This window comes from Rattus rattus, chromosome 5, assembly GCF_011064425.1.
Source record: "Rattus rattus isolate New Zealand chromosome 5, Rrattus_CSIRO_v1, whole genome shotgun sequence".
NCBI lineage: Eukaryota > Metazoa > Chordata > Mammalia > Rodentia > Muridae > Rattus > Rattus rattus.
In genome coordinates, this window is record NC_046158.1 from 65106248 (window position 1) to 65248409 (window position 142162).

The window sequence follows — 142162 nt, forward strand, 5'->3', positions numbered from 1 at the left end:
TGAGGGTACCAGGGCTTGATTTCCCTCACCAGGTCTAGGGTAACCTTAAGAGTAGAGAGAAAGCAAGTTAACCTCTTGGTTGATACTGAGGCTCAACTAGCAGACTTACAAAAATCAGGTGGGCTGCTGACCTCCCAGCAGAGTTAGATCCAAGGGACCACAGGTCCTACCCATAGACTACTACCAGGGAGGAGGACCTAGAAAAAGTCATTCACCGTAATCCCTGAACATCTTTACTCCCTGTAGGTCCAGACCTGTTACTAAGGGCCCAAATAGTCTTCTAAGAAAGTGAGATTGTGGGGTTGGGGATTTAGCTCAGTGGTAGAGCGCTTGCCTAGGAAGCGCAAGGCCCTGGGTTGGGTCTCCAGCTCTGAAAAAAAAAAGAAAAAAAAAAAAAAAAAAAAAAAAAGAAAGTGAGATTGCTATAGACCTTCCTCATGAGGGGAACAGCAACCCAAGTCCAGGCATAACTTTACATCTGGAGGAAGGGGCACCTCCTTAATCCTGAGGCCAGAATAAAGAACAACAAAGAAAGCTCACTGTTAACACAATTACAATCTAAATTCCCACAAGTCTGGGCTGAAAACAGCCCACGTGGCCTAGCACATCTAGCCCCAGTGGTTGTACAAATAATACTAGGGGATGAACCCACTTGGGTCAGGCAGTATCAAATGTCTCTGGAAGCTCTGGGAGGCATAAAAATTCATATCAACTGCCTTAGAAATGCAGGAATCTTAGTCCCCTGCCAATCTCCTTAGAATACCCTCCCCTTTTCTGCCAGTGTGAAAGCCTGGAACCTTATGTCTAGGACATAAGGGAGGTAAATAAACAAACTGAAGACATTCATTCACTCAATTGTGCCTAACCCTTACACCCTGTTTTAGCCCTGAGAAACAGGTCTATATGTATTAGACCTAAAAGATACTTTCTTCAGCACCCCATTGGCCAAATAAAAAGCTAGCTAGCCCTTGTTTGCTTGAATGGACTAACCTGGACACTGGATTAATGGCCAATTGACATGGACACACCTACCATAAAGGTTTAAGAACTCCCCAAACCATAAGGGTTTAAGAATTCCCCAACCCTTTTTGATGATGCCTTGCACATGGACCTGGGTGAGTAATCTTTTGACTCTCCCCAGGTCACACTTCTATGACATGTAGAAGACTTACTGATTGCAGCAGACTTTGGAGTAGTATCAAGTGTCCTCTAAGAAAGACCAGTTATCCCCTTTTCTCTGCGGAATCACCATGGCGGCTGGGACCCTGTACACATACCCTGAAAACCGGAGGGCTGTCAAGGCCCCCATTGCTGCTTAGTACAGCGGGGTTCAGGTCCACGTGCTCTCTGCACCACCCCACTTCCACTTTGACCAAACCAACTGCACCCCTGAATTTTTCCGAAAATTTCCTGCCAGCAAGGTTCCAGCATTTGAGAGTGATGACAGGTTCTGTGTGTTTGAGAGCAATGCCATTGCCTATTATGTAAGCAACGAGGAGCTGTGGGGAAGTACTCAAGAGGTGGCAGCTCAGGTGGTGCAGGGGGTGAGCTTTGCTGACAGTGACATCCATCATCCCTCCAGCTAACACCAGGGTGTTCCCCACCTTAGGCATTATGTACCACAACAAGCAGAACACTGAAAATGCAAAAGAGGAGATGTAGCAAATCTTGGGGCTGCTGGACACTCACCTGAAGACACGGACTTTTCTGGTTGGTGAGTGAGTGACACTGGCTGATATCTCAGTTGTCCGCACCCTGTTGTGGCTCTAGAAACAGGTCTGAGAGCCTTCTTTTTGCCAGGCCTTCCCCAATACCAACTGATGGTTCCTTACCTGCATTAACCAGCCCCAGTTCAGGGCCATCTTGGGGGAAGTGAAGCTGTGTGAGAAGATGGGCACAGTTTGGTGCTAAGAAGTTTGCAAAGAGCCAGCCTATAAAGGATACCCCAAGGAAAGAAAAGGGTTTACAAGAAGAGAAACAGGAGCTCCTGGCTGAGCAGATGGAGGAAAAAAAGGCAACTGCCCCAGCTCCTGAGGAAGAGATGGATAGGTATGAGCAGGTATTGGAGCCAAGGACCCTTTCACTAACCTGTCCAAGAGTACCTTCGTGTTGGATGACTTTAAGTGTAAGTACCCCAATGAGGACACACTTTCTGTGACACTGCCATATTTTTGGGAGCACTTTGATAAGGATGGCTGGTCCCTGTGGTATGCTGAGTACCGATTCCTGTAGAACTCACCCAGACCTTCATGAGTTGCAACCTCATCACTGGAATGTTCTAGCGATCAGACAAACTGAGGAGGAATGCCTTTCCTAGTGTTATCCTCTTTGGAACCAACAACAGCAGCTCTTCTGGTATTTGGGTCTTCCGAGGCCAAGAGCTTGCCTTTCTGCTGAGTCCAGGTTGGCAGTTGGACTATGAGTCATATACATGGCGGAAACTGGATCCTGGTAGTGAGGAGACTCAGACCCTGGTTCAAGAGTTCTTTTCCTGGGAGGGGGCCTTCCAGCATGTGGGCAAAGCCATCAATCAAGGCAAGATCTTCAAGTGAACACGTCTTCCCAGTCGCCTAGCTGCCTGCATCTATCCTTCAAGGGAGATGGGGGTCATTAAAGGAAACTGAACATTGAAAAAAAGAAAGACTAATTATGCACCAGAACAGTCATGCATTTGAGCTCTGACCTCAATAAAGGTGTGAGATCTTTGCCTCTCAAAAACAAGCTATCCTAGGGATTGCTACATTCCTCACCAAGAAGCAGATCTGCGAATTCTTGGAAACTGCAGGTTTCTGCCAGTTGTGGATCCCTGGGTTTGCAGAGGTGGCAAAGCCTCTCTATGAGGCTACCTACGGGCCTTAAGGTAGCTCCCATGGACTGTGACAGAGGAAAAAACTTTTTAAGATATTAAACAGGCCCTCATTGGCACGGACAGATATTTCTCAACATTTCCATTTGTTCATGGATGAAAAGAAAGGGATTGCAAAGGAGGTGTTGACTCAGAGACTTGGGCCCTGGCATAGTCCAGTGGCATACTTGTCAAAGAAGTTGAACTGTGGCTGCTGGATGGCCAGCATGCCTGAGAAACACAGCCACCAAAGCTCTAACAAAAGACTCTGATAAACTGACTTTGGGACAAAATTTGATTATCAGTGCCTTTCATGCAGTGATGAGCCTATTAAAAATCCCACCTGATAGATGGCTGACTAATGCCTGGTTAACCCATTACCTGACTCTTCTACTAACGCAGCCCAAAATAACCTTTGCTCAGTTTGCTGCTATCAACCCAGCTTCTTTGCTGTCTGAAAATATGGGAGAGCCCCTTCTGACTCCCATGATCTCCCATTTCCAAAGTACATGACCAGATTAAACAGACAACAGACTGATCTTCCTGGACTTCATGAAAAATGGGGGAAAGGCTGGCTGGAGCACCATAGTTACCCTGGAGGGGACCCTTCGGGCCAAGGCCCTTTCCCCTGAAACTTCTGCCTAGAGGGCTGAGCTGATTGCTCTATGACCCTTGAACTGGGAAGGGGGAAGAGAGTAAACATCTACACGGATAGCCACTATGTCTTTGCCAGCCTCCATGTACACAGGACGATTTACCAGGAAAGGAGGCTCCTTATCACAGAGGGAAAGACTATCAAAAACAAACAGGAAGTTCTCAACCTATTAAAAGCCATCTGGGATCCCAAACAAGTCTCCGTGATACATTGCCCTGGACACCAAAAAAGAGACTCTACAGAGGTCATAGGAAATAAAAGATTGGACCAGCCCAAAAGGAGGCAGCCAAAAAGTCACCTGATACTGGTTCTGCTGCCAGCTCCCACCCTGCCAGGGGTCCCACCTACTCAACTGAGGATGATGACTTCATCCGGAAACTGTGCCACGCTTCCACCAAGAAAGGATGGTGATTCATGGCTGACAACTGCATCATCCTGCCACAAACCCTGGGGAGGACTTTGATCAAACGACCACATGAGGGTACACATCTCAGTAGAACTAAGCGAGCCACCTTCCTGTCTAAATTATCTCAGGCCCTCCTTGAATCCCATTCTCCAAGATGTTTGTTCCAGATAGTCAGCCTTGCAGGCCACCAATCCAGCTCTCACACCATGACGAGGACCTGGAAGAAGGGAGAGAGGTACAGCACCAGGGATTTGGGGGTTTTGTTGTTGTTGTTGTTGTTGTTGTTTGCTGTTGGTTTTGTTTTTTGGTAATAGGCTTCACTGAGGTAAGATGTTTTGGATACAAGTATTTGCTAGTACCAGTAGACATTTTCTCTGATTGTCGGAGGTGTTTCCAACTAAGAGGGAAACTGTCTTACTGGTAGCAAAGAAATTCTTAGAGGAGGCCATCTCTAGGTTTGGGATACTACAGCTCTAGGCTCAGACAATGGGACAGTCTTTATGAGATTCAGGATCTGTCAAAGATACTGGGGAGGGGGTCAATTGGAAACTTCATTGTGCCTATCACCCTCAGAGTTCAGGAGAGGTAGAAAGGATGAATCGGACCTTAAAGGAGACCTTAACCAAATTAACCCTGGCAAGGACTGATGGTAGACCTTCCCTTTGCCTTTCTTATGGTCAGGAATGCTCTACACACTCAAGGCCTGGCCCCTTTATGTCTGGTAGACCATTCCCTCTCTGTCCTAAGTTCAAATCAGAGATGTTGACTGAACTGTTAAATTTTGTTTTGTGTAAGTCAATGCAGGCCCTACAGCACACCTAAGATGGACTGCTCCCGGGCTGGAGAGATGGCTCAGTGGTTAAGAGCACTGACTGCTCTTCCGGTGGTCTTGAGTTCAATTCCCAGCAACCACATGGTGGCTCACAACCATCTGTAATGGGATCTGATGCCTTCTTCTGCTGTGTCTGAAGACAACTACAATGTACTTATATATAATAAATAAATAAATCTTTAAGAAAAAAAGATGGACTGCTCCCTCTGCTATGAACCTGTATGAACTACCTCCTTTAAAGTCACACAACCACAAACTGGGGACCTTGTCTGGGTCAAATGCTACCAAAAAGAGATGCTGCGTCCACGCTGGGAAGGATCCCACACTGTCATCTTGACCATTCCTTCAGACATGAAAGTTGACAGAATCAAGTCTTGAAAACAGCACTCCCACCAGAAGCCAGTCTCTTGATGGACAATCCAGGAAATGAACTGTTTAGCCACATCCACATGACCCCCTAAAACCAGGACTTGTCTCTATTTAACCATAATGTCCTCTTTGTTGTTTTCCCTATCTCTGGTAACCACATACCCGGCCCTGATGCTCTGGCCCTTAACTAGAACTACAGAAGGTGCACTGATAGCCGACACCAATCCTACGCGTTCTCCACGTTTCAGACAGCTCTTTGTTCCATCTTTAGTCTGGGTGTGGATATAACACCTTGGAAGCTAACCCTACTAAGCTTGGATTCTACCTTTGTCCAGTTGGTGAATCAGGTTATGGAGGACGAGATGACTTGCATTGTGAATCCTGGGGTTCTGAGACAATTGTCAGCTCAAGGACAGCTACATCTTTTTTTTTTTTTTTTTTTTTTTCCAGAGACAGAGGCAGTTAGCTAAAACTCAGCTGGGAGAGGGGAACTCAATCAGGATCTAAATGGTTAGTCTGGGTCTGGAGAGATGGCTCAGAGCACTGACCGCCCTTCCAGAGGTCCTGAGTTCAATTCCCAGCAACCACATGGTAGCTCACAACCATCTGTAATGGGATCTGATGCCCTCTTCTGGCCTGTGGGCATTCATGCAGGCAGAAAGCTGTATGATGTATACATAATAAGTAAATATTGCGCAAGGCCCTGGGTTCGGTCCCCAGCTCCGAAAAGAAAAAGAAAAAAAAAATAAATATTGAAAAAATCAGTCTGCTTCCTGGGTGGAGAGGATGAACCTAGGGTTTCAGGTTATATATACAGGGATCAGGACACACGCTTCAGAGTTTCCAAAAGTTCTCAGTCCAGAAGGAAAAAGTGCCGATCCCCATCATGCCTAATAAAATTCTCAACCCAGGCTGGGACAAAGGACAGGAAAACACCCCGGTGGGAACAATAGCTCCATCTCCTACATCAGGAGGGAGGTCTGGTATGGGGGGAGTGATCCCTGACCCACCAGGTCAGGATATGCCTGTCTCATTCTTGTCTTTGAGATACACTTTTGGACTCCTGAACTCATCTTCCACTGACTTGACTCAGAGCTGTTGGTTATGTCTGGACCCTAGACCCCCTTGCTATACCGGAGTTGACCACCTGGCAAACTTTGGGACAGGGGCTAGAGATATCAAAAATCCATCCCTCGGGGTTGGGGATTTAGCTCAGTGGTAGAGCACTTGCCTAGCAAGCACAAGGCCCTGGGTTCGGTCCCCAGCTCCGAAAAAAAGAAAAAAGAAAGAAAAAAAAATCCATCCCTTGTGATTATTCAAAAGAACCACCCCAGGTGTTGCCCCTGCCATGAGGCACACATTACTCTTGGGAATACCTAGGATAGGGACCTGTTTTCACTCTAGTATCTACAACATTGTAACAAAACCCATGAGTTGTTGGGGCAGGGCACCCAGTGGTCCCACCCTGAGAGTCCTAGCTTGTTTGCTCCGCTGGCCTCACCCCTTGTCTCAGCCTGGAAACTTTTTCTGAATCATCTAGCATCTTTCTTCTGGATAACCTCCTTCCCCAGATTTACTATTACTCAGATGAGGGTGGGTGAGAGCACCTCAGCCTTTACTCCCACCACTGGAGATCCCAGGCAATCCCCATCCTGATTCCCATGCTCCAGGATCTTGGGAGAGCTGGCAGTTCTGGAATCGGGGCAGCTTCCCTTGTCACAGTTGACCAAAATACAAGACACCGAGGAATCAGACTGATAGGGACTTAGCCATTTTGGAAAAATCCCTCAGCCATCTGACCTCCTCCCTAGACTCACCGGTTGAAGTGGTCTTCCAAAACAGGAGGTGCTTTGACCTACTCTGTATGTAACAAGGGGCCCTGGTGTAGCCCTAGGGGAGCAATGTTGTTTCTATTCCAATCATACTGGAATAGTTAAGTGGGAGCTAAGCTCGGTGAGACAGGTTAAAGGAGAGGGAATAGGCTAGATTGGCTAAACAAGGATGAGTGGAGTCCCTCTTCAACCAGTCACCCCGGGTCTTTAGTAACTGGGCTGATATGCCTTTTGGTAGTTGATAATGGAATGCACCTTGTTAAGGCCTAGGTAAGAGGTTAAGGCCTGGGTAACTGTTACCTGCTTAGCCTGCCATTATAAGGAAATGTTCACATAAGTTTCTGCTGTCACTAGGAAACTTTCTCATGCCCAGGTTGATTACATAATCTGTTATGTTCTGTGCCCTTGGAAACCGATCACGATAGAAGTCAGAACTGCTTTGTATAGTTACAATGAGCTTGGACCTGAGAACAATCACCCAGCAGCACTTCCTGCACCTATGTATAAACTCTTATGGTATTTTCCCTTATAAGCTGCCCAAAGGATGAACCCTAACATAAGAGAAATACCTGCAGTAATATAAGAAACTATTTGGAATAAGACTTCCATTTTGAGTAGGGGTTGAGTGAAGTTTAAGTTCCCAAGACCTCCTTAGGAGCTGGGTAACGGCAAGTTAAGGCATGAATGTTAGACAAGTCCTATCCTGGTAAACAAGTTAGGACATGAATATTAGACAAGGCAAGTCCCCTGCCACAGTTGAATACTCCAATCAATGGGAATAGGATAAGAGTAACAAAGACATGTTCCTAAGGAAACCCCTATCCCTAAATCCTGATTGGAGGAATAACTTGGCACAGATGTTTGTTTATGTCAAGCTTAAAAGGCCTTGTAGGGGGGCTGGAGAGATGGCTCAGTGGTTAAGAGCACTTCCAGAGGTCCTAAGTTCAATTCCCAGCAACCACATGGTGGCTCACAACCATCTATAATGGGATCTGATGCCCTCCTCTGGTGTGTTTGAGGACAGCAACAGTGTACTCATATACATAAAATAAATAAAATCTTAAAAAAAAAAAAGCCAGGTAGAACCTTAACTTGGAGTCACAGTTCAGCTCCTGAGCCCAAATCGTGTCCCTAGTCTATCAGTCCTAGGCTGTGGCACTCAATAAACTATCCTTAATTGACTGAGATTGGTGTCTAAGTGATTTGTGTAGTGATTCCCAGACCCAAACATACCCTTTGCCTATTAAATTTCATTTCCTACTTTGTGTGGGATAAATGTTAAGTCCATGGTCCTGAGGACCCAATGTAACTCCTTAGATACTGATCAAGAGTTGACATCAAAGGTTTGATGTGTTACAAGAAAGAGAGAGGAATGTTGGGGGCCTCCTTAGCTACAGAGATTCCATCTTGCATATAGTCTCCATTTTGTACTAAGCTAAAGTCCTAGGAACAGTTTCCAGCTCAAATGTTCTGGATGAGTCCAAGCCACAGTATCCTGCTCTAGACTTCACTGGTTGGCTTCCAGCCAGAGCTAAGACCACAGCTGCCCTGAGCTCTGATAGGCTGGCCTCAATTCAGGCCAAGCTATCAAATAAACCACCTGAGACACTTCATATGCAGGAACTACCTAAAATACCAGGTGTGTAACACCCAATGTATGCATGAACCTGATTGGATGCCCCCCTACCCCACCTAGTCTGTGGTTTTTGTCTTAAAAAGTTGCTGTTTTGCACCTGGCTGACACAGCTTGGATCCTGAACCCAGCAGTCTCCCTGATATATCAGCCTTTGAATAAAGAAACCGTTTGCTGGTTCAAACTTGGTTTTCAAAGTGGAGTATTCCCAAATTCTCAGACCCTAACAGTGCAAACATCATTTTCATCATTATCCCTCCTATGAAAAAAATTCTCTGTAGTAACCCTAAAGACTCTTAGAAACCTTCCATTACCGGCAGGACTAATCTCTCCTAACAAAATTTTTTTTTTTGTCAAGAGTCTTATTCAAGAACCAGTTAAAACTATCAATGTTCCATCTTTCATAACCACTTTAGCTTTTCCTAACCTACTCATTTATATGCAACTAATTTGCTTTACAACTCTAACTCCATTCCCATCAATCAACAACGTGAAGAGGGAAAAGCAATTTGAAAATTGGAAGGAACAAGCCAGGTGTGGTAGTACACGCCTTTAATTCCAGCATTCAGGAGGGGCAGAGGCAGTCGGATCTCTGAGTTTGAGACCAGTTTCAGTTACAGGGTGAGTTCTAAGACAGCCGGGGCTGCACAGAGAAACTCTGTCTCAAAAACCCCAAACTACAATTAGGTAATTTGATAATGTACAACCTATTGGCTAATTGTTTTGATTTACATGATTTGGAAAACTCTTGGCTCCTGCTTGGGGCAGGGGTGGGGGCTGCCTTTGTGAGTGTGGTAAGGGAAGGTATAATCGGCATTTGCGAGTATATATATTTTTTGCTCTGGGAAGCTAAGTGATAAAGAGAAATAATTGCCAACCCAAGAGTAATCTGTAAATTGATGGAGTCTGGACCTCCCAGAACTAAGTTTTGTTTCTCAATCTGCATTTCATTGTCTCACATTGCACTGTCTAGACTTTGTGAATAAACAACACACTTGTTCACACATGTGTGAATCCATCTAGACCCGGGGTAGAAATACGGAATCCTAACGGTGGAATCCTAATGTTTTTATTGTTAATTTTTTTCCCTAAGAATAGTAGGTTTGGACCGGGTAATCTCTTAATAGAATAAGCTCTCTTAAGAGCTTCCTGGTGCCGCAGGGTTTTTTGCCAGATTGCTGTCTATGTCCAAGGCACTTCCCTAACTCTGAAAGCTCGCAACACACATTCCACAAGAAGGGAGGCCTGGATGCAGTTGTCTGTATGCTGCTGTGCAAAAAGAAGGGTGTGCCTGGTGTCTAGTGTTAGCCAAACACCATCCATCCATCCATTCATTCATTCACTCATTCATTCATTCGATATTTATCATGTGTACTTTCATTGCCAAGCTGCGTTGCTTGCTCATCAGAGGTCCATCATGTGCGGTGCGCAGAGGCAAGAACTTCAGATTCCCAGGCTGGGATCTTCCCTCCAGAACAGCTCTGAGACAAAGAGATACACCTCTGCAGTTCCCAAGGCTGAGGGCTCCGCCCGCGGCCCCCAGGGCTTCAGAGCGGCTGCTCATCCACTTCCCGGCCGGAGGGGGCGCTGCAGCGCCAGCCCTCGGCCCGCCCCTACGCGGCGCTCAGCTCGGATCCGCGCTGGCGGGCGGCGCCGCGGTGGTACGTTCCCCTTAGCCGCCCGCCCCCTCCTCCGCGGCCCTCCCCGCCGGTGGTAGGTGCCGGAAGTGCCGCCATTTTGGGGTGTTCTGCTCTGGCGGCGGCGGCAGTGGCAGAGGCGGCGGCGGCGGGACGCGGAGGCTCCCCCGGGATTCAGCCTCAGCAGCGAGGCAGCGGCGGCTGCGGAGGCGCAGGCAGCAGCTGAGGCAGCGGCAGGCTCAGGTGCAGCCGCTGGTGAGTGCCGCGGCCCCAGGATAACGGGCCGCGGGATGGAGGGAGGGAAGAGGAAGGCTGGAGGGAGGCGCCGCGGGGCGGGTCCGGTTCGGGCGGCTACGGGTCACAGGGCCCTCCGGGCGCGGTCGCTCCCGGTTCCCCGCACCCCGGGAACAAGGCCGCGGACTGCTCGGAACTCGGGGCCCATTCGCGTCCGCCTGGCGCGTGCCCCTGCTCCCAGGGAGACCCGCCCTCCTCGTGGCCTTGCCCCGGCTCCCTTGCCCTTTGCCTTCACTCTCCAGGCCCCGAGGGCTTGGTTCCTGCACCGCACCGGAGTCCTCCTCTTTGGGTCCGCTGTGCGAGATCCCAGCTGTCTGCCCTAGATGCTGCTTCCCTGACCCTGTCGCCCCACGTGTTCTTCGTGCCCACCCCTGGGGGTGTCCCAGATTCCCGCCCCTAGAAGGCAGCGCTTCTCTCGAACCTCCAGAGCTCTTCCAGTTCTCGCCCTGGGTCCGCTTTGGCTCGCCCTACCCCCCACATCAGGTGCTCACCCAGTCAAGGCCTAGTAGCAGGGCTCGAATCTCGCACCCAGGAGCGCGGACAGCTCTTGAATGTGCTTGCTTCGCTAGGTACCAGGCTTTGGAATTTAAAATCGCTAGTGACTCGGTTGTGGTGGTTCCGGCAGGATGTTGTTTTAATTCTCTCAGACCATTGCATATGCTTTTAAAGAGCTTTTCATTGGTTTAGAGACTGATTCTCGGGTGAAAGTGAGATTTTGGTTAGAGCTTGTTTTAGCAAAACAGAATCTCCTTCTGGTCCTCAGTTAATGCGGTATAAAAGCTGTTGAATAGTTTTAAAGAGCATAGAGTCGGTTCATAATATCTGCATTGTTAGGAGGTTACAAACTCCTTTGCACACTTGAAAGGAACTTAACCTTTAAAAGCTCTGTTTAAAAGCTCTGTTCTCTGTCTTGGATTTGGTTTTAGTTGCACATTTTTACCTTTTCCACAGTTTCTTTTTAAAGAACGTTATCCTTAGAATGACGTTGTCTTCAGATGGAATCGCTTAGAGTTCTTTCTGTTTTTGGCATTAACAAGTGTACTTGGAAAACCATAGAGGTTAGAATGGACAAACTGTAGCTACACTGATTTTTCTCTCTATACTAGTTTTTATATTAGTAGTTTTTATTGACTGAGAATTTGGCTTCTGATCGTGACCTAGAGAGGATTGAAGTCATACTTAGGTAAAGCAAAGCTGGAACTTTCAGCTGTTCCTTTAGCCGACAAGCTTATGGGCCCTCTTGGTTCCTTCTCCACCACCTGTTTCTCTTAAGAATGGCTCTTGGCTCCAGAGCATAGGTCTCCACTTCTCTCATTCTTACCCTTTGAGTTTTCTTTTCTCAAGGATCCATTAGCAGGAGGGGCTATTACAGAGAGTTGAGCTGTTTTTTTTTTTTTTTTTTTTCCCCAGTGCCTAGGCTTTCTCACAAAGGAAAGTGACTTATTTGCCCAAGGTTATTATAGCAAGTGCTTTTAAAACACCTCCCACCAAAGGTTTGCTTGCTTTGCCTTTTTAAAAAAAATTCACAACACTATCATGAGCAATGATGCACATTTAAGATGTGATAGAATGGAAAGGGCTCTGGGCTTGAAGTTAGAAAGTCTACATTTATTTTAAAATCTTCTTGCAGTCGGTTACTAGTTGGTCAAGTCATTCTCTTATTTTAATCTTCACAGTCTTCTAGGAGTTGGTATCCATTTCACATGGTGTTAGTTCCCTGTGAATGTACCTGTGGGCTGATGGGCAGATAGTGAAAATTGGAGCCAGGATGACTTATTTTCTAAAGATTCTGTATACTTTTCTTGTTACAGAACTGCAGATTCATTATAAAACATAATTCAGATGGGAAGGAATCTTATTTTTCAGACATTGTTGTTAAAATTGGGGGGGGGCGTTCAAATTTACACACACACCCCACCCCCCGGGTCTTCCTATGTAGTCCTGACTGGCCTATCTCCCAAGTGCTGGGATTATGGTGTACACCACCACATCTTTCCAGATGTGTCTATCATTTCCATCTTTCTTTTGTTGGTGTGTTGTTTCTTGTGGTGTTGGACTTGAAGCTCTTGGCCTCCCACAGTTATAGGTTTGCTGTCTCCCACTGTGTTTTTCCCTAGTCCACATCCTTTTCTTTTTTTATGTGGGTAAGATCTTCATTTTCTGCAGTTCAGGCTGACCTTGAAGTTCACTGCAATTCTGCCTCCATTTTCCAAGTGCTAGGTTACTGGTATATGTCACCGTGCCTGTCTTGTACATGGTGGAGAAGCATTGATCATTTACCAAAGTAGGCTCATCCTATTCAGTTTGGTCATGTTGCCCTCTTCCCCCATCTTGAATTCCTGACCTCTTGCCTCTGTCTCCCAAGTTGTAGAAAAACAAGTGTGTCACTACACCCGGCTGTGATGTAGCTTTAATAGGCTTGGTTTGTTTTACTAACCACATTTTATTCTTAAGTCTATGGTGTTTTGTCAGCTTGTTTGTGTGTATGACATGTGTGTACTGTGGGGGGTTGGGAGGGAGGTCAGAAGAGGGTACTGGAACCCTCAGGAGTTAGAGTTAGAGAAATTGTTGTGAACCACCACAGTGATTCAAACTTGGATCCTCTGCGCTATCTCTTCATGTCCCAGCCACACTTTAAATAATTTTAAATAATGATTTGTATTTAATAGTTTGTGCTCATATAAGATAGGCCAGTAGATACTCCATTCAGCTTGGGAGCAGAAGAATCCCTCATTTAAGCATGTGGGTCAGAAGAAAGAGAAAATTAGCAGAGACCTAACATTTATTGTGTAAGTCCAGTGTGTGTGTGTGGAGCGGGCTGGCGGGGGGGTTAGATGAAGACTGGGGTCTGTTATTAGATGCAGAGTGTGGGGACTAAATTTGGTGCCCTTCCTTTTACTGCCCAAGCTTCTTAAACTTTGTCTTCCTGGGAGACTGGACCTCATAAGGAAGTAGGTTGTTAGATGGTAGCAGTAGTGGATGCCTTGGGGAGAAAACAGCTGCCGTTTAGAGGAAGTAAGAGCATAGGCTCCTCTGTCTCCCTAAGACAGGGTTTCTCTGTGTGTAGCCCTGGCTGTCCTTAAACTCACAGAGATCCACCTGCCTCTGCCTTCAGAACGCTGGGATCAGAGGTGTGTGCCACCACCATCCAGATAGCTCTGTGCTCTGTCAACCAGCAACTATTAGGATTTGATTAAGTTCTTTCATCTGTCTTGTAAAAAAAAGGGCTTTTTTAAAAATTACAATTCATACACCTTATAATTTATCCATTTAAGGTATACAAGTCAGTGATTTTAAATTTAAAATTACTTTTTTTGTTGTTGTTTTGACAGCCTGGCTTTGTAGCCCTGGATAGCCTCAAACTTATGGTATAGACTAGGCTGGCCTGCCTTCCAAGTACTGGTATTAACAGAAATGTGTCACATACCTGGGCTGTTTTTGTTTTTATTTCTTTGCTTACAGGTCCAGTATCCCATATTCTAGATGCTTGAGGCCATAGGTCTAGAGGTGCTCTGAGGTTTAAGGTGTTTGTTTTTATTTTTCTGAGACAGTGTCTCACTAGCTCAAACCAGCTATGTAGAGCCAGCTGCCTCATTCAGAGATCTACCTGCCTCTGCCAAGTGTTAGGATTAAAGGTGTGTTTGAAATGACCAACTGGGGTTTGGTTAAAAAAGATTTTGGGGGTGGGAATATTTACATGTACATAATGAGATGCCTTGAAGTCCTAACATAAGCTTTGTTTAACTATCCTATATTCTTTTTACATGTAGACTGATGTGCCCAGCATATATGTATGTATGTGTGTTCTCTCTCTCTCTCTCTCTCTCCTCTCTCCTCTCTCTCTCAACACACACTCTCGCTCAGAAGTAGGCTAGCCAGCTTATGTGGTAACGGTGTGTCTTAGGAGGGTTTTATTGTTGTGAACAGACACCATGACCAATGCAAGTTGGGGCTGGCTTACAGGTTCAGAGGTTCAGTCCATCCAGGCAGGCAGAACTGAGAGTTCTACATCTTCATCTGAAGGAAACCAGGAACTGAGCATCCTTAGGCAGCTAGGAGAAGGGTCTTCAAGCCCCCCCACCCCGCACAGTGACACACTTCGTCCAACAGGGCCACACCTAATAGTGCCACTCCCTGGGCCAAGCATATGCAAACCATCACACTGTGCTTGAAAAACCCTCATGCTAGTTTTGTAGCAGCTATACTAGTTTATTTTTAATTCATTATGAATTTTGACACTGGGCCTCACTATGTAGCCTTGGCTGGCCTAGAACTCAAGTAGATAAGGCTAGTGCCTGTTTCTGCTTCCTGAGTACTGGGGTTAAAGGCATGTTCCACCTGGCTATTTTAATTGTGCATTCTTGTGTTTGTGAAGAGAGAATGAATAGGAATCTGTATGCCACTTGTGTGCAAGTGCCCATAGAAGCCAGAAGAGAGCATTGGATCCCTCTGGAGGTAGAATTACAGGCTGTTGTGAGCTATCTGATATGGGTGCAGGGAACTGAACTATATCCTGACGGAGCATGATCAATCTTAATCAATCACTAAATCATCATGTATCCCAGGCTAGTCTTGGATCTGCTATAAATATGAGGGTGACTTTGGAAGTTTCCCCAGCCTTCTAAAGGCTGTGATTTCAGACGTATATCACTGCTATCATTTTTTTGTGGTACTGGGAATTTAACCCATACTCAGAGCTTTGGGTAAATAAAGCAAGTACTCTGCCAACTGAGCCTCATCTCAGGCTCACTTAGCCATTTCATTTCCCATCAGCAGTGATCAGCATTCCAGGTTTTTCGTACTTTACAACACTTGTTTCTGTGATTTTGTTTTAAATGTATTTATTTGTGCACGGGTCTCTGTGTTGGTGTGTGCTTGCTGTGGTACAATGTGGAAAAGAAGCCAGAAGACAATTTTTGAGATTCAGTTTTCTCTTACCATATGACTCTTGGGGAGGGAGTTGGTTCTTTCTTTCTACCAAGAGGGTCCTTTGGAACTCAGGCCATCAATCTTAGCAGCTGGCATCTTTACCTGCTGAGCCATCTTCCTGGATCTTGTATCCACAGTATTTTGATTTTTATATATTATTTTTATTTATGTGTATGAGTGTGTATCTGTGTGTCACATGTGTGTACCCACCCATGTTGACCAAAAAGGGTACTGGATGCCTAAAAGCTGGAGTTACAGGTGGTTGTTGTGAGCTGTCCCATGAATAGCTGGGAACCAAAGTTGGGCTTGGGTCCCTTGGAAGAGCACAGCAAGCATCCTTAACTGCTAAGCCACATCTTCAGCCCACTATCAACTTTTTGTTTTGTTTTTTTTCGGAGCTGGGGACTGAACCCAGGGCCTTGCGCTCGCTAGGCAAGCGCTCTACCACTGAGCTAAATCCCCAACCCCCAACTTTTTGTTTTTAATTAAAAATTTATTTAGTTTTATGTATATGTATTTGCCTGTATGTAATGTATGTGTGTGTGTGTGTGTGTATGTGTGTGTGTACGCATGCATGCATGTATGCACATCATATTTGTGCTTGATGTTCTTTAAGTCAGAAGAGGTAGTCAGAGCCTCTCGAACTGGCGTTACAGGTGGTTGGGTACTAGGGAACTAAACCCAGGTGCTCTGGAAGAACAGAAAAGTGCTTTTAATTGTTGATCCACCTCTCCTGTTCCTATTTTTGTTTGTGTGTGATGTTGCTACATAGCCTAGACTGGTCTCTGTTATAGTCTGCCCCCTTACCTCCCCTTCTAGTTTTGCTTTGATTTCAAGACAGTCTTTTGTATCCCAGGCTGGACTTAACTTGTGGTAGGGGCAGGGATGGCCTGAACTTCTGGTTCACTTGTCTCCACTTCTCAAGAGCTGGGGTGGCAAATGTGTACTATATCATTCATACACACACACACACACACACACACACATATATACATGTACATATATGGTTCTGGATATTGAGTCCAGATTAACACCCCCCCCCACACACCTATTTTACATTTTGTTTTGTGTCTTGATACAGGATTTTGTCCCAGGCTGTCCTCAAATACTATTTGTAGCTGAGGAGGACATTAAATTCTTTATTTTATTTTTTGTTTGAGACAAGATCTTTCTAGATATTCCTGGTTGTTCTGGAACTCTCATGTAGACCAGGCTGACCTTGAACTCACAGAGATCCACCTGCTTCTGCTTCCCAAGTGCTGGCATTTAAGATATGTGCCACTATGCCTGGCTATCCTCCTTTTCTTACCTCTTTAAAAAAAAAATGAGGGGTTGGGGATTTAGCTCAGTGGTAGAGTGCTTGCCTAGCAAGCGCAAGGCCCTGGGTTCGGTCCCCAGCTACGGAAAAAAAAAGAAAAGAAAAAAAAAATGAGATTCCAGGTATGCCATTATGTCTAGTTCTAGTTCAACTGCCCTTTTCGCCTCAACCCCACCCCCAAACCCCATACCCCTTTTTTTAGACCAAATCTTCTTACTTTGTAGTTGGGGCTGGTCTGGAATTCATTGTCATCTAGATTGGTCTTTTTTTTTTTTTTTTTTTTTTTTTTTTTTTTGTTGTTGTCCCCCCCTGAGCTTGTTTTTTTTTTTTTTTTTTTTTCCGGAGCTGGGGACCGAATCCAGGGCCTTGCGCTTCCTAGGCAAGCGCTCTACCACTGAGCTAAATCCCCAACCCCTAGATTGGTCTTATTTAAACTTATTTGAATCTATCTTTTTGTTCTGTTCTGTTCTGTTCTGTTCTGTTCTGTTCTGTTCTGTTCTGTTCTTTTCTCTTCTCCTCTCTTCTTTCTTTTCTTGAAGCTGAGGACTGAACCCAGGGCCTCAGCTCCTAGAGTGCTTGCTAGGCAAGCGCTCTTCCACTGAGCTAAATCCCCAACCCCTATTTGATCTATCTTATTCTCTCTCCCAAGTTGGAATCTTAGGCATGAGCCCACCATGCCTGACTTCCTTAGTTGAATTTCTAACAGGGTCCAGAGTTGGTTGCTGTTGATTTACCCACTCTTTTGCTTGATATGTCTTGGCACACAGACATGGCCAACAGGACCAGACAAGTAAAGTAGAAACAAGAAAAGTTGGATAAGACCTGAGACTTTCTATAATTGAGAGTTGATGGTTTTTTGGTTTTTGGTTTTTTTTTAAATGGATGTATTTTGTTAATTGAGATTCCTTCCTCTCAGATGGCTTTAGCTATGTGGAACTGAAATGAGACTACCCAGAACAATTTATTTTGATTCTATTCTTTTCCCTTATCCACCCAGTACTATTCTTATCTCATGGGTGAGTAATGCAGTTCAATCAGGTAAAATAAGCTACACACACACACACACACACACACACACACACACACACACACACACACACGTAAAGGGCCTATGGCTGTGCTGCTCATAGTCAATAGCTACTACGTGTTCCTTTCATTCCCTCTTTTGAGGTTATTTTGATTTGTGTATTCCTGTGCCTGTGATGTGGGGTAAGATTCTTTAGTTAAGCCCAATTCATGACTTTTAAAATGTCTTAATAAATAAGGTGCTCTTCCCCCATAGAATTGTTTGTGTATATGTATGTGGACATACTTGTGATGTCATAATGTGAAGGCCAGAGGACAATTTGCAGAAGTCAGTTCTCTTCTACAGATTCCAGGGATTTAACTGTAGTTAGACTTGGTGGCAAGCATGGGTGCCCCGTAGAATTGTTTAATGTACTGATCCTTGTGAAGTACTTGATAAATAATGGTTTCTAGACCCATCCTTATTTCATATTTACATCTGTTGATAGGAAGTCTCTATGTTCACAGAAAACATAAAAATACAGTTGAATATATTGAATTTGTAGCAAGCTACTAAGGGCTTGTTACTAGTTTACTAAGTGTAACTAGTGTTAAGAGTTGGGCCTGCTGGTGGTGGCTCACACCTTTAATCTTAGTACTTAGGAGGCAGAGGCAGGTGAATCTCTGAGTTCGAGGCCAGCCTAGTCTGACCTCTGCCCTTGCAACCTCCCCACCCAAAAGAAAAATAAAAATACACAAAAAAAAAAAAAGCATATAGAAAATAACTTGTCGGAAGTTGTCTGTGTCCCACAGTGTACCCTCTGTCCACACATCTTTGCAAATGTTCATTACAATGAGTCATTGGTCTAGTTCAAAGTCTCTGACTTCTGTGGCACCATCAACATTGGATGCTCACCAGTGGTTCTGTTATTGTCTTTTGCCAAGGGGATCCTGTAGCTTTGGACTAGCAAGACTAGCCCTTTCACATGCTCCAACAGTTTACAGATGAGGTAGATTTTGGGGTGGGCCAATTCAAAGCCCTGGATGTGGTCCTGGGTGGTAGGTAGCTGAGCTGGTCAGCCGGGTAGGGAGTGAGAAGTGGGAGAGTAGGGGGAGAGGGGGCATGACAAGCTCTCCCATTCTCATCCTCTTGGGCTGGCTCACTCACTCCACTCATGCCTCCAGAGCCAGCTCCAGTGTGCTGCCCAGTCGAAACATAGGGCCCCCTCTCCCCTCTCCCCTCTCCCAAGTACTGCAGTGGACAAGAGGTGAGGGCAGTCCAAGGACTCTTACAGTGTCAGGGCTGGCACATCTCTGCTTTCTTTATCAGGGCCAGCTCTAATGTGTTGCCCCAGTGAGGAGCAGGACTAGCTGGCTCTCCCAACTATAGCAAGTGGCAAGAAGGATGAGGGCATCACCTCTGAACCTACAATCTCATGCTCCTGCCACTCACTAGCTGCAGTACTTGGGGGAGTGGGCCCTATACAGCACATAGAGGTGGCCACGGTGGAGGGGATGCAGGTGAGCCTGCCGTACCATTTATGTGCTGTGAGGTGGTGTGGGCATAGGGGTAATGGACCCCTGCCTTGACCTACTACCTTAGGCAGTTGGGTGAGCTGGCCCAGAGAGCCTGAGCTGTCTGTTGAGGTGTTCAGTTTTTAGTGTTAGGCTCTTAATTTTGTAAGGTCGTTGTTTGGATTTATGTAACATTGCTGTTCTTCAGCAAAAGAATCTCCAGGTTAGGAACTGTTGAAAGTTTCTATTTGTTCTTTTAATTTTTGGTTTCCTGTGAGGTGGAAGCAAATTCTAGCAGAGAATAGAGGAATGTGATACTTGGTGTTAATGTAAAGCAATTTATAATCCATTCTGAGTAGACCTTTTTTTGTTTTGGACCTGACCTTATTTGGATATATATTAAATTTTTCTATTATCTATGTCTGTGGGGTGGGGTGGGGAGATGGGTTTCTCTGACTGTCCTGGAATTCTGTAGACCAGACTGGCTTTGAAATCAGATCCCACCTGCCTCTGCCTATCAAGTGCTGGATTAAAGATATGTGTAACTACCTACCACTAGGCCAGAACAGATCATTTGGGCTTATTCTCAGTTTCTTGTGGTTGCATCTTTTGTGTAGGGGATATATTCTTTTCCACTAATCTCCTGTCCCCATACACTGTAGTCACCTAGCTCAGCGTTTCTTTCCTGGGTGAATTCTGTCTGTCTTGGTGATGCTGACTTCTGTATTTGGTTGTAGTGGGCTAAATACATAGAGAAACCTTGTGCTGTTTATTAGCCATTTGCCTTACTCTGACTGCAGTCAGAACAAGAGACTTGGAGGACTAAGGAGCAGAGGGATAACATGATAATGGTGACTACTTGAAATTTACAACCATTTGATACTGTTGAATCAATACTGGTTATGGAAATAAGAGTTATTTAAAGTTGTGTAAGAGGCTTTCTTCAAGGATATTTCACTAGGAGCTATTTATATGGTAAAAGATTATTTGTTAAGTCTCTATTTCTCTTTTTGTGGTACTGAGGGAAACCAAAGTCTTGGCCATGTGGTAAACAAGTCTATATACTATCGAGTTCATATCCAGGTCCTCCCTTGTTTTCGAACAGGGCCTTACTGAGTTTCCCAGGTTGTCCTTGAACTCTTAGTCCTCCTTCCTCAGTCCTCTGAAGTAGCTAGGATTTCAAACTTGGGTCATCAAGCCTTGCTAGGTCCCTATTTCTTAGGTAGTAAAAGAAGCAAGCATTAGATTTTGTTTGTTTTTCAAAACAGGATTTCTCTGTGTAGCCTTGGCCTGGAACTTGCTCTGTATACCAGCGTGGCCTTGAACTCGGAGATCTGATTACCTTCTGAGTGCTTGGGATTAAAGAGGACCTCCGCTGGGTTGCAAGCATTACATTTTGTATTTGGCAGTATTCTTCAGCTTCTCCCTGCTCCTAATAATTCAATTCATATTTGCCTGTATTCTAAAAATACATTTTTTATGTCAGGTATGGTGGCACATAACTTTAATCCCAGTATTTGGTATACTAAGGCAGGTGGTTCTGTGAGTTCAAGGCCAGCCTAGTCTACATAGCAAGTTGCAGACCAGCCAAAGTTACATTGTGAGACCCTTTCTCAAAAACAAAACAATAACAGTAACACTTTATTGCATGTAGAGGCAGGGTGTTGCACAAACCATAATGTACGTGTGCAAATCTAAGGACGTCTTGGTGTAGTGGGTTCTCTCCTTTCGCTCTGTGGCATGTTGAGGGGCTGAACTCAGGTTTACGGACTTGGCAGCAGGTGACTTTACCTGCTTAGCCACCTCACTGGCTCTTGTTTGTCTTTTTTCTTGTTCATTCCTGTAATAGCTTATGTGATATGAGTTCATATTTTATTAATAATAACCTTCATTTAAGTAAAATTTTGAGTTTTTGAGGAACAGAAATCACCCTATGTTTATTGTATTTTTTTTTTATATCTTTTTAGGGCCCTGGTCACGCAGTGGGTTAGTGTGTAGTATTTATCTGTTGTCATCGTTTAGTACAGGCTTTCAGGCATCTAGGCAGGCTGTGGTGAAGTCAGGATTCTCTCCCCTTCCCCTTTCCAACACTGGGATTATAGATGTGAGTTACCACTTGTGGTCTCCCTTCAAGTTTTTGCTTGTTTTTGTTTTTGTTTTGTTTTGTTTTGTTTTGTTTTGTTTTAAAGATTTATTTTATTTATATGAATACACTGTAGCTGTCTTCAGACACACCAGAAGAGGGATGGTTGTGAGCCACCATGTGGTTGCTGGGAATTGAACTCAGGACCTCTAGAAGAGCAGGTCGGTACTCTTAACCACTGAGCCATCTCTCCAGCCCCCTTGTTTTTTTGGTGGTTTTTATTTTTTTATTTTTTTATTTTTTTTGACACAGGATTTTTCTGTGTAGCCCTGGATGTCCTGGAATCCCTCTGTAGTTCAGGCTGGCCTTGAATTCAGAGATCTGTTTGTCTCTACCTCTGCCTCCTGAGTATTGGGGTTAAAGGTGAGCACTACCATCGCCCACCCTTAATGGCTGCTTTTTATGATTTGTTTGTTTTAGATATACATGACTGACAATAGTATTGTTCCTGACCGGAAACTTAAATGAGTCACTTTGCAAAGTTTTGTGAGGCATGAGGAACTCATTTTTTTGTTAAGTAACTCATTTTAAATGGTTTATTCCCCCCCCTTTTTTTTTTCCCCTTTTGGGCCAGGGATTCTCTGCAGTTTCTGCTATCCTGGACCCCCTCCTGAGTGTTAAGGTAGGCAGCGAGCTTTTTTTTTTTTTTTTTTTTTTCTCTTGAAAAATGCTAATGGGCTTGAGTGGAACACAATAATGTAGGTTGAATGTCACTTGAGACTTAAATAAGGGGTGATGATGTGTGGCTGTGTCTCATAGATTGGTGGAGCCTGTCTGGTGTGGATGCAGTAATTTCATGAATTCTCTGTATCACAGTGTTTTTCTCTTTGAGAAATGTTAATGGGGGAAAGAAGGAAGCTATGAAAAAAGACAGTTTAACATTTTTTTTTTTTTTTTTTTTTTTTTTTTTTTTTCCGGAGCTGGGGACCGAACCCAGGGCCTTGTGCTTGCTAGGCAAGCGCTCTATCACTGAGCTAAATCCCCAATCCCCAGTTTAGCATTTCTAATTTGATTGTTTTTAGTTTTTATTTCTTTAATCATTTTGGTTTTATTAGTAAATAAACTATACCAGAGAAATGTGAAAATCCCCCCCCCCTTTTTTTTAAAGACAGGGTCTCACTACATTACTCTGACTGTCCTGAGCTCACTATGTAGAACAGGCTGGCCTTGAACTCTTACAGACTCAGAGTCTTGGCTGTCCTGGATTCTCTTTTTAGACCATCCTGACCTAGAACACCAGAGATCTACCTGCCCCTGCCTACTGAGCTGGGATTAAAAGTGTATGCCACCAAGACTGGCCCCAAATCCTTTTAATTTTAATGAGCAGGAATTAGAGGTATACAAGGAATTTGTACAGTAAGGTATAGTTTGCAGTGTAGAAAAAGCTATAAAATGTTTTCTGTCGGGTCAAAGTATATGTATAGTGCTGAGAACTACTTTGTTTAAACTCTATCCATAGAGCAGATTTATAAATGACCTGTCTGTTTTGTTTTCCTTATATCTGGGGCAGTGTGTGTGTGCAGTATTGAACTGAAGGATACACATAGAGGAAGCTTACAGTCCCTACTCTTTACTCCTCAGATTAGGCTTTGCACAGAGTAGACATTTGCTCAGTGCTCCATTATCTGGTACAACGAAACTTCATGTTTGAAACAGTTCAGTGTTAAAGACTAGGGAGAGGAAGAAAACTGACTTTAAGTTACTGTCTTCTGAAGACAGAGTAAAGCCTAAAACAACTTTTTGGAAATAATGTAAGAACTTTGTTTTGAAAAGTACTAACTACTGCATTGGCTACAATTTGTGACGTGAAAGCTATGTGAGGCTAACTCAAAGTCAGAAACAATCAGGGTTTTGACTGTTTGCATAGTGTGAAGCTGGGGTCTTAAGTTCTTTTCCTTTTCTCAGCCAAGATAAGATTTTTTTTTTAAGGGAAGTGTATAAACCATAAGGAAAAAGGACTTCTCACATTTTATAGACTAATATCCTTTTTGTTTCTAGATTGTGTGCTATTAAACTGATGTAGCAAAATTGCCCTCTAAGCTTGTCTTCCTATTCCCTTTTCAAGTTTATGAGGAATCATGAGAAGACACTTTATTACATATTCATTGTTTTATTGAATACTGTTTCTTTTTAGTAGCTCCTGGACATATTTTCAGGGCAATTAAAAAAGAAACCAGCTTGCAGACTTCTTTACTAAACTAATTTGGGTTCTAGATGGAGTTGGGAAACTAGAAACAGCCTGTGAAACCAGCTACGGCAGAATTTAGGTGAGTAAATGACCCCAACTGGATTCTGAACTGCTTTTTTTTTTCTTTTTTTTCGGAGCTGGGGACCGAACCCAGGGCCTTGTGCTTCCTAGGCAAGCGCTCTACCACTGAGCTAAATCCTCAACCCTGAACTGCTTTTCTTGATGCCTAATTCCTACCTTTTAGCTGACATTATAATCACCTTTGAGCCATTTTTCCCCTTTTAGCTTGTAAATTTGAGATTGCTGTTTTACTTTATAAGATAAAGGTTTTCTGTTTTGTTTTCAGAATATCTTGCTAATAACATTTATTGTCAGACTCTAAACTTGTTACTATTTGAGATCAATGATAGGCTTATGGACAAGAGGACATTTCTTAAGTTTTTCAAGATATTTTTCTCGCTTTCATGTCTTTGTAGCTTTGATATTAAAGATTGTTGCAATGAAATCAGGTGCTATTAAATTATTATTGTAGTTTGAGATAGGAACCCCACCCACCCTCCCCTCCACTCCCCAGCTGAGGACTGAACCCAGGGCCTTGCGCTTTCTAGGCAAGCACTCTACCACTGAGCTAAATTCCCAACCCCGAGATAGGATTCCATTGTGTAGCCTTGACTGGCCTAAAGCTCTTAAAGATTCTCCTGTCTCTGCTTCCCAAGTGCTATGATTAAAACTGTGTCATCTCATCTTGCTACTATTTTTTCTAAACTTCTAAACTTTCTAAACTGGAGTAAGAGACATCTGTAGAAAAACTTTATAGTGTTCCAAGAAGCTTACAAATTAAAATGTTTTCTGTAGAATTCTGACCACTTTATTTTTCTGAATAAACTACATCCATAGAGCAGATTTTCTTTTTTGTCTTTTGTTTTGTTTGCTTTTGTTTTTTCCAGACAGTTTCTCTATGTAACAGAACCTTGGCTGTCCCAGACTCAATTTGTAGATCAGGCCTTGAACTCACAGAGATCTTACTGCTTCTGCCTCCTGAGTGGTGGAAATAAAGGTGTGTCACCATGCATGGCTGTCTTGTTTTTTTTCTTCGTGTGTGTGTGTGTGTGTGTGTGTGTGTGTGTGTGTGTGTGTGTGTGTGTTTTGCCTACATATATGACTTTGCACCTCATGCATGCCTAGCGTTTTCAGAGGCAACAAGAGATCCTCTAGAAACTAGAGTTATAGACTGTTGATATGTGGGTGCTGGAATTAAACTTGGGTCCTGGAAGAGCAGCCAGTGCTTTTAGGCTGCTCAGCCATATTTTCAATCCTGGAGCTATGGGTTCAGACCTCAGTAACTTCAAATTCTCATGGGTCCTATGCTGCCTTTTGATCTCTGCAGACACCAGAGTTCTGCAGACAACATGAATGTTGTGGACATACATGCATGTAGGCAAGATACTCATATATTAACTATAAATAATAAATGAGTGAATGGGATGGACTGGGATGTAACTCTGATAAAATGTGTGCCTATCCATAGGTTCAATTCCCAGTATGACAAACACTAGAACAAGAACCCAAAAAGGGGGCTTCTGGGAGCTAAATGACATTGTACATTGGTCGAGAGCAGTACTTAATCTCATGTAACACAAACCTCAGATACCAGGGTGATGTGCACCACCAGTATCTGACAGGCTGATATGTTTCTAAAAATCATGTAAGGAAGCTAAAGTTTCTTGAAGTTGAGAGAACTTTAAACTTTGTTGTTGTTGTTTGAGTCAGTTTCTCTGTGTAGCTCTGGCTGTCCTGAATTCATTTTCTAGACCAGGATGACCTCAAAGAGATCCACCTTCCTCTGCCTCCCTGAGTGCTGGGATTAAAGGTGTGTGCCACCACCCCTCAGCTGAGCTTTAAACTGGTACTTACAATGCCAGCACTTACATAACATAGACACTGTGTGAAAGGAAATGGAAGCATAAATTGTTGAAATGTCGATTTAGTTTCATTTCTTGTTTTGTGGAGGGGACCTGGGGGCATTAGGTTAGGGTCTTGCAATATATCCTACCTAGGTCAGCGTCAAGCTGGAAGTAATTCTAAGTCAGCCTTTTAGTGCTAGAATTACATTACAGCTGTGTGATACCATACCCTGTTTTTATAAACAGAGGAGAAGGATTAGTCTTGAAAATCAGAGTCTTTTAAGAAAGAGCTAATGATAATTTTAAGTATTTATTCAGAATTGTATGCTGTGTGGTAGTACTTCTTAAAAGCAGTGTACTAAAGAAAAGTAGATCAGCATCCTGAATTTTGAGATCGAGAACATCAAAAAATGCTTTCACAATAGAAAAAAGCCTGCTGGATCCACCCCCAGGAATCCTAGTGAGTCTCTATGGCAACAACCTCCTTGCTTACAACTTGTCACTGTGTAGCTGTCACTGGGGTACAAAGAAAAGCCAGTATCAAGAACTGGGTGGTATTAACTACTGATAAGATGCTGTTGCACATTTGCAATGTACCAGAAATAGAAAAGAAAGTTTAAGGTTTTAATTTCTTTGTTCTGTTAACTAGAAGCTTTTAAAAAAGCTGTCTAATTATGGCAAGGTGCATCAGTGGAAAGTGGGTGGGTGACGAGGAGGTTAGAAATCTTAAGAGAATTTTCTTTCAGTTTGCAACTGAGGAGAATGAAATGCTGTACATAGAGGCAGAGGCAGGATTTTAGTCCAGGCCTTTAGCATTCCCTTCTGTGCGATCTGTCTGTTCATTATCTCTACTTTCATAATGACATTTCAGAGGTTAGGGACGAGATCATGCAGATCCTGGCTAGAAAGCCACTGTCTCTCCCTTCAGTTTTAGATTGTCTAATTGGCAAGAGCTCCATTGCTCGAGGTATTCTCCCTTTTTAAAATGTTACATTTCTGTTGCTTATTTTAGACATGCACCTGTAGACACACATGCATTATGGTTGTCTGTGTGGAGGTCAGAGGATAACTAACTGGGGGAGGTTAAATTCTTTTCTTCAACCATGTGGGTTCTGTGTTAGGTTGCCAGGCTTAGTTGCAAGGGCTTCACCCAGTGAGCCATCTTGCTGGAGCTCTAAGAGAAGTCAGTTTCTGTGGATTTGCCATTTAAAACTAGATGCTTGTTTTGTTTTTTGTCTTTTTTTTTTTCCCCTCTGTAGATAAGAGTAATTTTCTCTCTTTTTAAATTAGGGTAGTTTATCTCTACTTAAGTCATGCTTGTCAGTCATGAGAAGACAGGTAATTCTGTAAGGGAATTATATCATGCCTAGACTCTAGAACTTAGGAAAGATAATGCCATATTTGGAATAAGCCAGTCTTTAATAAGTAAGAAGGAATATGTGATAAGTGCTATATTAAGCTTAATGCACTTTTTTAATAGTTAATAAGATGAGATGACTGTGAGCTAAAGAACTCCACTCTCTAAAAAAGGCTTCAGTGTTTTGTTTTGTTTTGTTTTTTTCCTTGAGCCAGTTTCATGTTGTCTAGTCTGTCTTCAAACTTAGCCATGTAATAGATGTGGCCTTAATTCCTTTCCCTGACCTACCCTCCAAAGTCATAGGCTTACATTATCTATCCTGACTCCCTCCTACTTCCACTTCATCTTTCTCACAATATAGTTCTCTCTAATCTGGAATTCCCTGTATAGAGAAGCCTTGAACTCCCAAGATCTACCTGCCTCTGCCTCCTGAGCTCTGGGACTCTGGCATATGCCACCACACCTGGATTTGGAATATATTTAAAGCAGAATCAGAAACCAAACAAGCAAGTTGTTCTGTGTTTTTGTGGTCTGCTTAGGTGTTTTCATTTTTTGTTTAAAGGGTGGGCACATCTAGCCTGCCATATATCTGAAATTGTAGTACATGGCAGGCTAAGGCAGGAGAATAAGGAATTGGAGGCCAATTCCAGCTACATAGGAAGTTTGAGGCCAGCCTGACATATGTGAAAACCCTCTAAGGAATATAAAAATTAAACTAAAGTGGGTACATTTATTTTTAAAATACAAGGTTTGATGATGAGTTAAATCAGGTAATTATTAGAGTCATCTACTAAGGAAGGGTCTTTAGGTCCAGTTTTGATTGTCACATCATTCATTGTGCAAGTCATCTAATACCTGGGATCAGTGAGTGTTTCAGCTTTAATTCATACTTCTTGTTTAAAGCTGTTTAGAAAGGTATAGTAGGTTAATATTCAATGTTATTTATATCTTTTTACCTTAAACAAGCACAGACGTGTTTATTTTTTGTTATAGAAAACCAAAGTGAAAATGAAGTTGGCAGTCTTGCTGTCTTCAATAGAGTAGAGTGCGCTGTAATTAAAATGTAGAGAGGCTAGGAATGTATCCAGTGGTTATAGTGTTTATCTAGCATACAGAGGTCCTTGGTTAGACTGCTAGTACTATAGAAAAAAGAAGGAAGGAAGGAAGGAAGGAAGAAAGGAAGAAAAGGTGATAATTTATTATTCAAGAATCTTGTATGTGTAGCTCAAACTAGCCTCTAATTTAGGATGCTCCTATCTGTGTCTTGAGTACTGACTGGGTTATAGGTGTGTGGCAACAAACCCAGCTCTGAAGTTTCATGGATCTTTTTGATCCAGACTTTGATCTTCTACCTTTGGCTCACTGGTCCAGTTACTATGCAACTCAGATAATTCTCAGACTTTTAAAAGCCTCCTGCTTCTGCCAATGCCTTCTCAGTTTTGGCTTTGTTGTTATTGTTTTTGTTTGTTTTTTGAGGTAGGTGTCTCGTACCCCAAGATAACTTTATACTTGCTATGTAACTGGGTCAGACCTTGAACTCCTGAATCCCATGCTTTCCTCGTCCAAGTGCTCCCATTCTTGGTGTTTTAAAATTTTAAGATTGCAGAAGTTGATGAACACAGCACTAGTCTTGTATTCAAGGTAATTAGATACTTTAGTTGTTAGATGCAGTTGTGAATCTTAAAATCTAGCCCGGGTTGGGGATTTAGCTCAGTGGTATAGCGCTTGCCTAGGAACCAATGAAGGCCCTGGGTTGGTCCCCAGATCTCCCGAAAAAAAAAAGAACCAAAAAAAAAAAAAAAAATCTAGCCTCTTCCTAAAATGTTCCTTTCCCTAACTCTAAAATATAGTTAGTCTTATTTGACCAATGAATTTTCTTTTGGACACAAGATCTCCCCAGTAAGCTGGACTGGAACTATCTACCTCTTTTTATTACATTTATTTATGTAAGTGTGTGAGTGCCAATGGAGACCAGGACAACTTGAGAGACAGTTTTGTGTGTCCACTATGTCGTAACTTGGCACCTTATTCAGGTCACCGGGCTTTGTGGCAGGGTTTTTTCCTCCCTCTTACCTGCCAAGCTTTCTCACCAGCCCTGTCTTTTTGTTTTGTTTTGCTATTTGAAACAGAGACTTGCTGTGTATTCCAGGCTGGTTGGGAACACTTAGTAGATTAGACTGGCCTCTTAATTTGTTATCTTCCTGTCTCTGTCATCTGAATGGATGCTAAGATTATAGATGATTACTGGTATGTGCTCCCATACCTTCCTCTCCTTGAGTTCTTTTTGGGTAGGTAGGTGGATTAGGTATTGTGACTTTATTGGTTTCTTAGTGAAATAGGGTGTGTTTGTTATCTCTTAACGCTTATCTTTGTAGTCCAAGTAGTTCTTCAGTGGTAGAGGGACGACTGGGGTTTGAACCCTTGGCTTCATGTATGTAAGGCAAGCGCTCTACCACTGGGCTTCAGCCCCAGCTGTTCTTTGTACTTTCTTCCTTTTTTGTCTTCTTTCTCTTCCTTTTCTAAGATTTATTTATTTATTTATTTATTTATTTATTTATTTATTTAATGTGTATGAATGTTTGTTTTGCTTATATGTAAGTCTGTGTGCCGTGTGTGGAGCACCTATGGATGCCAGAAAAGGGCATTGGCCTCCCAGGAAGTGGAGTTTATTGGAATCCCAGAGATTATTAGTACTGGGAATTGAATCCTGGTCCTGTCAAAGAGCAGCCAGTGCTCTTAACTGCAGGCCATCTCTCCTGTCCTTACCAGTTCTTAAAGCTGGTCCTGCCAATCCTACACATCTATTCTTACTCTTTAGTTCTGGGGCTGGCTATCTGTCTGTCCTCTTACCCTTTCTTTTTCTCGTACTGGGGTTTGAATGTATACTTCTGTTTTCTGTTACCAGGATCAGCTGATACTGTGAATTCTAAATAGCCATGTGCTATGAGCTTCTAGAAAACACCATTTTCCCTACCATATAGTCAGCCATATTTGCTATATTGTTTGGTCTTTGTCTGTGCCTTCTTTTGATTGGGCCCACACTGGTATCCTAAAGGGTATTTTAATACCTCCTCCCTAGTAGCCTTTACTTGAAGCCTCCATTTACAGGTTGATTCACAGTGGGAGAGAGCCATACTTGAAATTTATTTTTCTGATAATGTGAATTTTTTTATCTTTCATTTCTGTGCTTTTTATATTTTTTTGTGCCTCTTACTTGAGCTTTCATCTTATGCATAGCTGACTATTATGTCATCTTTAGGACTACAAAATAAAAGTTAGAAGATTTTAAAGTTCTCAGAATAATGTCGCCCACATTGCACATATGTCATATTTTGAATTTACTAGCTAAGCCTCCAGATATGTGCTTTATATACAGTATGTTCAGCATACTGACTTAGGTTGCTATGAGAACCTAAAAATGTTAAGGCTTAAATCACTAAGTACTTTTTTCTGTTTTAGATAAAGTAAGTGTGTGTGTGTGGGGGGTCCCATCCATGATCCCATTTTGTCCCTGTATCATTATGTGCCATGTCCATCTGTGCCTTCATCCACTAACCCCAAGGTTCTCAGTATATGGTTCTAGTTGGCCTGGAACTAACTCACTTAGGTAAAACCAACTGGCCTCCTAGAGATCCACCTGCCTCTGTTTTCTCAATGCTGATATTAAAGGCATGTACTACCATGACCAGCTTTTGTTTTGATTTGTTTTGATTTTAACAGCTTCTCTATTAAGTAGCTCTGGCTGTCCTGGAATTTACTGTCTAGACCAGGCTGGCCTCAAGTTCACAGACCTCTACCTGTCTCTGCTTCCTAAGTGCTGGGAATTGTGCCACTAGACCTGGCCTTGCTTTCCCCCCTAAAGATAAGATCTCAAAGAGCCCAGGTTGACCTATATAGACAAATCTGGCTCCAATTTTCCTGCCTCCAATTCTCAAGTGCTGAGATAAGGTATGTATATGCACAGCTAATAGTTTTCACTAGTTGAGGTACAGAACACTTTTTGTGTTCATAGCTTGCTGTCCTTGCTCATAACTCCGTTTGTTTTTTTATTTAGTTTCGTTCATTTGTCTTCTTGTCCCACACCGAACAGTATTGACTTGTGTTACTTACTTTGTCTTGAAACAAAGTTTTATTATACTGTAGTCTAAGCTAGCCTTTAATCAAAGTAATCCTTTTTGCCTTCTGAGAGACAGACATGGGTCACCAATTCTGTTTACTTTTTTTTGCTTCAAGGCAAGAGTAGAATAATAAACAGGGGTGGCCTCAAGCTTGCAGCGACCTTGCCTTTATCAACAGTCTATTGGGATTATAGGTGTGCCCATCTTGACCAAGCTCCATCAAAGATTCTAAAATCTAGTTTTAAGTTTCTCCTGACACCCCTCCCCCAATTGGTGTGTTATGCAAGTATTTTGTTCATAATATAAGGGAGCTTTCGGATTATTGGAAGTATCTATTAATTACAAATCTGTGGGCCTTCAGCATAGAGCTCTGAAACGGTCTTACTCTATTTTTCATTGAGGAAATAGGTTCAGAAGAAGAAATGACTTGCTAAGTCAATGCGCTATAGAGGCTTATGGCCTTTTTGATTTTGAGATTATATTTTAATTATCCTTGCTGTATGTAATTATGGACTTTTGTGTTTAATTTTGCTTAATTGCTTACACATAGCAAATATAGTAATACACATAGTGATTAAAGCTGTGTTCCATAAACTACAGCATAGCCACCATAAGCTACTACTGTAAATAACCAAAGCCATTAACACAGAGCTGTGCGGATCTTACTGATTAAATACACAAGACACTACACATCGTTAGGAGACCAGTCAGTGACTCGCTCCCTTGGCGTGTCTGTTCTGTGATAGATGAGTGTTCTTTCAAATGACGGGGTTGTTTTTGGTATGTCAGGTAGCAGGGACAAGATTTTGTACTTGAAAACTCTGCAGTGGGATTAAGAATTCAAGTTTGCTGTTGTTCCATTTCATTATCAATGAAAAAGAAAAGTTCAAAATTCCAAAAACTTACTTTGCAAATAAGAAAAGTAAATATTAATGTTGAGCTATTAGGTCTTAATTTGACATTTTCTTTGTAAATTTTAGGGAAAAGTTTGGCAGGAGGAGAGTGCTACTTAGGAGTTTTAAGATATCCTCACCACACATTTACCTGTGTCTAGAAGCTAATACTCTCTCTGAGTACTTCCTTTGCTGGCAGAATGATAGAGTGTTTCCTGACCAAGGACTACCAAGTCATCAGTATTTCTAGTCCTACTTGTGTGCTTCCTGGATGGCCTTGGAACTTAGTACTACTGTGGGTGACTTTGAACTCCACATCCTCCTACTTCTCCTCAAGTAGTTCTTACTTTGTTTTTGCTTTGTTTGTTTAAAATAGTGGTTTGAAATTTATTCAAAAGATTAGTAATCTTGGAAGTAGAAGAATGTTTTCCTGAATAATGTGGTAGGTGAGAAATGTTTGAGTGAATATTGAATTTGCTGTCTTTTAGTGTGTGTGTGTGTGTGTGTGTGTGTGTGTGTGTGTGTGTGTGTGTGTGTGTGTGTGTAGGACTGCTGAGTGCCGGATTACAGACACGACCAGTTTCATTTTTCTTTCTTTAGATTGTTTTTCTCTAAAGTAGGTAGGAACTGTAAGTAATATGATATTAATCTCATAAAACTGCAGAAAACATTTTAGGTTGAAATTGCAGACAAAAAGTCCAGGAACAGAGGAAATTAAGTCTATTCCAAGTCTGCATTTCCCCCACGTTGAAGACACTGTAGGTGAACTTAGTGAAAGTGTGCAGGTGGGCTCCATGGAATAAACTCTAAGCCTGCCTTTGTTCTCTCTTTTCTCTGTTTTTATTTAAGATTATTTATTTTATGTATGAGTGTTTTATCTTCATGTACACCTGCATGCCAGAAGAGGGCATTAGATCCCATTACAGATGGTTGTGAGCCACCATGTGGTTGCTGGGATTCGAACACAGGACCTCTGGAAGAGCAGTCAGTGCCCTTAACCACTGAGCCATCTCCAGTCACTGCAAGTTGTTTGTTTGTTTGTTTTGAGTCAAGATTTCTCTGTGGTGGCCTGGCTGCCCCGGAATTCACTCTGTAGATCAGGCAGACCTCAAACTCACAGAGGCCTGCCTCTGCCTCCTGAGTGCCCCACCACTGGCCAGCTGCTCTCTTCTTTTAATGTGGGTAACATTGTTTCTTCTGCTTTGGCACTAGTCAAATATTGTCAGCCATTACTATCTTGAATATTGATTAATCTTATCCTGGAGCTAGACTGGAAGTGTTGGAGGTACTCAGTATAGTTTCAATTTACATTAGAGCATCTTCTGTATGAAACACTTTATTCTGAATACCTGCTTAATTACTTGCTGCATTTCCTCTCTATGAGGAATTTTCTGTAGCCAGAAATTGAGTATTCATGTATTTCACAGTGAGGTGAATCTTAATTGCTTTGTAAAACAATTTTGCAAACAGATACTGGGCCTGATTATATAAGCCAGCATCCTGAGAAATGTATTTAAATAATTTGTATCGACCAGAACAAAAGTATCAGACTATCCCCAACAATTTGACAGTTAGGGTGACCAAAGAGCAGTGCAGGTTAGATGGTTTACTTAAATGTAGGAGGTAGCCTGTTGTTGTACATTACATTTTAGGATTTAAATGATAAATTGAACCTCATAGCTGTTGCTGTTCCAGCAAGAATCTGACCTAATAGTTTTTTTTTTTTTTTTTAGTTCCTGAGGCTGAGGATCTTAGAATAGTGACTGTGATTATTGGGACACTCCTTGACTGACATAGAACCTCTTCAACCTTCCTTTAAGCCTGTGTGCTTTTGCCTTTTATATGGCATGTGTGAACAGAATCATGTGTGAGAGATAACTGCCCTTTCACTGACGGCCCCCTTTCAGTAACCATGTATGGATAAAGCTGCTCAGTTCCCTGCTCCTCCCTCTCAGTGCAGAGCAGAAGGTGCTCTGCGGAAGCAAAGCGGCTGCTCCACTTTGCAGCTTTCTATATTTGTACAGCAACAGCAGGAGCAGCCCACTAGCTAGGCGGTGCAGTCATCCTGCGCACCCACATTGCTTCAGACCTGCTCAGGATTCAGCCAGGGCTTGAAGTTTGTGTTCTTAACGTGCGTCCATCTGTCTGTCTGTGTACATTTCTGTGGAGGACTAAGGTTTTCAAGTAAAAGAGGTGACTTACTTGTCTTTTTTGGTTTGATTTATTTAGGTTTAGTTACAGATTATAGAGAACTGAGAATTTTGGGACTGGGTGGAGGAAAGGTCTGTAGTCAGCTAATAGAATCTTAAGCAGCTGCCAGGCTAGTGGATTTAGTGTCAGGAGGTTTCTGAGCTGCCTTAGAAACATGGCTCACTGAAGAAGTGCTTTGTGATCACAAAGATCAGCTCTTAAGAGTGGGACTGAACACATTTTCTGAGGTAAATTTTGAGTATAAAAACTGAGAAAAGATTTTGCGTGCATCTCTTTGGAGTGGGTACATGGGGCTATTAATTTGCCTTTTGCTGAGAAGAGCTGTGGAGAATGTCGGGTTATTTTTGGTTTCCCAGCAACCTTTGCTGTTGTCTGGATTCATAGTACTTTGCAAAGTTTTGCCTAACAGGCCTTGTAATGTCTTGTGATATCATACCTATTTAGGGAATAGAGGGGAAGTGATCGATAGCTTTTAGGACATTTTCCAAGCTACTAAGGTTGATACTACTTTAAAAGAAGACTTTTGTTGGCTTGCTCTGAGATTATTCTAATTAGGTAACTCCAGTCTTGATCACTCCATCTAAATAAAGAGAAGCTCTTTGTTTTACTGGTTCCTTTTACTTCCTTCCCCCTCCACCTCATCCCTGTGAGTCACAGACTACAGAGCTGGGAATAGAACTTGTCAGCTGAGTGGGGACAAGACAGTTTGCTGTACATGTTTATAACTATGGCTCATTTGGAGATGAAAAGACTATAAATGCTGGATAAACAGCTTTACTGAGGTGACTTCTATCTGCATCTGGGTTGGTATAAATGCAGAATTACTTGCCTATTTATTGATGTATATTTTGTCTTTGAAGACTAAGTCTGGTGGGGACTCTGGGTCCTGTATACCTCAGAGCATTTTAAAAGTATTGACTCTAACAACATGTTGACTTAATCTTCCTCTGGGCAGGTCTTTGTGCCCATTTCATTTCCACTGTGTTCTCATTGATGTAGTTAACTATTAGATAGGGGCTCTTGCTAAAGTTCAAAATCAGTGACAGCTCTTTTTTGTTGTTTGAGATAGGGTGTCATAATGTAACCTTGGCTGTCCTGGAACTTACAACTCATAACTGATTTTATTACAGCTCAGCATCAGCAGCTGATACCATGGCTAGCACATTTATGTTACAGCCTTTTCTTTGTTTTTAGTTTTTAAAATTTTTATAATTTTCCTGCCTTTTATTATTATTCTTGGTGGTGATGGTACTATTTTGTTTTTGTTGTTTTGTTGGTTGGTTTTTTTTTTTTTTTGTTTGAGACAGTTTCTGTAGCCCTGCCTGTCCTGGAACTCACTCTGTAGATTGGGCTGGCCTTGAACTTAAGAGATCTACCTGATGCTGCCTCCCAGGTTCTGAGAATTAAGTCATGTGCCACTATGGCCAGTTCCTGCCTTTATTTATGTGTATCCACTTACTTTATATAATGAAGGGGATAAATAAATTTCAAGGAAGAAGAGAAAGCAGGCTGGAGAGAGCTCAGTGAAATAGAGAACTGGTTGTTTTCCTATAGAGCATCTGGGTTCAAATTCCAGGCACCTACATGGCAGCTTACAACCACCTGTACTCCAGTTCCAGAGAATCTGATAACCTCTTCTGAGCTCCAAGAGCTTTGGTGTTATATATGATGTGCATATTTACTTGTCTAGACAAAACACTCATGAAATTTAAAGAAAAAAATTTTTTTAAAGGACTACACTTAGGACCAGTAATCCAATATGGAATAAGGAGAAACACTGCATGCTAACAAGCACACTTGAGGGCTGGTCTATTAGCCAAGAATTGCCTTCTTACATACACATTCTCCCCTCCCTCTTTTTAATGAGATCTATTGCCACTGAATTTATTGACCTTTCCTTTTATTTTTATTTTTATATGGTTGGCTGTTGTGCCTACATAAACATACATACATACATACATATATGCGCATCACATGAATGTAGCACCTAGGGAGGCCGGAAAAATATGTTCAGCTCCTTGTGAGCTGCCTTGTGGGTGCTGGAAAATGAGCCTGGATCTTCTGGCAGAGCAGCCAATGCTTGTAACTGTTGAGCCATTTCTCCAACCTTAACACTGCTGGTTTTTCATGTTGATTTTTGTATCCTGTTGACTTTGCTAAGTGTACAGCAGATCCAAAAGGATTCTGTTGCTATCTTTAGGGTCTGTTAAGTATAGGATCATATCCCTTAACAAATAGAGAGACTTTTACTTCTCCTTTGTATCTTCTTTCTAATCATGTAACCATTTTGAAGAGATATAGTCATCTGGCTAAAGATTAAAGCTTTCTGGTACTTACCTTCTACTGGCACAAATTTAACATCTAGAAGAATAACAGTAGCAAATACTTATTTGAGTATTTTCTGTGATTTACATGTTAGACATTTAAATCCTAACAAACACTGTAAAGTAATACTGTTTTCGTAACCATTTTTCACATAAGGAAATACATTAGGATGTTTAACAATTTCACAAAGCTAACTAGGAGTGTAGCTGAGTTGGTAGAGTGCTTAGCTGACATTCTGGAAACCTTGGGATTGCTTAACACCTCATAAGCTAAGCAGGATGCTGAATGTCTCTACTTCCACCACCGTAGTAGAGATAGAAGGGTTAGTAGTACAGTGAGTTAAAGGCCGGCTGGGACACATGAGCCTATGTTTCACAAAGAAAAGAGGCTAGCAAGAAGACCCAGAGGATAAAGGAGCTTGCTGCAGAAGCCTGGCACTGGGTTTGATCCCTGGAACCCATGTAAAGATGGAGAGAGAGAACTAACTCCACAGACTTGTCATCCACCCACACACATCTGCATGACATGTATCTTTTCATCCCAGTGATATTAAACACTTTTTTTAAGAAGAAAAATCAGTGTTTACAAAGTTACCTGGTTAGCACCAAAACTGGAAATAGGGAATGCTGTTTGTAATAAATGTTATGGGGTGGTTTTTGTTTCTTGGGTTTTTTTGTATGAGAGATTGAACTTAGGGTCACATGCACACTAGACAAGCACTTTGTCATTGACCTACAATCAATGACACACACCCACACCTTTTCATTTTTTTCCATTGAGACATAACTTTAAACTCACTAAGTAGTCAAATATGGCCTTCAACACCTGATCCTGTGGTTACTTCTTTCTCTCTCATGATGGGATTATGTGTACCACCATGTAGAGTTTGTGGATATTGGAGATTAAACCCAGGGCTTTGTGTATGCTAGTTAAGCATTCTGCCAACTGAGCTTCACCCTTTCCTTCTTTAAGCACCCCACCCCCTCCCAATCTGTACTATATAAATCTCTTGAGAGATCATGAAATGGAAGCAATAGCAAACTTGGTCCAAAACTGAATTTTGTCATGATAACGGGAATCTGTTCACAAGAAGTACTAAAGGAGTTTGTGCTTGACCATGTAATTGCCATTGAGAATAACAAAAATATCATTCTATCTGGGACATTATAAATAAATACCACAAAGAATGGATTTAGACAGGTAAATAATCAGTTTAAACAGCCAGATGTGGTTGTGATTTCACCACTTGGGAGGCTGAGACAAGCAAGATCTTGAGTTAAGAGGCCAGTCTGCATTGTGTAGCATAACCCTGTCTCAGAATACAAAACAGAACCCACTTTTGTGAAATTTTAAAAATATATATTTTTATTTCACATGTATTGGTGTTTCGCTTGCATGTATGTCTGTGTGAGGATGTCAGATCCCCTGGAACTGGAGTTAGAAGCAGTTATGAGCTGCCATGTGAGTGCTTAGAATTGAACCAGGGTCCTCTGGAATAGAAGCCAATGCTCTTGACCACTGAGCCATCTCTTTAGTCTTAGATTTTTGTTTTTGTTTCTCAAGACAGGGCTTTTCTGGCTGTTCTAGAACTTGCACTGTTCAAGGTTTGCCTTGAACTCAGAGATTGCCTGTCTCTGCCTCCCAAGTGCTGGAATTAAAGGTGTACATATGTGCCACCACCCCCTGGTGAAATATTTTGAGTCCTAAATTAAAGATTACACTTTCCCTTGGATGTATGTGATTTTTTTTTATTTGCTTGTTTCTAATACAAGTCATTGATTATTAGCATATTCATAACAACTTAAGGCAGAGAACAGGCCCTTTCAGCCAGGCCCTTTTCTTTATGTGTGGTTTCCTTAGTTCTAAAATAGTGGACTTAAAAAAAAAAGTCCCGTCTCTCTTCCCCCAATCCCCATAACAAACTCTGTGAATGTATATCACATATATGAATGCCTGTGGAGGCCAGAAGAGAGCATCAATCTGTGACCCTCTCTCCAGCCCTGAATTCTCTTTTTTATTGACAGAGCTCCTGTTTCCTAAAGAACTTGTTTTTGTGGAAATGAAATCACTGACAACTTTAATTTTGTGAAACAAGTCAAGATATTTTAAGGGGTGATTTGAAGGAGGTGTTGCAAATCCTATAAGTGAGTGTTTAAATGTGAGAAGCTCTTTTAGGAACACAATTGGAAAGTGATGAAAATAATTGAATGTACTTTTCAAAAAACAGTAATGGGGCTGGAGAGATGGCTTAGTGGTTAAGAGCACTGACTGCTCTTCCGGAGGTCCTGAGTTCAATTCCCAGCAACCACATGGTGGCTCACAACCATCTGTAATGGGATCTGATGCCCTCTTCTGGTGTGTCTGAAGACAGCAACAGTGTACTTATAATTAAATAAATAAATCTTTTTTTTAAAAAAGCAATAATGTATAAAGATACTTAGAACATGTTCTTTGATTGTTGGTCCTTAGAAATGCCCTACTCATTGGTTAATGAAAGCAGAGTTACACTTTTTTTCCCTTTTTGTTGCTGTTGATTGACACAGGGTCTTTATAGTCTTGCATGTCTGGGAACTCACTATACTAGCCCACGTAGACTGGCTCTTAAACTCACAAGTTTTCTACCTCATCCTACTGGATGCTGAAGATTATAAACAAATACCACACTTTGGGTAAGGGAAAGAGGTGCTTTATTTATTTCGATTTTAACTGAAATGGGCCAGAACAGGAAGACTGAATGAAGCTTCCTGCTTCTCAGCAGAACAGGACAACCATCCTTAGAGAAGACCATACGGGAGCATCCTGCTTGAGTGCCCGCTGTGTTTGGGAGGGAGGTGGGAGCAGATGGTACAGGCAGGTTTCTTGGCTGCTTGCTTGGTCAGGGTTTTGGAGATGGCAGAAGTTGTATGCTAGGTTCTGTGGAAGAGTGGATATGTGTTGTTTGCTTTGTACATGCCTGCCTGAAAGGTGAATGAGCAAGCGTGAAGAGAAAAAGCATATTGTTTGGTTGGATAGTATGGGACTAAGGGAAAGGGGAAAACAGGATGATAAAGCCTGCAATGGACTCTGAACCTCCCACTGAGATTAGGGAGGCAAAAGCAAGATGCAGTGGGAGAAACAGGATTCCAGGCATTTTCTGGTCTCTAGAGCTGCAAGTACCATATTTTTGTACTGTAGGCTTTTTTGTTTATTTGTTTAAACTTCAAGCTGCTTTGATTTCTTTTTGAGAGAGTAGGACAAAAGCTGTATGTATAGAACTTGGCTTTTTATATACTCTTTTACCCAGTTCTTTGCCTTCCTTCCTGGAATTCAGCTAATGCTCTACTCTGCTTTTGCAGGAAAGACTGACTGAAGAATATGCACGTGTAGACATACAGCTGAGTGATTGGAAATAGCTCCAAACTTTTAAAGACATAAGGCTTGTAGTTCAGGTTGCCTGAGTGTCAGGTGAGTTGTTAGAATAATTTCAATCTGCGTGGTGCAGTTGTCCAGTCCATATGTGATGATACATTGCTGGTTTACTGGGCAGTGGCTGTTTGTACAAATGAGTTTAGGCAAAGCAAGAAAAAAGTACAGCACTATGTAAGTTGAGATGTTTATGTTATGCTTTTATAGTTTTATTTTTTAAACAGAGAGAGAGAGAGCTCGAGCGTGAGTGCGAGCGCGTGCGTGCATGCGTTGCTATGTGGAAGCCAGTGGACAGCTTGGAAGAACTGATTCTTTCCATGTCTTTCAGGATCAAACCCAGATTATCTTGCTTGGTGGCAAGTACCTTTACAAGCTGAGCAATCTTGCTAACCCTATGCTTCATGGAATCTTTTAAAATTTTTCTGTAGGATCCAGGGCAGGCTAGACCTAGAAAGACCTTGTATGTACACACACACACACACACTCTGTTGACTGTGTAATACAGTAATACAAGTCATACATTTACTTATAAACAATTCAACCAATAGTCTACTTCTACAACTGTTTATCTCTCCATGGATTTTGTTTTTATTCAAGCCATGTTTGAATCCTTTTTCATTATATAAATATTTTATAGCTCTAGAATGTTGTATTTTGTGATTATACTACAATTTTCTTAATCAGACTTTAGTTGACCATGGTTCTCTAGGTTTTACTGTTGTAGATGGTGTTCTTTAAATGCCCCTGTCCATACTTTGCACATATCAGGTGTAAGTTTATTTGCAGACTATTTTTCAAGAACCAGAACTTCTGGATTCAAAAGCATATCCAGCTATTAGTATTAACCAGATACTTCTAAAATTCCTTTTTGTAGTTTATAGATGATAAGTTCATTAAGGATATTATTAGTAGGTGGGTTAGCTAGATGGTCAGTGGGTAAGATCACTTGTTGCAAATGGGAACATGGACATGCACTAAATAAATAATTGTAAAGGTTTCTTAAAGTGAAGGATTATTAAGAGAGAGGATTGATATGATAGTAGTCAGAAACTATCATCGTGTAGGTAATTATTAGAGTCGACATAGGACTTGAAAGTATTTGGAAAATTAAATTTTTTTCCTTGGGGCTGGAGAGATGGCTTAGAAGTTAAGAGCACTCACTGGCTGCTTTTCCCAAACAGAGGTCCTGAGTTCAATTCCTAGCAACCACATGGTGACTCACAACCATCTGTAGTGGGATCTGATGCCCTCTTCTGGCACACAGGTATACATGTAGATAGAGCACTCATAAAATAATTAAATCTTTATTATTTTTATGTCTCTGACTATATGTATACAGATAGTTGTGAGCTGCCATGTAGGAGCTAGAGTTTGAACCTGGATCGTAGAATAGCCAGTGCTCTTAACCATCGAGCCATCTCTCTAGCAAAAGGTAGGGGCAGCCCCTCTGAATTTTTTTTTTTTTTTAAATCATTCATTCACAGGAAGGCAAGCCTTTGCTATGGTCTGCATGTGGAAATTGTGTCCTGGTAGATGTGGAAATTGCTGCTTTCTTTCTTCCATGCTGGTCTCAGGGATGGGAGACCTGCAGGTTGATAGCACATTATTTTCACTGACTCAGCCATCTCCCCTGCCCTACTCTTAAACTTCTGAACTTGATGATGACTCCTGGACCTATAAATCCTCTCTTTTAATTTTACCCATTTATGCCCCTTAGCAATTTGAAAGATGTTTAAACCTTTTCTCAAGCTACTGTCACATGTATGAGATCAGTCGATCATCAAAATTACCTGTAAATTCCTGGTAATAGTTGTGTCTAATGTTTGTTTACTAATGACTTTAAGGAAGTAAAAGCAGATCAGATATGTTGCAGGCCTTTAATCCCAGCACTGGGAGGCAGAGGCAGGCTGATCTCTGAATTGAAGGTTAGCCGGGTTTACCGAGCAAATTGCAAGATAGCCAGGGCTACACAGGGAAACTATCTCAAAAAACCAAACCAAGGAAACAAACAAAAACTCCCACCAAAAACAAAAGTAAAAGCAATGACATACTCGATGGTTCATACATGTAAGCAGAGGTAGGAGGACTGACCCAAAATCAAGGCCAGCCAAGATTACTTAACAAATCCCCATTCCCCCTCTATTCCCTGCTCCACCCCCTCAAGCAAGCCTGATGTAGTACATACCTGGGATTCCAGTTCTTGAGATAGGTGGATTGCTAGAAATTCAAATAAGAAAGTTAAGTGAAGGGTTTTTTGTTTTTTTAAAGATTTGTTTATATATATATTTTTTTATTCCCCCCCCCTATTTATATATTTTATATATGTGACTACACTGCCACTGTCTCCAGACACACCAGAAGAGGGCATAAGATCCACCATGTGGTTGCTGGGAATTGTACTGGACCTCTAGAAGAGCAGCCAGTGCTCTGTTTTTTTTTTGTTTTTGTTTTTTTTGTTTGTTTGTTTTTGTTGTTGTTTTTTGTTTTTCTGGAGCTGGGGACCGAACCCAGGGCCTTGCGATTGCTAGGCAAGCGCTCTACCGCTGAGCTAAATCCCCAACCCCCGCAGCCAGTGCTCTTAAGCACTGAACCATCTCTCTAGCCCATGCTTTGAATTTTTCAATAAAAATCTGTATTGAACTATAATTTATAGCTGTAACACAGTGACTCAAGAAAGCCCAGTTCTGGAGTTGGGGATTTAGCGCAAGGCCCTGGGTTCGGTCCCCAGCTCCGAAAAAAAGAAAAAAGAAAAAAAAGAAAAGAAAGCCCAGCTCTACCAACTAGTTGTGGAGTTAGTCACTGAATCCATTCTCTGGTTTACTTATCGTGAAAATACTGAAGAATTGCTTTTAAAGTCAGCACAGTTTAGCACATATGTAATGTGCTCTTGGAAGTCTGGGCCAGGGGAATCTCAACTTTAAAGTCTAGCTTTAGCTGCATAGCAATAATCTGTCAAATAAGTAAATAAATGCAAAAGAAGAAATTCTCTGACCATACTCAAAAGTAATTATAAAGCCATTTCCAGGAGGTTGTGTATGATAATTCCTTAGAGACAGCAGGATACAAGGTAATTTTGAAAGCAACTTTGACAGTGTTTTGGAAAAAAAATTCTAGCCAGCACTGGGAAGGTGGAGGATCTCTGTGAGTTTGGGGCCAGCCTGGTTTACAAAGCGATCTCTAGGACAACCAGGGTTGCTACACAGAGAAACCCTATCTTGAAACACACACCTCCCTCCAAATAACTCATATTCTACCATATTCTAAGATTCATATTCTACATGGCACCAACATATGGTGCAGTCCTGGTGAGCTTCACAAGTGGGTGGAAATCAAGATGCATTGGGGAGAAGAGCAGTAGTGACTCATGAGATTGGCCTTCTGGTAGGACAGTGAAATAAAGAGGAATTGGTAGTCTTAGAACATGACAGAATTTCGTGAATAATACAGGATATTGTGGAAAAGTCTCATGTTAGTCTTTTGTTTTTAAATTAAAGCTCTGTGTGTCATAAGAATCTCTCTGTAGAGCCTTCCCTTCTTCCATACCTTGGAACACTGAATTTAAACTATAATGATAGAAAAATGATATGCAGCATCCTTCGTTCTGCCTAGGAAGAGGGTACCTTGGCTTAGACACTGTATGCAAATTGACTGCATCCAACATTTTCTTTTACCCAATACTGAGAGTACTGCTATGAGACGGATACAAGAAGCAGCAAAGAAAAAGGACATTTCTTTCCCTTTTCATTTGGTGTCCCTCCACTCCATATGGAGTTGTATAGGGGAGAAAGAGACTACTTAATGGGATTTGACAATTAATTTGAGGATTATTGAAGATAGGAAAAAGTTTACATTGATTTTTTTTTTTTCTTTTTTCTTTTTTTTGGAGCTGGGGACCGAACCCAGGACCTTGCGCTTGCTAGGCAAGTGCTCTACCGCTGAGCTAAATCCCCAACCCCACATTGATTCTTTTAAGTATGTGTATGATGTGTGTGAGTTCAAGTGTAAATGTCGTTAGAGGACAACTTTTGGGAATCAAGTCCCAACCATCCTTATTGAGGCAGGGTCTCTTGTATTCCAGGCTTGTCAGCATACAGCCTGTGGGGCAGTTCGCCTTGTGATTTTCTTGGCCCTCTACCTCTTGGCTGTAAAACTCACATTGGTAGGGCTGTATGACAAGTTGACAAGTGCTTTTTTTTTTTTTAAAAAACATTGAGCCATCTTACTAGCTTAAGGATTTTTTTCTAAGCTTTATTAGAAAATACATACACACACACACACACACCCCTGTCTGCACACGTGGATGCATGTGCCCAGGGGGAACAGTAAAGGAAAGAGTGTTTTTTGCAAATTTTTCTATTATTTCTTTCTTCCTTAAAAACTGGTGCAATGATTGCATTTGGTCTCTTCTGTGGTACAGTTTAAGCTTCTTTATAGATAAAACAAGGAATTTCTTGTGAGCCAAGTCACATCTCTGTTAACAAGAAAGAGTTCTGACCTTAATGTATATATTTTAAAGTCCTTTTTTTTTTTTTTTTTTTTTTTTTTTTTTTTTTGAGAGTGTGAGTCTGTATATATGCGCTTGCATGTGTGCTACTTCTGTACTTGATGCCCTGGAGGCCAGAAGATGGCCCATGTCCTGGGAACAGTCATCTGGGAGGATTGTGAGTGAGCTAGCTACCATGGGGTACTGGAAACTGAGCCTGTGTTCTCTGCTCTTACTCACTGAGCCATCTCTCCAAGTCACTGCTCCTGCTCCCCCTTTTCCCTTTTTGAGTATGGTTCTCACTGTGCAGCACAGGCTAGTCCCCAACTCAAACTCTTCATATGGGGGACTGGGCGGATAGCTCCTGATAGAATACAAGAAACTAATGAATTTAAGGGCATCAAGTTTGGAAGTCTTCAAAAATTGATTCAAAACCATGACAATGAGGCTATGAAAGTTGAAGACAGGGGAAATAAGAGAGGCAAACTGTTATTCCCCATGTCCCTAAGGTAACCTAGGTCTTCTGAAAACTTACACAATCATTCACAGTAACGATTTACTAATTTTATAACTATTGAGATGAGCTGCTTTTAGTAGCACCCATTTCTATCTTTAGTGTCACTGAGCATAAATTATTATCAATGGTAATACATATGCATATATGAATTTAGATTTTAATTTATAGATCTATAATTACAGAATACAGTGCTTAAAGTTTGCAAATCCTAATTATGAAAAATTTGGGGAACTGTCCAAGCCTTTCCAAAACAGCAATAACTAATTAACAATTTGGAGCCCACTTCTATTTGGAAGCTCTGTAAAAAATGCTTTAAAGATTTACTTATGTATATGAGCACACCGTGGCTGATACAAGAGGGCATTGGATCCCATTACAGATGGTTGTTAGCCTCCATGTGGTTGCTGGGAATTGAACTCATGACCTCTAGAACAATAGCCCATGCTCTTAACAGCTGAGCCATCTCTTCAGCCCCCTATTTCGGAGCTTTATATTTCAATCTTACACTTATTCTACCTCTACTTTTTGAGTAAAGACATAAAGTAACTCCTTCAAGACCACAGGAATCCAGGCAATAGAGTTCTGTATACAAGTGGCCTTCTATCCACCCAGTCCCCCAATAGTTTGAGTTGGGGACTAGCCTGTGAGAGTCGGTTTCCAAAAAACAAAGTTTTTTCAAAGACTTCATGAGGGTGTGAAGGTGTCTAAGAAAGGCAAATAGGATACCTGAAAGATTTCTCTACCAGTTAAGTACAATTCTTAAAACCTCATGCCTGGTTTTGCAAGGGTTTTTTTTTTTGTTGTTGTTGTTGTTGCTGCTGCTGCTGCTTTTAGTATGATTATTGGAAATATCTTTGCTTTATTGACAATATAAATTAATTTGGTTGACATGAAAACACGTAGAGAAAGAACTCTGTTAGTCCCAGCTATTTGGGAGGTTGAGGTAGGAGCACTGCAGGTTGGAGGGCAGCCCGACTAACCCATTGAAACCTTATTTCAATTTCTTTTTTTTTTTTTAAAGAAACTTAGTGGACTGCTTGACTAGCATGCATGATGCTTGGGGTCAGTCCCAATCACTGAAAAAAAAAAAGTTGAAACAAACAAACTTGAGCACATGTTGTGTGCTAGAAAAACTTTTGTTTTCAGAGAAGGTAGCTCTAGGTCTGGCTTGCTCTTTGAAAATTCTCACACTTTTAAGATAGATGTTGTCCTTGATGACTTTGAACAGTAGTCGGCTTAGACAGAAGGACAGCTGGGAGGAGTAGTAAGTGGAAGTCCGTAGGGGCGGTTCAGAGTCTGTCACCGCTGTGAGGTTGTTCAGTTTAAAAATAAGGCAGATTGGCTCTGCGGCTCCTCTCTGCTTTCACCTTCAATTACTTTCTCATCTTCTGATTATTTCGGGTTTCGTGGTTCACCACCACCCTGGGGCCACCAAGATACATTTACAAAGTCAGAAACTTTTGGTTGCCTTTAAAAAATGTATGCCTAACACCTACCTATTTAGGGAATTTGCTTTGGGGGAAATAACAGTGTCCTCTCTATCCTTTAGTTTCCTGCCCATCTCAGGTGAGAGGCTGGAGACAGTCAGTTGACAGTGTTTGTCTAGAGCCTGTGGATCACTGATTTCCATCCCATCACATCATAAACTGCACTAGTTGGGCATGCTTGTAATTCCCAGTACTGGGGAGGAGGAGGTGGCAGTTGGGTCAGGGGTTCAAGGTCATTCTTTGCTACTTAATTTCTAGGCTAGTCTGGGGTACAGAAGACCCTATCTCAAACACAAAAAGAAAACAACAACAATGATTATTCTGGTTAATGTTCTAATTACCTAGCTGTACCAAAATTTAGCCTCTGAGACTTTTTTGTTGTGAGATTTGGGGGCAGTTGATGTTCTTTTGCAGCCATTTAGTATTTTAATTCTCCAACTTGTGGTTAGTGTTTAAAGTGACCTTTGAGCGCACACCTTCAATCTCAGCACTCCAGAGGCAGAGGCAGGAGAATCCTTGAGTTTGAGGCTGCCTAGTCCACAGGATGAGTTCCAGGATAGCCAGGACTAGACAGAGACTAAGCACAGAGCAGGTTCTCTGTTAATCTTTGTATTTGGTGCTGATCAAGAAGGATGAGGAGAGAAATGATTGAAAAATGGAAAGGAAACAAAACTTTATTGTTTTCAGAATAAATTCCAGTTATTCTGCCTTTTCATATTTTCTCAGTATATAATACATGGGAAGTTTACTAGCTTACATACCAAACGAACATTGCTTCTTCGTGCATTATTTTTAGATTTGAGGGCAATTTTTAAAATGTATTTCTTTTCACTTTACACACATTCCCCTGCAGAATTCCATCATTGTCTAATTCCTATTAAAAACTCAGAAAGGGGCTGGAGAGATGGCTCGACAGTTAAGAGCAGTGAATGCGCTTCCAGAGATCCTGAGTTCAATTCCCAGCACCCACATGGTGGCTCACAACCATCTGTAATGAAATCCGATGCCCTCTTCTGGTGTGTCTGACTGAAGACAGCTACAGTGTACTCATATAAATAAAAATAAATAAATCTTTAAAAAAACCTCAGAAAGTCCTTTTGATCTAAAGTATTTCTTTCACATTTTTTGCAACAACAACAAAACCATACACACAAAAATGAACAAATCATTCTTTCTTGATTTCAAAAAATAAAAGATGCTGTAGAGGCAGGACCAACTCTCAGGTTAGCGTGGTTTACACTTGCAAGGTACTGGGTTGGGAGTTCTAGTAAAGTCACAAATTATATGTGTGCATATATGTACTCAGATCCAAAGAGGGCATTAGAGTCCCTGGCTCTACAGTTACAGGCAGTTGAGAGCTGTCAGAAGGGGATTCTTTCTGGTCTGAATGTTTTAAGTTAAGGTTTAGGCTCTTCTGACTGATTACTTTGAAGTGAACATCAATTGCTCCTTTTCTGTCTTCCTCTTGTCATCTAATGATCAGCAAGCAGCGAAGCGACAGGCAAACACAATTCATTAAATATAAAGATTTTCATTTTAAGCTTTCCTTATATAAATTGTGGGTTTTAATGATGTAGGTTTTCTTTTCAGAATTCAGTGTCAGTCCATAATCTCTTCTGCTCTTATACAACCAAGCTTCATGTTATTGCTCTTTCAACAATAGATTGTTGGAGCAAGCATATAAAATATGATCACCCATCATTGTATGCTCTATTTATGTCAGTTAAGACAGCTATTTGGACTTGTCTCTTAGGTGTTTGTTGTTCAGTAATGGGTTTTCTCTTATAATTTTCTCTACTAATCTAGTTTTTCATTTTAATGTTAAATTTATTCATTCAGATTTTCTAAATGCCGGGTGTGCTATTCTCTAAAGTCTGTTTTCCTCATTTGTATTGTTTTATGCTTACTGATTTTGTGCCCCTACCTCACCCCGAGACAGGGTTTCTCTGTGTAACAGCTCTGGTTGTTCTGGAACTCACTTTGTAGACCAGGCTGGGCTTGAACTCAGAAATCTGCCTGCCTCTGCCTCCCGAGTGCTGGGATTAAAGACATGCTCCAGTATACCAGGCGCCTGATGTTGCTTCTTAATGTTACTGAATGCTGCTTGTTCCAGCCAAAAAGCTAGAAGGGCTGACATAGTTCACTGGGGTACTGAATTCAATTCCCAGCAACCACATAGTGACTCAACAGTCATCTGTAATGAGAGCCAGCCCTTACATATATAAAATAAATGTTTTTTTTGGAGGGGGGGAGTGTAGAAACCTAGTGTTGTTGGTGCTTACCTTTGATCCCAGCAATGCAGAGGCAGAGGCATGTGGATCTCATTTAGTTTTGATCCCAGTGAAATGAAAAACAAGCAAAAGGGGGGCTGGAGAGATGGCTCATAAGAGGACTGCTCTTCCAGAGGTCCTGAGTTCAATTCCCAGCAACCACATGGTGGCTCACAACCATCTGTAAAGAGATCCATGCCTCTTCTGGTGTATCTGAGACAGCTACAGTGTCTTATATAATAAATGAATAAAAAACTTTAAAAAAAAAAAAAAAAAGCAAAAGAGCTAGAAACACTTTAGAGACAGAAGCAGGTAGAGTTTGAGACCAGGAGACCAGCCTGGTCTACAGAATGAGTTCTACTATCCAGGGATAAGAGAAGCCTGTCTTAAAAACAAAACAATAACAACAAAAAAAACAGGTTAAAATATTTAAGACAAAACAGAAATATAAATAAGGAAATAAGCCAAGCTTGGTGGTGCATGCCTTTAATCCCAGCACTATGGAAGCAGAGACAGTTGTTCTGTGAGTTCAAAGCTAGCCTGATCTACAGAGTGAGTTCTAGGACAGCCTCTTGTTACACAGAGAAGCCCTGTCCTAAAAACAACAAAAGGAAGTAAGATATATTCAGAATGAAAGAAATAGGAGACAGACTAAGTTAACCCTTTTAACAGCAGACCCTGAGTTAAACCACTTCTGCCACCCCTGTCTCTAATGGGAGTATGTGTAAGCAAAGATTGTTTTTTTTCAAGTAAGGGTCATTTTCTATGAACAACTAACTTTTTTAGTTATTAGTTTCCTTAATATCTGTGTTTTTGCATTCATAATATTTTAAAGATTTATTACCTGTTAGTACACTGTAGCTATCTTCAGACACACCAAAAGAGGGCATCAGATCTCATCACAAATGGTTGTGAGCCACCATGTGGTTGCTGGGATTTGAACTCAGGACCTCTGGAAGAGCAGTCAGTGCTCTTAACCATTGAGCCATCTCTCCAGCCTCCATAATTTTTACTATTGCTTAGTGTTATAAAACCCTTTTAAAAACTGAATTAATTAAAAATTATTTCTTTTTTTTCCCTCAAGTTCATTGAATTTAATTATACTGAGCTAACTCTTGGGACCTGCCTTAAAGAGTCACTCTTCTCCATGGAGTAATATTTCCATATTAGAGGCTTTTGAAGCAACAGTGCTTTATAAATCATAAATGGATTTTAATAGCAGTGTGATAAGCACAGAAATTGTAGGGCCTCCACTCCCTGCTTTCTTTTTAAAACTTGAAGCAGCTTTCAGTGAATTCTTTTGAATACAAATTCTGCTGGGAGGTAAACAATCAAGTGTTTCTTAGCTCTAGGCGTAATGAAAGTGTAGTAAGGAATTTTTGTATCCTTTTAGAAACGAGGCCGTGCCCATTGTCAGTTATTTGATTCTAATTAAAGTGGCATATATAGAATTTTTAGTTTTGTTTTGATTTTTGTTTTCATTTGAGACAGGATTTCTTTGTATAACATTAACTGTTCTGGAATTAGATCAGGCTGGCCTCAACCTCATAGAGTTTGTATGTTTTTAATGAATTATAGAAATACAGCAACAACCAGTGGGATTCCTTGAGACTTAATTCTTCTTTAATTCTTAAATTAAAGTCTAAGTTGATCTTTGACTCATCAAGTTACTTCTTGAGCCATATACCTTTAGGGTGGGTAATAATACCAGCTCCAGTAAAAGCAGACCTGCCAGTTACTTACTTAAGCAGCCCCAGCTAGGGTTAGTTAATACCTGCAGTCTGCAGGGTTGGCGCACTGGACTGTGTATTGTTTGTACACCCTTCTCCATTGATAGTATGCTTCACCATTTAGTGGAATTGGAAGCGTGCTTTTGCTACTTCCATCTGCAAAGTTGATCTTCAGGGACTTTTGACAAAATATAGAAACCATTCTCTGTTCAAGATCTAGTGTAGAATGGTTATGCAGAGAAAACTAGCTCCAACTTCCTGGGTCAGGTGTAGATCGGTATCAGCCATTGTTACAGATTAGAACTGTCTGTCATGCTCTCCTTCCTTCTGTGGTTTGGGAATTTACACATTTGGTTACTCCTAACTATCCTTGAATTTGCTATGCAGCAGAGGGTTATCTTGAACTGCCTTTACCTTCCATGTAGCACCAGCCCCATTGCATTTTGCTTCTTTTATAAGCTGAATGTTTCATTCTTCAAAGTTTCCTGTGTTGTGAACTGAGTTTGGGTGAAGTGAATTCTTTGCAGTAAGACAGCCCCAATGAAAAAAATGGAAAGGAAGACTGTAATTTGGGGGCCCTCAGAGCGAAGTTTTAGAATCATTGCCTAAATATTGAAATGCCACCACTTGTTGTTTAGGGGGAAGTGGAGCTAAATTGAGAAGGGAGCACACATCTGCCTTGGTTGCTAAGTATATCCATCTCAACAGCTCACTCATACTAGAATTTTATTCTTGCTTTCATCCATCTTGGTTTCAGCAACAGTGTTTTTACCCTTTGACACTAGGGATTGAAGCCATGTTGTTAGACAAACATGCTAGGTAAGTCTGCCACTGAACTGTTACAGCTCCTAGGCCTTAAGGAGGTGAAGGAATGACAAGAGTTAGCTTATATTGTGCTCTCCTTCCCTGTGGTTTGAATTTGTGTCCCTAATAGACAGGGTTTGTTTGGTTTTTTGTTTTTTAATGATCACTACTGGCTTTTGTTTTTTATTTCATTAGAAAGGCCAATAAATGCTGGCATTAGTGGGACACCTGTTTAATCCCACTACTTTCAAGGCAGAGGCTAGTTTACAGAGCAAGTTCTAGGACAGCCAGAGCTACCTGGTGGGAGAGTATAACTATTATTATAAAATATGTTATAATATATATTATATTGCTGTCCCTTTTAATTTCTAGTAAAGATTCAGAAGTAGTAAGCATATTTTGCCTGTGTCCACCTGAGTGATTCTAAACCAGGGTTTTTAAAAGGCTTGTTTGATGAACTGCTTATTTATCACTGTACCCTCAGTACTATTAAAAAGAACATGGCCAGTCTAGCAGAAGCAGCTGGTCAATAACAGGGTTTAGATGGCCAGTTCTTCCAACAGCTTGCCTCTGGCCTGCTTCTCTTGGTCTTACTGTTCCTTCTTTTATGACTGTTCTGGGATTAATTTGGACCCTGTTATCGCTAAACAAATGGAGACTAAGTTTAAACCTAAGGCTGACAACTACCTCTTTAAAAAGCATTTTCACCAAATGAGTTGAGGTGGGTTTTTTTGGTTGGTTACTTGTTGTTGTTGTTGTTGTTGTTGTTGTTTTGCCTATTTGCTTTTTCCTTCAGGTAATTTTAGCTCTGTGGGACCTTAAATACTGATTTATAGGGAGGACTTTGGATGATGTGAGAAAACTTTGTGTTTCTTCTGCTTTGTTAGCTACACTATCTTCATGAATCTGACACACTATTTATCTGACAGTGCACTTAGTACTGCTTCGCCAGGGAAAATCACACAAAACAAGCCTGGTGCATCAGCACTTTCATTGTGTGCTGAGCTGAGCCTCCCTTCACATGGTCGCATCCCCATTTTAGTCCAATACTCCCTTTCCCTGCCCCTTCCCCAGACCTGCCTCTTTCTGTGGCACTTACTGCTGCTTTCCCTGAGCTCCGTTTCCACTTTGTGTTTTTTGTGGGGCCCAGGAAGCTAAAGCTGTGTATATTTGTGGATCAGACAAGTGCAGCAAGTTATTATCATTGGCTTCTGAAGGGGACAGTGAGGTGATGGCTGCGTTTAAGTTGGATTTCCTTCCAGAAATGATGGTGGATCATTGCTCTTTGAATTCCAGTCCTGTGTAAGTATGTTTGTTGTCTAACTTTTATCATAAGCAGAGGGAACTGGGCTGTTATTATTATTATTTGGTGAAACCGGTCCCGTAAAAGACTTCTTTAGAAAGCCTACACTTAATTTTCTTAATGACTTAGTCTAATTCTTATAACTGCTAATTGCCTCCAGGATGAAACTAAATTCTTTGCATGGGGGTACACTTGATATATGACTAGCAACATTAGTTCAAGTGTACTGGCTCCCGTCTCTTCAAACTGTAGAATGTTTACTCATATGACAGATTCCAAGGTGTTTTTTTTAACTGGCTTTACTGCTTTGACTGGGTATGCAATAGTTAAATAATCCTTTGGGAATTAAGTATCTTGTTATTCACTGTTTTTACTTACTTACTTTTTTTTTTTTGGAGACAGGGTTTTGTGTAACCCAGGCTGGTCTGGAACTCCCTCTATAGCTGAAGATGACCTTGAGCTTCTGATCCTCCTACTTCTACTTCCTGGGTGCTGGGATTGCAGGCATGAGCCACGAAGCTTAGTTTTGCCAGGCATAAAACTGAGAGCTTTGTGTATCTTAGGCAAACACTCTGTCATCTTCAGACCCCAGTTACTGTTTTTTGAGATAGGACCTACCTATGTAGCTGGATTAGCCTCGAGATCCTCTGTCACAGCAGCTGAGGGGCTGTGTTTACATACATGTACTGCCATGTCCCCCTAGTTTTTAACAATCATATTCTTAAGCTCCTGTCACAGAGAAAGCTGGTAGTTATGATATTACTTAGTGTTACATACAGTGTATTTTGTATACATAGAGTATATTGTGAAGTATAATTCTGAACCTTAATTTTCTCCTCCTATCTTCTTGCTAATTGAAAATACAATTCAGCATGTAATTTCAAGAATATCAGATTATCCTCATCATTAAAACAACAAATCATTAAAACAAAATTATATCACATTTGATTGGCATTTGCTCAAATAAATTGTGGTTGCAGAAATGGAAGACCTTGCTTAGCTAGCCCAAATATTAACCTGACTCTAAGTTGGGGTTATAGGGAATCTGAGTTCTGGACTTTGTAGAGAAGGGTTCCATTTACAACTTTCATTTTCCATCAAACCTCAATTCTGTATTATTTGTTATCTTAATCAATGTCCTTGGTTTTATCCACTTTAACAAGTTCAAAATACCTTGAGATATCAAGTAAATGCACCTTTATTGAAAACCAAGAATGTTAAGTGGGAGGACATTCCCTAGGTGTGAATCTTTGAAGTTGGGCCTCTCTGTTCCAATCACACAGGACAGGTGTGAGTAATAGCAAATATTTTGTGAGATAGTTTTGAGAGTTAGCCATATTGATCTTTTAAAATGGTTTGTATGTCTTCTCTATAGTCCTCCAAATAGTAATTTAAATGTGCTTTGTTAAATGACAGTTCTTTACTACCAAATATTCAGCAATAGTTAAAAGGTTCTACAGTGTATATCAAGATTTAGTTCACAAAGTATGCATGTATCTCGGATATATAACAGCTAAAATTGGAGTCTGTGGCTCAGATCATCTTGTGTTCTAGCAGTTTTTTTCCTGTGTTTTGCTGCTGCCTCTTGTTGAGCCTCCTAGTGTTTTCCTACCCCCTCCTTTGACCTTTCCTTTTTGTGCTAGAAATTAACTTACTGAGCAAACAAATGTTCTGAGCCATATAGCCTTTTTCCTTCCCTGTTTTCTTCATATAGGGTCTCATGTATCCCAGGCTGGCCTCTTAAATTGATGTGACTGTCATTTGCTTCTACTTCCAATTTTTGCAAAGTTTATGCTGGGGATCAAACTTGGGATTTCCAAGCACTCTACCAACTGAGCTACCAACCTCAAGCCCATTTTACTGTTTGTTTGGTTGTTTTTTTGTTTTTGTTTTTTTTTTCCTCTCTTTTCTTTTTTCTTTTTTTCAGAGCTGGGGACCGAACACAGGGCCTTGCCCTTGCTAGGCAAGCGCTCTACCACTGAGCTAAATCCCCAACCCCATTTTACTGTTTTAAGAGGTTAAACTAACCCATGATTCTATCTGGGAACTCTGAGACAGAACCACTGAATGAACATCACTGGGAATTTAAAAATCCAGGTTAATTTTTATGTTAAAGTAAGGTTCAAGACTGTATTTTAAGTATAATGTATAGTTTTTAAATGTACTTTAAAGTTTGAAATAAATGGATTTACTGTGGGTACTTTGAACTAGCCAACTGTCATGTTTCATAGCCAAATCATTTGCATCTGTTCTTGTGGCCCATCTTCACCAAAGCTTTGTAAGGCTAACTGCTTTGGCTTTTGCCCCTATTCTGCAGATAAGGAACTCAGTTGGGAGAGGCTATGACTTGCTTGCTAAACATAAATGATGTCAACCTTGAACCTAATACTTTTTTTTTTTTTTTTTTTTTTGGAGGTGGGTAGCTAGACTAGGTATCAGTGAGTAGCATATAGTTTCTATGTCACTAGATCCCACTTCCATATGAATGAATGATACACTATGATAGAATGGAATTCATGAAGGGGGGGCATTGTACCTCTGACCCACATTCTCAGCCCCAGAATAAAGAATTCTTGAAAATGATACATGATGTGTGCTTGCTACCTCTTGAATTCTTCACTGAAGCAGTGTTTTTTAACTAGAGGTTAAGTCAGTAATTTGTGACTAAAGTTATTTTGTCTAGGAATGTGATTGATCCAGATAGCATTTTTCATTTTTTTTTTTTTTTTTAAACAACACAGAAGTGATTAAAGAGTCCCAAAAAAGCTTGGGAGCCCAGGCACCTTCTTCCCGTTCTTCTGCTCAGTGTCTGTCTGGCTCTTCTTCTTTGGTCGTGGTGAAATCTGGTTGCCCTTCTTTCATTTGTTTACACTTCAAGACATGGAGCTCTCTAAGGACCAGAGCCCTAAGGGTGGGAAGCCTCTGGCTCTCGCTGTTTAACCTCCTTTCCTAGCTTCTATGTTTCTCAGGACTCCACATTCTTTACCCTCAGTCCCTTAACTTGATTCTAAACCTGTCTATTGGATATCTTTGTCTGATGGCTTTCTTACAGAGAAACAATTTCCCAAATTGTCTACATTAGAATCCGTGACTCATAGTTTTTCTTCCTCACCTAAAGTTCCTTAAGCTCTTCATCCTAGTAGATCATGGTTTAAAGATGAAAATGGGAACAACTTTAAATAGAATTCCCCTGGTTTCCAAATTCTCTCCCCACCCCAGTTTATTTCTTCTAAATATGTGTATGCATGCACACATTTGTAACTGGGGTATACAGGGCCCATTTTGTAGCCCCAGTTGTCCTGGAACTCATTGTGTAGACACGCTAGTACTGAATTCCTAAGTGTCTATTTACCTTCCTGTCTCTGCCTCAGGAGTGCTGTCATTAAAGGCTTGCACCGTCATGCCTGACTCATTTCGTTTCTATTTTTGAGACTGTCAACTAGAGAGCCCAGGTTGGCCTTAAGCTCCTGATGCACTCATCTTTACATGCCCTGTTCTAGGGTTATAGTTGTGAACAGTCCCAGCTGGCTTGCCAGTTTTGTTTGTTTGTTTGTTTGCTTTTTAAAGAAAAATCTGATCATTTTCTTAATCTCAATTAAGAAATCCGTAATCCTAGTAGTTGGAAGCTAGAAGCTAGAGAGAGAAATGGGAGTTCAGAATCATTCTCAGCAACATAGGGAGTTCAAGGCCTGCCTGACCTGTATGTGTGACTGTTTTGTTTAAAAGCTAAAGGAAGGGAAGAAAAGAAAAAGTATTGAAATAAAATCTAAGCTCTTAGTGTATCACAGAAAATTTATCTTCTGAGTCTTTCCAACCTACCTCTTTATCTATCTTGATTCTTAATCATTTCTCTAACTCCCAAGTGCATTTCTTTTCTATGTTCTCTCTTCTGGTCTTTGTCCTTCATCTCTTAGGTATTCAGTCCTGCATGCCACATATCATTTCTCCTAATCCCTGTCCCACACCCCTTTTCCAAATCAAGTCTTGCCATTAGCCGCATCTTTTACTTTTTTTTTTTTTTTTTTTTTTTTTTTGAGACAGTGTCTGGTTAGGTAGCCTTGGCTGGCCTGAAACTCAGAGATCTGCCTGCCTCCTGCTTCATTCAGTATTGCTGGGACCGAAGGTGTGCTTAGCCACCTTACCAAGTAACACAGAGTTTTTATATGCTGAGTAATTTGTTGGGTGTAGTGTTTTCACTTGTTTAGTATTATTCTCCGAGGTAGATTGTTGCTCATTTTTCATAGAACCACCATGGTGGTGTTGGTATTCTGACACCACAGTAAGAGCATGAGGTATTTTGTTTGTTTTGCTTTGTTTTGTTTTTTTGAGGTGGGACAACTAGAGTGAGATCTTACAAAATGAAAACCTTGACATTTTCTCTAAACTTCAGGGAAGAAGACTGCTTCAAAATTATATTATCAGCTATGCTGTTACAGGATATTGAACTAGAAACCTTTTTTAAGTATCTAGTAACAAGTCTCCCTTTATCCAAATTAAAATTACTTCCATACATCATATACATTTTCTGTCTTGTTCTCACAAGAAAAATAGGTGGTTAGTAACACAACCTCCTTTTTCTGAACCCTTTATATTAAATCCTCTTTCTCCCTTCCTTGTCCACAGTACAGTGTATGCTGGGGGACTTGTTGAGACTGGGGGTTAGCTAACTTTAGAATGTAGTATGAGTTTATATTTGCTAACAAGGTAAATGGGTGGGTGTCTGGAACTTTTTCTGTTTGTATAATGAGCAAAGGCAATCAACTACAGGTGAGTGACAAAATAATGAAAACTTTTGAAAATTATTGAGGGATGCATACATCTACCCAGGATGGTACTTGGCTGTATAAAACCTATTTGGGTGGTAGTGATAAGCCAGAGATTGATGTCTTCCTCCCTTGTTCTTTGAAAGAGAATCTCTTACTGATTCTGAAGCTCACAGTTTCAGCTATACTGACTGACCAGTGAGCTCTTTCTGTCTATTCCCCAGTGCCTGGGTCACAGAAGCGCTCCACTATACCCAGCTCTTCACGTGAGTGTGGGACTCTAAACTCAGGGCTCCTTACCTTTTTTTTTTTTTTTTTTTTAATTAAACCATGCTAGGGGGCCTGAATCCTGGTTTTAGTATGCTAGATGAGTGAATGTTCTACCTGGAAATAATAACCTACAGGGATAGTTTTCTCCCTCCCTCCCTCCTTCCCTCCCACCCTCCCTTCTCTCTTTTCACTCTTATGATACTGGGAACTATTCCCAGTGCCTTAGGAATACTAGAAGAACACGGAAATTCATTTTTACCCTCAGGTGGTCTATTTATTCATTCATTTATTTATTTTAATGCAGTGATTACCTTCTTAAGGACAGACAGTACTGAACGCACATGTGCTAGGAGAATGGAAGATGCCTTTTTTTTTTTTTTAAAGATTTATCTATCTATTATATGTGAGTACACTGTAGCTGTCTTCAGACACACCAGAAGAGGGCATCAGATCCCATTACAGATGGATGTGAGCCACCATGTGGTTGCTGGGAACTCAGGACCTCTGGAAGAGCAGTCAGTGCTCTTAGCCACTGAACCATCTCTCCAGCCCAAATGGAAAAGTGTTGCTCATCCCTTTACATCAATAACAGTTGAGGAAGTTTGAAACTACTTATTTGAATATATATTTATTTATGTGGTTGCTTCTCTCAGATTTTAAATCTCTCCTTTTTAATGGTTTCCATATGTGCCAAGGAAATGCAAGGTTTTTTTAAATCTGTTTTTTACATTTATTTATTTAATTATTTAATATTGTGCGAAGGTCAAAGGACAACTTTAATTTGGAGTGAATGTTCTCCTATATGTAGATTCCAGGGATTGAACTTGAGTCCCCTGGCTTATCACTACCACCACTAGCCCAATGTTAAAAAGGTTTTAATATGTTTCTTTATGCATGTATGTGTAGGAACATGTGTGGTGGGAGTTAATTCACTCCTAATACATGAATTCTGGGGTTTCAACTTGGATTGGTGTTTGTTGCTTTTACCTACTGAGCCATCATATCTCACTAACCTACTTTTAAAAATGATATTTAATCAAATTAATTAACGTTTTGTAGACAGAATCTCAGTGTACCTCTGGCTAGCCTAGAATTCAGATAGATTGGTCTGTTTCTGCTTTCCCCTTTTGCGTGCTAGGATTAGAGGCATAAGCACTCTATGCTTGTGGAGGTCACAGGACAGCCTGTGGGGTGGTTCTCTCCTCCACTATGTCCACCTGAGGAGCAAAACCAAGCTGTCAGGCTTCGCAAAGCATTGAGCCATACCATGACTGGTCTCTCTACCTTTTTTTTTTTTTTTTTTTTTTTTTTTTTCCTTTTTTCCCAGTCCTTTTTTTTTTTTTTTTTTTTTTTTTTCTTTTTTTTCTTCTTAATTTGGTTAGGGCCCAGTGGTTAATTTGCTTTTCTTCCAGAGGACTCAAGCTCAGTTCCCAGTTGTCTTCCTGGATCACTCATACATGTGAAACAGAAAATTCTTAATGTGTGTACATAAATAATTTTTCAAAGTAGCACACAAATTTATTGGTTTTATTTTGGCATTTTAAAATATGCACAGTTATGTTTTATTCATTATACAATGCTTTAGAATTTACCAATGTATACCATGTCTAACAGTGTGTTGCTGACCCATATAAGTTAAGTGCCCAGTAAATATTGGAAGCAGGCATGAAATCAGTGAGTGATTGTAGTTCATGATATCTACAGCATGTTCAGTCTGAAAAGTCAAATCATCTAAGTAGTGCTTTTCAAACTGGTGGGCTACCTCATTGTTTACTCCATAGTAAAATGTAGAAAAAATATTTCCTTATGAAAACATTAGATGCGGCCAGTCAGCGGTCCCAGCACTTGGGAAGCAGAGGCAAAAGGATCTTTATGAGTTCCAGGACAGACAGGGCTACACAGAGAAACCCCTTGCCAGGGGAGGGGAGTGTTAAAATAAATAAAGAGATGCAAGCTTCTTTGTTATTTGTCATCATCAGTTTTAATTCATAATTGCTTAAGTTCAATTTTTATGAATAGGGAATTCTAAAAAGCTTAAAAGTTGGTTCTGGTCTTTGGGCCTTGGTTCACATAGCACTGACCTAGATAATTCTTACAGTTACTGAGTTGGTATACAAAAAGGCAAAGGCTAGTTCACGCAGGAGAGTGGGCTTCAAAGTTTTTAAAGATTTGAAGCTGGTCCTGGTGGTAAATAAAGGCCTGTAGTCTCAGGTACTAGGAAGTCTTAAGTCTGGAGAAAAATCAGCCGTGCCCTACAGCAGTGCTTCTCAACCTTCTTAATGCTTTGATCCTTTAATGCAGTTCCTCATGTTGTGGTGACCCCCAACAGTTATTTCTGTTGCTACTTTATAGCTGTGATTTTTGATACCATTATGAATCATAATGTAAATATCTGTTTTGCAATGGTCTTAGGTCACCAATGGTCTTAAGCCATCACTGTGAAAGGGTCATTTAACACACACACCCCAAGAGGTTGAGGACTACTGCTCTACCAGAGGAAGAGGAGGCATATAGCCCAGTGGTAGAGTACTCGCGTAATTTGTATTGTAATTTGTATATATTATCCATGTTTTTGCTTCACACCGAATAGGCGATAGATGACTTGCACATATGGAAGGAAAGGACAAGCCTGTGTAGTTGCAGCTTCTGTTATAATATAAACGAACAGACTTCTTCCTCTGATGAAAGAGCTGCGAGCTTATTATTCAAACATGTCATGAGAACCACGGGGGTTCAGTTAATCTCTGTAATAGAAACATAATGAGACATCAGCAACATTTTGATAAAATGCTACTAAAACTGATAAAGTTGTTATGGTCTTGCTGTAAGAAGTGACACCATTGTTTCACTACTTAATGGTGCCTTTTACAAAAGATCTCTTTATTTTTATGTGCATTGGTGCTCTGCATGTCTGTGCAAGGGTTCTAGATCCTCTGGAACTGGAGTTATAGACGGCTGTGAGCTGCCATGTGAGTCCTGGGAATTGAAGTCAGGTCCTCTGGAAGAACAGCCAGCGCTGCTAACCACTTAGCCATCTCTCCAAAACCTGTTATATTTTTACAGTGACCTGCCATATTCCTTCCTTCCATTCCTTCTTGTCTTTTGTTTTCAGATAGTGTCTCTGTATAGCCCCATTTTCCTCAGCCTCCCTGGTGCTGGAACACAGGTGTATACCACCAGCCTCTACCACCCATGGTTTTAAATGAGTATAAAGGAAAACCAATAAAACAATATAATCCAAGATGGGTATTACAACATGTGTGTGGAGACCAGAGGTGGCTTTTGTATCACTCTCCACTTTGTATTTGTTATTGTTCAGGTAGTTTATTGAGACAAGGTCTTGCTATATAACCCTGACTAGCAACTTGCTCTGTAGACCATGATGACCTCTGTCTCTGAAGTACTGGAATTAAAGGTTGCACTTCCATTCCTGGTTGCAACTTACATTATTTTTTTCTTCTTCTTCTTCTTCTTCTTCTTCTTCTTCTTCTTCTTCTTCTTCTTCTTCTTCTTCTTCTTCTTCTTCTTCTTCTTCTTCTTCTTTTTTTTTTTTTTTTTTTTCTTGACACAGGGTCTCTTGAACCTATAACTTGTCAGTTAGGCTAGATTGGCCAGCCAGGCAAACCTGCAGAATAGAATCTTCTGTCTTTTCCCAGTGTTGGTATGCCAGGCCCTTTCTATGATGCTGAATATCCAAACTCTGTCTTCGTGTTTGCTCTTTACTACTGGGTTGCTGCCCTGTTTGCTTCTAAAATAACTTTTTAATAGCTTGATCCTGTGGCAACTGTATAATCATAGGAAGTAGTAGCTGTCCTTTTGTTGTTGTTTTGAAACGTTCTCATGTAGCCACAACTGGCTTTAAATGCTCTGTGTAGCCAAAGCTCTTCACTTCCCAAGCATCAGGATTATGAGTGTGTTCTACGACACCTGGGTATACTAGCTGTGCTCATAGTTGAGAGTCCTCTGTATATAATACTCATTTTAGCGAGATTAATTGCTTAAATAAGAGGGTTTTGAGGACTAGTGATAGGGCTCAGTGATTAAGAGCATTGGCTACTCTTCCAGAGGACATGGGGTTCAATTTTTTTTTTTTTTTTTTGGTTCTTTTTTTTCGAGCTGGGACCCAACCCAGAGGCCTTGGCGCTTTCCTAGGCAAGCGCTCTACCACTGAGCTAAATCCCCAACCCCGGGGTTCAATTTTCAATATCCACATGCCCCTCACAACTGTCTGTAATTTCAGTTTTAGGGGCTCTGACGTCTTTTTCTATCCCCTGCAAGCACCAGGCACACATGTGGTAGGTACACAGACAGACATTACATGCAAACACCACATACCCACATACATACAAATTTAAAAAAAAAAAAAAACAAAAAAGGAAAGAGAATTTCTTGGCACCATTAGCTAGAAATTTCTTCATTTCACACAACTATGAATGAAGCCCACTATACCAGGTGTAGCTAAAGAAGTGAGCAGGAAGGCTATGGATACAGCTCAGTGGTTGCCTGAGAGTCTGAGTTCATTCCCAGTACTACCTTTCATACCAGCAGAGGCAGGTAGATATCTGTGAGTTTGTGGCCAGTCTGTCTCAAAATACAAAAAGAAAAAGAATAAACAAGATTAAAATCAGTATTACCTTTGAAGACTTACCAGTTCTTAGAGAGGTTTTTTGTATTTTTTTTTTCTTTTTTTTCCAGAGCCTGGGGATCGAACCCAGGGCCTTGGGCTTGGTAGGCAAGCGCTCTACCACTGAGCTAAATCCCCAACCCCATCTTAGGGAGGTTTCTTAGAGCCACAGGATGACTGAAGATTTTTGCTATGTAATAGAGATGGAAATTTAATACTTATGTCACTTTGGTTATTTTTGTTTTTTGTTTGTTTTTTTGTGTGTATATATATATGAGTACACTGTCGCTGTCTTCAGACACACCAGAAGAGGGCATCAGATCCCATTACAGGTGGTTGTGAGCCACCATGTGGTTGCTGGGATTTGAACTCAGGACCTTTGGAAGAGCAGTCAGTGCTCTTAACCGCTGAGCCATCTCTCCAGCCCCAATGATAGGATCTTTATGTGCAGCCCAGATTGGCCTTGAACTTGAGGCAGCCAAACTGCATCTCAAATGCTAGAGTTACAGGCTTAACACTACACCTGATAACTACTTAATGCTGGATTCAGCAAAAGTGATAGGAGAAATACAGTCTGTGGGAGTTCACTTAGAAAAGATGTATAAATTAAGGCATAGAAGTTAAATGGCTTTCATAGATTCAACATTCCTTGCTAGTTTTGAAGAATTTAAAATGTTAGTTTGAGATGTTAAATTTTAAATGTAAGATTTTAAAATAGTAGGAAAGACTGGGAATGGGCGGTGCCTTTTGAAGAGACATTTAGGAGTAAGAGTGCCCTAAGTTCTGGACAATTTTCAGGGAAGGAATAAGTTATCCAAGTAGGAGTGTCATAGGACTGGAAGAAGTTATGGAATTTGAAATAGCTGTAGTTGGTGGGAAATTCAGTGCAAGTCTCAGAGAAACAATAAATACTAGTTAGATAATTCAGAAACACACTAGGATGACAGCAGCTTCTGCTACAGTCAGTTTGGCAGTTTAATAAGAGGTACAGCTAACTTATAAGCATGCTTGATGCTTAGCTTTTAAAGCTATCATTCTGGGAGTTGGGGATTTAGCTCAGCGGTAGAGCGCTTGCCTAGTGAGCGCAAGGCCCTGGGTTCAGTCCCCAGCTCCAGAAAAAAAAAAAAAAAAAAAAAGCTATCATTCTGGTGAATTCTTATCGTGGATTTTGGAAATCAATGCATCTTTTTTTAACATCTACTTTAAATATGTTTAAAAGTCCTGAATCTTAACCTGTAATTATTAATCCTTTGTTACTATACAGACATTTAAAAATCCTTATTAGGCTGATGGGATGGCTTAGTACATAAAGTACTTGCCTGGCAACAAGAATTCAATCTCCAGAACTACATAAAGGAGGAGGGATAGAACTGACTCCACAGAGTGTCTCCCACCCTCTGCTACCCATGACACACACAAATAATAAATAAAATTTTAAAAGGTTTATTGTACTTAGTTGTATTCAGATATTATTAAAATTTGATGTAGGGCCAGGCATCTTTAATGTCAGTCTTTAATGTGGTGTACATCTTTAATATCAGCACTTGGTAGGCACAGGCAATAGGATCAATGAGTTCGAGACCAGCCTGATTCTACAGAGTAAGTTTTAGGACATCCAGAGCTATACAGAGAAACCCTGCCTTGAAAAACCAAACAAAACAAAAAAACAACAAACTGATCAATCTTTGGGAGCTTTACTTTATAGGTCCTTAGAACTCTCATATTAGAAAAGACATGTGACACTGTCAGTTTCTTTAAAACTGAGTGTGTCTTAATCACAATGGTGAATTTAGTTTGTAGTAGAATTGACAAAATTCAGGTAAGTTAAGTCGAAGTAGTGAGTAAAGATTTTTTTTCCTGTGTTTCAAAAAGTTGTTGAAAATCTTTAGAGAAAAAAAACTCCCGTGGTATGCAATATCAATAACCTCTCACTTTATCTCATGCAGCTCAAAGAAAATGAACGGCACCCTGGACCACCCAGACCAACCAGATCTTGATGCTATCAAGATGTTTGTGGGCCAGGTTCCAAGGACCTGGTCGGAGAAAGACTTGAGGGAGCTTTTTGAGCAGTATGGTGCTGTCTATGAAATCAACATCCTAAGGGATAGGAGCCAAAACCCTCCTCAGAGCAAAGGTAAGCTCTTTTTACTTTATTTTATTTTATTTTTTTCTTTTACTATATGGAGTCAGAGAACAAGTTGAGATACTAGGTTCTTTCCATTATGTGGTCCAGGAACATAACTCAAGGTTAGGTTTGTCGGGAGCCCCTTTACTACCAGCAAGTACTTTTACCCATGGAACAGGCTTGCTGGCCAGGGTTTTGGTTTAGTATAGATAAATGGGTTTTAACTTTCTTGTGTTTGTTTTGTCTGAGACTGGGTGTCTAGAGCTCTGGGGGTCCTGGAACTTGCTGTGTAGACCAGACTGGCTTTCAACTCAAGATATGCCTCTGCCTTGGCCTCGGCCTCGTTCTCGTTTGGATTAGAGGGCACCATCATACCTAGCAGGGTTTTTAATTCCTATATCACACTATGCCTCCCATCTCTGCTTGACAGGTTGTCTGTGGTTATATGGGATGGTGTCCTTTATATTAACTATTATTTTCTAATCCAAACACATTTAATGGCTTAACAAAATATTAAGGTGACCACATGTGTATGTTAAGATGCATCTGGGCAGTTGTTTGTCAGTGCTCACAGAGAAACATTTACAGGATGGTGTATCAACTGAGAATGGCATCATTTTAGGCATCATTTTGGCAATAGCCTACAAAATGGATAGGAAAAGAAAGATTAGGTCTGAAACCATGGTGAAAGCTGGCTCAAAGTCTGGAGAGAAGGTACAGCAATTAGGTGCTCTGGTTGCATTTAACAGAGAATCCAGGTTCAGTTCTCACAGTGCCTCACAGCAGGTTGTAAATTCAGGCTGAAGGGATCTAATGCCCTCTTTTGGCCTCCTCAATACAGGCATATATGATACACAGACAAAACACTCATACACATAAAATAAAAAAAATGTTTAAATTGGTTATGATAGAATGAGTAGTTTGTTCTGAGCATGCAGGAAAGGAGGAGTTCGGGCTGGAGAGATGGCTCAGGGGTTAAGAGCACCCGGCTGCTCTTCCAGAGGTCCTGAGTTCAATTCCCAGCAACCACATGGTGGCTCACAACCATCTGTAAAGAGATCCGATGCCCTCTTCTGGTGTATCTGAAGACAGCTACAGTGTACTTATATATAATAAATGAATAAATCTTAAAAAAAAAAAAAAAAAGAAAAGAAAGAAAGAAACTAGGAAAGGAGGAGTTCTAGAAACCCAGGCTGCCAGAGTAGTAACTGTCTAGCTTGGTTGTGACTAGGTCCTGTTCCTCAGCATGTTACCTAGTTTGTGGTAGGTAGGACGGGTTAAATGGAATGGCACATATCCTTTGTAAAGGGAGCTTTGTAGTAGCCAAGCATGGTTGTGTATACTGTAATCTCTACTCTTAGTAGGTGGAGGCAAGAGTTCAAGGACATCCTTGATAACATATGAAATTCAAAGCCAGGCTATGTTGTATGAGATCTTGTCTCAAGGGGGGAGGGGAGGGGATTTTCCAGAGAAGTTGCAGAAGCATCAAAAGAAGATTTCTACTGACTACAAGGAAGCTAGAAATAAACCTAGAGCTGTAATGGATTAAAACAAAGAAAGATTTAAGAAGTCACGCCCTTCGCTAGGTAGTCATGGCACACACCTTAATCCCAAGAACTGGAAGACAGAGACAGGCGAATCTCTGAGTGTGAGACCAGCTTGGGGTACAGAGCTAGTTTCAGGACAGCCAGGGCTACACAATGAAAACCTGTCATGACAGCACCCCTACTGACCCCCCAAAAGGTAACCCCCTCCACCCAGCCTTTTCTCCCCTCAGTTTTAATAAGCTCATTCATTTCTTGAATTTCAGCAATAGTGTAGGGATAGAAATATTTATTCTAAGAATTGTGTTTTCAAAGCACTAATTTGATTTTGCACAATCTTGTTTATTCAGGGTGCTGTTTTGTTACATTTTACACCCGTAAAGCTGCATTAGAAGCTCAGAATGCTCTCCACAACATGAAGGTCCTACCTGGGGTAAGAGTTTTTTAAGTTAAAGTGTTTTTAACGTTTGTGCATGGGGCATGTTTGTGCATGTTAGGCTCATACTGAAAAGCATTCTGTAGGAAAAATACTTGCTGTGCGAATTACTGTGAAAAGGAGACTTTTCACATTTCAAAGAAGATAGACCAAAAATAGTTCTCGCTGCCAAGATTTTAACTTTATGACTCACATTCTGTCTGTTCTTATATTTTGTTGAGTTAAGATCATTGGGCAGACATGAGTCCAGAGCAAATTCTAAAGCTGTTGTTTTGGTCTACTTTTTAGAGTCTATATTTTATTTTAATTTTTATTAGTTTTATTTTATTTTATTAAAGTCATTAATGGGGTTGGAGAATAACATGAGTGGATTTCCTTTTTAGATGCATCACCCTATACAGATGAAACCTGCTGACAGTGAGAAGAACAACGGTAAGCATACACATCAAGTCTGCTCAGCAGGAGACTGCTTTCTTTTCTGTCTGCTATTCTTAGGGCATTTATATTGAGTTGTGTTATAAAAGTCTGCTTTTTCTCAGTTTTAATAAGTGAGAAAGATAGAGTTAATAATAGGGGAAATATTTTATACAGAGTTACAGAGAAAATATTTTATGTGTGTGCACACACACATACACACACACACACACACACACACACACACACACACACACACACACACACACACACACACGTATGTACGTACTTGGGTCATATGAGACCATATTTCAGAAACAGTCAGGGGGTTGGGGATTTAGCTCTGTGGTAGAGCGCTTGCCTAGGAAGCGCAAGGCCCTGGGTTCGGTCCCCAGCTCCGAAAAAAAGAAACAAAAAAAACAGTCAGATAGACAAACAGAAAACATAGAATGCCCTTGATAAGGATGATTTCTTATGGACAAAATTAAGGAGGAAAGTGGGGCGTCTGGACAGAAGACAGATAGTGCTTTAGGAGAATTTTCTGAGCTTAGTGGGGACGAGTCTATGGTCAGTGCAGTTGCCAAGATGCTGCAGTCCAGCCACAAGTTATGACCTAGGTACTTTTAGGAGCCAGAGATAAATTCAGACTTCTAGTGTCATCTGTAGAAGCTGAACATAATGGTAGTGGTCAGAAAACTATAAATAATCTTTGTTTTACTCCCACACTAAACTTAAAGAAGTGCAAGTCTTAACGAGTTGATCGTGAGCTAAAATCAGAGTTCAGCAGGAAGCTCAGAGGGTAGTTTGTCTCAGGACCACTGGGAAAAGATATGCAGAAACTTCAGAGGCTGCCCTACTGACAGCTGTGCTTGATGCCATCCTCGAGGACTAACTGTACTTTCTGAGTGAGATTGTGGGAATTGTACAGATAGACTCCACCTGACATTGGGTGGTAGCTGGCTCATACCGGTTCACTTAAAATAAACAATGTGGTAAAAAGCTCTGAGGCTTTTAAATTAAATTAAAGAAAACATTGATTGTTTTCTTGCCAGGTTGTGCATTTGTGACTTTTACAGCAATTCATTTTAAATTCTCAAGAGTTCCAGTTAGAAGCACAAATGACGTGGGAGGCAAAGACATAGAGATACCTGGTCGAGAGCTGGGGTGGGGAGGGAGGGAAAAATACAAAAGACCAAATGTTATTCACAGTTTAAGGACATTTTTTAAAAAAATTTAAATGTTGGAAAGTTCTCATTGAAGTATCTTCTGTTTATTGATCATATCAAGTGTGAAAGCCTTTTCATGACACTGCTAGTACAAGCATATTAAGGGCAAGGCAAGATACTAAGAGCTTTGCGTTTAATATCTACAAGATTAGCCTTTGCGGTAACCTGCCTGTCTGTCAATCACACACTAACTGGTGAATTAACTTGAACAAGAGCACAATTTCTCCAAATCTTATGGAAATCTTCCAAATATGTATAATTTTAAGTTACCATTGTTAAATCATTGTATAATTGGTTGTTGTAATTTTATACCATTGTTATAAAATTATGGGAAGAAGAAATGTGTCTTAGAATCTGTGAGGTGGATGTTATGAGACATGGTCAGTATTCAAACCCAAGAGATTTGGTTCTTGACTGCCTTTTATTGATAAGCCTTTTGTGTTTTACTCTTTTAGCTGTGGAAGACAGGAAGCTGTTTATTGGTATGATTTCCAAGAAGTGTACTGAAAATGACATCCGAGTCATGTTTTCTTCGTTTGGACAGATTGAAGAGTGCCGGATATTGCGGGGACCTGATGGCTTGAGCAGAGGTGGTACATTTTTAGAGCTTTTAAAACAGATACTTGTCTTAAATTGCAGTCTTATTTAACTGAACTAGACAGGTCCCTAGCCACCATAGATGAAGTGCTTGAGCCTGCTACCTCCTGCTGTACACCTTGATCTCGTCGATCTCTCTAAGTTGATCCCTCCAATATTTTCCCCATGTTGTCTAAAGAGTTCTGTCCTCAGACTCTCTTGATGTCCAAAATGGAATTGTTCTCTCCACATTTACGACTGGAGTGAACTGAGACTCTGCTTCTCTCTCAGAGCCTCCTATTCGTTGTTCCTTGGTAGTCTTTAGTACCTTATCATGTCTCTACTGAACAAGCTTTCAAACCCCTGAAAAGCAGGACCATATTTGTATGGCCAGGATGATAGTTGACACACAGTAAGTTAGATATTCAGTCAGTGTCTGTCAGATAAACTTCTAAACAAATGAACATTGATTATTTTCTTGCCAGGTTGTGCATTTGTGACTTTTACAACAAGAACCATGGCACAGACAGCTATCAAAGCAATGCACCAAGCACAAACCATGGAGGTAAGGAGCAGAGCGCTGGAAGAGGAGAAACACCCCTTGCCTGACAGTGACAGGATAGCTGCCTATCTAGCAGCTGGTACAACACAATCACCCTGAAACTTAAAATAGTCTCTCTTAGGATGTAAAATACTATGTTTAAAATTATGGGGCTAAGTGGTTCAGAGCACCTGATGTTCTTGCAGAGGAATTGTGTTTGATCTCACAACCATCTGTAACTACACTCCTAGAGGTCAATCGCCCTCTTCTGGCCTCTGTAGATATTGTGGATGCATGAGGTGCACATACATCCCAAGTGGAGAAAACACACATGTAAAGTAAATAAATCTTTTAAAAGTTAATAGCATGTCGGAGCCAGAAATGATGATGAATGCTTATAGGCCCAGTGATTCAGGCTGAGACAGGAGGAGCCCAGTAGTAGGTCAGTACCAATTTGAGCAACATAGTAAGATCTCCCTATTTTAAAAATAGAGAATGATTGTTTGAAATAAATTGCATTTCCTACTATTGTCTTATCAGAAGAGTCACTGATGGGTAGTATTTCTTCTCTTGGCCCAGGAAATATGTTATTTTAAATTGTGTGTGTCTGTCCACCTGTCTGTCCACAGATGCATGTAGAGTTCAAAGAACAATGTAGAGGTTTGTTTTTCCCTTCCATACACTCTATGGGTTTCAGAGAGCAAACTCAGGTCATCAAGCTTGGCAACAGTCATTTTTACTCACCGAGCCATCTCTCTGGCCCCAAAAGAAGGAATTTGACCCTTTGGTTTTGGTGTTTATAGGGTTGCTCATCCCCCATGGTGGTAAAGTTTGCTGACACCCAGAAGGACAAAGAACAGAAGAGAATGGCCCAGCAACTCCAGCAGCAGATGCAGCAGATTAGCGCAGCGTCTGTGTGGGGGAACCTGGCTGGTCTGAACACACTTGGGCCCCAGTACTTAGCAGTGAGTTCTGTGGTTTGCTTTCTGCAGACTTTGCAAGCTCCCAGCTGTTTCTTCTGCCGCTGTCTTTAGCTAACAGTGTTATTTCAACTTTGGGCATGTATAGATTTTATATAAGAATTTAGGTAATGTCATTAAGTGGTACTAGTCTGTCTCCTTTATGGTTCCATATTGAGGCTTTTGTTACAATTAGAATGTTGATTTTAATTTAAAGAATTATAAGTATCTCATTTTCTATGTCTTTTTATATGTGCAATGATCATCAAAATTTTTATTAAGTCCCCTAAAACATGACAGATAGATCTTTTAGCAGACTAAAAGATCCTGAGATTAAAATTAGGATACTAGGGGCTGGGGATTTAGCTCAGTGGTAGAGCGCTTACCTAGGAAGCGCAAGGCCCTGGGTTCGGTCCCCAGCTCCGAAAAAAAGAACCAAAAAAAAAAATTAGGATACTATTAAATGAGAGTTAGAGGACATATTTGCACTTTCCAAATTGTAAATATGTTCCCTTTGATTGATTTCTCTAATGACTTTGAGTCATACAATCTAAAAGAAGATCCAGCTCAATAATCATTATTTAGGTTATATTTTATCATAATCTTATAAGGGATTATTAGATTTGTGAGTCACAAAAGAAGGCATCTTTGTCCATAGTTGCACATGACTATAGTTCCAGTGCCTGGGAGATCAAGGCAGAAAGATCATGAGTTCTAAGTTAACCTGTGATCCACATTGATCTGGCCAGACTGAAACCTCTTCTCAGATTTCCTCTGAGAGGTTTCCTCTGAAGCTAAAATGGTGAGACCATTGAGTCTGTATGGATAATTTGGAAATGATCATATAGGGATAACAAATGTAGTCATTTATTCTTTCAAATACTGATTTTGTGTGGAAACAAGAAAGATAATTATTTCTGTTGACACATGCCAAGTTTTAATTAATTTGATGCTCACTGGTTTCCATTTCTAAAATCTTAGAACTATCAGTTTATTCTAGCTAGAATATCTTTAAAACGAGATTTTAAAAAAGGGGTAAGGGTTGATATATATATTTCAATAGACTAAATTATTTTTACTGCTAGGAACATTGAGAGAGATTATAGTTTTCTACCAGAATAATGCTTTGGAGAATTATCTCTAGCCAGGTGTGGTGGCGCATGCCTTTAATCTCAGCACTCAGGAGGATCTCTGTGAGTTTGAAGACAGCCTTATCTATGTAATGAATTTTAGGATAGCCAGAGCTACATAAAAGAGAGACTCTCTCTCAACTACATGTACACGCGCACACACCTAAAATACTACAATATGATCCAATGTGATAATTTAAAATAGTTAAGTGGAAGGCTTGGTGTATTTGGTGTGTATACCTTTAGTCCTAGCACTGGGGAGGAAGAGGCTGGTGGATCTCTGAATTCAAGGCTAGTCTATTCTACATGTTGAGTTTGAGGCCAACCAGGGCTACATAGCTAGACCCTGTCTCAAAATAAAGTAGTTGATGGTTGTAACCTAAAGAATGCGGTATGTTGGCCTAACTAGGAGAACATGGGAGAGAGAAAGAAACTAGGAATGGCATGAACCAAGGTGTGCTGTGCTAGGATCTAGAGTATTTCTCTGTGCTAGTTTTATCCTTTGCTATGGATAAAGCATATGGATTTATCCTTTGCTATGGATCCTCTGCTGTGCAGAGACTTGAGCTTGTCTCACTATCCAGAGAATGGTCTTCTGGGCCAGGGCGCTAGCTGTGCTGCCCTTGTCCTGTGCAGTCATAGGCTTGCTTGTCTGTTGGCTTGGGATGGTGTATTTGACTTGTTCTCTCTGGGGGCCTCTGCACTCTTGCTTTGCTGTGCTGTAGAGTTATCCCAGATGCAGAACCAGCCCTCACTCTCACTCTTGTTCTGTTTTTTGGTGTAATGTCTAGCTTTATTTGCAGCTCCTTCAGCAGACTGCCAACTCTGGGAACCTCAACACCCTGAGCAGCCTCCACCCAATGGGAGGTAAGTGCTTCCAGGCTGCAGAGGAGCAGCACTGCAAGGTCAGCAAACAGCGTCCCCAGTCTGAGAGTCTGGTACCATTCGTGCCCCAGTGTTGTCGCTCTTTACAGAAACCTTAGGACTCAGCTTTCTGGCCCTATTGCTGGTCAATGCCACTCTGCTCTGAAGTTGTATGGTGTCTTTCATTCTAAGTCACCGTTGAGGAAGAAAAACGGCAAAGAGCACTTAGGGGCCATCCAGACCCCTATAGTAAATTAAGTTCTATGACTTTGCGGAAATACTTACCGAGAGCTACTAGAACCAGGGAGTTTTTGTGTTTCTGAATTCATGCTGTTGTTGCTGTTAAGATATATGGGAAATATAAGTAACAGATGCATGGTTTATAACAAAATGAAGCTCTAAAGACAGTCAGGAGCCTGGGGCTCTCAGAAGAGGCTGAAGAGGCAGAATGTGAGTAGTTCTGTAGCAGCCTGACTGTCCGGTGGCGTGTAGCTGAGCATTGCATTGAGAAAGGGCATGTTTGGTGACCTTCATTTTGAAGTTTTGATAGTAATTGGTTTTGCCCTAGGGAATTTGGTTTTCTACTTTGGGAAAAGATACTATAATGCATATCTTTTTTACTTTCTCTGCTTCCTGTCTTAATAGTCTGTATGTCCTCTAGTAAAATGCTTTACAAAATGTACAACATAATTCAAATTTGTTCTTATTTTGTGTTTTCTAGGCTTAATATCCTTTCCCTCAAATTTTTTCTGTCTTTTTCTGATGATTAATAATACACTGTTACAGTGGCAGTGTCCTTTATTCTTCATTTCTTCTCCTAGTTCTGTTCTTTCCTGTTACTCCCATGGAGCCCTCTAGATCTTTGTTTCCTGCTTCTTTCCCTCCAGTGTACCTATTTGTATGTAAGAAGGCCTTACTTTGGGGTTGAGGATTTAGCTCAGTGATAGAGCACTTGCCTAGCGAGCGCAAGGCCCTGGGTTCGGTCCCCAGCTCCGAAAAAAAAAAAAGAAAGAAAGAAAAAAAAGAAAGAAGGCCTTACTTTACTGTAGCTGGGGCTCTTCCCTTGGGCTCCTTCCCCATGATAGATCACAGGTACTCTCTCATTCAGTTCTGCCTACCTCTGTGTTAGTGCTCATTTGAAGCTCTTTTTCTAAGGAAGTGGCTTTAAATTTCTTCCTACTGGGAATAGATCTCAAGGCCTCATGCACCGTTAGCACATGTTATACCACTGAATTAGGACCCCAGTATTTTAAAGTTTCATACTAAATAATGGCTGAGTCTTTTAGAGCCCTGTGGTATAGCGTGAAAAATGTAGAAACTAAGTATGTTCTTATATAGTTAGTTCCTCTTTGTCTGGGACCAGTTTCCATTCATTGCTGGAATAAATGTTGGACATCTAATCTTCTGGCTGATGAATTTTTTTGGATATTGCAGGGTTAAATGCAATGCAGCTCCAGAATTTGGCTGCACTGGCTGCTGCAGCTAGTGCAGCTCAGAATACACCAAGTGGTACCAATGCTCTCACTACATCCAGCAGTCCCCTCAGCGTACTCACCAGTTCAGGTAAGGGGATAATAAGGAAAATTGTGTGCCTTGGACACATCCTTTCTGAAGGCAAAGCTAAGGGCAGGGCAGTCCATCTTGGGAAGGAATTAACACATACCAGGTAGGTTGTATTATGAGCAACAGATATCTGTCTTCTGTCTGTCTCTCTCTATTTTATTTTTTGAGACAAGTCTCTATCTAAGTTCCGTCTATCTTGGACTTGCTGTTTAGACCAGGCTGGCCTTGAACTCAAAAAAGATCCTTCTTCTGACTCCTGAATGCTGGGATTAAAGATTTTGTCAATCATGGCCTTTTTAGATTTGTTTTTGTTTTTCATTAAGTTTTTTAAAATTATTTATTGAGGCAAGAAGAGATTCAGTGATTAATAGCATGTACTGGTCTCTCAGCAGACCTGGGCTTGGTTCCCAGTACCCATAGGGGGTAACTCACAGCTGCCTGTAACTCCAGAGAATTCGACTTTCTCTTCTAACTTTTATGCCCACATAAACATACATTTACATAGATGTACATATATACAGTTGAAATGATAATGTATACATGCACATATGGCCATGTGACAGTCAGAGGACAACTTGCAATTGCAAGTTGGTTCTTCTCCTGTAGTCCCAGGAGTGGAGCTCAGGTCCTTAGGATTGGTAACCAAGCACCATCACCCTCAGATGTCATTTTTGTCATTTTTTTGATCATTTGAAATTTCATCATTTTTATTTGTTGTAACCTTCATTTGTCTCTGATTTCTTAGAAGGACAATTATCAGAATTCGGTGATTGCAAAATCCCTTTTGTAAATAGAACAGTTGATAGGATCATTCTTGTGCTTTGTGTCCTGTTGGCAAGAGAAGGAAAGTGATGATTTAACTCCTGAATTTCTAATAGCAGGGTCTTCACCGAGCTCCAGCAGCAGTAATTCTGTCAACCCCATAGCCTCACTTGGAGCGCTGCAAACATTAGCCGGAGCAACAGCTGGCCTCAACGTTGGCTCATTGGCAGGTAATGGGCAACCCCTGGTTGTCATCAGGCTACTTTTATAACCTAACCCAGTATAGAAGTACCAATAGAATAATGGCCTCCGCCCAAGAAAAGTTAGAAATAATCATGCATTTTGTCAGATCTGAGGTAAATCCAAACTCTGCTGCTTAGCTAGCTGTAACCTTGGACCATCATTCTAATACTCATTTCTTACCTGCTGCGAAGCAGAAGTAATAGAATACTTTGAAGGGCGCTTAGTTAAATGTGGCCAGGTGGTGGTAGCACATGCCTTTAATCCCAGTACCTAGGTGGGAAAGGGAGGTAGACTTCTGAGTTCAAGACTGGCTTGGTCAACAGAACAAGTTCCTAGACTGCCATGGAGAAACCCTGTCTTGAAAAACTAAAACAAGCCAAAACAAAACCCCCTAACAAATGAAGTTAAATCAGCAACTGGAGAGATGGGTCTACTGTTAAGAGTTTGCTTCCCAGCATCCACATGACGGTTCACAGCTGTCTGTAACTTCATTCCCAGGGGATCTGACATCCTCTTTTGGGCTCCATGGATGCTGCATGAATGGCGTGCACAGATGTACATACAGGCAAAACACCCACACACAATTTTAAAGTATAAAAAAAAAGCTTTCACAGAGATAATGTTGAATGAGAACATAGAGCCTGGTGATAGTAATCTTAATATTGGAGATGTAGAGGCAGACAGATTTCCAAAAACTAGCCTGGTCTACAGAGTGAGTTCAAGGATAGCCAGGGCTACACAGAAAAACCCTGTCTTGAAAAACAAAACAAAACAAAAAACCAGAGAGAGGGGATAGAGTGGGTAAAGATGGAAATGGACCTAGCCATTTGTGACTGGTGTCAGGCCTTCTGTCTGGAAAACAGTAATGAAGAGAGTGGTGCTGAGGAGTGGGATTTGTAATTCTCACAGTAGCAGCAAGGTCTCAAATAGGACCAGTCAGAGGAATGGTCTAACTCAGTGTGTAGTTAAAAGGGAAATTAAAAAATCAAATTTTGGGGAGAGAGGTCTGATTTTTAGTAATATAAGTGTATCTGTCTTTAGTATCAGTTGAATCTTTCTAGTATATTAATTTTCCTCTTCCTTTAAGGAATGGCTGCTTTGAATGGAGGTTTGGGCAGCAGTGGCCTTTCCAATGGCACTGGGAGTACCATGGAAGCCCTCACCCAGGCGTATTCTGGTATCCAGCAATATGCTGCTGCAGCCCTCCCTACTCTGTACAACCAGAATCTGTTGACACAGCAGAGTATTGGTGCTGCTGGAAGCCAGAAGGAAGGTAAGTGCACCAGACTTAGAAGTTGGAGTTTGCGTCAAGGGAGTTTAGGTAACCTTTTCCCAACCAAGGCCAAGACAAACTGAGAAAGACTGTGAAGTGCAGTGCTTTTTGCCATTTTTCGGGGGAGAAGGGTGTGTGGGTGAATCAGAATCATAGAGATCCTCTTGGGAGGGAGCTTAGTTTTAAATAAAGAAACTGGTAGGCATTGGACTTGATCTCATCATTCGACAAGAATCTTGTTTTGTTAGGAAGTCTCTGGGTTATGAATCTACCAGGAGATTGTCTAAATATTCATTCCTCTTAGGTTCATCGTTTGACATTTTCTCTTTGTTTGTCCTAAATGAGATACTGAGATGTGATGAGATAGAGTAAGATAGCTGGTAAGTTTGATGGATGGAGTGAGAAGTAGTACATGGATAAAAATGGAATTAAATTGAGGACTTTATTGACAGTTGCTGCTGGCACCCCAGTGTTTAGGTTTGACTGGGTTTTTATAACCATGACTTGATAAGGTGTAACACTGATGTAAGAAAAACAAGTAGCCTTTTTGGCTTTAGTGTAGGAGCCAGTGTTAAGACATCTGATCTGGAGGGTGTGAGGGAGCAAACCAAGTGTGTGTAGGAGAAGAGGAGTGGCAAGTGCACAGACCTGGAAGCCATAATGGGCCATGGGTTCGACAACAACTAGGAGACTAGGCGAGGGAATGGCTGGATTATTTTTTATTGATTTAGTCACTCTTCATTAGAAAAATCACATTGTAAGTAAAGAAAGTATATTCTGCTTTATATATTCTGTGTTTATAGTTCTGTGTTAATCATGGGCACTTTTGTGTGTGTTGGGGTTGGGAGTTGTGGTTTTTCTAGACAGGGTTTCTCTGTGTAACAGCTATCCTGGACTTAAATTATATGTAGACCAGACTAGACTGGCTTCAAACTCACCCCTTCAGAGTACTGGGTTTAAAGGTATGCACTGCCATGCCTCACTTCATAGGTCCATTTTAAAATGCCCCCCCTTTTTTTTTAACTGAGATGTAGTTTAAGTATGGTTAAATTTAAAATTTGCCCATTTTGGTATAAAACTCTTGTGTTTATGTGGTGTTGAACACCTACCTTAACGAGAGAGCATTTGTGAATGTCCCCTAGGAGCTCCCTAGTACCCCATTGTCATTTGCTACTCCATTCCTGCTCTAGACTGCCAGTCTGTTTGTCATCCTTTAGTGCCTAGGCACAGTTTTGAAAATTAACTTTGTTGTTGTTGTTTACTTGCTTTTGTTTTTGAGGCAGGGTCTCACTATGTAGCCCAGGCAGACCTTGAATTGAGAGCCTCCTCTCTTAGCTTTCTGAATGGTATAATTACAGGCTGAAACTTTTGACTATATTCTCCTTTTTCTCCCCTTTGTTTTACTACTGTACTTGCAGATCTGCCTTCTTTCCAATCCCTTATATCCTCTCTGGCAAGGTATGGGCCTTTAATGTTCAGGTGTAAAATGGCCCACAGTTTTAATCCCAGCATCTGGAATACAGAGGCTACTGGGTCTCTGTAAGTTTGAGCCTGGTCTACTTAGTGAGTTCTAGTACAGCCAGAACTTTATAATGAGACAAAAACACACACACACACACACACACACACACACACACACACACACACACACACACACACACACACACACACACACGGCAAATCCTTCCAGCTTGGTGGTAGCACACACACCTTTAATCTCAGCACTTGGGAGGCAGAGGCAGGTACCAGAGCTACATGGGTAAAACTTGTTTTGGGAAAAAAAAAAAAATCCTTCCATGAGATGACACATGCAAGGGAAGAAATCTAATTTTGGAATTACTGCCTGCTATTAGAGAATCTTTTTCGTTCCCTTTCAGACAATAAATTTGTTGAGATTTTGCTAGTGTTAATATAGATAGGAATGAGAGACCATTGGCCCTTGGTGATGAGCATGCTTAACACTGATATTCTTCCAATCCATGGATATTTGAAGGTCCAGAAGGAGCCAACCTGTTCATCTATCACCTACCCCAAGAGTTTGGAGACCAGGACTTACTGCAGATGTTTATGCCCTTTGGGAATGTCGTGTCTGCCAAGGTTTTCATAGACAAGCAGACCAACCTGAGCAAGTGTTTTGGTATGTTGACTTCTCTTCTGGTGTTGGAATGGGATGAAGTACTGAGAAAGAGAGAAAGTAGCTGCTGACAAACTCAGGGAAATCTGGATTTGCATTTGACCTTAGCAGATCATGACCTCTTTCTGAGCTTAGTCCTACCTGTAGTAGAGGTAGTGCTTTCTGTTCACAGTATTGGTCCAGAGGAAATAGTGTGTAGAAATAGCTTCGCTTGGGGAATGCTGGTGAATGTCAGGTAGTACCACTGAGAACCTAATTGTTTCCTGTGGTTGTCATTGCCAGAATTTTTGTGCATGCTGAGAACAGTTGAGATAACCTTTTGTACAGGACTGAGGCCTCTTTATTAGGCTCCTCACCTAGGTTTCTGCTTGGACACACAGGCTTTGTAAGTTATGACAATCCTGTCTCAGCTCAAGCTGCCATCCAGTCCATGAACGGCTTTCAGATTGGAATGAAGAGGCTTAAAGTGCAGCTCAAACGTTCGAAGAATGATAGTAAGCCCTACTGATCGTGCTCCCCTCTGAGACTGGAGTGAGAAGATCTTCTGGTAAGTGGGGGAGGAGCACCCTTAATCATTCGAAGCCCTAAGGCTGTGTGTTGACAGCCCTGGACCCTGATCCCTGCCACTCTCGCAGGCACAGCTTGCCCTGAAGACTCAGCTACTGCCTTCTGTGGGAGTGTCGCTTCGTACAGAGGACAAGTTTGTGCTTTGGTTTCCAGTGTTTTACTTTGGAGTTTAGGTGCCATATCCTGAGGGTTTTGTTTTGTTTTGTTTCTTTTTCCCTTTATTTAAAGTTTGCTGTGTTTGTAACTAGTATGTTGAGAAGGACCAACACCAGTCCACCTTGAGGAAGAGAGAAATGGGTTTAAAAGATAATTAGAACATGCCCCAAACCATGGAAAGAGAGGGCTGAGCAGAACAGAAAGTTGATCTCCAAGGTCTCTCTCCCTGCCTGCAAGGGTGGGTAGACTGAGAACTAAAGTCTAATGCGGTATGGGGCAGAATGGGTGAGATGGCTTGGCATCTAGACCCCTTCATGACTGGCTGCTTTCTGTGGAAATGCTGAACTTACGCCACCTATTTTTCTAATTTTTGTCCTGGATTTCTGCTCTTCTCTAAAAGAGGGTAAGCAAGTCTCAGGAAATAACGCACTTTTCATTTAGCCTGGAATATGCAAATAACAGGGAGATACCCATGACTAGCCAGCCTGGCCCACCATTCGTGTTTTATTGTCCTGCCTGGTTGGTGGCAACCAGAGAGGTCATTTTAGTTTATTTCAACATGAAGTTAGACTATGCCCATTTCCAGCAGTTCCTTTTGAAGAAAGTCTATGGAAGTTCACCACACCAAGGAATGTTGCCTCCTTCTCCGGCCACAGTTTTCTCACGAAAGCAGACCTAAGAAGCTCTTGCAGCCTTTCTAGCCAACAAGGGTGCAGTTCATGGGCAGAGCCATCAAGAAGCCATTTGAGTGATGGAGGAGAGACCAGCTTCTTGGTGTGCCTGAATCAAGGTCTCTGCAAGCCACTGTGCTGTATTTGAGCAGAGCCTAGTATTCAAGAAGGTTCAGAAGTGCATTTCTGCCTCCTTAATGAAGTGTCCCAAATGTTGTATATCTCATAAAGGTCTGACAGGCCTCTCCTCCAGCCACTCTAGCCCCATTCTCTGTCCTTGAAGGCAGAAGAGAGTACAGGAAGTTTACAGGCTCCATATGGATTTAGTGTTCATTTACCTCAGTATTAACCCATGTTCATTTTGTCATGATGCTTACAGTGAGCTCCTGCTGCCTTTCACGGGTCTTAACTCCAGCCTTTGCCAGTGTCCCACACAGCCTCTGAGCAGAGGTGGTAGCCCTATAAGTATATGATTAATAACCACAGCCAGGGCCTGGTTCCTGAGTCATTGGAAGCTTAAACCTCACAACGTCTTGGCTCTCAGCAGCAGAGATTAGAAGGGGCTAGCCTGCTTTAAGTCAGATGGGGACACTCACTCTCCTTGTCATGCTGTCCCTGTGAATAACAAACAGGGACTGACCATCTTGCTGTTGTGCAGGAAGTTGTTAGTGATGTTGTCCCATTGATGCTGGGACAGCTGCTCTCTTAATAGTGATGAGTTGAGTCTGTTGTCCTCTTAAACACGAAACATACACTTCTTCAGCTGAACCACGTAAACTTGAATTCTGTGCACTGGGAGAAAAGTGTCCTGTGTTTCAAGATAAAACTGTTCTAAAGGCTTCCAGGGTAATGATGGATTTTTTAAAATAATGCAAAAAATAAAAAATAAAAAATTAAAAAAAAACTTAAAAAGGAAAAAAAGAAAAAAGAAAAAAATGCTAGGTTGGGCAGGCACTGCTTTGAATCCCAACCAGCTGGAACCAAGAATGTTGTTTCTATTTTTATAGAAGTTTTATACAGCTCCGGGGTGGAGAATATTTATTACCTAAATTATATCTCTGGAAAAGGCCAGGATTTTGTAGAATCCAGAATGTGATTGTTGTACACACAGGGTGCTGTGTATGATTGAAACTACTGACTTTCTGTGACCGTTTGCAGCCCAGGTAACCTGTCCAAGGGGAAGGCTAACATTAATGCTGTGAATTGGCAGAGGCAAGAGCTGTGCTCTATAGGGTGCTGCCAGTGCTGTGTTCCCTCACCTTCTGTTCTGTCTTCCTCCTTGGCCAGAACACCACATTCTTTCCCCTTCTTCCGGCTTCCCTCTATCTTTCCCATTTTTGTCCACAGATTTTGTCCTGTGCTCCAGGACCATATGAAACCTTCCTAATGATATTAGAGGCAAAGGCGTGACTCCACCTTTGGGAGTACAGACCCCAGACTTCATACCTACTTGTGATTTCTAAAAGGAGCACTTGCTCTAGCAGAGCCATGGTCTGCTCAGTCAGCCAGCCAGCCAGCTGGGGAGACCATGTACTTCCATTGTCCCGTTTGCCCAGCACAGCAGTAGCACTGTCCTTGAGCACAGTTCTCTCCCCAGGCCAAAGATGGTTTTGTTGAAGAAGCTGCTCCCCTGTAAGTCTTGATGTGGAAGGGAAGGGCTCAGCTTAGAGTGGAGACTGGAGTGATGAAGTCTTAAGCAGTCCGTTTCTGTTGCGTGGAGGTTTCACTTAGTGTGTTTTCTGCTGTAGTTTTGTTTCGTAGATTATATCATGCCATTGATTTGCCTTCAGTGCAGCCCAACCACTATCTCCTGGGTTCCACACGAGTGGTCAGGGCTTCTGTGGAAGCTTAGGGCTTGGATTTCTGGGAACGAAGGGCCATCCCAAGATCGAGCAAGAAACTCTGGCCCTCTACCTTAAATAGTCTCCCTCCCACTCTAGTTAGCATCTTTTGTTGCTGAGACTTGCTTGCCCAAAGACTGTCTGGATATGTTGGGTGCTTTGCAGGAAATCCAAGCCTTAGGTTCCCTTCTGTCTCTGGCAGTCAGATGTTCTCTTGGTGTCCTTCATGTCCTTTTGAACTTTTCCCTGTGTCCATTGTTAGCATGTGCAAAAAAGTTCTTGTCATTCCCCACCCCTGCCCTTCCCCGCCTCCTCATTTCAGGGCTGCATACAGTGAGTGTCCTGTTCTCTCTCTCTGTTTGGATGTATTGCTCTGTGTAACTCAGTGGATCTCCCTCTTTCTGGTTTGTTTTTTTTCTAGATTCCTGCCGTTTGTTCATCGTTGTGCCTAAAGCATGTCGATGTGGCGTCAAGTACATCGTCCAAATCCCTGTCTCTTCAGCTTCTCTGATGCTTGAACTCTCACCTTTGACCTTGTGTTGACCTTTGATGCTGATGTGTATTTTATTATGTTTGTTTCTTTCTTTGTTTTTTCTTTTTTCTTTCTTTTTTTTTCCCTTTTGTGCTGCCAAAATTGGTTTTGCTAGAACGACTGCTGAAGGGAAAATATTTAAACTTGCATTTGAATATAAAAAAAAATCTATTTTTCTAGAACTTCCTAAGATAACCACTTGATTTTGTGATTCCAATTCTTTGTAACTGTCTCAGAGCAGCCCTACTAGCACATGCCGTGTGGTGTTTGTATCCTTGTGAACACACAGCCAGTCCGCTTCCAGGCTTTCTTCCTCTGTGTGCTTCGTTTTAAAGACAGCTTTGAAATAAACAATGAAATAAAAGATGTCACTAAAATCTTTGAGGCTCCTGAACACATTTTGCTGACATAGTTTTGGGGCTTGAGGAGACCGCATGTTGTTATTAATTTTTGTTTTTCTGAGTTCTCAACTGCAGAAAATGTCTGAAATACCCACCCCCTCCCCCCCATTCCCTTTTCACTGGAGGCTGAGGTTTGGGCCCCAGCTACCCTTTTTCCTTTTCCTTTGTGGTTCTTCCTGAAGCAGCCTGCAGGGAAGCCCTAGGGTCCCTCCTCCCCTCCCCTTGGCTCAGCCAGCTCACACCTATGCTATTCCTACAGTCTCCACAGCAAAATGTGATGCTTTCGACTTTTTTGGGTTTTGTATTGTTTTTGCCTTTTTGTTTTGAGTTTTTCCTTTCCTACTAAGATTATGCCCAGAAAAACAAGTTGTGCATGTTCCCTGCTGCTTCTTCACACCTTCGTATGTATCACCCTCACCTCTCTGTTTTCTATAGTTTGTGCAAAAACTGACTGATTTAAAGGGGTTTCAAAGAAGATGTTTTAAATTGTTATGGGGTTGATTTTTTTTTTCCTCAGAGTGTATTGTTTTATTTTGAAGTGGCAACTTTCTCCTCTATTGCCCTTAGAGTGTTTGCCTGTGCACTTAGACTGTCACTCTTTGTGGCCTCCAGGTCTCAGTGGGGGATCCAGGAGGCTGGCTGCTCTGCTCAGGGAGTCCAGAGGGGCAGAGAGGCAGAAGCAAAGGTGGCTGTGGGTAGGCAGGAGGCTTAAGCACACAAGGCTGGATCACAGAGGGAGGAGAGAGGGCACTGCTTCTGACTGACTCCCCAGAGGAGGCCATCTGTGCACTGAGTGGCAGTACACCTGCCTGCCTGCCTGCCTGCCTGCCTGCCTGCCTGCCTGCCTGCCTGCGCTTTCCTAGGTGACAAGCACAATAAATACTACAGTCTTCACACTGTTTACAGCTCTGGGCACCAACCACCCCACACTGGCTCCTCACTACGGCTCTGCTCTTACTTAGCTGGGAGAGTTGGGGGAGGGGCAAGAATTTGTTTTTAAATTGGGTGAGGAGCCAGATAGCTACTGTCCCCAGGTGCCAGGCCAGCCAGCTCTTTGGTTTCCTAAGGGAAACTTACCCTCTTCTCTTGTAGCACCATCCAGCCTCAGGGTCTTGGGGACTTGGAAGAATGTGAATGGAGGAGGAGACTAGAGGAAATGAGTAGTCAGGGACGGATCTGTGAAGAGCAGAGGCAGCAGGGGGGATTTTTGATAGATCCCACTGAGACTTAAGCACTGGTGGGAGGGAAAGTGGAAGCAAGATTGTCCCGAAAAGGGTGGCAAGGTGCAGCAAGGGATGGGGTGGTGAGGAGGAGAAAGCACTGTCCAGCATCATCCACTCCCTGGTGATGAAGGGACTCCAGCTCAGTTTCTGCTTTGGGTCCCCTACAGGTTGCCCAATATATTATGCTTGCAGAGGCTACCTTACTAGGAAGAAATGGCAGCCAAGTGGGGGGACCCCTGTAAGTAGGCTGCTTAATGTCCTGGAAGGGGTGGTGGGATGAAAGAGGCCAGAGCATGAGAGACCCTGCTGTGTGCCCCACAGTCTGACTGCACAGAGCGCCTCTGTTGGCAGGAGGTGCTGAGGCCCCTTCCTGTGTACTGAGAAGCTGTGTTTGCCAATATAGTTTGCTTTCAATTCCAAGAGGAGCTCTGGGAAAACCTGTGGATAAAACCAAATGCCAAATGTTGGACATTGTTTCCTTTCCCTTTTCTCTCGGATTGTTTTAATTGTTCTGTAGTGGTTTTAATGGATTTGAGACCCTGGAGCGGCAGCTGCCTTTCTGATTTCCAGCTGCTTTTTGTGAATAATTTAAAAAGAAAAAAAAAAAGAAACTTTACATTTTGGAGACAAACCTGTGTGAGTTTTTTATTGGTACAAACGTTGTATTTAACACTAGGGGTTTTGTACAGTTTTTTGCCTTTTCTACTAGAAAACAATGTAAAGTGATTTCACAATGTGAAGAGAAAAAATTGCCACTATGACCAAACGCACAGTCTGTTCTGCAGCAGCAACGGGATTCAATCAACTCAAAGTCGTGATTCAGCCGTAGAGATGCTTTTTTCTTGACCTTGTTTGAGCTTTCCTTTTTTCCTGTTTGATTTATAAAAGATGTCTTTTGTGTGTGAACTTGTGTTGTACTCTGTAGAAAATTATGGATTTTGCTTTAATGGTTTTTAAAAAAAAAAAAAAGGGCAAGAAGAGCCCTTGTCGCTTTTCTTACCTAATCACAGTTTGTGTAGTGGATTAAAAAAGGAAAAGTTGTTAAAAGTTTGGAGCAAGGGAGTGTGTGTTTAAAAGGACTCTCCCTCCCTTTTTTGTGTGTTTTCCTTTTGTCCCAATGGGGAACCTAAATCTGTTTTAATTGCACAGACACACGGACAAAAAGTCATTTTGTATCTGCCAAGTGTGGTACCTTCCTTTGTTTATTTGCTATTAAACTGTTTGAGAAGAACTGTCTGTCTTCAGAGTTGTTGACTGTGGGTGCCGGAGGTGGGGACGGGGTTGGGGGTGGCTTCCATTTGACAGACCTGATGATGATGCAGCTGAACCCACACACACAAAGCTCTGAGGGAAGAGAGTTTCTCTCTGGAATCTACTTGTGTGATGTGCCTGCATTCTACAAGGTCACCATGATGGGGAAGCACTGTGAAACATTTTGGTACCTTTAATTTTGTTCTCCCTCCTTCATTACTGCTAGTGGCCCATGTGAATCCTAGATCATGGCCTTCTCTACAAGCCTTTAGTCTCCAGCCCAAAAAGTAGTTAGTCCTTTAAGGTGCCTTCAGTTAACTCCTCAGGTACTCTAGATCGTTCTCTAATGAAGCCCCCTGCCTAGGACTACCTTTGAACCTCCGGCAGCTTGCAGTTCAGTTTCTGGGCCTGAAGAGGCAGAGACTCTGGCTGTACAACAGACCTTCATTCACTATAGCTGCCGTCCTACAGGGAGACTCCCAGTAACTGGGTGGTCGGTCCAGTCTTCATAGAACTGAAGCCTCTCTGGAAGCTACAGCTGACTTGTGGGTGGTGGGCAGACCTCAACCCTGTTCTCTATGCCCCTCCATTTGGGGAGGGTCTGGTGGGTAGTGTTTATTGATATATAGCCTGCCTTCTAGTGCCTAGTGGTACACCAGCATTGTGCTAGGCTCTGAGAAAGCAGGCAGGAGAGAAGCTTCTCTTTTAACTCAAGCATTTCCTGGACACTATCCATTTGATATTCACATGAGGAATAGAGAGGTCTTGTCAACCACACCTTGCCTTTAATTGCTGTTCTTCAGGTCTCCCATTTCTGTCTGCCACCCCACCACACCCCCCACCCCCAAGACAGAATCTTGTCATGTAGCCCCAGCTGACCTTACACTCAGGAGCCTTCCTGCCTCAGCCTCCCTAATGCTGAAGTGACCATCAGCACTTCCATACCTGGCTTTAAAATGTGTTTGAAATCAGAAGTCTGGGGCTGGGGTTGTAGCACAGTGGTCGGCTGCTTGCTTAGGACATATGACGTCCTGAGTTTGAGCCCCAGAACTGCAGAAATAGCAGAACTTTATAGAAATTTGCAGGTATTTACCCTACCTAATTGCTGCAAGAAGTTGATGTGGGAAACAGGTGAAACTCAGTATGTCTGTCTTTACGTCATTCCTAGACAGTATTATTTGTCCCCCTCCCTCTCCATCTGCATACTAACAAGTCAGTTGAAAAGCAGCCCTGCTGCTGCTAGAATTGGGGCACTCAGAATTAGGTCGAGCCGTCCAATTCCCAGGCCCTTTCCTCTTAACCACCAGAGAAAAATGTCTCAAGCAAATACTAGCGTATTAACCAACTTTTCATAGGCAGTTGCAGTGAGGAGAGACTCTGTGAGGCCAGTGGCTCTCATACCATCAGCCTAAACCCCAGAGGTGACTGCAGCTTTGCCTCCGTTGGGAGTTTTGATGTTGGAAGGAATTACTGATCACTACTGCTCCTGCAGAAGTGCCACCACCTGCGGGACTCAAGGCTCCTGTGGGGTATTTCTCTGTAATTCTGCTCTCCAGTTTATTTTTATTTTTCAGACAGTCTCTCACTACATAGCCCTAGCAGGCATAGGACTTACTGTGTACATCACGTTGACCTCCAGCTCAAGAGTTTAAGGTGTGAGCCACCTCATCTGCCCTTAATGTTTTTATTTTTATATATTCATATAAAATGTGCTGCCTTATGTGTCCTTATATAAATAATGGCATTTAAGAACAGAGTGTGCCGGGGTTGGGGATTTAGCTCAGTGGTAGAGCGCTTGCCTAGGAAGCGCAAGGCCCTGGGTTCGGTCCCCAGCTCCAAAAAAAAAAAAAAAAAAAAGAACAGAGTGTGCCATCATTGCAATTAAATGGCCTTTTTACAGTACTTTTTTTTTTTTTTTTTTTTGTAAATATGGTATATTTTATAGTACTTTTTTTCTTAAATGGCTTTTTAATTTTAGTCTTTTGGGGGTTTGATTTGGTTTGGTTTTTCGAGACATGTTTATCTGAGAAAAATAAATGCACTAGAATGTAAAATGTCTATTGGGCATCCTCCCTGGGTTCTGTATTTCATACTTTGAAGAAGTGGTGTGGTCAGAGCCTTCTGTGGACTCTATTCCCAGAAATTAGTTATCTTAATGGTTTCCTGTTCACAATGCCTTCCCCTCCTCCCTCTGCCCCCTCCCCATCTCTGTTTCTTGAGACAGTCCTACATAGCCTCAAACTAGCTGTGTGGGGAAATGACCTTGAACTCTCCATCTTCCTGCCTCTACTTCCTAAATCCTAGGATTATGGGCATGAGTCACCAGGTCTGGCTCACGCTTGATTCTCTCTGACTCAGATGGCTGTGTATGCCTTTAATCCCAGCACTGAGAGGCAGTGGCCTCTGACTTAGAGGCCAGCCTGCTCTAGATTGTGGACTCTGGCCAGGCAAGGTTACATAGTGAGATCCTGATTCAAAACAGAAGAGAAAGCTTGAAGGATGGTTAGTTCTGTGGTTTAAAAGCCTGGGTTGTTCTTGCAGAGGACCCCCAAGTTTGGCCCCCAGTTCCCATATTAAGCTGTTCACACCTTGTAACTCCAGCTGCTCAAGGTCTTCAGGTCTCTGGGCATCTGCACTAAGTCCATGCAGTGGCACAGGCATAATTAAATCTTTTTAAGAAGCAAGATAGGGGGCTAGAGAGATGGCTCAGTGGTTAAGAAAGAGCACTGATTGCTCTTCCAGAGGTGCTGAGTTCAATTCCCAGCAACCACATGGTGGCTCACAACCATTTGTAATGGGATGCCTCTCTGCGTTCAAAGAGAGACCTGATCTGAAAAATAAAGTGGTGGCGGGGCTGGAAATATGGGTGGCTCTGTGAGTAAGAGCACTGGCTAAAAGATTGGGGTTGATTAGCAGCACCCACCCACACGGTTGGTTCTAACCATCTATTTAACTCCAGTGCCAGGAGATCCACACCTCCTAGCCTCCATCGTGCACACACACTACACAGATAGACATATAGGCAGAATGACAATACACATAAAAGTATTTTTAAAAGTAGTAATTATGGAAGATGCCTAATAGCATCCTCTGCCCTCCATATACATGTAAACACAGCGTCTATAGCTCAGATATGCCTTGTTAGCATGCAGAAGTCCTATGCTTGGTTCTTGGAACCACAAAAATTAAAATTGATGTCGAAAGTAATTTGGTTCTGACGTTTTATTTGTTTGGGGTTTGGTTTGTTGCTTATTTGGGTTTTGTTTTTGAGACAGGGTCTCTATTTAGTCCTGGCTTTCCTGGGACTCACTGTATAGACCAGGCTGGGATTAAAGGCATGTACCACAATGCCCAGCTTGTTTTTGAGGTAGAGGTCTCATGTAAACCCAGGTTGGCCTCAAACTGTGTAGCTGAAGATGACCTTAAACCAACCTCTGATCCTCCTTTATCTTCCAAGCCCTGGAATTACAGAGAACACACACACACATACACACACGCACACACACACACACACACACACACACACACACACACAATGCATGTAGTGCTGGAGGCTGGACCCAGGCCTTCATAAACACTAAAAGAACACTACCAGCTGAGCTGTACCAGGTTTTAAACTTGGCTTTGAGGCAGAATTTCTACATAACCCTGACCCTCCTAGAACTTACTCTGTAATCCAGGCTGACCTCAAAGGCCCTTTTATAAATGTTTGTTCTATGTTTCACAGATGGTGCCTAAACAGTTTGTATCCCCTTTTGAAACATCTTTTTGTCATCTGTGTGCAGTGACTTTCTTGGTCAGTACAGGGTTGTTCTGTCACATGCTGTGTTCATCTAAGCAGCCCAGTCTCTGATACAGAAAAAGCCACCAGGAAGGAAAACCAGATTTTCCCTTCACCTCTGGGAATGTCACACTGATGTCATAGCATTTCCCTCTGGGAGAGATGGAGACTTTCTTGTGCTTTCTGTGACTTTCAAGCACTGGTTCCTCCTTCTGGGTTCTTCTCCATCCCCTACTATCTGGGATTTAAATTACTTTGCATGTGTGGCCTTTGTTTCTGCAGGGGAAACTCCAGTAATAGGAAGGGCTTTCCTTTTTCTAAAGGAAAAGTTACCTTGGCTTGAGAAACTGTCACCTGGGAAAGGCATATTTCGTGTCCTAGCTATCCCCTTGACACACGGAGAGTTCGGGGCTGGCTGGCCGGCTGGCCAGTTTGCTTTGCTTTTTTGAGACAGAGACTTAATACAGCTCTGGCTGATCTGGAACTTCTTATGCAGACCAGGCTGCCCTTGTATTAGAGATCCACCTTCTGCCTCCCAAGTGCTAGGTTTAAAGGCTTGCCCTACCCTAGTGAACTGGGTAGTTGGAGCCCATCGCTGTGCAGTTACCCCATTGGGTTTTAGAGTGGTGCAACTACTGTACATCCTAAATCGGGAAGGTTCTCCTCACTCCAGAGACTGTTCATCAACAGTTATTCCCCCAGCCCTTGTTGACGAAGCTACTTTGTGGTTTTGGTTGTTTGTTTTTCCCCCAAGACAGGTTTTTAGTTTGGGTTTTATTGCTGTGAAGAGACAACATGACCAAGCTCTTAAAGACAAATATTTAATTTGGGCTGGCTTACAGTGTTAGAGGTTCAGTCTTTTATCATCATGATGGGAAGGATGGCATCATGCAGGCAGGATTAGTGCTGCAGGAGTCAAGAGTTCTACATCTTGACTGGAAGGCAGCTAGGAGGAGACCGGAGTTCTATACTGGGCAGAGCCTAAACCTAAGAGACTTTAGAGCCCACCTACACCGTGACACACTTCCGCAAGGCCACACCTAAAAGTGCCACTCCCTATGGCCAAGCATACAAATACATGAAGCTATGGGGGCCAAACCTATTCAAATCACCACAGGATTTCTCTGTGTAGCCCTGGCTGTCTTGGTGGTCAGGTCTATAGACCATGCTGGCCTGAACTCAGAGATCCACCTGTCTCCGCCTCCCAAAGACTAGGATTAAAGGTGTGTACCACCACCACTGGCTAGACCGATCTATATCTAGTTTTGTGTGCTTTGGATATTTTAGGTAAATGTAACCACAGACTTTCAGATAGCCAGCATCCTGAAGTAGCTTCTCCTTCCTTTCTCTTCTAAATCTACTCAGTGAATAAATATCCTACCAGCTGGCTGTGGTCTTTCCAGCCCTTTGAGTTTGTCTTCCATCTTGTTTCAAAGCCACCCTCCCTGTCTAGCCCTTCCACCCCACCTTCCCTTCCCCATTGTGACTTGCCTCATCTGAAACTGTAGAGTAGTGCTTCTCAACCTTCCTTAATCACAGTTTCTCATGCTGGGATGACCCCCCAACCATAAAATTGTATTGCTACTTCCTAACTGCAATATTGATAGTATAATGAATCTTTTTTTTTTAAAGGTTTATTTATTTCTCATGCTGGGACTGTCTGCAGACCCCCATCAACCATACAGAAAGCCACCATGTGGTTGCTGGAATTGAACTCAGGACCTCTTCAGTGCCTTAACTGCAATATTGATAGTATAATGAATCTTAATGTAAATATCTGGTATGCAGGATATCTGATGTGACCCCAAAGGGGTCCTGACCCACAGATTGAGAATCGTTGCTTTAGATCTACATCATTCCAGTTTACCCATTATTTAAGTTCAGGTTTGCCAGACAGTGGCGGTGCATACCTTTAATCCCAGCACTCCGCAGGCAGAAAATCTCTTGAGTTCAAGGACAGCCAGGTCTACCAAGCAAGTTCCAGGGCGTCCAGGATTACACAGAGAATCCCTGCCTCTAAAACAGAAACACAAAAAGGAAGATTTAATGTATTTTTCATATGCATGAATATTTTGCCGGCATATATGTATTTGTGCCCGTGTTTGTACCTGGTGCCTTGAAACTCAGAAGAAGGGGTCGGAGCCCCTGGAACTGGAGTTAAAGATGGTGAGCTGCCAACTGTGTACCAGGAACTGAACCCATGTCCTCTACTTGAACAAGTTCTAACTTCTAAGCATCTTCTCATCCCCAAATAAAATATTTTTTTTTAAATAAAATTGGTTCTTCATCTGTTCTTCCCTGACATTTCAAGTATTCAAAAACTACATTTGACTCACGGTCAGTGTGTGTCTTGGTTACTGTTCTGTTGCTGTGATGAGCATATTCAAGGCAACTTATGAAAGAAATGGCATCAGTTGGGGGTTTGCTTAGTGAGTCTATGACCATTATGGTGGGAAGGATGGCGGTAGGCAGGCAGGCACGGTGCTGGAGTAGTAGCCGAGGACTTAGTCTTACCTACAGGTTGAAGGCCCAGAGCAAGAGACTAGGCCTGGCGTGGTCTTTTGAAAGCTGTAAGCCTACCTTCAGGAGCACATGTTCTCCAACAAGGCCTCTGCTAATCCTTCCATAGTAGTGCCTCTAACTAGGGACCAAGCATTCAGATATATGAACCGGTGGGGCCATTCTCATTTAAACCACCACAGCCAGCATAGAACATTTGCATTGTTACAGTCAGTTGTTGGACTGTTCTAGATGGGTGCTTCTCTGGGGTTAACAGCAGGTTTTGCTCTTGTAGAGACTCAGATTTTATTCTCAGCACCTATGTAGTGGTTCACAACCGCCTATAACTCCAGTGGCAAAAGGCACCTGAGTTACCCTCTTCTAACCTCCAAGGACACCAAGCATATGCATAAAATGAATCTAGTAATGAAACGTTTTGAAAAATAGGGAGAAGAAAACCTCAGTTCCTTTTTAAGATTATCTATTTATGGATATGAGCACACTGTTACTCTCTCAGACACCAGAAAAGGGCATCGGATCCCATTACAGATGGTTGTGGGCCACCATGTGGTTGCTGGGAGTGAAACTCAGGATCTCTGGAAGAGCAGTCAGTGCTCTCAACCGCTGAGCCTGACAGAAGCTGTCTTAGGGTTTCCATTGCTGTGAAGAGGCACCATGACCAAGGCAACTTTTATAAAGGACGGCATTTAAATGGGGCTGGCTTGCAGGTTCAGAGGTTCAGTCCACTGTCGTCATGAGAGGAAGAAGCATGGCAGCGTGCAGGCAGACGTGATGTTGGAGGAGCTGAGAGTTCAACATCATGGTTTGAAGGTAGCAGGGAGGAGACTATCTCTCACTGGCCAAACTTGAGCATATATATGAGACCTTAAAGCCCACCTCCTCAGTGGCACTCTTACAAGGTCACACCTAACAATGCTGTTTCCTCTAAGCCAAGCATTCAAACCTAGGATTCTTTGGGGGCTGTCTTAGTGAGGGTTTGTATTCCTGCACAGAACATCATGACCAAGAAGCAAGTTGAGAAGCAAAGGGTTTATTCAGCTTATACTTTCACATCCCTGTTCATCACCAAAGGAAGTCATGACAGGAACTCACACAGGGTAGGAACCTGAAGGCAGGAGCTGATGCAGAGGCCATGGAGGGGTACTGTTTACTGGATTGTTTACCTTGGCTTGTTCAGCTTGCTTTCTTATATAGAACCCAGGACTACCAGTACAGGGATGGCACCACCCACAATGGGCCCTTCCTACCTTAATCAGTAATTGAGAAAATGCCTTGAAGCTGGATCTCGTGGAGGCATTTCCTCAAGGGAGGCTCCTTTCTCTGTGATAACTCCAGTTTGTGTAAAGTTGGCGCACAAAACCAGCCAGTACAAGTGACCCCTTGTCAACTTGACACACAAACACATCACTATTAAGCCTCAACCCTTACTTTCTTATTCATCCCCAAGATCTAAATAACTTTTTAAAAGTCTTTATAAATTCTTACATATTAAAATTTCGGTCCCTTTAAAATACCCAATGTCAGGCTGAAGAGATGGCTCAGTGGTTAAGAGCACTGACTGCCCTTCCAGAGATCCTGAGTTCAATTCCCAGCAACCACATGGTGACTCACAACCAGTAATGGGACCTGATGCCCTCTTCTGGTATATCTGAAAACAGCTAGTGTACTCATATAAATTAAAAATACATACATACATACATACATACATACATACATACATACATACAATATCTTAAAATTCAAAGTCTTTTTACAGTTCAAAGTCTCTTTAACTTGGGCTCCACTAAAATACTTTCTTCAAGAGGGAAAAATATCAGGGCACAGTCATAATCAAAAGCAAAATCAAACTCGAACCTCCAATGTCTGGGACCCACTCACAATCTGGGCTCCTCCAAGGGCTTGGGTCACCTCTCCAGCCCTGCCCTTTGTAGCACACACCTTGTCTTCTAAACTCCAGCTGCCTGTTCTCCACTGCTGCTGCTTTTGGTGGTCATCTCATGGTACTGGCATCTCCAAAACTCTGCTGTCTTCTGCTGCAACTGGACTGCACTTTCACAAATAGCCTCGCATAGGCTCTTTTCATGGTGCTAAGCCTCAACTTCTCTGCATGACCTCTTCAGTCCTGGGCTTTCACCTGCCACTGAGGCTGCACCTTCACCAATGGCTTCTCCTGGCCTCTGACAGTGGGCTCTCGAAAAACCAGCCAGTAAAGGAGCCATACCTATTCAAACCGTCACATTGTACTCCATGTCACCATAGGCTTGTAGCCATAACAATGTAGAATGCATTTAGACCAACTTCAAAAGTCCCCATAGTCTATCACAGTCTTGATGTTTAAAAGTTCAACGTGTCTTCTAAGATTAATCACCTATAAAATCAAAAAGCAGATCACATACCACCAATATATCATGACACAAACTATACATTAAAATGGAGGGATGGACCGAAGAAAGACCAAAACCCAGCTGGGCACATTGCAAACTTTGCAATCCCATGTCTGATGTCAAAATGCTCTTCAGATCGCCACCTCCTTTCAGCTTCACTGACTGCAACACACTTCTTTTGAGCTGGTCCCGCTTCCTGTTAGAGCTTGCCTCTGGAGTCTCCCATGTATGGCTTCTCTAACCTCTTGGGGTCTCCAGGGCAATCCAGGCTTCATCTTCACAGCGTCACACAATGGTTTCTCTGGTCCTCCATGCACCCTTGCCATGTGCTGGCTTCAGTGGCTTTCATTAGTCTCAGAGGGAGATTTTACAACCCCTTTCACGAAATGGCCTCTCTGGTCTTCCATTCAGACATATCCCTGATACATTCTATCCTTAATTCTAAAGCCAGGACCTTGTGGCCAAAGCTGCCAAGTTCTGTTTGCTGGGGCTGGACCATGGCTCCCTTGTTCTGTGACATCACCAGCTTTCTACGTTTGATGTTTCCTTTACTGCCTATATGCTTGATCATCATGAAACTTGCTCTGTAAACCAGGATGGCCTGATCTTAGAGATCTGCCTGCCCCTTCCTCTCAAATGCTGGGATTAAAAGTGTACACCACACCTTGCCTAGATCTAAACTTTTCTTTAATTCTTTTTCACAAGATGGAAACTAGGCTAGCTGGGATCTTGCCCCAGGTCACCACTCCCTTAATCACATTGAATATTTTTAGTTTGTTTATCTCCTTGAACACAAGATTTTGCTCCATTCCACTTCCAGTTCCCCTTCAATCCTTGAACTGTACATTGTATTTTTCTTGCTCAGTTTGCTGTTTCATCAAAATGCTCTTCATAAGAGTTAACATTAGGGGCTGGTGAGATGCCTTAGTGGTTAAGAGCACTAACCACTCTTCCAGAGGTGCTGAGTTAATTCCCAACAACCACATGCCAGCTCACCATCTATCTATAAAGGGATTTGATGCCCTCTTTTGGCCCATGGGTGTGTATGCAGCAGAGCACTCATACATTAAATAAAATTTAAAAAAAAATAGTTAACATAAGGACCTAGTGGTGGTAGCACACACTTTTAATCCCAGCACAAGGAAGGCAGAGGTAGGAGCATCTCTGTGAGTTTGAGGCCATCCTGGTCTACAGAAAAACCCTGTCTAGAAAAAAAAAAAGAAAAAAGAAAAGAAGAGAGGAAAAGAATATTGGTTTACTACACTACAGAGTCTGTACTAAGCTATTTTGAAATTTCCTTTGCCAGTGCAGTTAATCCAAAAGTCTTCGCTTTGGCGTCAGGAAAGTCTTAGACAAGGACAAAAGCAGCTAAATTCCTTACCAAAATATCACAAGAACGATCTCTAGGCTACAAACAAATGTTCTCCTCCGAAACCTCCCGAGCCAGGCCTCAACAGTTTATCACCCCAGCACCACTGCCTTCCATATTCTTCTAGGGTGGCCCACTAAGCCCCTTTATGTATTTTATTTATATGAGTACACTGTCACTTTCTTCAAACACACCAGAAGAGGGCATCAGATCTCATTACAGATGGCTGTGAGCCACCATGTAGTTGCTGGGAATTGAACTCAGGACCTCTGGAAGAGCAGCCAGTGTTCTTAACCACTGAGCCATCTCTCTAGCCTTCATTAAACCCCTCTTAAAGCATTCCACTGCTTTCCTAATGCAAAGTCCCAAAAATCCACATTCCTCCACACAAGAACATGGTCAGCAATTACAGCAATATCCAAGTTCCTGATATCAGTTCTGTCTTAGAGTTTTATTGCTGTGAAGAGACACCATGACCAAGGCAACTTTAAATGGGACTGGCTTACAGGTTCAGAGGTTTAGTCCATTATCATCATGGGAGGAAGGGTAGCAGCACGCAGGCAGACATGATGCTGGAGGAGCCGAGAGTTCTACGTCTTGATCTGAAGGTAACAGGGAGGAGGCTATCTCTCACTGGCCAGACTTGAGCATATATATATATATGAGACCTCAAAGCCTGCATCCTCAGTGACACACTTCCTCCAACAGAGCCGCACACTCCAGCCAGGCCACACCCCCTAACAGTGCCATTCCACATGAGCCAAGCGTTCAAACGTGTGAGTGTATGGGGCTGTGCCGATTCAAACTACTACAGAAGCCAAAGCATTCCCTTCCCTGGAGACTCTTGGTTGTGTCATGTTGACAAACTAGCCATCACACTGACCCTAAGAAGAAAACAAGCAGATGGAAAGATACCTCTGCTGTTTATGACCTGCATTGCTGCCAGGTGTGGCTAGTGAGTGCTTCCAGTCCAGCCTGGTCTTCATAGTTCCCGGACAGCCAGGGCTATGTAGAGAGCATCTGTATCAAATAAACAAGCAAATACATAAATGTCGTTTCCCGCTCTTGAAGAGGACCCATGTTTGTTCATGAAGCATCTCACGACTGCCTATGGGCATTCAACACTTGCAAACTCCACAGGCGCCTGCATTTATGATACACACCCCTTCCCCCCACCACACACACATAATAAAAACAGATCTATCTTCCCCAAACGTTATGCTACCTAAAAACAACAACAACAAAAAGCAACAACAAACAACAACAACAAAAACCTTTCCCTAAAGGTCATGCCTGAGCTAGTACATGGTCCAGGCATCCCAAGTAGGCAACTCCATGAACACTCAGGGTCAGAAGCTAGAAATTCAAGATGTTCAAGAATTGGTTTCTCCATTTGTTTTTTCCTTTGAGACGGTCCTTTGTAGCCTTGGTTGGTCTTAATTCCTCGTACCTGAAGATGGCCTTGAGTTGATTCTCCAGGTGTGCACCACACACTCGGATTCACATTGTCTTCCTGTGTCTAAGTCCTGACCTCTCACCCATAATAGGTGTTAAGGCCCACTCCAGTATCATGGAGCTGATTCCTGCAAACTGAAATGTCCTCAGGGAGGGGGTGGAGAGAGAAGCTCAGGACTCAGGAAGCCAAGGAATCTATAAGGTTCTGGAACCCGTGAGCGGGTGCTGGGAGGAAGGAGACGTGGTGGATCAGACTGTCAGCTGTGGAGGAGGCTCCAGGGCTGCAGAAGTCCTCATCTGCTGGAGTCAGCTTTCCAGTGATACTTTCCAGGAGCTTTTGAGTCACCCTGCTCCTGTAGGGAACTGTAATAAAGTCATTGGTTCACTCAAGCTAGACAGGCGAAATCCCTTCTTGGGTAAGGTCCTGGTGTCCCATGTAGGATTCCGGGATCACTGTTTAAGCCTCCCCACAAAAGCACAACAAATATCTCTTCTTGTGAGGACTGCTCACGGACCTTAGAACAACCAAAGTTTCAACTCTAGGTGTCCCGTTGAATCATTGGTGGAGGAGGAAGACCCTTCAGTGGGATTGCCTGCAAGCCTGTAAGGCCTCCGGGAGTCATCCCTATATCAGGTGGGTGTTATGATGGAGCTGCCTAAGTCACCCATGCTCCAGGGAACTCTGGTTAATCAGGGTAAAATTGGGTGGACTCCAAAGTGATGGTCAGTGGTCAAGAGAGCTGACCGCTCTTCCAGAGCACCCCAGTTCAATCCCCTGCTCACAACTGTCTGTAACTCCATTTTCTGAAGATCTAATGCCCTCTCCTGACCTCTGTGGGCATATGCACACTTTTTATTACTATTTTTTAATTTTTAAAATTTATTGAATGTATGAGTGCTCTGCTGCATATACATCCATAGGCCAGAAGAGGGCATCAGATCCCCTTATAAATGGTTGTGAGTCACCATGTGGTTGCTGGGACTTGAACTCAGTACCTCTAGAAGAGCAGTCATTGCTCTTAACCACTGAGCCATCTTTCCAGTCCACAGTACACATGTTTTTTGAGATAAGGTTTCACTTTGTCGCCTTAGATGACCTGGAACTTTCTATGTAAACTAGGCTGGCCTGCTTGCTATGTAGACCTGCCTCTGACATGTTGGCTTTGGAAGCATATATATCACCACACTTAGCTAAATATACTTTTTAAAATACAGGTCTACCCAAGTCTACCTGGTAAAAAGACTTGATATTTCCCCAGAAAAAAGTCACTCAACCCCTATTGCCTCACTTTGCCTTAATTAGCTCTTTAAAAAAAAACTTAAAATTTTTAATTTATTCATTATATATAAGTACACTGTAGCTGTCTTCAGACACAACAGAAAAGGACATCAGCTCTCATTACAGATGGTTGTGAGCCACCATGTGGTTGCTGGGAATTCAACTCTGGAAGAGCAGTCATCTCTCCAGCCCTTAAAAAAAAAAAAAAAAAAAAAAAAAAAAGATTTTTAATTGTATGTGCATTGGCGTTTTGCCTGCATGTAAGTCTGTGTGAAGTCATCTCCTGGAGCTGGATTAGAGCCCACCTTAACTAGCTCTAGACTGTTTGCATATACACATGCGTTGGGAGGAAGGGGTTAGGCCTTCAGGATACGGATCTAGGATGGGAGACACACTCTAGCCATAATTAGGGAGGGCTGATGGGAACTGCTCGTGAGTGCACACTTCTGAAAATAGTGGCAGGCCAGGCACCGCTGTGACAATATGCTGCAGTGTTTGGTGTTCGAGTTCACTGTTAAGACACTCTCAAACCAGAGCTGGAATTGGAATTGGAGCATTTAAAATGTTCTTATTTATTGTGTGCATGTGTAATGCACACCCTCTTCTGGGAGTCTGTTCGTCCTATCACATGGATCCCAGGGATGGAGCTCAGGTTGTTGTGTTTGGCAGCAAATGCTATTACACCGTCTCACCAGCCCCTGGAACTGGGATACTTTTTGAACCTTCAAGGACCTAATTGTGGCCTCTGGTCATCATTTTGTCAAGGGGTCATTTCATCTTTCCTCACTAACACACTGTGTTTCCTTCACACTAGACACTGTTCTAAGTCCTTGTCGGCCATCAAGTCTAGTTCTGTGGCAATCCTGTGAACTAGGTGCTGTTAACCTTTCTTCTTCAGGGCTAGCAATGTGCCCACATTCTCTGCGCTCACACAGCTAATTCAGAAATACAGCAAGCAGAGCCAGGCTGGTACCCATTGCTGTGCTGTGTGAGAACCACCACACCGCTGTGGGAGTCTAACTGTCCTCGCTTTGGAGAGGAGGAAGCAGGCTCAGAGAGCTGCATGATTTGCTTAATAATCGAGTTAGGAGAAAACCAGACCTCCCACCAACAGGCTAAGGTGAGGTGTTGGGAACAGTGTGGACCTGTGCCCAGGTAAGTGTCTATGTGATGAGTAAAATGTGAAGATAAAACGGGGGAGAAACTGGGAAGAAAAGAGGCAAAGCTGGGCTGCGATGGCACACACCTTTAGTCCCACACTCAGGAGGCCGAGACAGGCAGATCTCGGAGTTCCAGGCCATCCTGGTGTAGAGCGAGTTCCAGAACAGCCAGGGCTATGCAGAGAAACCCTGTCTTGTGTGGGAGGGGTGGAATGTTCCATTAACCAGGTGTGGAGGCTCATTCCTTTGGTCCCAGCACTTGGGAGGCAGAGTCAGGCAGATATCTAAGTTTGAGGCTACCCTGGTCTAAAAAACAAGTTCTAAGATAGCCAGGGTACACAGAAGAAGAAGGAGGGGGGAGGGAAGAGGGGGGAGGGAGGGAGCGGGAGAGAGGAGAGAGAGAGAAGAAGAAAAAAACAGAAGAAAAGAAAAAGAAGCAAGGAGAATAAGCAGGCTGGACATTCACCTCACCTCCCTGATGCCTGTGTGCCCAGTGTTCTGCCTGCTGTTTTTCCTGCTGTCAGAACCTCTGGCCTCAGGCTTGCCCACATCCTGGCAGACAGCCTTTGAGAGCTGAACCTGCTAGGGCATCAAGGCCAGTGTCAAAGTGTCAAAAAGGCACCAAACAGGTTCTCAGGTGGTGCAGTGCCTGTATCCCCGGGGCAGCCACCTTTCTGCTTTGAATGGGTGCAGCAGAAACCCTCGTGACCTTGCTGCTGACATTCCTCAGAAGCCACGTGGCCCCAACTGGCAGGGACAGCTGCAGACAGGGGCTGAACCAGCCTTGTTCCCAGGGTGGCGCCCGTTGTCCATCCAGGCCCTGCTTAGCTTTTGCCTGGTGTTGCTTTTCCCTCCCAGAGATCAGCTGGCACTGTGGGTCCAACACCATGAAGGTCTAAAGACACCTAGCCAACCACGGTCTTTCCGAGTGGCCAGACTGTGGGAGGATGGGGCAGGACCAGACAAAGCAACAGATCGAAAAAGGACTGCAGCTGTACCAGTCCAACCAGACGGAGAAGGCACTGCAAGTGTGGATGAAGGTGCTGGAGAAGGGCTCTGACCTCGTGGGCCGCTTCCGGGTGCTGGGCTGCTTGGTAACAGCTCACTCGGAGATGGGCCGCTACAAAGAGATGCTGAAGGTAGACATTACCCTTCCAGGGTGCTGTGGGAGGGCCCAGGCACTGAGAGGGTTGGGAACAGGGCTGGGTGGCTTCCTACTCCCAGGGGCCCTTGTGTCTTCCTGAGAACCCTCTGTGTCTCATAGGCTAATGTCTTTTGTTTGAAGTTTTGAATATGCATGGAAGTCGCCGGGTCTTTGATGGCTGCTGGGTATCTTTAGACTCAGGCCTGTGGCCTTCAGCTTCAGTGTCAAAGCCTGTGAGACTCCGGCATCAGGAGCCAGGGTCCAGACCTCCAAGCCTAGGTTTTAAGTCTGCTGCTTGCTGCCTGGAGGAACAGGCTGTAAGTTTGAGGGTCAGGCTGATCCGTTGTAGACTCCAGGTCTGAGGCTGGGAGTGACAGGGTAGTGTCTGCCTGAGCTTTGCGGTGACTGGAGCTTGGGAGGATGGATCTGAGGTAGTGGGAATTCTTGAGTCTGAGCTTTGGGATCTGCCATTCGCTCTGGCTGTGAAGTAGGGCTGGCTATGGCAGCAAGGGGGTGCAGGGTGAGCCTTGGCTGAGTGTCACCTACCTGTTACCCCGGGGTCAGTTTGCCGTGGTCCAGATCGACACTGCTCGGGAACTGGAGGATGCGGATTTCCTGCTCGAAAGCTACCTGAACCTGGCACGCAGCAATGAGAAGCTATGTGAGTTTCACAAAACCATCTCCTACTGCAAGACCTGCCTCGGCCTGCCTGGCACCAGGGCTGGTGCCCAGCTTGGGGGTCAGGTCAGCCTGAGCATGGGCAATGCTTTCCTGGGCCTCAGCCTCTTCCAGAAGGCCCTAGAGAGCTTTGAGAAGGCCCTGCGCTATGCCCACAACAATGATGACACCATGCTGGAGTGCCGCGTCTGCTGCAGCCTGGGCAGTTTCTACGCCCAGGTCAAGGTGGGCCTGGGCCCTTTGTGGGGGGCAGGGGAGGATAATGGGACATGTGAGGCTCCCTGGGACTGTCCTGAGGGGGGTTCATACCGTTTATGTGTGATAAATATTTTCTGATTTTCTCTGGACAAAAGTTCTTTTGAGACAATGCCATCCAAGTTAGCCAATCAGAGAATAGAATTATCTCACTCACCCATCCTGCAAATGGTCCCGCAGGTACCATGGGTTTTAAACTGGCCATGGAACCTGCCTCATTCATGTGGATGGATGCATGGTTCTTGGCACCAGTGATGATGCTGATCATGGAGCCTTTCTGCAGCACACGCAGGTCCACAAACTCTCTGGCATCCATGAGCTCACTGGTGTGGTTTGTTGAGGCTGTACCCGCTTCCTCCAGGTCCAGCACAAGAAAGCCCCGAGATTCTCTTAGGAGCCACACACTTTGCTGGGCACTGCCTCAGCCCTCCTTTTAGATAGGGGTTCAGTGAATGGGAAACTCCAGGAAGGTAGAGCCATGAATCACACCTCCATCCTCGGATGACCTGGGAGTCCGGGAAGTTGCTGTATGAGAACAGGATGTGAAGATTCATTAGTCTAATAGTCATTGGCAGGGTGGGGGTTGGAGAGACGGCTCAGTGGTTAGAGCGCTTGCTGCTCTTGCAGAGGGGCCCAAGTTTGGTCTCCAGCACTGACATGGTGGCTCATAATTGCCACTACAGTTTCCGGGGATCCCATGCCTCTCCTGACAGCTGCAGGCTGCTGCAGGCACACAGTGAACATATATACACCACACTCTTAATATCAGATAAATACTTGAGAAATAGTTTCTGAGCCGGGCAGCACTCAGGAAGCAGAGGCAGGCAGATCTGTGATCTGTGAGGCCAGCCTGGTCTACAGAGTGAGTTACAGAACAGCTAGGGCTACACACACAAAGAAACCCTGTCAAAAAAAAAAAAAAAAGCCAAAAGGGGGTGTTTTGTTTTGTTTTTGTTTTACTGAGGATCAACTACATCTCATGAACTGTTGTTGGACCCTGTGTCCCTAACAACAGAGATGATGGCAAGGTCTCTTATGAAGCTTCGTATATCTGGATGAGAAGAACAGTTGAAGTTGGTTGTTCGTTATGTGAAGAAGTGTGGGCGATTCCAGGATGAGGGGTAGGGGCACCATTTTTAAGAGAGTGGTCAGAAGGCCTCAGTGAGTGGTGGAGGACTGGTGGAGCTAGGCAGAGATCTCAGGAATAAGCTCAAAGCTCTGACAAGAGAGAGGGAGGCCACTGAGCTGACGGAGGTATATGAGGAGATGGGAAGCCATGCAGAAGGGTGGGGTGTGAACTTACTGGGAGGATCAGTGAGCAAAAGCTTCCGATTACCAGGATTTTAGTGTAGCCTAGTGTAACACCCAGATGTGGGGGAGTTTTTTTTTTTTAAAGACTTGCTCATTTTTATTTTATGTGTATGGGTATTTTGCCTATCTGTGTGTCTGAGTAGCACATGTGTGCATTGCTTGTAGACAGCAGAAGATGGCATTGGAAGGACAGATGGTTGTGAGCTGACACTTGGATCCTGGAAGTCAAAACCAGGTCCACTGGAAGAGCAGCCATCATCTCTCTAGCCTCAAGCTTTGAATTTTTTTTTTTTTTTTGGTTCTTTTTTTCGGAGCTGGGGACCGAACCCAGGGCCTTTCGCTTCCTAGGCAAGCGCTCTACCACTGAGCTAAATCCCCAACCCCCGAGAGAATTTTTTTTAAAGATTTCATTTATTTTATTTTTTTTTAATTTTTTTTAAAGATTTATTCATTTATTATATATAAGTACACTGTTGCTGTCTTCAGACACACCAGAAGAGGGCATCGGATCTCATTACAGATGATTGTGAGCCGCCATGTGGTTGCTGGGATTTGAACTCAGGACCTCTGGAAGAGCAGTCAGTGCTCTTAACCACTTACTTAACCATTCCTCCAGCCCCTGCTTTGGGAGAACTTTAGCTGCTGGTACATGGTAAATACGGCCCCCTAGTATGTAGCCCAAGCCTGCGATCCCAGCTCCGAGGAAGCAGAGCAAAGAGGATTAGAAGTTGAAGGTCATTGGTAACTGACAGTGAGTTCGAAGCCAGCCTGGGCTACATGGCTCTGTCTTAAAAGGAAGGGAGGGAAGAAGGGAGGGGGAAAAATGTTGACACCTTGCTATTATTTTACTTTTATTGCATTTCTTAGACTTACTTTATTTTCCATGTAAGAGTGTTTGCCTGCATGTGATTGCACTGCGTATGTGTCTGTGCCCCAAGAGGCCAAAAGAGGGCATCAGATTCCCTGCAACTGGAATCACAGATGTGGTTGCTGGGAATCGAACCTAGGTCCTCTGCAAAAGCAACACGTGTTCTAAACCGCTGAGCCGTCTCTCCAGCCCAGCCTCTCATTTTTGACCCTGAGGTAGTCTATGCGCATCACTAAAATCTGAAAATGTTTTCTAATGACCCATTCTCACATAACTACAATAACTGTTCTCACACACCAGCTGTATCGTGATCTCAGAATAGCAGCTAACCAGCCCCTGAACGCTGTCTGTATTTACGTCTCTGCTTATCCCAAAACACTTCCCTTACTGCCGGCTTGAGGAAAGCAGAATACAGCCAGAGCCACGCAGCCAGCGGCTTATGGTGTCTTCTATGGCTCTGAATAGAACATTCTGGCTCTCCCTTTCACTTCCCCTGACACATTAAAGAAACCAGGCTAACTGCTTTGTAGAATGCCGCGTCTCCTTTCTCATCTCGCTTCTGTGTTTCCTTGAGGCGTCCTGAGATCCCTCCTTTATCTCCAGTGACTGTGGTAAGATGAGGTCACACCTGTTGGGTAAGAAAGCTGTTAGACATATCTGTGTCCTGCTTTCCCATTTATTCGTTTATGGTTTTTCAAGATGAGGTCTGTGTAGCCCTGGCTGTCTGCGGACCAGGCTGTCCGCTGTCATGCTGTGCTACTAAATCTTTTCAGATACCAGATCAACTGGAATTCATACAGCAGGGCTAGTTCTACCCCAAACCTAGTGTTTAGGAAGGAGTTCCTTTCCACTGACTGTAAACTCAGTCCTTCTTCCTTGCAGATGGAAAATTTGGATCCATTTGTTTGTTTGTGTGGGTGGTGTGGGTGAGTGGTTAAAGACAGGGTCTCATGGATCCGGACTGGCTTCAAATTCCACACACAGCTGAGGCTGGCTTTGAATCCCTGATTCTCCTGCCTCTATTTTCCGGGTGCTGGGAGTCCAGGTAAGCATGTTACACTTAGCCTTACTGTTAGGTTTTAAATGAGGTAAGAAATGCCGGGACTTGTTTGCATGCAGTAGATGATTAGCTAGGAAGATCTTCATGACGCCTTGGGTGTGGGGCTGGCGGTTGGGTCCCACGATATGGATGGGGCACAGAAAGGGAACCATGATGTTGGTAGACAATGTGGCCTAGTACTGGACAAGAGCACTCCTGAGCCTCTGCTTTCCTCACGAGTGGAAGGAAGGCATTGGCTGTTCATAGGGGATGCCCTGGTGGGTTTGCGGGGGAAACTCAAGCAGGTTTTCCTGGCCTCGATAACCCTGCTGTTCTGATGTTCTTTGGTGCTGATGGTAGAACACTGTTTTTGAGCCCTCGGGAGTAGCTGCTCCCGGAAGCAGAACCCTTTGTGGTTCTGAAGCCAAGAAGCCGTCTACGGCTGCATGAGAGGAGAAGCCAGCTGCTTCTTTGCCTTTTCGTTTAAGGAACAAATATTTAAGAACCGTGTTTGGCGCTTGGAATACAGCAGCAATCTCAAGAAGCCGTACTTGTGCACTGGTTTCCCCTGCTCCCTGGTTCATGCTTACTGCTGGAAGCTGAAATGAATGAATAGGCTGACCATGACCACTGTGGTGCATATCTGCGACCTCAGTACTCAGGAGGCAAAGGCAGGAGGACTACAAGTTTGCAGCTATTCTAAGGAACATTAAATATACAAACAAACAAACACTGGGGCTCCCTGGCTGTCACAGATCCTGGGCCTAGAACCCTGGGATTGGGTCAGTTCCTACCACTCAGTGTATCTCCCTCCTGTTCTGTGTCCCCTGCAGGACTATGAGAAAGCCCTGTTCTTTCCCTGCAAGGCCGCAGAGCTTGTCAACGACTATGGCAAAGGCTGGAGCCTCAAATATCGGGCCATGAGCCAGTACCACATGGCTGTGGCCTACCGCCTGCTGGGCCACCTGGGCAGTGCAATGGAGTGTTGTGAGGTGGGGCAGCTGGGGAGCATGCAGGTGGTGGGGGTGGGAGAGGATCTCAGGCCCAGAACACAGGGCCCCCTATTTTCTAGAACAGCCCATGGAATCCCCCAAAGGCTTGCCAATAAGCACCTGAAGAGTGTTATCATTAACTCTGCACCAGACCTCATCCCCTTCCAGTCCATCCTCAGGGCAAGGAGCTTCCCTGCCCCAAGTAGCCTCTGTGGACCACTTTGAAAAGAAAAACATAAGAGCTGGAGATGCAGCTCAGTTGACAGAGTGCTTGCCTGACGAGCACAAAGCCCTGCTGGGTCAACCCTTAGCCCTGCATAAAACCCAGTTTAGTAATGCATGCCTATAATCCCAGCACTTGGAAGGTGGAGAAGACAGGATCAGACGTTCAAGGCCATCTTCAGGTACACAGTTAGTTCAAGGCCTAGCTGGGGTACATGAGTGTCTTTTAAAAAAACAAAAACAAAAATTTAGTAGAACAGAGAGTTACCTGTCTGTAACCCCAGCACTCAGGAGCCAAGCAGTATGAGCACTTAGCTTGAGACTAGCCGGACTGCATTGGGAGCCCCTGGGCCAAAGAATAAAAGAAAATAAAAGACTTGGAGGGGAGGGGGGCTCTTGGATCTCAGAGCTGTTTCAGCTCTCTAGCCCATAACATTCAGCCATCTCTCTCTCTCTCTCTCTCTCTCTCTCTCTCTCTCACACACACACACACACACACACACACACACACACACACAAAGACAAAAAAAAAGAGAGCGGGTCTTGAGGTTTCCGCTCTCAGGTTCAAATCTCATTGCTTCTTCCTCTGATCCTGATGAAGGTGCTTTTCTCAGAGCCTTGGTCTCCCTCCGTCAGACAGTACTGCAATCTTAGTAATTCAACCCAAGAGGCCTCAGCAACCACAAGAGGATGTGTGATCCCAGCTGTCCTCTCTAAGGGACTGCTGAGTATAGGGCACCCCATTGTAGGGCCACGTGAACTTTCCTGAGCGACCAGCCTTCCTTGCAGGAGTCCATGAAGATTGCCCTGCAGCATGGTGACCGCCCACTGCAAGCACTCTGTCTGCTCTGCTTTGCCGATATCCACCGGAGCCGTGGGGATCTGGAGGTGAGATCACCAGGATGGGGGGGGGGACCTTGGGCCTGGAGCATCCCGAATCTAACCCCGCTTGGCTCTGCAGACAGCCTTCCCTAGGTACGATTCCGCTATGAGCATCATGACCGAGATCGGAAACCGCCTGGGGCAAGTGCATGTGCTGCTGGGTGTGGCCAAGTGCTGGATGGCCAGGAAAGTGCTGGACAAGGTGAGGGCAGGCCCTTTCCTGTGGTAAAGCTCTCTCTGATGCTCCCAATTTGGGGCTTTTCAGCCAACACTGGAGGTACAGTGTTGGGCTTGTCCCCTTAATTTAACATCTGCCTCACCCTGTTGCCATGAGACCCAAACATTCCCAATTCTCCACTCTCAAAGAAGGTCCATGCCTCACCCAGAGACCCACAACTTATAAAGGGCCAGCGCTAGCATTTAAACCATATATTCTTTTTTTTTTTTTTTTTTTTTTTTTTTTTTGAGCTGGGGACAACCCAGGGCCTTATGCTTCCTAGGCAAGCACTCTGCCACTGAGCCAAATCCCCAACCCCTAAACCATATATTCTTTTTTTTTTTTTTTTTTTTTAATTCTTTTTTTTCGGAGCTGGGGACCGAACCCAGGGCCTTGCGCTTCCTAGGCAAGCACTCTACCACTGAGCCAAATCCCCAACCCCTAAACCATATATTCTTAAACTCCCTTTTACTCTCTCATAGGATCCCATGAGGCAGTCATGTTCTGCTGCCACTGAGCCAAATCCCCAACCTCTAAACCATATATTCTTAAACTCCCTTTTACTCTCTCATAGGATCCCATGAGGCAGTCATGTTCTGCCCGTTGTGTCAGCATAACTCTCTTCTGCTGCCTTCCCACAGGGCAAAGGCCCTGCCCCCGTTCCTCAGGTTCACTTTTCTTTGTTTTTGTGTTGAGCCAAGGCAGAAACTGCCCACAGCTCTGGCTTCTGCTCACCTTCCAGGCTTTGGATGCCATTGAGAAAGCCCAGGACCTGGCTGAAGAGGTTGGAAATAAGGTTAGACATAATTACGTCTCCTGGGTCTGGGGTCAAGAGCCACAGGAGAAAAACTGGGTATGTGAGGAGACAGGAGTTCAAGGTTTTTCTTGACTACATAGAGAGTTGGAAGCCGGCTTGGGATACATGAGACCCTGATCACGCGTTGAGCCCTTCTGACCCTCTGGAAGGTTCTTGCAGCCACTCCAAACTCCTGGATCTTCCTCCCAGAGAATATTTCTGGGGCCGGGCAGGCATTTCACACCTCGAAGAGTCCTGAGTTCCTAGCGGCCTCTCAGTTCCATGGAGTAGATGTCTTCTTCATGGGCATTAGACATGCACCTAGATGTACACATGCATGGTTACAGGCAAAAACGCTTGAACATATTTTTTAATCGTACAAACAAAAAACCAAAATAACAACCCTAACACCCTCCACTCCTCATGAGCTGGATATCCTCATAAATATTAAATACAGACTTCCCTGTGAGTGCTCTCATGGTATAATGAGGCCCAAGGTCCCCTGGCGACCAGCAGTACACATAGCACATTGCTTCTTCAGATGTCTCAGTTGTAACCATACCTTAACGTCTTGGAGAAAGCTTTGTGGCTCCCAAGGTCTTCTAGAGAATGTGCATCCTGGTAGGCTCTGGGGCACAGCCCAACTAAGATGTTGAAGTATATTTGCTTTGGGCTGGTATCAGGCTGATCAGAAATATATACTCAATAAAAATAGGAAAACACATTAGTTAATGTAGAGGCAACATAGCAGCAGGTTTGGTCAACAAAACCCTTCAGAAACCTGGTCTGGTGGGGCACACCTATTCCAGTGCTTGTAGAAACAGAAGGCTCAGGAGTTCTAGGCCAGCCATGACTATATGGTGAGTGTGAAGCCAGCTTGGAGATATATATATATATATATATATATATATATATATGAGACCCTATCTCAAAACAAAAACATGGGGTCCCATGTTCTCATCTCAGGTCTTACCCATTCTGTTCAAAGGGAATCCAAGGCTGGGGTGCGCAGGATATTTCTCCCAGGTCCCACAGCAAGGCAAGGGTGTGGTGGGAAAGGCACCTTCTTAGCCCTGCCCTTGCTCTAGTCCCTCATGGGATCTCTCCCCACCACCCTAGCTGAGCCAGCTCAAGCTGCACTGCCTGAGTGAGGGCATCTGCCGCAGCAAGGGGCTGCAGCGTGAGCTGCGCGCGCATGTAGTGAGGTTCCACGAGTGCGTGGAGGAGACTGAGCTCTACTGCGGCCTCTGTGGTGAGTCCATTGGGGAGAAGAACAGCCGGCTGCAGGCCCTGCCCTGCTCCCACATCTTTCATCTCAGGTGAGTCCTTCGCTGGGTGGGCAGGACCCCCACATCACACTAACAATGTTAAATGCTAAGACCTGGTTTCTTGGGGCCTTGGTGTCTTCTAACAACTTCCCACCTACTCACTGACTCTCCCTCCAGCCTTGCTTGTGTGTCATTCTTACCATTATTCCAAGGGGAATCAGAAAGGCCCCTTCAAGTCACCTCCCAGCCCCAGGCTTGACCTGGGGTAGCAGCAGATGCCAACTCTGCCACGGCCTGGAAGCCTCTGGTACCGGGCAGGCCGGAAGTGAGTGGAGCCCAGGAGAGCCTTCTCCTCCACTGGGCAGTGACCTTCCTGGAAAGAAGACACAAGCCAGGGCCTGACGTAAATCTGGCCTGGGTGAGTGAACGCAGCCCTCTGCCTCCACAGATGCCTGCAAAACAACGGCACTAGGAGTTGCCCCAACTGCCGCCGCTCCTCCATGAAGCCAGGCTTTGTGTGACCTCAGTGGCCATCTTGGCACCTCCACCATCAAGCTGGAGGCCCTGGTGAAATCCTAGGGTAGCAGCCAGGACCTCCACAGCCAACTCAGGGCCAGAGGCCTGCCTGCTGCTCCTCTGGGCCTACCTCCCCTCCCCTGCCTCTTTGTACTTTGTTCTTTATAGAAAAATTAAATGTTTCTACCTGGTGCCAGTGATTGACCCTTCTTCCTTGTGGAGGTTTCCCTAGACACAGGCCTTACCCCATGCGTGTGAGACTCTCTAGCTAACAATTAAGTTATCATGAGAACTGGAGACAAGAACCCTGCTGCTGAGATGGTGGTGGCACTCACACACACACACACACATGCATGCATACACACACACACACACACACACACACGCACGCATGCACGCATGCACCGGCATGGGGAGTTGGAAGGGAACTACCATACAGTAAACAGAACAGACAAGTAGTGTGGAAAATGCTAGAAACTTGTGTGGATTGCACTGTAAACTTCCGCCCCACCAATGTTTTTAAGTACATCTATTTATTGTGTGTGCACATGTGTGGGAGCATATGTGCCCGGGGGGAATGTGTGGTCAGAGAACCATTTTGGGAAGTCAGTTGTGTCCTTGAACCATGCAAGATCATGGGATGTGAATGTGGGGTGATCTACCAGCATTTGGGCCACCTGCCAGTGGTTACACTCCTGCAAAGAAAACTAGTTACCCCTTTCCTTGCAGCCATCAGCGAGAGGTGGGGTCTCATGAGCCCTTCCTCCTGCACCTATGGAATTTCCCTCACTTGACTGTGTGTAGGTCTTACAGGTAGCCACAGCTGCTGTAGGTTTTGGAGTAAGTGGCTCTTTTGAGCTAGAATACAAACATTTCCAGCTACCGTAGGAGACAAAGTCTCTCACTGGGACTAAGGTCTTACCAAATGAGCTAGGCAGGATGCGAACTTCACTTGCAAGCTCCAGGGACCGGCCTGTCTCTGCCTCCCTCGTGAGGGGTTTATAAGCCCATTGCCAGCACACTCAGCTTTGTGGATGCTGGGAATGAACTCGTGAGTCTTCATGGCTGCTCAACCATCCTCATGGTTATGTAAAGACAAGCCTGGTGGTGGTGGCACTCGCCTTTAATCCCAGCACTCAGGAGGTAGAGTCAGGCAGGTCTCTGTGTGGGGACAGCCAAGGCTACAGAGAGAAACCCTGTCTCCAACAAACAACAACAACAACAAAAAGGCTCGACAAAGTGGGTAATTATATTAAAAAATAATTAGAAATATGGAAAAGGAAAAAATAGAAGAGGCTCAGTAGTATTGTATCAAATTGTATTTTGTGCTCATCATTGTGAGCTCGTGGGTTTCTAGAATTCTGCCTTACCACTGTGTCCTTATAGCCTTTTATCTGTACTCCGGAAGAAAGAGAGGCATTCTTCCTTTCCTATTTCTATAAAGGTGAGTGCCCCACCTCATCACTGCCTCCTAAAGCCCTGTCGCCAAACGGCATTACCCCAGGGGCTAGGACCTCAGTGTGACTATTTTGAGAGACACAAAGGTTCTGTACACATCAGTGACACTGTTTAACAAGGTAGGGGCATACTGATATAATCAAAACTTCAGTATGGAATGTTTACAGTTTGCAAGTTCTTCCTCATCAAATGGGTATTAATGTGATTTTTAAAAACATTTATATCGGGGCTGGAAAGATGGCTCAGTGGTTAAGAGCACTAACTGCTCTTCCAGAGGTCCTGAGTTCAATTCCCAGCAACCACATGGTGGCTCACAACCATCTGTAAAGGGATCCCACGCACTCTTCTGGTGTGTCTGAAGACAGCTGCAGTGTACTGATAAAAATAAATAAATCTTAAAAACATTTATTTAGTGTTTGCATGTGCATATACATACCACTATGTGTGTGAAGTGTTAGTCTGGCCCTAGGCCTTACTCAAGAGGGAACCAGCCCCTTCAAGGAGATAAAAACTACACTTTCTGCATGTCTCAGGAGTCCAAGACCACAGCACCACAGCATCCGTTATCTTAGTGCCCAGAGGTCTCCACAGAACAATTTCTTTTTCAGAAGTTTGTTTGTAGCCGTTGCCTTCCCTTAGTGCTCTCCTGCCCCTTCCCAGTCTGACTTAAACTGGCCTATAAAAACCCAGCCTCCCTTTTGGCACGGCTGCTCTTCCTTCTCTCAGAGACAGCCCTCAATAAAGCTTCCTTCTTCGGCTTTGGTGTGGCTCTGGTGATCTTGTTCTCCTGTAAACCTTAGCACATGGATGTAAGAGGACAACTTAAAGGGACTCAGTCCTCTGCTTCCCTTAGGGGGTCCTGGGCGTCGGACTGGGGTCATTAGGCTCAGGAGCAAGACTGCTGAGCAATCTTTCCCCCTGGGTATTAATCTTTTAAAAAGATCTATTTATTTTTATTTATATGAGTACACTGAAGTTGTCTTCAGACACACCAGAAGAGGGCATCGGATCTCATTATGAGATGGTCGTAAGCCACCATGTGGTTGCTGGGATTTGAACTCAGGACCTCTGGAAGAGCAGTCTGTGGTTTTAACCACTGAGCCATCTGTCCAGCCCAGGATATTAATTTTTTTAAGGCAGGATCTCATTGTGTAGCTCTGGCAGACCTACACTATGTAAGCTTGGATAGCCTCAAATGCCGAGTACTGGAATTAAAGATGTAAACAGTTATTAATTTTAAAGGGAAGCTGAGTCTCAGTGGAGATGACTGGCTCAGTTCATCAGGTGAGGAGGGTCAACATCTCCAGGACAAGATGAAAGGAGGCAGAACATTAGGAGGATGCAGCTTCAGAAACATTCTGCAGAGTAACTCTGACCTCTGAACACTAAGTCAGCACCGTTCCACTGAGCTACATCCCCTGGCCCAGGAGGATGTTCTTCACCTCAGCAAACTCTCTCTGAAGTATCCAGCTGATGTGACAGCTAGCCCTCACCTTACTTCCATGATTCATGAAAAGAAGTTACAAGGCTGGCTGTGGTGTGGCTTACACTCTTAGTCCAGCACTCAGGAGGCAGAGGCATATGGAGGCCAGCCTGGTCTACAGAGTGAGCTTAGGATAGCCTGGGCTCCACAGAGAAATCTTCTCTTGAAAACTGCCCCTCCTGGGGTTGGGGATTTAGCTCAGTGGTAGAGCACATGCCTAGTAAGCGCAAGGCCCTGGGTTCGGTCCCCAGCTCCGGAAAAAAAAAAAAAAAAAAAAAAAAAAAGAAAACTGCCCCTCCCTCAAAAAAGTTACTAGGGTTGGAATGTTAAGATTGCTTTAAGTATATATATATGTCTATGTGTGTGTGTGTAATGTATAAGTATATGTAATGTATATGTATATTACACACACACACACACACACACACACACACACACGCACACGCACACACCAGGCATGATGACACAACCTGTAGGCCCAGCTCCTCAGAACACAGGAAGGTTGCTTCAGCTTGGGAATTCCAAGAAATAACCCACATCTTCATGTAGAAAACAAAGACAAAAATACATACATTTTTTACAAAAAGGAGTAGAGTGATCCGGAGTAGGCAGAGTTGGCAGGCTTGGTATTAGTGTGGTTCTTAGGGGTTGTCTCACTGAGGTATTGCTTGTCAAAAGAAGCAAGGAGAGCTGGGATGCATCTCAGTGGTGTAGGGCTTGTCTAGCATGTGCGAGGTCTTGTGTTCAAACCCCAGTACCGAAGAAAGAAGGCAAGAAAGCCAGGTGCTGTGGGCTGTGGTCGTAACATCAGCACTCAGAAGACTAAGACAGAAGAACCACCGTGAGATCAAGGTCAGCCTGGGCTAGAAAACAAGTTCCAGCCAGTTAAGTTACAGAGTGAGATCCTGATCTTAAAACATAGGGCAAAAAATTGCTTAGTGCTTAAGAGCGCTTACTGTTCTTCCAGAGGAACAGAGTTCAGTTCCCAGTGCCCGTGTTGGTGTCTCACAACCCATACATCCCATAATTCCAGGTCCAAGGCGTCTGATCTCCCACTCTGGCACACAGCACTCCTGAGCGCACAATACAGATGCGTGTGCCTACACGTCAATAAAATAAATATTGAAAGAGAAAGAAAAATCAAAAAAAGGGATCAGGACAAGCAGCAAAATTATCAGTAAAGGATATTCTAGAAAAAAGGAACAGGGCCTTGCCTGATATAGTCAAGGCCCAGCAAGGAGGCTGCTTACCATGGCCTAGAGCTGGGGAGTCCAGAGTCTAAACATACCGGGCCTTATAAGCTACTGCAAGGACTTGGGTTTTTACTCAGAGAGAAAGGCAGCTGCTGTGGAGGTTTTAGGCAGGGTGACATGATCCATGCAGTTTCAAAGGAATTCCACTGCTATGCAGAGAACAGATTAGGTACAAGACAACTGGCCTGGATACTTCAGAAATGGCAGACTGGGGTATAATGTCTCTCACACACGCACACACACATACACACACGCACTCGGGCAGTTGTGAGCCTTCAATATTAGCACTACGGAGGCAAAGAAATTGGATCTCTGTGAGTTCATGGCCATCCTGGTCTATATAGTGAGACCCTCTCTTAAAGGAGTGGGGAAGAGAATATGTTTTGTGGTCTGAGAATTCCCCTGGGCTCTCATGTAAACACTAGGACCTGTGTACTCAAGGAGTTTAACAGACAATCAAATCATTCCCCGGAAGATATACCTACCTGGTAAGTGTCTTGAAGGGGAAGCTCAGAGAGCGTGGGAAAGAGTAAGACTTGACTTAGTCTTTGATGGTCAGTCAGGCTTTGCTGTTGATTTGAAGAACATCAATATTCATTGATATTCGGTGGTGACAGGGTTAGAGGAGGTGTAGAAACCAGATGTGGGACGAGTCATTGGGGGTCTGAGACACCAGTCAAAGAGCAGAGGCTCAGGTACTGTGAAGAAGGATATGGAAGGTTAGCAAGATATGGTCAGGGACCAGACTTGAGTCTTCATTCTGAGAAGGCTTTGCTTGTTTGTTGTTTTTTTTTTCTTTTGAGAGAGTGTGTACCGTAGTCAGATCTAGCTTGAGCCCAATATCTCTGGATAGTCCATGGAGAACACATTGGGTGACTCTCACCCCAGCCTAAGGCTGTCATAGAGAAACATTGGCTTTCTTACTATTCTCAGAGAACATCCACATCCACCAACCTGCTTCTTCCTCAGCACAACTTGTGTGATCAGCGTGAGGAGACCAGAGCTGTCAAAGGACACTTGACTGTCCTCTCCATTCCTGGTCCCTTCCCCAGGAGCTTACGGTCAGAATGGGGCAGCCCAGCCATTCCTGATGCCCTCCTGGCTCCAGCTTGGACTGGCACCAGTGTGTTGACTGCAGGGCTTCCTACCTTCTTTGCTCTGGGCCTTTTCTCCCCTTTCAAGACCCAGACAGAGCTGATGCCCTAAGCTGCTTTCTTCTTGAGGCCAGGCTCAGGATCTCAGCTTCCTGCTGGGATGGCCCCCTGATGAGTCCTAATTTCCCTCTGGACTGCAATGTTCTCAAATCACTTTCTTTCCCATCTTCCCCAAACATCACTACTTTGCTCTCAAGAGAACTGATCGATCCTGTCATTGTTCATAATGAGAAATCCAAAGAGGTTGAGATCTTTCATCCTTTCTCATCTCCTGTCTCCTGTCCTGGATTCCCAGTGTGTGTGTGTGTGTGTTATATGAGCATGTCTGTGTGAGCACACTCACATGTGTGTTTGTGTTGAGTGTAGAGGTCTAAATAGTATCTACTTGCTCTTGGCCTCCTCTCGCCCTCTGAGACATGGTCTTTTACTGATTCTGGTGCCTTGTTTGGGCTAGACTGTATCACACAAAAAGATCACCCCAAAATCTCCCTTTCTTAGTCCAATAAAAGGCTCTTTCTCTACCATCGATAAACTGTAGACATTAAGAACAATGATGAAAACTATCAGGTAAGAATTACATTCATAATGCCCATAGAATTTGGCAAACTTGGATAAAATACTGCACTCTCTATCCTGCCTTGGTGAGTACAGCATTCTATACCTAATTCATGTCTATCATGACTTGCATGTATCGACCTAAAAACATCTTTTTAGACCTTAAATCATTTTCTTAAACCCTTCACAATGTAAGCTTGATGTGAGACTGTAACTATCTAGTCTCCAACCCCATCAGAGACCTGAGGATAATTACCTGAATTAACAGGAAGTGTGGGGCAACCAGCTTCCAAAACTAAAGAGATGACAGACTGCTGGCTGCCTGGTCAGGCACCCAAGATTCCTCTGCAATGTCGGGGTGTCTATCTTCAGCCCACAGGCTCAGAATATCTGACGCACTCTGTGAAGCAGGAACTATGAAGGACTGGTCTACTTGTCTTGGCAAAGTTTGGCAGTTGACTGCCTCTGTGTCCCTCTTGTCCACAGGTTGGACAGTATGCTGTCAGCAGTTGAGGGGGGCAGTCTTTTGCCCGGTGGCTAGCTTTGTCACATTTGAATCAAACTCCGTATGGAGGGTCTTCAATGCCCATCATCTTCTTTGAAGTAGTATTCAGGTAATGTCAGGAGCTAATGCATCTCAATGTCACACACAAAAAAAAGTCTTGTTATTAAAACAACATCTTAAATGTCGTATCCCATGGATTTCTGGTGTATCTGAAGACCGTCTATGTCCCTATAGTATATCTGAATAGGCAAACATTGCTTCTTTCTAGCTACTTACTATCTGTGTAACTTTGAAAACATCTACAGGCTAAATAAAGCTTATTTCTGTAACTAACTAAACTAGTATCTAACATGACCATAAATTTGATTATTTATAGGTAACTACTAACTTGCATTTCAAATTACCCTAAACGGTCTGTAATGGCAGCTTTCAAGGACTACAACTTTACGCTACATTTTAAATGAGTTGCATCGATATAATAATACCTTAAACAAGAGTTGAAACAGAGATACCGTATGTTGTAACAAAAATAATCCCCCTGTGTGGGCAGTTCGATCTGCATTAATATTAGTAGAAGCAGTGGTTTATCTGGGATTTGTTAGGTTATTTTTGATTAAGACTCACACTGTGGCCAGAATAGCTAGAAATGCACTATGTAGCACAGGCTGGCCTTAAATATGCAGCAATCCTTCTGCTTCAGCAGTGGCTCAGTGGCTGGAATGACAAGGATGTGCACTTGGCAGTTTCTCTCTATGTGCCCCCAACTCCCCTTCCTGGACTCACTCTATAAACCAGGCTGGCCTTAAACTCAGAGATCTGCCTGCCTCTGCCTCCGGAGTGCTGGAACTAAAGGCATACCACCATACTCGACATTTTGCAAATCTTTTTTTTTTTTTTTTTTTTTTTTTTTGAGCTGGGGACCGAACCCAGGGCCTTCTGATTGCTAGGCAAGCGCTCTACCACTGAGCTAAATCCCCAACCCTGCAAATCTTTCAATTCCAAGTTTACCCGAGTCCTTTTTGAACCTGCACCTGTGCAAACTCCTTTTCGGTTATCCGCCAGGCTAAAAACTGCATTTCCCGAAAGACACCGCGGCTTCCTCCTTTCTTCCGCCTTTTCCGGTCGTGCAGCGGGTCCCGCCCCACCCGCGCACGGGCCAATAGCAGCCCACCCATTTCTCCCTCACAAACTGGAGCAACCGGCGAGCCGCGGGGCGGGCCCTGTGGCCTCGGTTTGGTTCGTGGAGTCCCAGCGGCAGATTCGCTCGGCAACGCGGACAGGGCCAAGTCTGTCGCGTCAGGAATCGCGGGTGAAGTTAGCCACGGGTGGAGAGAAGACGTTGAGAAAAGCCGCGCTGGGCTCCCTCAGGGGCTCGTGCGCACTCCCAGTTTCGGCCTTTTCATGCAGGAAATGAATCTGCTGCCGACGCCCGAGAGTCCAGTGACTCGGCAGGAGAAGATGGCGACCGTGTGGGATGAAGCTGAGGTGAGTGCTGGGAGACCTGAGGAGCATCCCAAAGTTTGGGCTATAGGGTTAGACGTTCTTGGAGGGCGGGGAAGGTGATAGCTGGAAGTCCAGGTCCGGTCTGGACTGGGCACAGAGCTTCTTGTGCTGTGGGCAGAATTCTGTCCCGACTTCATCCTGCTGTTGGGTTAAGGAAGTAGGCAGTGAGGAGGCTTTGGGAACGTGGGATGGCAGCTCTTAGTTACAGTAAATAAGTACTTCTTCCCTTCTTTAAACAGCAAGATGGCATTGGGGAGGAGGTGCTCAAGATGTCCACAGAAGAGATCATCCAGCGCACACGGCTGCTAGACAGCGAGATCAAGGTGGGCTCCTGGCTTCGGGGCAGGCAGCAGAGTTCCATTTTACAAACGAGGAAACTGAGGCTCAGAGAGGGAGTCATTCACACACAAACCTGCGGAAAATATCTAGCCCTATACACAGCCACTTCATCACACTGGCCTTTTGTCTTGACCTCTGCAGTTTGGACATATACAGGCCGGACCTTCAGAAAGCGTTGGATCTGTTTGGATGGGGTCTCACGGGCTGCCTGGACCTCACCCATTATAGGGCCCTAATTAATGCAAGCTGAATCAGAGGTAAACATTTGTTTTCTCTTATCCCAGATCATGAAGAGTGAAGTGCTGCGAGTCACCCACGAACTCCAAGCCATGAAAGACAAAATCAAAGAGAACAGTGAGAAAATCAAAGTGAACAAAACCCTCCCATACCTAGTCTCCAACGTTATTGAGGTGTGTGTATGAGTGTGGGTATGTGTAGGGGAAGAGGAGGAGGCAGTAGGGCTTGGAGACATCTTGGGATGGGACCCATAGGGTAGAGTGTGTAAAAAGCTTTAACCTTACACTTCCTGAGACCCACATCCTAGACATAAGCCTGCAAAGTCCTTAGAAGTGTCACAGGTTTCGCCTTTTTTCTTGTTTTTGTTTTTTCTTTTCTGAGGCAGATGGACTTTACAAACAGAAGCAGCACCTAATGTTATCAGCTCCCTAGTACATCAACTGTGCATTTATTAACCTTAAGGCTAGTTTGAGGAGCGATGTAGGGTCTGTGGCCTTGTGGGTATAGGGAACTGTGTAAGCACACGCAGCAGTCGACTCTGGGAAGTTCAAGGGCCTGAGCTTATTTTCCTTCTTAGTTGCTGGATGTTGACCCCAATGACCAGGAGGAGGATGGTGCCAATATTGACCTGGACTCACAGAGGAAGGGCAAGTGTGCAGTGATCAAAACTTCTACCCGACAAGTAAGGCTGACTCAGTAACAGCCGGGCAGGGTCAGCATTGGGGAGTTTCAAAGTAGCTAAGCCTGCCTGTAACTGTTCCTACAGACGTACTTCCTGCCAGTGATTGGGTTGGTAGATGCCGAAAAGCTGAAGCCGGGAGACCTGGTGGTGAGTGATGCCTGCGCCCAGGCAGGGATTCTCCAGTGAGCTTCCTGCACAGGTCACTGTTGCCTCTGAACCTGCCACTGCTGCAGGCGTTCTGTCTGCAGCCTCTTTGATTCCTGCAATTTGCCAGTCCTGTAGCTTTCTGTTTACACTACAAATAACTGTCCCCCAGAGCATTAGGCAGAGCTGGGACAAATACAAAGGCTCCATGCTCTGTTCTCAGGGTGTGAACAAAGACTCCTATCTGATCCTGGAGACCCTGCCCACCGAATATGACTCTCGGGTGAAGGCCATGGAGGTGGACGAGCGGCCCACAGAGCAATACAGTGACATTGGCGGCCTGGACAAGCAGATCCAGGAGGTGAGGGAGGCGAGGCCGCTGTCCGCAGCCATGCCGGTTTTTTTACTTTTCATCTACTTGACCAGAGTATATTCCCTTACTGTGGGAAAGAAAAACAAACCAAACCAAAGACACTGTCAAATGCTCATAGCCTAGATTCCAGAGACGTTGGCGATTGCAAGGCCATATAAAGGGCCAGAGCCCAAACTCCACTGAGGTTCCCAGTTTTTGCCCCAATGTCTTCCTTCCTCCCCTCCCTCCTTCCGTGTGTGTGGTGTGTTTGTATAAGTGCATACAAGACAGAAAATGTCAAGTATCCTGATCTTTCCTCCACCCTTCCCCTGTGAGACGTGCTCCCTCACGGAACCTCCTGACTCTGACCCACAGCACCGGCTTGGGCCTTAGGCTTGTGTTTTATAGGCCTGGACTTTTACATGGGTCCTAGAGATTTAAACTTAGGTCCTCATGCTTATGCAGCAAGCACTCTAACTCTCTGAGCCTTGTTCCCAGTGCAGACCAGTGTCCTTATCTTTCTGTTCTGTCCTGACTGCCTTTAGGGTGGGGAATGGGGACGTTGGTGCCTTTTTGTCGTGAGATAGAGAGGAAAGATGCAGACGAGATTTGGGCTGTAGGATCCCTCAGGGCATCACTTTCCTCACCTAGGACTTCTTCCTGGCAGCTGGTGGAAGCCATTGTCCTGCCTATGAACCACAAAGAGAAGTTTGAGAACTTGGGTATCCAGCCCCCAAAAGGAGTGCTGATGTATGGGCCGCCTGGTACAGGGAAGACTCTCCTCGCCCGAGCCTGCGCTGCTCAGACCAAGGTGTGTGAGGAATGGGGGACGGGGATGGTACTTGAAGCTGTATGAAACAGGCTTGAAGATTTTTTGAGCCTCGTGTGCCTTTGATCTGATCTGTCCCTTCTCTCAGGCCACCTTCTTGAAGCTGGCAGGCCCTCAACTGGTACAGATGTTTATTGGAGATGGCGCCAAGCTGGTCCGTGATGCTTTTGCCCTGGCCAAGGAGAAGGCACCATCTATTATCTTTATAGATGAGTTGGATGCCATTGGCACCAAGCGGTAAGGGAGTTCTGGGGACTTGCAAGGGTTGTTGGGGTGAGGTGTGAGCTAGGAGCTCACCTCCCAGCCATGGTACATCCCAGTTCTCTCCCATTCGGTCCCTCCCCTGGTTAGTAACACTTCTATTTTTCTGCCTCCTAAATTCCTCATAGCTGACAGCTTGCTCTCAAGAGAGAAATCTGGCACCTCTCGTTTCAAAGTCTGTCATCACACACTACTAAAAAGCACCTCTAGGCCACCCTGTTGCTCCTTAGCACAAATGCTAGATTTATATAGCCTGTTCTTTCAGTCTCACTCTCCCCACCCCCAACCCAGGCCGCCTCCCAGTACCCGATTGGTTTTCAGCTCTTTCTAGTCACTGAGTGGTTGCCTGACCCTTGTTTATAGACTCAAGAACCCCTCCTTGGGGTTGGCTGTCTGGGTTCCTGGTTGTAGATATTTCTGAGTAAGTTCTGTGGGATCATGTATTGCTCAGAGCCACAGCCCTAGCCTGGCTGTTTGTGCTCACTGTTTGTCACTAGCCCAGCACTGATCCCAGAAGCCTCTGCAAGCTTTGAAGGCTGCAGTTAATTATTGGTGACCCTTTCTCTGTACCAGTCCCTGGGCTGGGAGCCTCAAGTTGAGGCAACCATTTCCCTGGACAAGTTGGAATAGCCTGTGCTTATGCCGTGGTGTCACTGGCATCTCGGGCTCCTGTGCACCGCAGCTTCGACAGTGAAAAGGCAGGGGACCGAGAGGTGCAGAGGACCATGCTGGAGCTCCTGAACCAGCTGGATGGCTTCCAGCCCAACACCCAAGTGAAGGTGAGTGCAGGGCTAACTCCATCGGCTCAGGTACTGACAGCTCGGGCTCTCCTTCCCCCCGGGCTGCCTCCTGTTACTGCTGTGATGTGTGCTTGTGTTGGATGTCCTGCTCCTCAGTTCAGGTTGCTGCTTCCCCTCTTCCTTAGGTAATTGCAGCCACTAACAGGGTGGACATCCTGGACCCTGCCCTGCTCCGCTCAGGACGCCTAGACCGCAAGATTGAGTTTCCAATGCCCAATGAGGAGGCCCGAGCCAGAATTATGCAGATCCACTCACGGAAGATGAACGTCAGGTCAGCTGCAACAGCTTTTTCAGCCTTCAATTTTCATGACTCTGTGCTGTTGTTCCCGGCCTCTGATCCACCCCACCCCCATGCATGCACACAGCCTCCATTTCTGCCCATTGCCTAAGGCAGAGTTTTGCTGGGGCTCAGACCCTCCTGGGTGCTGTGGTACTCAAAGTCACCTGTGCACCATCCTCCCATTGAAGACACATAGGCCTTCACAGCCCAGTAGATGGACACAGCCCAAGCACGGCTTAGGAGCATGTAACCAGGACCAGATAGATGATCTGAACTCAGATCTATACAACTTTCAGCACGTGACCTGTGTTCTGTTTCTGAAAGTTGAGGATAGATCATTCCAGTTTGACATTTAGCCATGGTGATGTCTTAGGCACAGTGCTTGGCACATGAGGGCAGATGATGGGCAGCTGCATTGTGCTGGCTGATGCGTGGCTTCATCAGGAATCATACTGTCTTTTGTCTATATAACCCCATGTTCCCAGCCTCAGGCAAACCTGCTTCCTGGGATCTCAGATGCAGGGTTCTAGAAGGCTGGTGTATGTATAGATCCTATACATAGGATCTCATTTACCTTTGGCTCCTTTCTTCTCTTTATACTAGAAGAAAAGTCAGGGTGGATAAAGACTTGCCTGCCAGCAGAAGCAAGTTGATTTTATTGTTTCATGGGACTCCTTCCCTTTGCTGTTCGCTCTCCATGACTAATCAAGCTCTGGTGTCTTGTCCTCTCTCCAGTCCTGATGTGAACTATGAAGAGCTGGCTCGCTGCACTGATGACTTCAATGGGGCCCAGTGCAAGGCCGTGTGTGTGGAGGCGGTGAGTGCTCAGGGTGGGTGGGTGGCTGATTGAAGCCTTGCCCTTTCCCTGGGCAGGTCAGGGACCAAGTTGGGCTTGAGGTGCAGGAGGCACTCTGGATCATATCTGTCCTGGCTGCAGGGTATGATCGCACTGCGCAGGGGTGCCACGGAGCTCACTCACGAGGACTACATGGAGGGCATCCTGGAGGTTCAGGCCAAGAAGAAAGCCAACCTGCAGTACTATGCCTAGGGACACCTCTAGTCTGTCTGCTGGTCTGTGGGCTACGGTTGATAATAAAGGGGGTTTTTGTTCTTTGCCACCAGTCTCTCTCAGCCTCCGTGGACTCTGGGTGGGGGCAGAATATATGAGAAGGCCTTTTCCTCGGGAGCTACAGCCTCAAAAATCCTGTAGGTGGCCATGGGCCCCAAGACAGCTGTCTGGATAAGTCCCTATGGCAGGGAGGTGCAGGGCACAGCTGTTGCCTTGAGTCCTCCCCAGTCCCTCCTCCCACAGTCTCCTTACGTCTCTCTCCACTGTTCATTGCTATAGCTCTGACCTACTTTGAGTCAAGAAGGAAGGGCCCATTTCGCATTGGTACTCCAGTTCTTACTGCCTTCTGAAACCAACATTTAGGGTTTTAGGGGTTTTTTTTTAAGATTTATTATATGTAAGTACACTGTAGCTGTCTTCAGACACCAGAAGAGGGCATCAGATCTCATTACAGATGGTTGTGAGCCATCATGTGGTTGCTAGGATTTGAACTCAGGACCTGTGGAAGAGCAGTCAGTGCTCTTAACCACTGAGCCTTCTCTCCAGCCCTAGGGTTTTAGTTCTTGACTAATGCCCCAGTGTCCTGGCTTTTGGACCACATGTTTTTCCATGACTTTATTCATCCTTCTCATTTTTTCTGGCTCACAAAATAACCTTTAGTAAGATCCATTCTAATTTTTTTTTTTTTTTTTTTTTTTTTTTTGTTTTTTTTGGAGCTGGGGACTGAACCCAGGGCCTTATGCTTCCTAGGTAAAGCGCTCTACCACTGAGCTAAATCCCCAGCCCCCATTCTAATTTTTGCCATCTGCCCTGCTCTGTGGGCCCCATGGCCTTCAGTTTGCTGGGATCTTGCTAGACCTATTCTCGCTGCCCCAAGTGCTGAGGTGACAGGCGTGTCCCACCAGTCCCAGTTTTACATGGCACTGGAATGGAATTAAGGATTTAGTATTTGTTAGGCAAGGACTCCACTAACTATAAGATGCATTTTCCAGCCCCCTATAAAAGTCTTAATGCATTAATTTTATCAGGATAGTTGCTGGAGAATTTGTATTTACCTCAAAAATTTCCAAATTTGCCAAAAAGGGGGCACAAAAAAAAAAGCCCTTGCTACTTCCCTTTGTTCTTTCCTCATCTCAAGTGGACACGGCTGCAGCAAGCTACAGTCATACCTCTGCAGGCCACCGTGCTGGCTCTCTAGTTTTGCCCTCCCCACGTTGTGGCTCACTGCAGCCTGCTGGTCATGGTGTGGCTACATCTTGCTCCAGGTGCTCACCAGCTAAAGTGTGGATTGTCCTCTGGCCTAGACTTAGGTGTCCTGTCTTCCCAACCACATGGGATTTGCTCCTGGCCACAAAACAAGTGAATGCAGGTACCACCTTTTCTCTCACAGTACTACAGGATCCCCTTCTACATCCCCTGGGGCTGTATACAGTGGTGGACAGTAATCCTTGGCATGTGCATCTCAGCCACCCTGCAGGGCCTCATGCCACAGCGGCAGCCCTCACTGAACACCCGATGTCATCAGAGACAGCTGGGCTTGGACCTTTCGGGTCCATGTCAGCTAGGTGGAACCGATCTCCCTCTTGGCTGCTGTGCTGATGAGACACTGGCAGCTGAGCATTTCCAGCTAAGGGCGTGGCTGATTCTGTTTCCCCATCCACTCGCTCTGGACTCCTGGCCACACAGATGGTTGTCCCAACCTGTGGGCTGCTGAAGGCTGTTTATTAGCTGGACAAAGGATTCTCCTGCAGAGGCTGATGGAGATGCAGTGCCCCCTGCTGTGTGAGGATAATGGTGCAGTCTGAGGAAGGGAGCTTGGTAAAGACCCTCTTCTCCAGCCAGGATTAGGGAAGTGGATGGCGTGGGAAGGCTCGAGTGAGACAGGACCTCGAGTTCACTGTTCTGCCTGATATATTACTATATCCAATGCTCCTTCCCACATGCCCTCCTTTTTTACCCCCTTGTTTTTCATGATTTGGGTTTCCTGTAGCCTAGGCTGGCCTTTTAACTCCAGATTCTTGTGCTGCCTTCATTTCTGGTTGCTGAAGTTATAGTACAACAGCACACCTAGCTTCTTAAATGAACTCTAATCTCATTGAAGTCAAAGCAGGGACTTTGTGGCTCCAAGTCCCCAGATGAGAATTGTTAGAAAGAACAGGGAAGTAAATACCGTGGCTTTTTACATCCATAAGATCACTAATGGTAATGAAGGCTCAAATGGGTGCTCAAGCATTACTGGGATAAGAAGCTAACAGTGAAGCATGGCAGGAAAATAGAGCCCTTTCGAGATGCACAGCAAGTGTGACACACAGACCTGCAGAGAGACTTAGGAAGAGCTGCGTGACAGCCCTAGTGTGTGGACGAGGCAGCCAATCTAGGTAATATTTATTTATATCTACAGAACAAGTATTTACAGATAAGATGAGCCACAGAGTAACTGTGCAGTCATTCAGATTCTTCAGTGGCCTCTAACGTCCACAGTTGAGCAGCGGGGCTGGAGTCTGGCTGTAGATTGGGCCAGCTGAGTACCTGGGCATCAGCCAAGGGAAATGGTTGAGGATTATGGCTTCAGCGTTCTCCCAGTTCACATTCCTGAGCACTGACAATGTGGAGCCCTCACCACCCCCGTCTTACTCTTAACCCAAAGGACCAGGGGCCCTGAGCAGGAAAGGGCAGCATGGCTCATTCTCTCTGCCTGGGGCATGCATGCCTGCTGAACCCTGTGCTGGCAGGAGCATCCGGGAGAGCTGGCTGGGAGACTGCTAGCCTCGGACTACTTACTGACTCGCAGACTGCTGTTTGGCAGCCGGAGGTGGTGAGAGCTGCCCGTGTGGCCAGGGAGCATTTGTTGGGGAAATGTGCCAGCCAGGCTGGCTGTCCCTAGGAAGAGGTCTTGGAGCACTTGCCTGCTCAGTGCTGGGGAGGGGTAGGACATCAGTGCTGAGTGGGGCTGGGGCTACAAGCACCCACCTCCCCCTTCTTTGGCTGTAGAGGTGGTGTAGGAAGGGTAAGGAAAATGGACAGCAGAGAAAAGCTGTGTAGCCTCTGCTTCTAAGGTGCTTTGGGCAACTTAGATATGTGAGCAGAAAGCTTTTGTTTGGATATTTTCTTTTTCCTTCTCTTCTCTCTTGGCTAGAGCCCAGGAGGAACAACTTTGGGCTATAGCCCTCTTCAAGCTGTAGCCCTGGGCTCATGGGGCTGGTTTCTTTGTCAAGTGAGAAGTGAGTCTTGTGCTGGCACCGGTGCTGCCATTCCTTGCTGCTAGATGACAGTGGGGTGGCCGGGCAGGTGCTACGTTGGGCTCTGGGTTCTGCACCCAGGGATCACAGTGTCGGTCTCTCTCACACACTCTGGCTGCACGTGCACACCACACACCCCTGTCCAGTGAGAGGCTGGCTCTACCATTCACCCTCTGCCTCTCACACACATAGTCACAGAACAAATTGGAGTCTCTTATTGCTTGCTATGCAGAGTGGGCTGTCAGCAGTGGTTATTCAACGAACAACGAGAGCAGCACCATCACCACGATACCGGAGCAGAGCAGCAGCACCTGCTGCAGGGAGTGCCTGTTGGGAGAGGGGGATTTAGGTGCCTGGACAGGCTGGACAGATGCAGCGGTTCCTCCTTGGCCCCAATAGCCATCCCACAGGTTGCTCACCATAGGTCATCTTCCTCCAAGAGGTCAGGTAGCACATTCACCAGGGCAACATAGAGAAAGCCTCCTGAGGTAAAGGGCAGGGTCCAGACCACCGTCTCCTCTGTGGGGAGGGAGGGCCGACTGGTAGTGAGCTCAGGGCACATGTACCCCGCCCTCCTACACAGGACACCAGGCAAATACTACCCAATAGCAGCGGGGCAGAGGTGCCTCATGAACACACTGTCCACCACTCTCTTACCTACTCCTTTGGGGGATTGCGTACAGATGGCAAAGCAGGCCCCCAGAAGGCCTCCCAGGGCTGTAGAAAACTGTAGCTTGGCTGCGGTCCGTCGGTCAAAGCCAGCCCGGAGCAGGATAGCAAAGTCACCCACCTGAGGAAAGGCTCAGATGTTCAACCAAGAACCAGATCATAGGAACACCCAGCCTCCTGTCTACCCTACCCCTGGGCCAGTATCTGATGAAGCCGTGCCTGCTCCCCACCCCCCTCTCCCCCACTTCTGTGGGCAAGGCCCACACCAAATCCTTAAACAAGTTGCACACCCATGTTGAGCATGGGAACCTTGGAATCCCCGACCCTAGGACCACGATCTGGGTACTTACCTCATGGGGGATCTCATGCAGGAGGATGGCCATGGTGGTTAGAAGCCCAATCTGCAGAGATTCGAGCCTGAGTCTATGATGCCTTTATGGGGTTACTAGGCTTCCCCAACACCCAGTCCCTCATAAACATGTATTCTGCTTTGAGTCTGCTATAGGAAAGACAGTAGTGACTAAAGGAGACAAAGCTTGCCTCTCAGACTTAACAAGGTAATGACATCATCTACAGATGTGCCGGGAAAGACAGTGGTGACTAAAGGAGACTTAAGGTAGTATGATGTCATCTACAGGTGTGTTGGGCTGCATTCACAGCACACTGGGATATGTGCAACCCCAGGCTGCAGGTTGGACATTTACTGCTTTTCCTAGTTCAGTTCCCAGCACCCGCATTAGGTGGCTCACAACTGCCTGTAACTGCAGCTCCAGGGAATCCAAATCCAGCTTGATCGTTTGGCCTCCAAAAGTGCACACATGTGGCACCAGCACAAACATGCAAACAAAAATAAATCTTTGAGGACAATCAAGGTGAAGGGAGAAAGTGAAGAAGGCAGCATCCAGGAGAGGACTAGGGACCGGGTTTCACAAAGGTACTGTTAATAAAAGCAAGAAGCAGAGGCTGTTTGGGAGATTGATCTTACGGTAGACACTGCCAGAGCTCTACTTGTCCCACCCCTTACCTTTTTGCTCACAAGGAAGCTGGCAGCCACAGCCAGCCCATGGGTGAAGTTGTCAATGGTATTGGCCAGCAGGTTGAGATAGCCACTGACCTGTATGAGGGGAGAGAGCCAGGCTGAGCCAGGGAGGCAGAGCTGAGTCAGCCATTCAGCTCTGCAGCTGCAGGAGGGGGGCCCGCATGGGCCACTCACTTTGAGGTTCCGGACCACGGCTCTCAGGCCGGGCTCTGCAGCCGGCTGGGCCAGACAGTGGCCTCCATTGAGCGCGGCAGCAGTGGGGTCTTTGCTGGGGGCCTACAGCCAGAAGAAGGAGAAAGAGGAGACATTAGATGCCCCCACTCAGACAGACAGGCAGAAAGAGAGAGTGAGGACAAGAGATGATGAATACCTCTTTGATTTGGCTAGACTTTGCTGATCCATCGGCTGCGTTCCTCAGAGTCATCAGATCTCAACCCCACACTGCTGTTTCTATCCATCTAGGACAGTGCTTCTTAACCTTTCTAATGCTGCAACCCCTTAATACAGTTTCTCATGTTGTGCTGACCCCCAATCATACATTTTGTTGCTACTTCATGGCTGTAATTTTTTTCTACTGTTACGAATTGTAATGCAAATATCCTATATGCAGATGATCTTAGGCAACCCCTATGAAGGGTGGTTTGACCCCCAGGTTGAGAACCACTGACCTAAACAATTAAACTACTTCAGAGGCTAATACTGTTGCTCCCAAGAGTAAGAAATGAGAGCTGGGAGATACCTTAGACTTAGCTTAGACCCTGGGCTTCTCCAGGCCCTGGGTTCCACTTTAGGAAAAAACAAAACAAAACTGGTATACCCAGGCTCTGGGACTTGGGGCTCACCTGGCTAGGGTCCTCCTCCTTGCAGTTGAGGAACATCTTCTCCAATGCCAGGAAGGTCAGGAAGCCAGCGATGACCCACAGCCCCAGTTGTTGCTGTCGCTGCAGACTCTGCCCTTCACCACCTGCAGGGGAAGCACTAACAGGCCATGCCAAGCCAGTGGCTAGAAGGGAGCCATTTAGAATGAGGCCTAGATCAGAGCTAGTCCAGGGCATCGTGGGGCTGCCAGGCGTGTGTTAGGGACTACCTACTGAACAAGCAACTGGGCCCTAGAACTCCCAATGAGGCCAGAGCATCAGGATTAGACCTTCCCTCTCAAGCAAGCTTTTTTGGCTATCTCTTCCCATACCCTCTCCCAGACGCTGTAGAGCCAGCAGGGCCTAGGTTAACCCGGGGATGGACACCAGCTCTGTAATGTCACTCACCGGGGCTGGTGTTACAGGTGTAGGCCCACGCCTCTGGCAGCAAGTGCAGAAACACATTGCCCAGGAGTCCACCTAAGGCAAAGCTGAGCAGCTGCTTCAGTCGCCAGGCTCCAGCTGCAAAGAGAGACGTGAGGTCTGGCGCTGAGCCTCTGCTACTAACCCACCCACCTTACTGGCTTTCTAGACTGCAAGCTTCCAAAGGCTCGATTTGGGCCACTGCTTTTCTGGGTCTCCACATCCCACAGGCCCAGCAAGGGTTCTCAGAAGGATCTACTGTGCTGTGGAATCATTGTGGATTTACTGACTACTATTGGTTAAGAGATGGGCTTATATCCTGGCAAGTTCCAGATCTTTAATCCATCTAATGGCAACCACAAGATAAAAACTTCTGAGACTTAGTTTACCCATGTATAAATTTGGATCTTGGCAGAATTAAACCACAATGCATAGAGCAAATGTTGATTAAATGGGAATTTCTTCAGCTAATTCCACCTTTAGAAAACTGACAGATCTTGGGACTTTTACTGGATTGCACATCCAGATTTGGAAATGCATTATGGAATATATGGAAGCCATATTCAGCTCTTCAGCTCTTCAGGACAGATGTGACACCCTCCCACCCTCCACCCTCCTGCGGGGACCCTGATGTCTCCAGGCTGGCCAGAGAGCACTTATAAAGTGGGAATACAAGGCTCCAAATGCATCATCCTGTACAGACCCCGCTCAGGCCTCCACACACCAAGTAATCATTCCACCACAGAGCTGCCCCACACCCTGGGACACCTGCTGCAAGGACATGACAGGCTCCAGTGGGGTTCTGGTCACAACTGGTAGCAACCATCAGACAGGCACCATCAACCAGGAGCCATCTGCATTACTGAATGATCCTGAGCCGGCAACTGGTAAAAGGCCAAGAGTATTTCTCACTGTCTATTCATTTGTTTTATTATGACTTGTAATGTGTGAGTATGGGTGCATGCGTGTTCATATGGAGGTCAGAGGACAACTTTATGGAAGGTTTGCTCTCTCCACCTTTACATGGCTTTCAGAAATTAACTCTGTTCTCCAGCCTTGCAGGGCAAGCACTTTTACCCACTGAGCCATTTTACCAGCCCTTCCCTTTCTAAGATTTATTCTTTGTTTTAGTTATACGTAGTACATAAGTGCAGGTGCCTGCTAAGACCAGAGCATCCTGCTGGTGCTGTAGTTACGGACACTTGTGAGCTGCCTCACATGAGTGCTGACAACCAAACCTGGATCTTCTGGAAGAGCAGGATGTGCTCTTAATAGCTGAGCCGTCTCTCCAGCCCTAACCTTTTTAATTTGAAAAAGGGTTTCATATAGCACAGGCTGGCCTCTGCCTAAGTAGTAAAGATGACCTTGAGCTGGTTCTTCCGTCTTCCGTGTGTGCTATACTCAGTCAAGTGTATGCTACCATATCCAGTCTTATGCAGTGCTGGGGACCGAGCTGCTGTGCACCAGGCAAGTGCGATACCAACTACACTACGTCCCTAGCCTTTACCCCACTAACCAAAACTGGGGGTGGGGGGTATGCAGCACTTGCTGCACCCAGGGTTCAACATGAGCCTTTAAACACCTGCCCCTTCCTTGTGCCAGGCAATCCTCCAAGTGCTTCATCTAAAACTCATGAGTTGGTATTTTCACTGGGGGGTGTTGAGAATTGAACCCAGGCCTTGAACATGTTAGGTAAGCATTCTACTACTAAACGACATGCTTTAGAATATTATCCCTATTTTAAAGTCTGACAGACTGAGGCAGAGTAAAGTTAACTAACTTGCCATGTGCTAACATAGTTGGTGGGTGGCAAAGTCAGGATTTGAGCCCAGGTAGTATGGCAGCCATATTGCCAGCCATTGTTCATACTGAGTCTGGGGAATGTTTGTTGATTGAAATAATAAACAGATGTGTGCATGAGTGAACAAATGAATAGTATACCCTATGCTCACAGGATCAAGGTGACGCTGGACTCAATGCTAGGCATACTATGTCTAGTATGCTTGGTATATGAGATGGCATTTTCTAAGAGCAAGCGGCATGTTTCCTACCCTTCAGACTGATCGTCAGGGCTACTGAAGGGTTACTCACCTTCTGATTGTAACATGGTCCCCATCTCCAGGGGAATGACCAGCAAGGGGAAAACCCCACTGAGCCCAACCATGAGAGAACCCAAAAGGGAGCAGATCCAGGTGTCCAGTCGCTCCCCACTCAGCAGAGCCCCCCAGGACTCGCTTTCTTTACTATCCAGGCGACAGGCAGCTGCAGCCCCCAGGCTCCGGAGGGCTGGCTGGGAACCTCCAGCCCTTTCCAGGAGCTCCAGGGCAAGGACAGTGAGGAAGAGGAGCCTCTGGCCTGCCATACCACAGCCAGGGCAGGGACATCCAGGCATGCCGGGCGCTAGAAAACACAAAGATTGCTCATGTGAGCTGCCTCCCTGGACCACACACCCCACTCTTCCAGCTCTCAACTGGCCATGGCATCACACTCCTGCTCGCTCTGCAGAGGAAACAATCCCAAGGGTGGGTGCACAGAGCACCCTCTGCCCCTTCATACTTCTCCCAAGAACCACACATTTTTTCCTTCTGAGCTGGCTCCAGCCTATGTGTCAATGTGTCCGCCTGAGGCCAAACTTTCCTTAATGACTGGGTGAGGCACTGGCAGGTCTCCTTCAGCCACCGGAGGAGGAGGGACCATCCCTGCTGGGTGCCTCTAGCTGCCAGGAGAGGCTTGTGTGCCAGATTGTGCCTGGGAAGACACCCCAGGGGCTAAGGCCAGCACTGTCTAGCGTGATGGGTGGTACTAAGAAACACAGGTGGGGAAACTGAGTCATGGTCCAAATCTCTTCCTCCTAAATGATCTTCTTGTTCTTGGGCACCAAGAGACGAGAGGTGGTGCTAAAGGGAAGGGATGCCTCACAGATGCCAGAGCCAGAGGCTATGGTGACTTATGGCTAACTAATTTGATACTCTAGCTTGCTTACTGTTTGACTGTGGGTAATTCCTGTAGTCCCTTCTGAGCCTGAGCGTCAGCATCCTGTCAGGGAACGGCTGAGGTACTGCCTCCCGAACAGAGGTGAGCTTCACAGTGCAGGCAGTGCTGGCATGGAGGAGCTAATGCAAGTCCTCTGAATGCCAGAGGAGGCCTGGAGCACTCCACAAGGAATGTGCACCACAGACGGATCTCCGGATGGGGATGTGAGTCAACCAAGCAAGAAGTTCAATCTGGAAAGTTTAAAATGTGGTCTGTCCCATCTTACACTGGCTGTGACCTTGAACCTGCCTCAGTTTCCTCATTTGCTAATGGATGTGAAGAGAGAATTCATCTGCCTCTGGCTGGTGGGCTACAAGCCTATGTCTAGGACCTTCAGGCCATAATTAGTGACCCCACTCCCACCCCTACCCCTGGCTGCCACTGCCAACACAACACCATCACACACACACACACACACACACACACACACACACACAGAGCAAAGTTTCATTGGTACCAAGGCAGGCCCTAGCCAGGCCAAGTCCTTGGCAGGTCATGCAGAGGCAAGGGGGACCACAGGTTTAGCAGAGAGGTATGGGGTATGGAGAGAAAAGAGAAAGCAAGAGAAAGGAGAGTTAATAAAGCGAGCTAGAATGTCTGGTAGGAGAAGGCAAGAAGCGGGGCAGCAGGGAGGGCTGAGGGGGCAGAGTGTTGGACGACAGAGGTAAAGAACCAAAAAGCAGGCAAGTTCGACTCCTAAACTCTGGACGAGTGGCGACAGGTTTGGGAATTGACACGGTCCATCCCTCCCCGGACGCCGGCCTGAGGGTCCAGCGACCACTCACCGTGCAGCGGCAGAGGTGGCAGAGGTGGCAGCGGCAGCAGATGCAGCACTCCGGGCGGGCCGGGCCATCCAGCTGCAGTCTTGCGCCCCGCCCCGGCTCTGCCTCGCCTGGCCCCGCCACTAGGCCCCCAGTCCGGAGCTACCCCCGGCGTGCAGCCACGTCACAGGGACAGTCCGGAACCTGACGCGCCCGGCTCCGGGGGGCTAGACGGAGCGACGCGGGGGGGCGCTTCCGCCTCTTACCGTGGGGGACCCGCGCGGTCAGCGCACTTCCGCTCGGGCCGGATTATGGGGCTGCGGGGAGGGTAGGACGGAAGTGGGTACCCTCATGGGCATCGCTTTTAGCCAAGCTAAACTAGGTTGAGGGCGGCACCCATGCGGGGACCGGGATCAACGGGGCGGCGGGTCTTGAGTATGGCTGCTGCCTTCCTTCTGAGGATGCAGTGCCGGCAGTGGCCACACGGGGGCGTGCGTGGTTGCCAAACCTCTCCGTCTCGGGATAAGAGCAGGGCTGTGGTTCTCCTCTGAGTCAGCGGGCCTGGCTCCTCCATGAGCTAGGGAAAGGGGAAGTGCTTGCCTGCCGCAAGGAGGGGCCTGGCCCCGGGTACCTCAGAAGAGGGAATTTTATTCTTACTCATCGAATTATTTTTATGCTTTGGTTTTTTACTTGGAACCTCAGGCCACTGTCTCCAGGACCTTAGTAACCCTTTGAGGCCCAATACATGTTTCTAGACCCTGTGCCCTGGAATTCCAAGCCAGGATACAAAGGACTTTGTGTTCTCTTGCCCTGACACAAGCTGGGCCTGAACTCTTAGACTAGTGGAGCCATTAATGGCAATAATAATTCAGTTCCCTGATGTAGTGTAGCCTTTTACTGACCATCTCTTTAGTAGTGTTACCTCACCAAATCATTTTATCCTTCAGGTGAGGGCCGACTGACAGACTGCCACGCAAATGGCAGAGCCGGAATTCAACTTGGATGTACCTCTACCTAGGTCATGTGGTAGCCACTTCAGGTCTAAGCCTGAACACAGGTGTGAATGTGACCTAACATACCCCTTTTGAGGTTTGCATCCTTTTCTGGGAATCCGCTAGCAACTGACATGGAAGACATTTAACAGAGGCCAATGAGTACTCCCTTGGGCAGACTGTAAAAGATTCTGTGTCTCATTAGTCCTCACCTCCCACTGAATCTCTCTATGGTCCCTTTTTCCTTCTGGGTGCTCTGAGAGCAGCCTGAACTCCCACTTCACAGTTGCTTCCTCCCTCACTTACCTCACTTGTGTGTGTATGTTTTATTTATTTTGAAATTGGTTTTATGTAGCTCTGACTGTTCTGGAACTTGCTTTGTAGATAGTGCTGGCCTTGAACTTACAGAGATCTGCCTATTTGTACCTCCTTAGTACTGGGATTAAATATGTGTGCCACCACTCTTGGTATATTTATTTATATATTTTTGATATGAGGTCTCATGTTAGACTGTCTCAGAACTTGTTACCTAGCAAAAGATGACCTAGAACTTGTGGACCTCCTAACTCTAGGCGTGCACTCCCACATCCAGTTTATGCAGTGCTGACACCCTGGGCATTGTGCATGCCAGGCAAGCACTCTATCAACTATATCCCCCCAGCCTTTTCTACCCCCCACCCCCTCCAACCCTGAGTCAGAATTTTCTCTGTGCAATCCTGCAACTCCATTTGTAGACCAGGCTGGCCTTGAACTCACAGAGATTCTCCTGCTTCTGCCTCCTGAGTGCTGTGTTTAAAGGTATGCACCGTCACACACAGCTAACATACAACATGTGTGCTTCCTAGACTTCTAGCTCCTTCCAAATGCTCCTTTCTGGCTCTCATTGACAGCCTCTGTTAAGTCTCCCAGGATGTGCTTCTAGGGCCTTTTGGAAGCTCTGAGACAGAATGCCTAGTCAGATTCTTTGCCACAGGGAGAAGGTGTTTAGGGATGCCACACTGGAACTTTAAAGATATCTTCCTCCCTGTATGCAAACCCTGTCATCTTATGCAAAGTACCTCACAATATGCAAATGATTTCACAATAACAACTGTCAGCATTCCTGCCTACAGAGGTCAAAGGGCTCCTAGCCAGCCAGGACACTAGCAAGACCCAGCTACAAGTACTAGTTACTATATACCTTCTTCCCTCCTGGCCTGGAAGTAATACCAACAGAATCTAACCAATTAAAGGAGCAAGGGTGTGGGAGTGGGGACAGAGACAGGAGCAGAGTCGGGAGGGCGAAAAGGCCCATTGTTTGAAACAGACATTAAAAAGGTGATCTTGTGGGGAAGAGATGGCTCAGCAGCTAAAAGCACCGGCTGCTCTTCCAGAGGACGTGAGTTTAGTTCTCTGCACTCAAAAGATGACTCACAGCCATCTGTATCTCAAGTTCCAGGGAATCTGATGCCCTTTTTTGATCTCCACGGGCTTCTCATGTATGTAATGCACATGCGTATACTCTGGGCACTCTGGAAGCTCTCTATCTTCTCTTCTCTCTGCCTCTCTCCCTCTCTCTCTCTCTCTCTCTCTCTCTCTCTCTCTCTCTCTCTCTCTCTCACACACACACACACACACACACACACGAATAAATGAATAAGACTAGGCATGGTACCACATGCCTTTAATTCCAGCACTCAGGAGGCAGACACATATTTGGGGCCAGCCTGCTCTACATAATCGGTTCCTCTCTGCCAGTAGCTTACATGTATGTGCAGTTAGAAGTGTTAAGTCTCGTGTGTGTAGTGAGGAGGAATAAAATTATAGAAGAGTGCCAGGTTGGTGCCACACACCTTTAGTCTCAGCACTCAATCAGTTGCAGGCAACTCTCCCAAGTTCCTGGCTAGCCTGGGCTACATAGTAAGACCTTGCCTCAAAAAAAAAAAAAAAAAAAAAAAAAAGGCCCATGGGAGGCAGAGGCAAGAGGATCTTTATGAGATCCAGCCTGATCTGCCCATCAAGTTTCAGGATAGTCAGAGCTAAAAAATAAAAAGATCCTAACTCAAAACCAAAACCAAAACCAAACTACACACACACACACACACACACACACACACACACGCAAAGAAAAAAATGAGTATGAATGATTATTCAAATTAGTATGATATCATAAATTTCCTCAGAAAATCAATTATCCATATTAGGATGATATAAATTTCCTCAGGAAGTCATAAGCTGAAAAAAAAGAAAATAGACTGCTTCATCCAAAACTGTATGAACTGTGTGTGTAGAAACAGGCAGATCTGTGAGTTTGAAAAAAATCTGTTTCCACACTTCCTGGGACAAATTACTTGCCTCAGTTTCTTAATCTATAAAGCAGATAAATGTGGTTGATATATTAGTGGTTTGGGGTGTTTTATTTTGATTTTTGGACAGGGTGTCTTGTAGATGAGGCTAACCTTAGGTTTACTATGTAGTTGAGGCTTGCCCTGAACTCTTGAACTCTTCTGCTCCACCTTCTGGATTCTGGGAGCACAGGCTCACGCCTGCCTCATTCTGAGCTGGACTGCTGGGAGGGCTGGGAATGAGGGCGCATGAGATACTCAGAGGACGAACAGTGCGAAGATTTACATAAGGACTAGATTAAAAAGTTATTTGTTTAGGGGGCCATGGGCATGTGTGCAGGAACCTGAAGAGGCCAGAAGAGGGGGGCTGACTCCCCTAGCCAGATGTTGAGAGCTTGTTGATGGCTGTTGAGAGCTTCCTGACATAGGTACTGGTCCTCACAAGAGCAACACACTCTCTTAACCACTGAGCCACCTGTCTGTCCAGCCCCAAAGGTTAGATATTAATAGTCGTTATATGCATATATGTCTGTTACAAGTTTGTGCAAAGAAAACAAAGAACAAAGACATCAAGAGTATGTCTACCCTTTCTTCCTGCTGAGCAAGTATGAACATTTACTGATGCTTATCAATTATTTGAAGGTCCTAAGGACTAGCTGGACTGAGTGCTGGACACACAAACCCCTGCTGGAATGGGCACTGCTCAGATCTGTGTGGCCAGGGGAGCCCTAGGGTCAGGAGCTGCAAGTCTTACTCTGCTTCACTGGTATGTCCAGCACTTCACTTCAACACCTTTTACCTGAGCACATGGCAGACAGCCAGGCCTCTACCCTCAGAACTCAGAAGCTGGGCCCACCCCTGGGCACGTTACTCATGAAGAGGTAGTGGGCCAGCCTGGCCTGGCACTGCTGGGACTCTGACCACCCGATATCCAAGGCTGCACACTTGGGCTGGGCCTGAGTGTTTCCAGAATGTGGCCTCCTGAGAGCAAGCACTGGTCCTCTTCACGGGTCTCTGTGTGGTTTAGCAAGCAAGGTGCAAGGTGTTCTGGAAAGGCACTGCCCTGGGTTGCAGCCGAAATGAGGCCTCATCCAGTGTTCCCTGACTATAGTCAGTACACCTGTCTCTGGAGAATGTGGTCTGGGTCATTGTATTCAGAGTGAACTATACTTGGTCCTGAGTTTCTGGGTGCTTTCTTCTCTTTTTTTTTTTTTTTTTTTTTTTTTTTGGTTCTTTTTTTTTCGGAGCTGGGGACCCAACCCAGGGCCTTGCGCTTCCTAGGTAAGCGCTCTACCACTGAGCTAAATCCCAGCCCCTAGCTTTCTTTCTCTTAATCCTGAGCACAAGATGCTCGTGACTCCTCAGAGCTTTGTCCCACACTCAGCAGCTGTTCCATGAGGAAGCAGCCCTCTCCTTGTGCTCAGCTTTCTCAAGCTGAGACCTCCACCTCGCCATGACACCACCTATGTTCATCAAAATTCAACCTAACTGTCCATGGTGACCTCTAACCACAGCATTTAGGAGGCAGAGGCAGATGGATTTGTATGAGTTCAAGTCCAGCCTGTTTCCAAGGCTCCCTCTTTGTGGGATCTTTCCTCAGACATCCATCCTGACGTCTCTAGTGCCTGAGCACTTGGGATCCTTGATAACATAGGCTCTTCATCTGCCAACGCAGCCTCCTAGAAAAGACAAGCTCTGCGGGGCAGTGGTAGTGTGCGCTTTTAATCCTAGCACTCGGAAGGCAGAGGCAGGCAGATCTCTGTGAGTTCAAGGCCAGCCCGGTCTACAAAGTGAGCTCTAGAACAGCCAAGGGCACACAGAGAAACCCTGCCTTGAAACTTTACCTGTATGAATACAATAAATAAGTACACAGTAAAGACCCTCCCCTTGATGTCATGGCCCCGGTGTGCTAATTTGGGGCAAAATCACTACACTTTTATGCAAGTCACCTTAGCCCTTTAGGGTCTTCTTTAATATCTGTGTTTACTTATACTTTTTCTCATGAATAAAACATAATCTTATCTTGTCTTCTTTTTGAAGTAACCAGAATTTAGTGAGATTAGCATTTTGGTTGTGTTTTGTTTGTATTTGGTGCTGGGAATGCAAACCCAGGACTTTATGCATACCAGGCAACTGTGCCACCAATCTCTCTCTCTCTCTCTCTCTCTCTCTCTCTCTCTCTCTCTTTCTCTCCCTGAACAAGGTCTCACCATGAGTAGTTCCAGGCTGGTTCCTCAGCCTCCTCTGTGCTGGGATACAGATGAGTTCAGTGCTTTAATATATGTCTATGCTTGGACAATATTCTTTGATTTAACATTTCCTTATAAGGAAAAATAATTTTAAGTTTTTTTCATTTAGTTTTATAATTGTCTTCGTATGTGCCGCCCTTCACAATTATTAAATTTATGTGCAAATGTGTGTGTCAGTATGAGTTTATGTGCATGATGTTTATGTAGGCGCCCAAGGAAGCCAGAGGGCATCGGATTTGCCTGTAACTGGAGTTCTAAGCAGTCGTGAGCCTCCTGGTGTGAGTGAGGACTCCCAGTCCAAGAGCAGTAATCACTGTCAGTCACAGCCTTCCCTCCAGCCCCGTCTGGGAGAACATTTTAAGTGGAACCTTTCCATTAAGCTTTGAGAAATATTGGTAGAATATAAGGAAAAAAAATTATTTAGTATTTATCTTGGTGTTTTGAGACAGGTTCTCTCTATGTAGTTCTAGCTGTTCTGGAACCCAGTATGTAGGCCAGGCTGGCCTCGAACTCAGCTCTGCCTGCCTCTGCCTCCTGAGTCCTGTGATTAAAGGTGACCACCATGCCCAGTGTTATTTTTTAGTATTCATATTTTTGAATGCCTGTGTGTGCCTGCATGAGTTCATGTGTGCATGTGTGGGCGGGCAGGTCCTTTAACGCTGGAGTTACAGGTAGTTGTGGGCCACTTGGTGTGGGTGCTGGGAATAGAACCTAGGGCCTCTGCAAGAGCAACAGTGCTCCTCCCACTGAACCATCTCTCCAGCCCAAGAAGACAAACTGGTGCAATCTTTTCTTTGCCTACCTTTTACCTGACCTCATTTTCTGAGCTCTAATAGTTTTTTAACATTCAATTGAGCCATTTGATGGCTTCTTTCTTTTTGTTTTTGTTTTTGTTTTTTTAAGATTTATTTATGGGCTGGAGAGATGGCTCAATGGTTAGGAGCACTGACTGCTCCTCCAGAGGTCCTGAGTTCAATTCCCAGCAACCACATGGTGGCTCACAACCATCTGTAATGGGATCTCATGCCTTCTTCTGGAGTGTTTGAAGGATTTATTTATTTATTTATTTATTTATTTATTTATTTATTTTTTGGTTCTTTTTTTCCGGAGCTGGGGACCGAACCCAGGGCCTTGCACTTCCTAGGTAAGCGCTCTACCACTGAGCTAAATCCCCAGCCCCAGGATTTATTTATTTTTTAAAGATTTATTTATTATATATGAGTATCCATAAGAGGGCATCAGATCCCATTACAGATGGTTGTGAGCCACCATGTGGTTGCTGGGAATTGAACTCAGGACCTCTGGAGGAGCAGTCAGTGCTCCTAATCACTGAGTCATCCAGCCCTGATGGCTAGTTTCTAGTAGAAGCAATATAGGGAGGATCAGTATTGCTGTTTATAAAGATGTGACTGGGCTTGGCTTTGAAAGTCACTTACAAGATGCCTGTCTTTCCAGACTGCCTCCCCCCACCCCGCCCCCCACTACACAGGTGGTAGCCAGCCACTTGTGATAGTCTGTGCAGTTTTGGGTCATTCAGATACTTTGTTGAACTAAATGCTACTTCTGTAACTGAATCCACTGAAACTGGTTTATCCATTCTTCTGCCCACAGATGTTGGTTGTTCGGCATTGGCCATATTTGCTGACTGGCTTACGGAATGCTGATTTCAGCTTTGTAAGGGGAGGCCAAGTGGTTTTCCTCATAACTGCTAGGAGTTGAGCATAATGACCATTCTGTTGCCACCTTTTTTTTTTTTTTTTTTTTTTTTTTTTTTTTTTTTATGATGTGGACCTCAGAGCCACACCTCTTTTTAAGGTCTTGAATCTACCAGGCTTTTCTTGTTTTTTTTTTTTTTTTTTTTTAATTTTATTTTATTGGTTTGTTTGTCGCTGCTTGTCCAGACAGAGGCTCTGTCTGCTACCCACTGAGCTAGAACTCATTCCATAGCCCACTAAAGCCTCAAGCTCATTACTGTCCTGCCTCAGACAACTGCCATGCCTGATAGGGCTAGTTCATTTTACCTGATGAATGGTGTAAAATAGCATCCCACAGCGGTCTTCGTTTGCATTTCCCTGCTCACCAGGGAGGTTGGGCGTCCTTAAATGTTGGGGGGAGCGACACGACAGTGTGTTTTCAGAAGTTGTCGCTCTGTTGGATTCCTTGCACTTTTTCTGACCGCGTGCAGGGGTGCTGTATAGATTTCTGGGGTGTGTCCTCTCAGCGGGTACACTGCACACATCGCTAGTCTGTGGTTCTCTGTTCACTTTCTCTCAGGTGTCTTCTCCACCTTTCTCTTCCCTTCCAACTCTGAGCAGATGTCGCTAGGCGTGGATGTGTGTGCGTGTGTGCGTGTGCGCGTGTGTGTGTTACGCACACACGCAAGGGCTGTGTCAGTCAGAATCTCTATTACCCTGACGACCTTCGCCGCTTCCTTGTCCCCTGAGACTTTGGGGAACCTTCCCACTGAGGGTGGAGACAGGCTTGGGGTGGACAGGATGGCAGGGAGGGTCTCTGCTAGGGGCTGATCACTTCCGCCGCCCAGCTGGGGGCCGGCGCTCTCCGCTCCGCTGGGCAGCAGCATCGCGGCTCCGACTCCCCTGGGCCCTGGGGTCCGGCGCACGGAGGCGGGGGCGGGGTGGGGGTGCGGAAGCTGCCAGGGCAGATAAGGCCGGGGTCGGTCCTGCGGCGAGACGTGCGGGACGCAGCTGGCCCACCCCGTACCCATTGCTCTGGGGAAGGAACTTTGGTGGGGTGAAGACCCCACCTGCACCACAGAGCCTGACCCACCCCCGGGAGCAGTGGGGTATGAGGCCCATCCTGCTCCCTCGCCTTTGGACAAGTAGCAAGTGACAGCAGGACTACTCCTACCCCCACCCTCGGGGAGGGTATCTCAGCTGGAAAATACAGGACTAGGAGCTCACTTCTCCCACAGCTTGTGGGATGGAAGAGGCCGACTTGGAAGCCCTCTGAGGTTTTGGGCTGGTCTTGACTTTTGGGCCTGATGTACCCCGAGGCTCTCACTGGTCCTGCCACACCTTCCTGACTGTCAGGCTTCATTGGTCTCCAATGAATGGGTGTGGGGGGCTTACCGAACGTACAGCCAGCAAGCAGATTTAGGCTTTGTGGAGACTCAAGTGTTTACAATATTGGGTGAAGTCTAAGGAGAAGGTTAAAAAACTGTGAATACAGAATTGCAGATTCCCTTCCCAGGGTTAAAAGGGCTAAAAGCAGGTCAAGTGCAGTTTCCTAGGGCAGCCCCCCTGAAGGGCCTATATGTCTCTTCTCAGAGCTTTAGAGACCACCAACACCGGTAACTTGTCAGATCAGACTGCAGGGTGACAGAAGCAGCAACCTTTATACCCAGGCAGTGGTTGCTAAGACTATCAGGAGCAGTGGGGTACTTGAGGCCAGCGGGTCCAAGCTTTCTTTCTTTCTCTCTCTCTCTCTTTCTTTCTTTCTTTCTTTCTTTCTTTTTTTTAAGACTTATTTATTTAATGTATATGGATACACTGTAGCTGTCTTCAGACACACCAGAAGGTGACATTGGATCCCATTACAGATGGGATTGAGTTGCGAGTCACCATGTGGTTGCTGGGAATTGAACTCAGGACCTCTGGAAGAGCAGTCAGTGCTCTTAACCACTGAGCCATCTCTCCCGCCCAGGTCCAAGCTTTCAAGTCCCACCCTGCCACTCAAGGGTTTCTGGTCAGAGGAGCCGGTAGAGAAGGAAAAGCCTTTGGGTCCTTTGTGAAGTGCAACCAAACTGGATTTGCACAGGAAGGGGCTTCAGGGCCCAGGCAGGCAGTGGGATGAGGGGACAGGGCTCGCCCTGACTCCTGGACTACTGTTGAGAGCACCACCTCAGTGACGCCTGATGTTCTGAGGCTGAAAGAACATTCAGGAAGGAGAGCCTTGGCTGGTGGAAAAGTCAGGTTCTCGTCCAGGACATTCCAGACCACTTTCCTCCTGTGCCTCCCAAACCTAAGATCAGGTTACATCCTCAGGGACTGCTCTCAGCTGCAAAACTAGACTTTAAAAGCTATCAATGGGGCCAAGCTTGGAGGCACTCCTTTAATCCCAGCACTCAGCAGATCTAAGTTTGAGGCCAGTTTGGTCTACCTAGTAAGTTAAAGGCCAGCCAGGGCTACATAGACAGACAGACAGATGGACAGATGGAAGAACAGGAGCTCTTGCAGAGGATCTGGATTCAGTTCCCGTCACCCACGTGTTTACATTCAGTGTGTACATTGGCAGTTTCCTACAGTCTGCAACCCCAGTCCCAGGGAACCTGATTGTCCTCCTTTGGCTTTCAAGGCACGGCACACACAAACACGTGTAGCCAAACCATCCAGACATAAAATAAAATCGAACAATCCAAAAATCCTACAAGTGTTTGGTGTCACTGGAGGCCAGGCACCGGGAATACACCTTCCTCAGCCGGTTAGTGTCCTATAGACCTGTGATTCTCAGCGTGTGGGTCATGATCCCTCTGAGAGTCAAATCACCCTTTCACAGGCATTGCCTACAACCATCGGAAAACACAGATATTTACAGTACAATTCATAATAGCAAAATTACGGTAATGAAGCAGCAATGAAAGGATTTTGTGGTTGGCGGTCACCATGACATGAAGAACTGTATTAGGGTCGAAGCATTAGGAAGGTTGAGAAGCATCGTTACAGGGTTCCCTCCTACTGTTCCTCTGGTGAATGTCCAAGGTGGGGAGGTGAAAGGGGTCTGTCAGTCAAGGAGGCTGCACCACATTCTGCTTCTTCGTTCTGTTTGTTTTTGAGACAGGGTTTCTCTGGGTAGCCCTGAATCAGAGATTTGCCTGCCTCTGCCTCCCGAATGCTGGGGATTAAAGGTGACATTACAGTGACAGGCCTCACATTCTGTTTTTCAAACTGTTATTACGTTCAGTGTGTCTGTGCTCATGTTCAGGAATGCACACACGAGTACATACCATGAGATACATATTTCAAAGGACAATTTATAGGAGTCAGTTCTCTCCTTCCAACATGGGAGTCCAGGGGACAGAA

At 44.3% G+C, this 142162-nt stretch overlaps 4 protein-coding genes and 1 pseudogene across 14 annotated transcripts; 4 read left to right on the forward strand and 1 right to left on the reverse strand.

Moving 5' to 3' along the window:
* Nucleotides 1-1250: 1250 nt before the first annotated feature.
* LOC116900335 lies at nucleotides 1251-2552 on the forward strand (annotated as a pseudogene).
* A 7741-nt stretch (nucleotides 2553-10293) lies between these two features.
* Nucleotides 10294-84477, forward strand: Celf1 (CUGBP Elav-like family member 1). 10 transcript variants are annotated; one of them, XM_032903634.1, is made up of 16 exons: nucleotides 10376-10464; nucleotides 23628-23680; nucleotides 52256-52407; nucleotides 64012-64199; nucleotides 66085-66167; nucleotides 66554-66602; nucleotides 68266-68400; nucleotides 68872-68951; nucleotides 69731-69892; nucleotides 71808-71883; nucleotides 73315-73443; nucleotides 74322-74435; nucleotides 75536-75721; nucleotides 77715-77858; nucleotides 78236-78402; nucleotides 81512-81999. In XM_032903634.1, the coding sequence occupies exons 3-15, from the start codon at nucleotides 52337-52339 to the stop codon at nucleotides 78361-78363; spliced, it is 1545 nt and encodes a 514-aa protein (XP_032759525.1). In that variant the 5' UTR covers nucleotides 10376-10464; nucleotides 23628-23680; nucleotides 52256-52336; the 3' UTR covers nucleotides 78364-78402; nucleotides 81512-81999. The 10 variants fall into 10 exon arrangements, with proteins under 10 accessions (XP_032759535.1, XP_032759533.1, XP_032759532.1 ...); XM_032903644.1 differs by lacking the exon at nucleotides 23628-23680 and having other exon boundaries at nucleotides 10294-10464; nucleotides 74325-74435; nucleotides 81512-84477; XM_032903642.1 differs by lacking the exon at nucleotides 23628-23680 and having other exon boundaries at nucleotides 10294-10464.
* Nucleotides 84478-99313: 14836 nt separating this feature from the next.
* Nucleotides 99314-108824, forward strand: Rapsn (receptor associated protein of the synapse). The gene is made up of 8 exons (XM_032902090.1): nucleotides 99314-99584; nucleotides 100154-100492; nucleotides 104574-104732; nucleotides 105744-105842; nucleotides 105916-106038; nucleotides 106796-106849; nucleotides 107969-108168; nucleotides 108566-108824. Exons 1-8 carry the CDS (start codon nucleotides 99393-99395, stop codon nucleotides 108636-108638), a joined length of 1239 nt encoding a protein of 412 aa, XP_032757981.1. The 5' UTR covers nucleotides 99314-99392; the 3' UTR covers nucleotides 108639-108824.
* Nucleotides 108825-116218: 7394 nt separating this feature from the next.
* Nucleotides 116219-121589, forward strand: Psmc3 (proteasome 26S subunit, ATPase 3). Its single transcript, XM_032903645.1, has 12 exons — nucleotides 116219-116526; nucleotides 116784-116867; nucleotides 117168-117293; nucleotides 117698-117802; nucleotides 117887-117949; nucleotides 118170-118307; nucleotides 118966-119109; nucleotides 119216-119364; nucleotides 120071-120167; nucleotides 120314-120459; nucleotides 121204-121285; nucleotides 121406-121589. The coding sequence occupies exons 1-12, from the start codon at nucleotides 116443-116445 to the stop codon at nucleotides 121514-121516; spliced, it is 1329 nt and encodes a 442-aa protein (XP_032759536.1). The 5' UTR covers nucleotides 116219-116442; the 3' UTR covers nucleotides 121517-121589.
* A 2316-nt stretch (nucleotides 121590-123905) lies between these two features.
* Slc39a13 (solute carrier family 39 member 13) lies at nucleotides 123906-131939 on the reverse strand. Of its 2 annotated transcripts, XM_032903646.1 has the most exons (10): nucleotides 131583-131875; nucleotides 129856-130164; nucleotides 127750-127863; nucleotides 127327-127448; nucleotides 126659-126760; nucleotides 126470-126559; nucleotides 125796-125846; nucleotides 125434-125566; nucleotides 125196-125295; nucleotides 123906-125103 (listed from the first exon to the last, which is right to left on the reverse strand). In XM_032903646.1, exons 2-10 carry the CDS (start codon nucleotides 130154-130156, stop codon nucleotides 125028-125030), a joined length of 1089 nt encoding a protein of 362 aa, XP_032759537.1. In that variant the 5' UTR covers nucleotides 130157-130164; nucleotides 131583-131875; the 3' UTR covers nucleotides 123906-125027. The 2 variants fall into 2 exon arrangements, 1 of the variants encoding a protein (XP_032759537.1); XR_004388007.1 differs by lacking the exons at nucleotides 123906-125103; nucleotides 125196-125295 and having other exon boundaries at nucleotides 125495-125566; nucleotides 125796-126382; nucleotides 131583-131939.
* Between the last annotated feature and the right edge of the window lie 10223 nt (nucleotides 131940-142162).

Coding starts and splice junctions, on each gene's coding strand:
- Slc39a13 (XM_032903646.1), bottom strand. CDS start 130,156: ATGCCTGGATGTCCCTGCCCTGGCTGTGGTATGGCAGGCCAGAGGCTC. Junction 126,560..126,658: donor CCGTGGTCCGGAACCTCAAA/GTGAGTGGCCCA, acceptor CCCCTCATACAG/GTCAGTGGCTATCTCAACCT. Junction 125,567..125,795: donor TGCATGAGATCCCCCATGAG/GTAAGTACCCAG, acceptor GCCTTTCCTCAG/GTGGGTGACTTTGCTATCCT.
- Celf1 (XM_032903642.1), top strand. CDS start 52,337: ATGGCTGCGTTTAAGTTGGATTTCCTTCCAGAAATGATGGTGGATCAT. Junction 68,401..68,871: donor ACCTGATGGCTTGAGCAGAG/GTGGTACATTTT, acceptor TTTTCTTGCCAG/GTTGTGCATTTGTGACTTTT. Junction 77,859..78,235: donor CAACCTGAGCAAGTGTTTTG/GTATGTTGACTT, acceptor TTGGACACACAG/GCTTTGTAAGTTATGACAAT.
- Rapsn (XM_032902090.1), top strand. CDS start 99,393: ATGGGGCAGGACCAGACAAAGCAACAGATCGAAAAAGGACTGCAGCTG. Junction 106,039..106,795: donor CCAGGAAAGTGCTGGACAAG/GTGAGGGCAGGC, acceptor CTCACCTTCCAG/GCTTTGGATGCCATTGAGAA. Junction 108,169..108,565: donor TCCCACATCTTTCATCTCAG/GTGAGTCCTTCG, acceptor CTGCCTCCACAG/ATGCCTGCAAAACAACGGCA.
- Psmc3 (XM_032903645.1), top strand. CDS start 116,443: ATGCAGGAAATGAATCTGCTGCCGACGCCCGAGAGTCCAGTGACTCGG. Junction 119,365..120,070: donor GATGCCATTGGCACCAAGCG/GTAAGGGAGTTC, acceptor TGTGCACCGCAG/CTTCGACAGTGAAAAGGCAG. Junction 121,286..121,405: donor AGGCCGTGTGTGTGGAGGCG/GTGAGTGCTCAG, acceptor TCCTGGCTGCAG/GGTATGATCGCACTGCGCAG.